This window comes from Pantherophis guttatus, chromosome 8 (genome assembly GCF_059756535.1).
Source record: "Pantherophis guttatus breed Tessera chromosome 8, ASM5975653v1, whole genome shotgun sequence".
Classification (NCBI taxonomy): Eukaryota; Metazoa; Chordata; class Lepidosauria; order Squamata; family Colubridae; genus Pantherophis; species Pantherophis guttatus.
The window spans coordinates 70,905,422-71,020,370 of record NC_142070.1 but is presented as its reverse complement, the minus strand read 5'-3'; the positions used below and the strand labels follow the sequence as shown (position 1 = coordinate 71,020,370).

Sequence of the window (114,949 nt, the reverse complement as noted above, 5' to 3'; positions counted from 1 at the left end):
GGAGAACCGGCAAGTACCACCTCTGGCTGGCCCCAGGAGCGGGGAGGGAATGGAGATTTTGCAATATCCTTCCCCCAAGAGTGGGGAGGGAATGGGGATTTTGCAGTATCCTTCCCCTGGAGTGGGGTGGGAATGGAGATTTTACAGTATCCTTCCCCTACTACACCCACCAAGCCACACCACGCCCACAAAATCAGTAGTAAAAAAAATTTGAATTCCACCACTGATTCAAGCCATAGTTCACCCTTCAAAAGATTCCCAAAACAGACTATTAGCTGCCCATGTACTGTATGTATATTTGGAGAAAGCAATTGCAATGTTAATGGAACAAGTCTGCTTTACCTTGAGAAATAGCAACAGGTAAGCTTTTATTATCCTAGAAGATGCCTCCGTGACACCATGTACAGGTAATCCTCAATTTACAACCACAATTGAGCCCCAGAGTTTTATTGCTAAGTCAGACAGTTGTTAAGTAAGCTTTACCCCATCTTACGACCTTTCTTGCCACTGTTGTTAACTGAATCACTGCAGTTCTTAAACAAGTAACACGATTGTTAGGTGAAACTGGCTTCCCCATTGACTTTGCCTGTTAGGGGTCACGAAAGGTGATCGCATAGCTCTGGGACGCTGCAACCGTCATAAATATGAGTCGGTTCCTAAGCATCTGAATTTTGATCACATGACCTTGGGGATGCCGCAATGAGAAATGGTCATAAGTTACTTTTTTTCAGTGCCGTTGTAACTTCAAACGGTACACTAAATGAACGGTTGTAAGTTGAGGACTACTAGTATGGCATTCTTCATTATTCTCTGGGTCATGGATTGCAACGCATGTGCCGCTGCAGTTTTTCGTACTACCTTTTCAAGTACTGCCACGTATTTGCACTATCTATTGGAGGTTTCGGTAGTCACAGATCAATGTACCTTATCAATATTATCGTCATTATTACGTTTAGCTGTTAAATGGCCTAAAGACTATTTGATCCAGCCATTCTGGTTACTCTCAATTAAACATCTGTATTTCTTATTTACACCGAGTCTTGTTTTTAAACGATATGTTTTATATTACGATGATAATATGCTTGTTCTGCACCGATTCTACAATGTGGGGAGGAAACTAAGAAAGAATGAGAAATAACTGATTTAAATAATACAGCTGAATCCGAACAGACGACTGAAACATCCCATTCTGTTCAATGGAGGGAACCCAGTGGGGTCCATCTTATAAAAATCAGATGGACTAGAGACTAGGGACCATGGTTTTTTTTAAAAAAAATGCTGTTTGGTTATTAGCAATGTTTTTCTTCTCTTTTCTTTTCTGTTTTAGAAAAAATAATACTTCTGCAGAAGGTTTATCACGAAACATTAGAAACTGGTTGATTCTTGTGAATGAGAAGTGGAAGAAGTTTAGCAGAACTGCTAAAGAAACCAGGCAAAAATAACTGCAAAATATTTGTTTGTAACTCAGAAGCCCCTTTGGTACCAAGTATTTACACATTCTTTGACCCTGCCCTATTGCTCATCGTCTGCAACCTGTAACATGGACAATTCATCAAATGCCTTCAGCTTCTTCAACCTTTTCATTGTTCCGTCGTCCTCAGTCAATTGCTTTTGGTCAGTCGGTGCAGCGCCGACGAATCAACGAATCAAAAATGTGTGCAGGTAGATTTCTCTTTCAATCCATTCGAGAAAGTGAGTCACGTTACTATAAACTCCAGGACCCAAAACTTTGGAAAAACAGACGGAGCCCCAAGAAGTCAAGCCAAATAGCGTCCAGCGTCCAGCCGATTTCTCGCACACAAGTGGACCTCCACTGTCACCCTGTAAGAAGATGGACAATATTAAGGGTTGAGAAAAAGGTGGAATGTGTGTTATGTTGACAAACACAAGCACAAAACTGTTCCAAAACAATTAGGTGCCTCTCTGGAATGACATTAAAAAAATGACATGTTTAAGATAGGATACATTGCAGCTCTCGCTATTGGGTAGAATCTCTGTAATTAAGATGAATGTCTTACCAAAGATGCTTTTTCTGTTTCAGACATTACCAATACTTGCAAGTATTGTTTAATACTTGCATTAAACAGTGGCAGAGGGACATTTCTAAGCTCATATTCCCTCCCGAGAATTTGATACAGACTACTACAAGATGCTAATGAAAAAGGTGGTTTGGGTCAGGGATGAAATCTAAAAAAATTCCCTACCAGTTCTGTGGGTGTGGCTTTGTGGGCGTGGCTTTGTAGTCATGTGACTGGGTGGGTGTGGCCAACTCAATGTCACTCAGATCAAGGGGGTATCTCGCCTGGCCCCTCCCCTCCCAGCCATTTCTTGTCACACCCAGCCTCAACGTATCTATAGTTCTGTAAAAAATGTTGTTCACCTTTTTTCAACTGTATTATCTACATACTATAGATCCATGATGGCGAACCTACGGCACCCGTACCACAGGTGGCACGTGGAGCCATATCTGTGGGCACGCGAGCGTTGTCCTAGCTCAGCTCCAGTGTGCATGTGCGCGCCGGCCAGCTGATTTTCGGGCCTTCTAGGCCCACCTGATGTCGGGAAACGGGTCGTTTCCAGCCTCCAGAGGGCCTCTGGGGAGGTAGGGAAGGCCGTTTTCGCCCTCCCCAGGCTCCAAGAAAGGCTCTGGAGCCTGGAAAGGATGAAAAACGCCCTCCCCAGGCTCCAAGAAAGGCTCTGGAGCCTGGAAAGGATGAAAAATGGGCCTACTGGGCCCACCGGTAGCTTTTTGCCTTCGCGTGCCAGAAGCATGAGGGGCGTGGGGGGCATTGAATTATAGGTATGGGAGGAAAAAAAGCCGCAGAAAGTTTCCCTTTATTATTCTAGCTGAGGGCAAATGAGACTAAGACTCATTTGCTGTTTCTTAGCTCAGCTGAGGCGGTAATTGCTCTGCCGCACGAATCAGCTGAGCTAAGAAAAAACAGAATATGAGAGGTGAGAGGAAGGGGAGGGCAGGTGGGCGGGACCAATCAAAATTTTCCTTACCGGTTCTCCAAACCAGTCAAAATTTTCACTACCCGGATGGCAGAACCGGTCCGAACCGGTAGCATTTCATCTCTGGTTTGGATTTACCAGATTTGAAATTGTATTTTGATGCTTGCTGTTTGGTTTGGCTAAAAGAATGGGTGAACCTTCAGAATAATTGACTTAATAATTTCAGAATAAATTGCTCTGAAGTTTGTGATACACTTTCTTCAAACACAATATCCTCAAGAAGGAAAGCAAAAACTACACGGGAAAATTTTCTTGCCGACATCCTAAAAATCCTAAAACATAAGCCAAAAAAATAAATAATTAATAATAATAATAAAAATAAACGGATGGAAAAAACTTTTGATTAGCAAAAAACCTGGAAACCTGACTTTTAAATGTTTGTCTACAAAAACTGTGGTCTTTGGGTTTCTCTTTCTGAACAGCCTTACCATGCAAGAATCCACGGTTCCAGACTCGTATCCTGCACATAACATCCTGACTGTGATGGTCTTCATGTCGAAGTAAGACTGACATTGGTCCAAGGAAATGATACGCACTTCTCCTTCTTGCAGTTTGAAGGGCACTAAGTGGAAGGGGGGAACAAAAACCACAACTGGGTGAGAATCTATAGGAGGAGGCTACCTGCCTGTTCAAACTTTCATCCTTTGTGCACTGACTGTTGTGGTCCTCCAGCAACCTGCGGAGCTGGCAGCAGAGTCGGACAGTGAGGAGGCTGGGGAGGACCATGGACCAGTCCTGGAGTCTGGGGAGGGCTCGGACAAGGGCTCTGCCTCGGAGGCAGAGAAAGGGCCATCTGGGAGGTACGTGCTGCCTCCGGAGCCTCCAGACTCGGACCTCAGCGAGGCAGAGGAACAGAGGGAGCCTATTCCCAGTGCGCGCATACTCAGAGCTGCCAAAAGGCAAGAACAGCTAAAACAAAAGTGATGACTCGGGAGTAGGGCTGGGAGATGATTGGCCCCTCCCATAAGGCTTAAAAGAGGAGCAAATGCATTTGGGCCTTTGCAGGAAGCAACGTTTGTTCATTCGGTTCAGTTTAAAGCCTGAAGCTCTGTTTGATTCTGGATTCTGTGTGGCTCTGCCAATTAGGTCTTTGGCAGCGTGTCAAGGGAGATAAAGGTGGGTGATTATCCCAAAGGACTTCTCCATGAAGGACTCTTCACAACTAATTGGGACTCATCTGTGAATGAACAGAATTCACAGCTGTTGCAATAAAAGAGGTTTTTGGGACTACTCGTGTGTCTTAATGACTCAGGAAGCCTAAGTCAGAACACTGACACCACACGTCTCAAGGGGTGTTGGGTCATCACAAGGCTGCACCCACAATCTCAGCCTCCTGATCCATCCTTCTCCCTGGTGGACATTCGCATGTATTAATAGTGGGTTTCTTTTTTAATGTCCTAGTTTTAAACAGCGAAAACTTGACGTACATTTCGATATCATGTTTAACACAACAGAAGATTTTTCATTGGTTGCTTCAAATGCAAGAGCGACCTAGATCCACTACTTTCTTATTGCTCGTTGGAAACGGGGAGGGGAGGGCTACCAATTATCTTGACTAAACCGATTGGATATATGGCAAAAGGAGAAACAGATTTATCCCATTTATCAATCTCCTTAATGTGGCAGTTTGAACTGCTTCTCATCCAAGCCTGTAGGCAAAGCATAATCTTCGAACTCTGCCCTGAATTCATTCCAATTGCTACCGCAGACTCCACTCACCCTCGTAGGCTCAGGCAGAGGTATACTGTTAGCAGTTGCCGTATTTCCACTGCTTAGCTTTCGGGAGTATGCTTCAAATATGTCCGGAAAACATGGATTCAAGCTTCTGACACCATATTTCACATCGATTTAATCGTCAGTAAAAGCCCCCTTTAACAAACCATCATTACAGGTATATATCTACATAAGACAGGAACTGGAACTACCTCGCAGACGCAGCTGAAGGCAGCTCCCTGAGTCGGGCAATACATCTCAAACTGATCCTGCCAAGACTGCAGACATAACCCCTGTAACAGCTACGCGATGCTTACTTTTGTTGCCCATGTGTCCCCAGCCGGTGATGTAGCAATAGGTATTTGGTTTAACCAGATGCTCCCTGGTGGGAAGGCAAACCGGTCTGACGTAGCTGGTCTCGTTGATGTCTTCATTGAGTTCCACAATGCTGATGTCGTAATCCACCACGGCGCGGCTGTAACGAGGGTGCAGGATAATTGTTTTCACCAGCCGGGATTGCGTGAAGGCCGACGGATGATCCAAATTGTTGATGCCAAAAACTACTTTCCATACCTTGGCATTTTCTCTCCTTGGGGGAAAGAAAGGGAAGACATCGGATACCAGTGAAGATTCTAAATCTGGCTGTCCTAAGAAGTCATTTATGTACTTCACTCTCCTGACAGATGTGCACCAACTACAGCAGTGATGGCTAACCTTTTTGCCATCGTGTGCCAAAAGCAGGGGGAGCACGGGGGGTCACGCGCACATGTGCCGACACTCATAATTCTATGCACCCCGGCCCCCCACACATGTGCGCGCGACCCCCCCATGCTCCCCCCACTTTTGGCATGTGAAGGCACAGTGGGCCCGGTAGACCTGTTTTTCACTCTCCCCAGGCTCCAGAGCATTTCTAGGAGCCTGGGGAGGGCGAAAATGGCCTTCCCCACCCCTCTGGAGGCTCTCCGGAGGCTGGAAATAGCCTGTTTGTTGACTGGTGGGCCCAGAAGGCCTGAAAATCAGCGTCCCAGAGCTGAGCTCACGTGCCCACCGATATGGCTCCATGTGCCACCTGTGGCACACGTGCCAGAGGTTCGCCATCATGGAACTATAGGCAGTCCTCAACTTACGACCATAATTTTCTGGTGTTAAGTGAGTTTTCCCCCATTTTATGACCTTTCTCGCCTCAACTGCAGTTGATAAGTGTCATGCCCCTGTCGGAGCCTGAATCCGTGGGGGAGGATGAGCCGGAGCTATGGCCGACAGAGACTAAGGGGGCGGCTTTGTTGGCTTCAGAGAAATGTGGGGAGGAGCAGGACAAGACAGCCTCGGGCCTCTTGGGCTTGGGACAGCTTGCCAGCAGGGAGGAACAGGGGCAGGATGACCGAAAGAGGGCAGGCAGTGGAGATGAAGAGCGACAGAGCTCAGGCAATGAGCAAGGACCGCTTCCTCCTGATCCCCGAGCATGGAGAGTGGAGAGGAAGCAGGAACAGCGCAAGCCAACCCAATGACTCTGGAGAAGAGTACTTTGCCCCTCTTCACAAGGCACACCTGGGGACTGAGACTTAAGGAGACACTGTGGGGAGGGGCGTTTGTCGGGAACAAATGCTGGATTTCTGAGTTTTGTGTACTGTTGCCGACGTCTGCCATTTGCAGGACTGCTTGCTTTTTCCTCGCTTCATGGACTCATTGCTTCTTCCTTGCTTCGTGGATTCACTTCCTTGTTCCTTTGCCTTGCTGGACTTCTCTGAAGCCATTGTACTAACTGTGTTCGCTGGACTGCTCACAGCCAGAAGTTGCTGTGTGTGTGTGAGCACTTTGCTCTGGGACTTGCATAATATGGGAGCGTTTGGGGGAAAAGTTGAAGCATTAAACGGATGTTTGAACTCTCAGCTGGCTGTATGGCCTCCGTGCCTTGCCCCAGGTCATCACAATAAGTTAGTAACTTGGTTGTTAAGTGAATTGACTTTGCTTGTCAGAAGGTCGCAAAAGGTGATCACATAACCCTGGAACACAGCAACGGTCATAAATATGAAACTTTTGCCAAGCACCTGAATTTTGATCACATAATCATGGAGGTGCTGTGAAAAATGGTCACGTCACTTCTTTCAACGTCGTAATTTTGAACGGTCACTAAGTGAACTGTTGTAAGGTAAGGACTACCTGGATATAAATAAGAAGATGAAAGTGTGGCTTTTTGCAAAAGAAAAAAAAAACCTACCGTATTTTTCAGAGTATAAGACGCACCGGAGTATAAGACGCACCTACCTTTTTTGGTGAGGAAAAGAAGAAAAAGAAATCTGCCTCTGAGCAATTTTGTCTGGTTGCAGCAAACAGCAAACAGCCTGCTTTAGTTTCATTTTCGTTTTAAGCATAGCTTGATTAGCACAAGGGAAAAAAAAATCTGCTCCAGCAATTTACCTCTTTGCAGCAAGCAAAGTCATCACGGACGCTCTGTGCATGCACAGAAGCTTCTGTGCACACGCGTTCCCGTTGCGAACCGGTAGCAAAGGTAAGTGGAACCCCCCCGCCCCCGCTCCTAATATATAATAAGCTGTGTCCAAGTGAACTTTTCATTTTTGTGTGCCTGTTTGTGTAAAAATAAAAAATCTTGTGCATTAGAAATCCGTCTCTGTTCTATGTGTGTTGCACAGGTGACCCCCTGCGCCGTTCATTGCTAAAGGAAGAAGGAGGCCAGAAGGAGCAGTCCCAAAGAAAGGGCATAATAGAGCAGTCTTTCTCAATAACAACAACTAAAATACATAAACTTTCAGTTGTGTGGACTTCCCAGAATTCCCCAGCCAATATGCTGTCTGGGGAATTCTGGGAATTGAAGTCCGCATATCTGACAGTCGCCAAGGTTGAGAAACAGAGTGATAGAAGGACATGACTTTTGTAACTCAGCTTGGTCACAGCTCCTGGATGTTTCCACGTACAAAGCTTTAATCATCTCACCAGCTTGGGATCCTCTCTCTAATTACAACGCCCATCCTATTTCTGAAGCTCAGCACTACTCACCCTTCAAAGCAGTGTGCCACTGTTAAGACCCATTTCTTTGCTATGAGAACACAGCCACAGATGTGCCCACTGGGCTCACTCTGGAGCGAGCACTGCCATGGCCAACGTCCTGAGCGACTGGTCCTGCCACCGAGAATCCTCTTGCTCATGCGAGCTGCAGGGCGACGGCCACAATCTTTTGGGAAAAAGATCAGCTGGTAAGTACCGGAAGAGTGACTTGCATTGTCTGGAAAGCTTTAGCATCTATACCACAACAATGTCTCATGGACTATGAATGCTAACATGCTTGTGAAGAAGGCACAGAAGAGGCTGTACTTCCTGAGAATGCTCAGGAAGATGAATCTATCTCAGCATCTACTTCTGTCCTACCATCGCAGCACCATTGAGAGTATCCTGACATACGGCATTCTTGCATGGTATGGGAGCAACTCTGTAGTGGACAAAAAAGCTCTACAGAGAATCATTAAAACTGCCCAGAATATCATCGGACTCCAGCTACCAGCCCTGGACAACATCTTCGAATCTCGCTGTTTGAGGAAGTTGCGTAACATTCTCAGAGACTCTTCCCATCCTGCTTACAATCTTTTTGGACTGTTGCCTTCTGGCAGAAGATACAGAACAATTAAAACTCGGACCACACATTTCCTGAATAGTTTTTATCCCAGAGCTATAATTGCACTCAACAATGAACTCAAGGGCCAGCATCGGTGAGCTGTTGGACAGTATTACTTGGTCTGTTGTGTGGATGTTTGGATGGTTTAGGGGTGGGGAATTGTGGTGGGTGGGAGTGTGTTGGGGATTATGTGTGTGGGACCTGGTCTTTGGGTGTCAAGTAAGTTTTGTTGTATGTGTATACTGTGTATACACATACAACGACAATAAAGTTTATTTATTTATTTATTATCTCAAAAGATTGTATAGCTGGAGGCAGAGTAGAGTTACAAAAGCTATGATATCATTAAGCTTCAATCAGGGGTGTCAAACTCAATTTCATTGAGGGTTGCATCAGGGTTCTGTTTGACCTTGGGGGGCCAGGGTGGGCGTGGCCAGCATGACGTCACTCGTATCGGGGTGCCTGTGGGGGGCCCGAGTGCTCTGCCAGCAAAAACGGGTTCCCGAGCTCTGTTTTTGTCTGAAACAGCTTCCTGCAACCCTCTGCCAGTGAAAACGGAGCTAAGGAGGTCCATGCGCGGCCTTTGCGAGGTCCATGCGCGCACCTCACAAGGTCCGTTTTCGGCTGCTATGGCTCCTGCAACCCTCCACCAGTGAAAATAGAACTCAGGAGGGCCGCGCGTGGCTCCGTTTTCACTGGCAGAGGCACCGCCGTGTGCCGGGTCTGGCCTGCAGGACTTGCGTTTGACACGCTGGCTTAAATCATACTAACAACGTCAGAAAAATTCCTGATTAAGTAAAAGGCCAAACGCAAATTATAAGTCAAATTGTGGGCAACTTTGCTGCCCTGAGCAGAAGGCTGGAGTAGAAGACTTCTAAAGTCCCTGCCAATTCTATGGCTCTGTTAGCCTAGGTAACCTTTCAGACAAGGTGTTTTAAAATCTCAATGAATATTAGAGCAAGAGGGAGTAACCCAGCCTCATTTATTTGCCTAAACTACAGGTTCTTTGCTTCCTTAACAGGAAGAACAAGGCCCACGCCAATAGAGTTTTGGGGTTTGAAAAACTACAAAGAGTGAGAAACTAAATTCTAAGCAAAGGAAAAAAAATCCAATCCAAAATATTTATCATCTCTCTCTGTGTCCGTCTGTCTATCTACCCTGTTTCCCCCAAAATAAGACATCCCCTGATAATAAGCCCAATCGGGCTTTTGAGCGCATAGCAAGAAGGCCAAGCGCTTATTTCAAGGGTTCAAAAAAATATAAGACAGGGTCTTATTTTCGGGGAAACACGGTCTGTCTGTCTATCTATCTATCTATTTATCTATCTATCTATCTATCTATCTATCTATCTATCTATCTATCTATCTATGTCTTTGGTTATTCGGGTTTTCTCCTGCGTTAAATTGGAAGTACTCCTAGAAGCATGAAGCTGAAGACACCAGCCTGAAGATGACGAATGGGACTTCGTCGAAACATCGCCAAGATACTTCCAATTTTACGCGAGAGAAAACCCGAATAACCAAAGACCTACATACAAACACCCGCAAAAACCTCAGAAAACAACTATCTATCTATCTATCTATCTATCTATCTATCTATCTATCTATCTATCATCTATCTATCTATCTATGAAAAATGATGGAAGAAGGTAAATGGAACAGAGAATGGCTATAAAAATCAAAATACACTCAATGTTTTACTAAGTTCAGTACAACAGAATTACACAGTTGGAAGGGATCTTGGAGATGTTCTAATCCAACCACCTGCACAAGGAGGAGACTTTACACCAGAGGTCTTCAAACTTGGCAGCTTTAAGACTTGTGGACTTCAACTCCCAGAATTCTCCAGCCAGCTATGCTGGGAGTTGAAGTCCACAAGTCTTAAAGCTGCCAAGTTTGAAGACCTCTTACACCAGGAAATGTAAAATTTGTTACTACCAATTCTGCGGGCGTGGCTTGGGGGGTGTAATGTGACTGGGTGGGCGTGGCCAACTTTTTTTAAAAAAAACTTTTAAAAGCATTTTTTCTACAATCTCTTGGGCTGAGGAGGTTGTTAAAAAATGCTTTTAAAAAGCTCTGACGATCCCAGCTGAGTTGCCTGATCATCAGAGCCTTTTAAAAGCATTATTTTACAACCTCTTCAGCCCAAGAGATTGTAGAAAAAAATGCTTTTAAAAGGCACTGACGATCCCAGCTGAGCTGCGCGATCATCAGAAGCTGTTTTTTTAACTTTTAAAAGCATTTTTTCAGCCGAAGAAAAAAGTGCTTTTAAAAGTTAAAAAAAAAAAAAGCCTCTGATGATTGCGCGGCTCAGCTGGGCATGGGGGGGGGCAGGGATTTTTGCTTACCGGTTCTCTGAACTACCTACCGCCATTGCTACCAGATTGGGCAATCTGGTCTGAACCGGGAGCATTTCACCCTTGCCTTACACCCTTCCAGTTCTTGCCTTAATATTTTGTTTCTGGGCTTCTGGAAGGCAAATGTTTTTCATCCAGAAAGCAAAATGCCACTCTAGATAAAGACGAGGTAAGATTCCACTTTTATTCTCCCCAAAGAACCTTTTTTAAATTCCCAATGGATAATTTGGAAGTATCTCATTTACTTTTTCATGCTTCTACGAATTACGATCTTACCTTCTTTGGCACAGAGAAGAGAAACCACATTCTTGCTTTTACAAGGTAACCTAAATGTAGAAACAACAGCTTAAAACAGGCTCAGTTTCATCAGCATAATATAGAAGTGCAGGAATCATGTATCTACTGAAAAACTTTTATTATCTTTTATCTGTATCGTCAAAAAAATGTGCTTGGAACCTGGAGGACACTTGATTTCTAAAGGCAGTATTTTGCTGCTTCATTTATTCCACTCAAAAAATTCTCAGGACTGGCAACTATGTAAAAATAATAAAAAAGATGTTGAGACTCTAGAAAGAATGCAGAGAAGAGCAACAAAGATGATTAGGGGACTGGAGGCTAAAACATATGAAGAACGGTTGCTGGAACTGGGTATGTCTAGTTTGATGAAAAGAAGGACTAGGGGAGACATGACAGCAGTCTTCCAATATCTCAGAGGTTGCCACAAAGAAGAGGGAGTCAAACTATTCTCCAAAACACCTGAGGACAGGACAAGAAGCAATGGATGGAAACTAATCAAGGAGAGAAGCAACACAGAACTAAGGAGAAATTTCCTGACAGTTAGAAGAATTAATCAGTGGAACGACTTGCCTCCAGAAGTTGTGAATGCCCCAACACTGGAAATTTTTAAGAAGATGTTGGATAACCATTTGTCTGAAGTGGTGTAGGGTTTCCTGCCTGAGCAAGGGGTTGGACTAGAAGACCTCCAAGGTCCCTTCCAACTCTGTTATTCTATTCTATTCTATTCTATTCTATTCTATTCTATTCTATTCTATTCTATTCTATTCTATTCTATTCTATTCTAACTAGATCAACTATCATCTGAAAACCAAAGCTGAAAAGTTTTTTTTAAAAATTGTAAATGGGACACAGTCCAAATACAAGTACTCCTGCGTTTACTGACCGTTCAAATGTCAACAGCATTGAAAAATGTGACCTATGACCGTTTTTCATATTTGCTTCCTTTGCAGCATCTCTTATGATCATGGGATTGAAATTCAGATGATTGGCAACCGGTTCATATTTATGACGGTTGCAGCGTCCCTGGCTCACGTGATCCCCTTTTGGCGATTTTTGTGTTCCCTTTAGTTGTGTATAAACTACTGTATGTAAAGAACAAAGTATTTAATAAGGCTATTTCATTCATTCAGATCTCGGATGTCTTCTGCTTGTGTTCCCTTTATTTTTTTTGAGCAGTATATATATTTAGCAATGTTAATTTTGGGCTCAATTGTGGTCATAAATCAAGGACTACCTGTATAAGTCTAAGTGCTATTATATGCAATATCCCAATTCTTGTTGTTAGGAGATCTGAGATCTATTGTATGTGCATAGGCTGAAGGAATCACTTTGAGGAACTGAAGGAAGAGCCACTATCAAGACAATGGTTAGATAAAAGAAATTTTAATCCAGAGGAGAAATATAATTTGAGAAAGTTTCAGATGTTGAACCTCCCTAGTTCTTATGAAGATAAAGAGAGGGAGTGGGAAAATGTATTCAGACTTGGAAGATTCTGTTACTTTAATCTTATAATAAAAGTAGCATTACCATTCATAATTTTTTTCCCTGGTCTAGTCTTGCATGAAGGGTTGACTCGGTGCTACATTTAGACTGCTGGATTCTCTCCAAATATTCTCTCCATCTATAGCGTATAACACTATGGTAGCTATTTCTTACCCCGTTACTAAAAGAGCATGCAATGTGGACCTATTTGTCTTCTCCCATTCAGGATGTAGATTCAACCATTTTTCCTGTTGTGGAAGCCGATACACTGGAACATGTTCTGTCACAACTGGCCCACTGGAAAACAAAAAAAAAACCTACATTCAAGATAGTTGAATGTTAAATTGGTAAAATGAGGACCTAGATCTGTGATGGCGAATCTATAGCACGTGTGCCAGATAGACCTCTCTGAGGGGGTACGCGTGCCGTCACCAGCTGCTATTTCAGGTTCTGGCACATACATACAACGGAACCCGGAAGAGCAGCTGGCCGCCGCATACATGCTCTCGTGGGTTCTGGCACTCTGGCGCGCGCACGCTCCAGTTTCGGCACTTGGTGCCGAAAAGGTTAGCCGTCACTGATCTAGATTGTTGGGGGCAATAAGTCTAAACGCTATCGCTACGTACTGGAACTACGAGAAAAAATATTTTATTTTATTTATTTATTTATTAGTTCAATTTATATGCCGCCCTTCTCCGGAGACTCAGGGCGGCTTACAATGAGTTAAGCAATAGCCTTCATACTTTTGTATATACCTGCTTAGTAGGGCTTTCGGCCTCCCCTAAGCGGTGTTCTTTTTTATACAAAGTCAGCTTATTGCCCCCACAATCCGGGTCCTCATTTTACCTACCTCGAAAGGATGGAAGGCTGAATCAACCTTGAGCCTGGTGAGATTTGAACTTGCAGTAATTGCAGGCAGCTGGCAACTAAGTGCTACTTTAACAGCACTTAGTCCACTGTGCCACCAGGCTCTTTTTATGATTTTTTTTCCACAGAAAATAAGCTACGGTATTGATTGACTAGGGCAGTGATGGCGAACCTTTTTGCCGTCGTATGCCCAAAGTGAGGGGAGCGGGGGGTGGAGTCGTGCGAGTGCATGCCCACACCCATAATTCAATGCGTCCCACCTCCTGCCCCCACCCGATTTTGGCACACAATGGCATGGTGAGCCCAGTAGGCCTGTTTTTCGCCCTCCCCAGTCTCCTAGAAAGCCTTTGGAGCCTGGGGAGGGTGAAAACGGCCTTCCCCACACCCTTGGAGGCCGGAAATGGTCCATTTGCCGGTGGAACCTAGAAAGGCTATGGAGCCTGGGGAGAGTGAAAAACAGGCCTTCCCCACCCCCTCCGGAGGCCGGAAACAGCCTGTTTCCTGACTTCCGGTGGGCTCGGAAGGCCCAAAAATTAGCTGGCCGGCACGCGCATGCGCGCCTGAGCTAAACTAAGGCAATGCTCGTGTGCCCACCAATATGGTTCCGCGTGCCACCTGTGGCATGCGTGCCATAGGTTCGCCATCACGGGACTAGGGTACTGATAATGTACCAAAGTTCATGTGCGGTAAAAAATATGAGAACATTCCAGTTGCATTACATTAACAAAAATGAGGAAAACTAAATGATCCCACGTCTTAAGAAAACATCACAGCTTCAAAGAATTGTCCCCAATTTATAGTCAAATCCAAGGCTATGATTTATCAATATTACAAACTACTGACCTTACCCAAAACCCATCTGTTTGCATGCCAAGCGGCTTAAATTTTCTTCCCAGTCATCAGCGCATACATAATAATTGGCAGCTGACCTATATACAGTCAGGAACATCAAGGAGCTGCTGTTTTTATATAGGGACACTGTGTAAAGAAAAACAAAGGGAAATGTAGCTTTAATACATCCAGGTAGAAGATAATTAATTGATTTCTCATGACATGGAAGACTTGCAAATTAATATGTGATCACTAGCAAATACTGTGAGTGAATATATATAATTTGATCACACAACAATGCTGCTTAATATGCCTATTGCAAACAGATAACCAAATTGCAAATAGTCAATTTACAACCATTCATTTGAATGTCTGAAGTTACAATGGCCCTAAAAAAAAAATGATTTCTGACTCGTACTCACACTGCACAGATCACTAAACTTCAACAACACCTTGAAAAACAACAGTAAACCGGTTCAGATTTCACTACTGGATTGATTGATCTAATTTTATTCCCAACTGTTCTGAAAGAACAAATAATATGACGCCAGTACATTTTTGAATTTTGGAGGTGAAATCCCAGGACACCAATGGACTGTGACGAGGCTACGCATCCTAGAGTTGTGTTTGGCAATTTTAGTTTTCTTTCATTAAAGCAGAAAGAAACAATGGCCAACCAACCAGAGTAGAATCTTGGATTATCAGAGCTAGTCATTTACTTTAAACGTGGTTGATCTGTTTCCCGTAGGTTTGTTTCTCCTCAGCAATCCTCACGCTAGCCTCTTAATTATGGTGCAAGTCTTAAAACTTACCACAGCTCCATTCATCTGATTTGTCCGCACAATCTGCTCGCCCATCACACCAGCACTCGCGGGGTACGCACTCGTGGTTTGCACATGGAATTTCATCCTTCTTGCAAAACGCTGCCATGAAAAATACACATTGGGAGAAAACCATCTTCCGAAGTGTAAAGCTTTAAATCCTCTAGAACTGTGATGGCGAACGTATGGCACGTGTGCCACAGGTGGCATGCTGAGCCATGTCACCTGGCACGCCAGCTCAGCTCTCAGCCTCTCTTGGAATCTCTGGAGGCTGGGAACAGCAAAAAATGTCACTTCCTGTCCAACTGAAAGTTGGAAAACAAGCCATTTTGGGCCTCCGAGGGAGTGGGGAAGGCTGTTTTCGCCCTCCCCAGATGCAAAGAGAGGATCTGGAGCCAGGTGAGAAAGAAAAACGGGCCTACTGGGCCATTGCATGCCAGGAACGGGGGGAAGGGGGGGGTCGCGTGTGCATGTGCGGGGTGGGGCGCATAGAATTATGGGTGTGGGCACGTGTGCACGCGAACCTCCCCCACCCACCCCTTCCTGGCACACGATGGCAAAAAGGTTAGCCATCGTTACTCTAGAACAAGGGTGTCAAACTCAAGGCCCGCAGGCCAGATCTGGTCCATGGGGGTGTTTAAATCTGGCCCGCAGGGCCGGCCTGGAAATATCAAAAGACTGACCCATGGTGCCTCTGCCAGCCAAATTGGGCTGCATGCAGCCCTCACGCAGCCCGTTTTCAGCCTCCCCAGCCTCCAGCAGCACTCTGCTGGCCAAAAACGGGCTGTGTGGAGGCCCTGGGAGGTCCACTTTTGGCAGGCAGAATGCTGCTGGAGGCCAGGGAGGGCAAAAAGAAGGCCCTCCCGCACCGTTTTGACTTGTAAAGTGCTGCAAGAGGCCATTCAGGCCGGCCCATGGAGGAGAACTACAACGCTGATCCAGCCCTTGAAGAACTTCAGTTTGACACCTCTGCTCTGGGACCGGTTCTGTGGAAGAAATTTTCTCTATGGACCAGGGGGTAAGGCAGGGGTGAAATCCAGCAGGTTTTGACAGGTTCTGGAGAACCGGTAGCGGAAATTTTGAGTAGTTCAGAGAACCGGCAAACACCACCTCTGGCTGGCCTCAGAGTGGCGTGGGAATGGAGATTTTGCAATATCCTTCCCCCAGGAGTGGGGAGGGAATGGAGATTTTACAGTATCCTTCCCCTGGAGTGGAGTGGGAATGGAGATTTTGCAGTATCCCTCCCCTGCCACGCCTACCAAGCCACACCATGCCCACCAAGCCACGCTCACAGAAATTGGTAATAAAAAAAATTGGATTTCACCACTGGGGTAGGGAATGATTTTGGTTTCGTTCACTCGCCCGTCGCTCGCCTCCAGTTTTGTGTCCCGGTTCCTAACAGGCTATGGACTGCTACCAGTCTGCAGCCCTTGGGGGTTGGAGACCCCTGCTTTAGAAAATGCTAAATCTTTACTGAATTGGGAATAGAGTTATGCCTGTGTACAATCATAACATATTAGGACTGCTGATACCTGAAAGCAAACTCTATAGTCGCTTTGCATAACCAGGAATAAAAATCTTTTGAGAGTCTGGAACTTCTTAATTCGGTAATATTTCTGTAAACTCAATCAAACTCATGGCTGGTAACTGTATTAAGAATACACTTTTGGCGCTGGAAAAACATCTTGATTTTTCATTTCCGGGAATTTGGAAAACAGCAGATTGCACACAAAACAGTTTTGAAAACAGTTCCGCTTTGGATCTCACGTGAACAGTGCAAACACTTGGAAAAAGGCATATGCGAGTGGTGCTATGCTCACACAAGGTCCATAGTTGTCCTTCCAAATTAGTTTGGAAGAATGCACTACTTTAACAGCCAGCTTCACGTGTCTGAAGAAATCAAATTAACTACTCTATTTTTCAGAATATATGATGTACCTTTTTCCCCCCTAAAAGGGGGTGAAAATTTGAGTGCATTTTATACACCGAATGTAGCCCCACCCAACCACTGGCCCCCACCCTTTGGCCTCTGCCTCCCAGCAATTTACCTCCTTGCAGCAAGCAACAAGAAGAAACAGCCCATTTCAGCTTCAGCACAGCCTGATTAACACAAGTTGATTGTTGGATTGGCCTCCCAACTCTCAGCTGTTTCAGGCTGCAGGGATTGCCATTGCCTATTGCTGCGTGGGACCCTGCTGCTTGCTGCTTGCTGCAAGGAGGTAAATTGCTGGGAGCAGATTTTTTTTTTTCTTGTGCTAATCAAGCTATGCTGAAAACGAAAATGAAAGCAAAGCAGGCTATTTGCTGTTTGCTGCAAGGAGGTAAAATTGCTGGGAGGCAGAGGCAGATTTCTTTTTCTTGTTTTCCTCACCAAAAAAGGTAGGTGCGTCTTAGAGTCCGGAGCGTCTTATACTCCGAAAAATACGGTACTTAATGCAATTTTATCATGAACCGTCAGGATTCAAGAGAATCAGAAAGGAAAAAGAACATTTCATTACTGCATAAACAAATGAAACATTTCAGGAAAAAAAGGCATGAAAAACCCTGAATATTCTGTATTGTGAAAATTTATCAACTCTCGAAGCCTCTGTCTAGTGTGAAACCTCTAGAGAGCCAAAATCTCTTAAGAGTTCTAATGAACAAAGGTTCTTTAATCACCATTTGTTATCAATATGCAAAGTGCTCCTAGGGCGTCAATGGAACAAAATCAGCACCCAACGGTGTGCTGATTGCCTTCTAGGCTTTGTCAAGGAATTAATTAAATAAAGCACAATAAAGGCAAACCTACGAACTATTACCGTATTTTCTGGCGTATAAGACGACTGGGCGTATAAGACGACCCCCCAATTTTCCTGTTAAAATATAGGGTTTGGGCTATACTCGCCGTATAAGACTACCCCTCTTCCAACGCACATCAAATAAAAATTAAAAAACATCAACTGGCTCACCCACAATGTAAAAGCAGCTGTGCTAGACCCAAAATGGCCCCTGCAACAAGCAGGAACCTCACACAGCCACAAAAAGCCCAAAAAACCAACTTTCACACTTTACACACACACAACACAACACAACACAACTGGCTCACCCACAATGCAAAAGCAGCTGTGCTAGACCCAAAATGGCCCCTGCAACAAGCAGGAACCTCACACAGCCACAAAAAGCCCAAAAAACCAACTTTCACACTTTACACACACACAACACAACACAACTGGCTCACCCACAATGCAAAAGCAGCTGTGCTAGACCCAAAATGGCCCCTGCAACAAGCAGGAACCTCACACAGCCACAAAAAGCCCAAAAAACCAACTTTCACACTTTACACACACACAACACAACACAACTGGCTCACCCACAATGCAAAAGCAGCTGTGCTAGACTCAAAATGGCCCCTGCAACAAGCAGGAACCTCACACAGCCACAAAAAGTCCAAAAACCTAACTTTCACACTTTACACACACAAAATTCCACATACAGCTTTGTGAGATTTTGTGTGTTTGTGTAGTTAGAGTGAAACACTACAAAAACACACTAAATCTCAGAAAGCTGCACAAATATTATTTTATCTTATTTTTATGAAAGCTAAATTTAAAACTTCCTAAATTTTAAATGGCTAAGTCTAAAAAAGAACAACTAAAAAAAACCCCAATTAACTTTTTTTTTTTTAAAGCTCCCAAAGGGGAAAAAAACTTACCCAATAGAACAGGGGTCTCCAACCTTGGCAACTTTAAGACTTGTAGACTTCAACTCCCAGAATTCCTCAGCCAACTTTGTTTTGCTGGCTGAGGAATTCTGGGAGTTGAAGTCCACAACTCCCTGCCTGCTTGATTGCAGGCAGGGAGTTGCTTGCTGATGGAATGGATTCAGGCAAGCGAAGCAAGGCAAGCAGCTAAGGTAAGCAAGCTGGAGGGGGAAAACTTTTTTCCTTCTCCATGGCTCTGGCGATCCCAGCTGAGTTGCCTGATTAGCAGATCGTCAGAGCTTGGATCGCCAGAGCCATTTAAGGCTCGTCAGAGCCTTTCGGGCTGGTCTGCCTGGTTACAGGAGAACGACATCCGGCGTATAAGATGACCCCCGACTTTTGAGAAGATTTTCATGTGTTAAAAAGTCGTCTTATACGCCTGAAAATACGGTAATACTTGACGTGAAATATAAAACTACAGGGAAGAAACAAAAATCAAACCCAAAATAAAACCAAAAAAATAGAAATTCAAACATTTTCTTCCCGAATAAACCACAATAAATCACAGCAGACAGGGACACGGTGGCTCAGTGGCTAAGACGCTGAGCTTGTCGATCGAAAAGTCGGCAGTTCAGCGGTTCAAATCCCTAGCGCCACCTAACGGGGAGAGCTCCCGGTACTTGTCCCAGCTTCTGCCAACTTAGCAGTTCGAAAGCACGTAAAAAATGTAAGTAGAAAAATAGGGACCACCTTTGGTGGGAAGGTAACAGCGTTCTGTGCCCCTTTGGTGTTTAGTCATGCCGGCCACATGACCACTGAGACGTCTTTGGACAGCGCTGGCTCTTCGGCTTTGAAACGGAGATGAGCACCGGTCCCTAGAGTCGGGAACGACTAGTACGTACGTGTGAGGGGAACCTTTACCTTACTAAATCTCAGCAGTGGAAGAAATGTTTGCATGTATCTCCATACTTTATCTACTTTTCATCCTTGCTCAGAAAGTTTGGCTGCAAAAATCTAAATAATGCATTTTAGCCGGTTATGAAATAGGTAAGGGCATAATTTATTCTGCTCTCTTCTTCCTGCGGCCGTTGAATAGACAAAGCACGCAAAGTTCATAAAGAACGACAAGAACAGAAAGCTTATCAAAAACAATTGGTATTCAGACAAAAGCACAAGACGGAAGGGGATCTCAGGACAGAAAAGGGAAGGAGGCAGATAGCAAGAAGCGAGAGAAAAAGTGGCAAAATAAAAGCACAGTTATAAAAAAAAAATAAGCTAGAAATTAATAAAGGCGAAGATGGAAGATTGCTCAGCATCAGAGGGGAAATGAAATGAGTAAAATTAAAATCATTTAAATAAGGAAGGACAGGCTGTGTCCTTGATTCTCTCTGAAGAATGCAACCCAATTTGAAATACTTACAGCAATTTTTTTCATCCGCACTGTCAAGACAATCTGGAAAACCATCACATATCATTGCATGGTGAATACACTGCTTGTTTGACGGGCATTCCCAAAGACCTCTTTCTTTGCAACCTGGACGTAAGAAACCAACATGACAAATCATTCATTCTTATGAACTGGCTATAGCAGGTAATCAGCTACTCAAATAGAAAGGCAGGAGTACACAACATTGTGGAATTTTGACTTTATTGACGTCAAACGTGTTTTTGACTTGATATCTAAAAATGGGATACAGAAGACATTGGAACAATCCTTCGCGGATATGCAAATGTTGTTGCCTGTTCTATAGCTATGTTAACTTCTGGCTGAAAGTTCTAGAACCCAGCGTATCAAGTAATTTCTTCACCAGAAACAAGACAGAGATGCATTCTAACTCCTCCTTATATTAGTCAAGTCTCTCTGATTCAACCTTTATCTTCCAACTTTGTCAGTAGACCACACCCATCGTGTTAGGTTGGTCAAATTTGTATGGATGTTTGGGTGAAAGGACATTATCACTTTTTAAGAAACAATCTTGAGGAACAATCTTGAGGAACAAACTACAAGATAGGGCTGAATTTAGACAAAACAACTTTGCTTAAATTTATTGAGGCAAATTTATTTATTTATAGTATTTATAATATTTTTTAAAAGAATCATTGGTTTGCTTCAGTTGAATGTTGGTATGGGATTAGATCTAGATTTAAATTATGTTTAGAACAAAACCCATGAAGTCAGTAAGATTGAAAATAAAAGGGAATAAATTCAGATCCAACCTATAACAGATGTTAAACTGCATCAATACATATTATATATTGACTGAAACTTTAAAATTAAGCCCGTATCTATAACATATAATCCATTCACATTTCAGGTTCTGACAACCAAAATATTTTTTGGGTTGTTCCCCATTTCCACCCCACCCCACCCCACCCAATAATTGCCACAGATTCTTTGGGGGACCTCTAGGTATAATCTGACAAACACTTTTCCATCATCAGCAAAAAAAGAATTAAGTAGGGATAGTTAAACCAACTATGATTATGCTGTGTTAAACAGCCAAAAAATAAAAATAGATATGCTGTGTAACAGCCAGAAAACAAAAATGACTATGCTGTGTTTAACAGCCAAACAAAATGGATATGCTATGTAACAGCCAGATATGCTGTGTAATGGCCAAAAAACAATATGAGCATGCTGTGTTTCAACAGCCAAACAAAAATGGTTATGCTGTGTAACAACCAAAATAAAAATGGATATGCTGTGTAACAGCCAAAAAATAAAAATGAGTATGCTGTATTTAACAGCCAAAAATAAAATGATTGGTTTAACAACAAAGATGAAGATAGAGATGTTGGGTTTTATAGCAAAATAAAATGAGGTGGGATAGCCAAATAAGGAGGAGTATGTTGAGATTAATAGTTAAAATGAAATGAATAAGATAGATTTAATAACAGAAATAAAGACTATAAATGTTGAGTTCATTAGTAAAAATAAAATGATTATGTTGGAATTAAGTACTTTATGAATGTTTATAATAATTGTGATGATTTATATTGTTAAAATATATCTAAGCAAATGAAAGAGAAAAATGGAATTATAATTGGTTAGGATTTAAGATTTAAGTAACGGGCTTTTGGGGATAATGGCATAGTTAAATAGATAAAATTGAGGGAAATAATTGAGTAAAATATTAAGTTGTGTTAATTGAAAATTAAGATTTGTATTAATTTGTGACCGGATCAAAAGCTTTGTTTTGAAAAAACGTGTTTTATGTTTATGTTTTAAAAAAATAATAAAAAACTTTTTAAAAAACAAAACACTTTTCCATCATGTTAATGGGAAAACTGTACCAAATTTTTCCGCTATAATGGGTAGGATCTGATTCTGTGCCAATAAACATTTTGAAATCAGAATGTTAAAAGAAAAAGGAAGTACAGATTTATTTAAAAACTTAGGCAATAGGTAAGATTATGACCAGGGGTGGGTTCTAAATTTTTTTTACTACCGGGTCTGTGGGTGTGGCTTATTTTGTGGGTGTGGCTTGGAGGTCATGTGACTAGGTGGGCATGGCTAGTTGGCCAGAGTCATTTCTGGAAGGTCCTCACACTTATGACCAGTCCTCGCACTTACGACCCAACTCATTTGTTTTCTTTTAACACTGATCAGCTGTAGGGCGGCCCTTTGAAGCCCCACAGCAAGAGTTTAAACAGTTTTTTTCCCTCTAGTCATCAGCTGGGACTCAGGAGGCAGCAATAGATTGGGGGTGGGACCAAATAAAAGGTAAGAATAACGTAGGTGGGTGGGTGGGGAGGGGAGAACCGGTTCGATGACGTCATATCGTCACCGCTACCGGCTCGGCCGAACCGGACCGAACCGGGAGGAACTCACCACTGATTATGACAAGGTATGCATTAAAGTGGAGAAATGTCCATTGACTTTGATATCCTGAGACAGAGCAGTGTTCTATAAAAATAACTTGTCTCCTCCAATTGTTTTTAATCAGTCAAACTGGTCTTTATAATAAATCCAATATGTACTTTTGCATAGCTATGTCAATCATTCAATATTAAATTCTTACATCATCTTGTGAAAGAAATTAAGGCACAGGGCAGATCTATGAAATATTTATATTTTACCAGATTGTATGGTTTTTTTTCTCCTTAAAGAAAGCTCGTTTCAGCATGAAAGAATGACCTGTGTTAAAGCAGGTCATTCGTAACTTTTTAAATAGGATTTTAATAATACCCTTTGATTTCCCTTTGCCGTAAACTTCTACGGGAGTTGAAACCTTAAAAACAGATTCATTCAAAAGTAGAGTTTCATTTTTATGGGATTTGTAGAGCATCAAATAGTCTGGATTTCACGAACATTTGGTCCCAGGTGGAATAAATGAAGGTAAATCAAACTAGATTGAAGAACATCATAATTTCTCCATGGAAAATAACAATATAACCATATTATCTGGAAATGGTGGGTTCCATTTACTTTTACTACCGGTTCGCAGCGGGAGTCCACGCTCGCGCTCGCTTCTGCGCATTCGCAGATCACCCATGGTGGACTCCGGTGGGCGGAGTCTTCCGCTGGTTTTACTACGGGTTCTATAGAACCAGACCAGTGGTGGGTTGGTTAGAAACCCCCCCCCACCATGCCCAGCTGAGCCGCACGATCATCAGAGGCTTTTTTCCCCCCTTTTGAAAGCATTTTTTCTACAACCTCTTCCAACGAAAAAATGCTTTTAAAAGTAAAAAAAAAAAAAAAGCCACTGATGATCGCGCGGCTCGGCTGGAATTGTCAGAGGCTTTTCAAAATATTTGTTTCTGCAACCTTTTGGCCGAAGAGGTGGTAAAAAAAATGCCTTGAAAAGTCTCTGACGATCCCAGCTGAGTTGCCTGATCGGCAGAGAGGCATTTTTTAAAACGCCTCTCTGATGATCCCAGCTGAGTTGCCTGATTGGCAGAGGCTTTTCAAAGCATTAGAAAAAATTCTTTAGAATTAGAAAAAAGCATTAGAAAAAATTCTTTGAAAAGTTTAAAAAAAAAAAAAAGTTGGCCACGCCCACCCAGTCACATTACACCCCCCCAAGCCACGCCCACAGAACCGGTACTAACAAATTTTATATTTCACCCCTGCTCAAGATCCAACAAAGATAGGATTAGCCCTCTACCCATCCAGCAACAGAACCCACCACATGGCACCTGGGGAGATTGCATCACCCAACAAGGCTCAACCAAACTTAGCACACAAACACAGCCTACAGAGTTGCCCCTGCATGGCCCCATGGGAGTCTGACAACCAATCAGAATACAAGCTCAAATTCAAAAGCCCAGAGAGGGTATAAAATTTAGGCACTCTCAGCATCTCTTCCCTTTTTTTTCTCTTCACCCAACATCATCAAGGCATGTGATCCTGTCCACCATTAACAAACCATCTTTCCAAGCAGTTTCCATTGCTTCCAGGGTCTTTTTCCCCACTTGCAACTGAACCCAGATGGACATTCCTTCCTAGAGTTCATTTACCACAGTTCTCTTCATCGCTATCGTCTTCGCAATCTGGTTGCCCGTCGCACCTTCTGGAAGCCAAGATGCACCTTCCCGAACGACATTCGAAGTGACTGGGCGAGCACTCTGCCAGGAAAATTACAAAAAGCAATCATTTCAAACTCCTGCTGTGCTAACGGGTATATACAAACTGAAGGAAATGAATAATAAGTGACTCTTTTATAAAAGTGTTTAGTGCATTAAAAAGCTATGATGTTCTTACTGTTGACCACAAATTGAGGAGCCTCACAGAAGCACCTCACCGAGGACTAGGAGCATAGGCTTTCCAAGCAGAGGGAAGACCTGCGGGAGTGCAAGGCCAGGTACAGATGCCTGGAGGCTCAGCGGGCCGAGATGGTCAGCCAGTTCCAAGTCATGTTGCAGTCCCAATGGAACAAGGCCCTCTTCTCTTTGCCACCAGCGGCGCTTCCCTCCAGCCTTTGCCAAAGCCCCACACCAGGAGGCTGAAGCAGACCACAAGTCAGAATTTCTCCCCCCCCCTCTGACCCTCAGAAAAAGATCCTGAAGGGGGAAACTTTCTGCAGCAACACAAACATTCATTGCACGTATCTGTCCCAGGAATCGTAGTTTGAGGACGCCTGATTTAGTGCAATATAAAAAATGCAAATAATTTTTCTGCGGACCACCAAAATTTTCTCGTGGACCACCAGTGGTCCACGGACCACCAGTTGGTGACCTCTGATTTAAAGTATCTGTAAAGCAGGACAGAGATGGTCTCAGGACAGCTAAACATTGGAACATATAATAACCCACAAAAATAAGAAAATCTCAGAAATAAGCTATATATAATGATGTTCAATATTAAACATGGAATCTTAAAGTTGAAAGCTACCTTACTGCAAGAATAAAATAATTATTTTGCACCTACCCAGGTATCTTCCTTAACTAAAGGGTTGCACTGTTTAATTTTAATACAGGAATAAGCTATACCAACAAACTTAGTAGAGTTAGAACTACAAAAAATTCTATAAGCAGAGAAATTCTTTTTTTTTTCTGATTCTAAAAAAACTTAGGGGTTGTGTTTCCTTAAAGGTTTTTATTGTATGTGAGACTGGGAGAAATTGGTAGACTGCATCCATTCAGGACAATGAATGAATGAATGAATGAACGAACAAACAAACGAACGAATGAAGACAGTCCCAGTTAGCTGTCCTAGTTCTACATATAATTATGTTCAACCATATACTTCTCGGCATTTCTGCCTTAAAGGTTAAATGACACAAATATGGGGCTTCAGTAAGAGATTAGGGCCACCATTTAGCTAAATAGAGTAAAAGATGACCCAACTCTCAGACCCAATTCTCAGACCCAACTCAACTCAACTTTAGAAGAACAAATAAAACATAACACTCTAGTATAACTTCATTTTATTGCACTGAGGCTTTCAGTGTGTGAAGACAGAAACTAACTCGCTCATAAATTATCATGGTAATCATTATGCTTAATGACATTAACACATTTCGCGTTATTTTTCTTCTTTAACAAATGGATAAGCATTATTTGAATGCACTAATCCTATCTCCACCAGTTACTTTCTCCTGTATTCTAATTACCACAATTACTGTATTTTTTGGAGTATAAGATGCCGAAGGGGAGGAAAATAAGAAAAAAGCTGATTGGTGGGTGGATTGGCCTCCCGGAATACCCCCAATCAGCTGTTCCCAGAGGTGAATTTTAGCAATAGGTTCGTTGGTTGTGAGCTCTGTGACTTGCTTTTTTTTCTGTCTCTGAAACTTCTGAAACTCTGTTTCAGAAAAAAAAAAAATTCTGCATCTGAAAGCTTCCGAAACAGAGCTTCAGAAAAAAAGCCTTTTTTTCTGAAGCTCTGTTTGGAGGCTTTTTTTCTAAAGCTCTGTTTGGAGGCTTTTTTTCTGAAGCTTCTTTCAGAGGCTTCTTTCAGACTCTGAAATCTCCATTTGCGAGGCTGGGTGAGGCTACATTCGGAGTATAAGACCCACCCAGTTTTTCACCCTCTTTTTTTGGGAAAAAAGGTGCGTCTTATACTTCAAAAAATACGGTACTTGCATTTTCTAATTAAGTAAACTTCATTTTATTCTCTTGTTTTATCTAGCATCTGACTGGAGAAAAAAAGTTTAAACACCAGGTAATCATTGCTCTCCTACAAGATTGACACATTCCTTAGTTTATTTAATTAATTTATTTATTTATTTTATCAGATTTCTATACCGCCCTTCTGCTTTTGGACTCAGGGCGGTGAACAGCCAAAGTAAAACATTTGTACACAAAAGTTAAAATAGATTTAAAATAATTAAATAAGTTTGGCCCATAATTTAAAACATTTCAATTTAAAACCAATTTCAAATTTTAAAAACCCACCATAAAATCAGGACAGCCTGGCTAACTGAAAGAAATAGGTTTTAAGGGCCCGACGAAAAGTCCAGAGGTCTGGGATCACTCGTATCTCTGGGGGTAGATTGTTCCAGAGGGTAGGTGCCACCACAGAGAAGGCTTTCCCCCTGGGGGTCGCCAGCCAACATTGTCTGGCCGACGGCACCCTGAAGAGGCCCTCTCTGTGGGAGCGAACTGGCCGGTGGGAGGCAATTGGTGGCAGAAGACGGTCCCGTAAGTACCCCGGCCCTAAGCCATGGAGCGCTTTAAAGGTGATCACCAACACCTTGAAGCGCACTCGGAAGTCCACCAGAGTTATTAAATTAATCAAGGAGAGGAGCAACCTAGAACTAAGGATGCCCTAATTAAACTATGAGCCATGGCGTTCAGTCTCTCTGCCCCTCCATTGGTGCTCGTATGGAAGGCTGAGCTAAGGTCCTGGGATGACCCAATGGACCGTAGGAACTTCCTCCAGCCCTCCAGGCTATCTGAAATGCTATGGGGACTCCTGCTTGAATAGGAGGTTGGATTAGAAGACCTCCAAGGTCCTTCCAACTTTGTTATTCTGTTAAAAGTTGAGAAATATAAATAACCTTCTACATTATCATCCGGCATGAGGCAAGTTCGATTGTCTGAATTTTCTTCTGGGAACTGAGCACAATCGGTATCCTCCGGCCACTGTAAACCCACAATTCCAAGGACAGATTCACAACGTTCTTTGGACTGCTCACAAAGAGTCCTGAGAAGATCAAGAAGAACGAAGGGAGAAGGAAGGAGGAGGAAAGAAAGTGGGAAATAGGTAAAAAACGAATATCCACAAATATTCATATACATATAGCAAGTCCCACTAAAACCAGATAACTTAAAAGTCGTATATTAGAAAAATATGTATTAACATACACAAACGCAAGTTTGTGTTAACAAACACCAACACAGTTCATTTAGTGACCATTCACAGTTACAACGGAACTGAAAAAAGCAGCTTATGATCGTTTTTCACACTTATATTACCATTACAGCGTCTCCATGGTTACATGATCAAAATTCAAACACTTGGCCACTGATTCATATTTATAACAGTTGCAGTGATCTCAGATCATGTGATCCCTCTTGCGACTTTCTGACTAATGGAAGTAAATTGGGAAACCGGATTTGTTTAACTATCATGTTCCTAACTTAACAACTCCAGTGATTCATTTAACAATTTTGGCAAGAAAGTTTGTAAAATGGGGCAAACCCCCTTAACAAATGTTTCTCTTAGCAACATAAATGTTGGACTCAATTGTGGTTGTAAGTCGAGGGAAATAGGGCCGAAAGCCCTACTAAGCAAGTATATACAAAAGTATGAAGGCTATTGCTTAATGCATTGTAAGCCGCCTTGAGTCTCCGGAGAAAGGGCGGCATATAAATCGAACTAATAAATAAATAAATAAATTGTTGTTGAAAACTATTCTATATTTTTCACAACCAAATTATTCCCTCTCATCTGAAGGGGTAAGAAGACCTCCAAACTCACAAGAGCTCTGAACTCTCGTAAACCTCCTTAATAGCTTGCTTAGGCATTGTCAGGTGCTGGCTCACAAATGATATTAAATCAGCACTTGCGTTTTTAGATGGAAACCAAAGAGGAAACTGCATTTCCTATTTCCATAAGCAGCATGCTAATTTTAAAACATGTTCCTTAGAGATGCTATCGATGAGAGTGGATTGTTCTTTACTCCGTGATCTGTTTTGAGTTCTTGTTCATCATTGGTTCTCCGAAACTGTGCTGACTTAATTTATGAGTGTTTATAAATATTCGTTGTTGCTGCTGCTGCTTCTATTGGCCCCTTTGGAGAGCCAAAATAGAGATTTCAAATAATTGCGTTCTGCCTTCCAAAAGAAAAAAGATGGGAGATTTGGTTGATTCCACTTGCACAGTCCCAATAATAACATTGGCAAATGTCTATGGAGATTCTCAGTCATCCAGGTCATGGTTATCCCAAAAATGCTTTTTCAAGAGGCGACTGGATTTTCTCGTTTTTTTTTTTGAAGACGTTTCGCTTCTCATCCAAGAAGCTTCTTCAGCTTCTTGGATGAGAAGCGAAACGTCTTCAAAGAAAAACCAGAAAGTCCAGTTGCCTCTTGAAAAAGCACCTTTGGGACAATAATATTGGCCATGAAGGAGAAAAAGTATGGAACAGACATTGTGATGGCATCACAATAATGGCACAAGTTGCCCCTGCTGAAAATGCTAAAAAAGATTGAAAATAAGGAACTTGTTATGGCCCGCCAGCGGCCTGTGCGGATCGTGGCTGATCCCGACGACGAGGAGGCTGGTGTGGTGTCGCACCAGCAGCCTGCACAGCCAGCACTCGAGTCGGACAGCGAGGAGGCTGTAGAGGATGTGGTGCCAGAGGCAGAGACTCAGCCAGGGCCTTCAGAACCTCCAGAGGCTCCTTCAAGTAGAGAGAGCGAAGTGGAGGAGCCTATTCTCAATGCTCGAGCACGCAGGGCTGCCAAAAGGCAGGAGTGGCTACTCAGGAGGAGGAGGTCTCCTCTAGAGTAAGGCTTGAGGATAATTGGCCACTCCCTTAGCCTATTTAAGTCACACGCCGTTAGTAAGTTTCTTGCTGGAAACAACTTGTAATTATCATCAGAGCATTTTTGGAAAAGTCTTATCGTATCTTGTTTTCTGGACTGGTTGCCAACCTTTGCCGGACTTTGGTTTATTCTTAATAAATTTGATAAGGACCATTGGTGTGTGTCAATATCCTCGGGAATCCAGAGCTGGGGCAGAACAGAACTATATACTGAAAGCCAAAGAAATTAATTAAAGTACAATAAAGGCAGAACCAGAAAGAATGCAAGAATCACCCTGCTGGATCAGCTAGCTATAATTTACATGTTATTGTGTTTTGTTTGTTGATTTATTTTAGAGCAAAAATAATATAGCACGTTACCTGCATGGTGGGATACGTTCATTTGTTTGAAAATCACATTTTGGCACTAAGATGGTACAGGCAAAAAACATCAGGTATTTATAACAGTTCGTTTGGACCAAGGCTGGGAAAAGAGAAGACTCCCAGCTAACAGAGGCTTCCTTCTGCGTCCGATGGCCTAAATAGTTGGGGTAATGCGTATAATTGTACGGCAGGTTCAGGCACAATTCCAGCGTGATGTGTTCACATTGACCTGGGCAGAATAAAACAGAAATGGATTTAACAATACACAAACAATTACTCTAGACTTATATGATAATTTCAAGAATCATAATCAGTGGTGGGTTGCCCGTGGTTTGGACCGGTTCGCAAGAACCGGTAATAAAACCGGCAGGAGGCTCCGCCCACTGACCCAGACTTCATTATAAGTGATCTGCACATGCACAGAAGAGTGTGCGCAGGCACGATGCGAACCGGTAGTAAAGGTAGGATAGGATAGGATAGGATAATTTTATTTCTATACCACCCCTCTCCCGAAGGACTCGGGGCGGTGTACAGCCAGGTAAAAACACAATACAATTATCACAATTTAAATTTAAAAATTATTAAAAGTATTACATTCAAGGCCAATTGGCTAAAAAACCCAAAAATTTAAGAATTCCGAATTTAAAACTCAATTATGAAGCTAGCCCTGCCTGTCGGAAGAGCAGGGTCTTAAGAGCACAGCGGAAAACTCGGAGGTCAGAGATCTTGCGTATGTCCGGGGGCAGTTCATTCCAAAGGGCAGGTGCCCCCACAGAGAAGGCTGTCCCCCTGGGTGTCGCCAACCGACATAATTTGGCTGACGGCACCCTGAGGAGTCCCTCTCTGTGGGAGCGAACTGGTTGGTGGGAGGCTATCGGTGGCAGAAGGCGGTCTCGTAGATAAGTAGAACCCACCCCTGATCATAATACATACAAGGAATCTTACAAAGGAGAGAAACCTGCCTAACAACTATTTTCTCTTTGATGCAATGAATTTTTCTACACCCCGCCCCATAAGGACCACCACCAGAAAACCTACTCTGTTTTCCCACAAATAAGACATCCCCTGATAATAAGCCCAATCGGGCTTTTGAGCGCATGGACTAAAATAAGCCTCCCCCCCTGAAAATAAGCCCTCCCCAAAAATATTTAAACGCAGAGCTGGAAATCAGGTAAGATAGCAAGAGGAGCCCCATCTTGCTCCACGCGCCCCAAAATAATAAGACATCCCCAAAAATAAGGCCAAGCGCTTATTTCGGGGTTCAAAAAAAATATAAGACAGGGTTTTATTTTCGGGAAAACACGGGTACAAAGTAAGAAAAATGGGAGACCTATCAAATTCTACTGTGTATTAACTTCAATTTCTTGCTTGAATCACATTAGGTTGAAATGAACAAGGGTGCAGATTCAGGGAGCAGCTTTCACAGCTGACTTGTTCATTCTTGTGTAATGTATTTTGAGAAACTGTGAAACAAGGAAAGCCCAGTTGGGAGAAAGGACATGAAGGAAGCATGTGAAGATAAAAATTTGGGAAAGATGCACACAAACAGTACATCTTTTTAGATGCAGTAAACATGTGACACTTGGCTTTTTTTGTCTGATCGAATCAAAACTATTTCATTTGTGTGATACATGACAACTAATCCTCACAAATAAACATATTTTCTGAAAGTGCGCCAGTGCCAGTAACAGAAACACAGAGGCTATTAGAAAGTGTACAGAAGAGGAAACAATTCAAAAAGCAATACTTTGTGATGGAACTCGCTCATATGTCTGAATCAATTCCTTTGATCGGAGAAAAGACAATATCTATGTTTATTGCTGGCTGAAAATCCTTTAGAGAGATTTTTTTTTTTACGTGAAACAGAAAACAAGGAATTTATGGTTTTATGATTTTGATAATTATAGAGGGAAGATTATAGGAGGAAGTGTTATAATGTAACCATGGATTAAGAGATAAATTTATATATAATTCTAAGCGCTGTAAAGCAGGGATCCCCAACCTTTCGGACCTCAGGGACCACTAAATTCATAATTTTAAATCCCACGGATCACTAATATGATCTGCCTCATGACCGGCTGGGTGGACATGGCTAGGTGGTCATGTGACTGGGTGGTCATGGCCAACTCGATGTCACTCACATCAAGGGGTGCCTCGCCAGCCTTTACTCGCCTCTCCCCTCCCACCCACTCCTCGCCTGCCTGCCTGGGCTCCTTAAGGCCCCAACGGGAAGCAGTTGTTGGAGCTAAGTAGCCACCGTGAGAAAGAGTTGGCAAAACAGCTGGCTCAGTTCAAATTGGATCTGGCCGAGAAGGAGGCTCAGCAGAAGCACCTCATTCAGGACTACGAGCATAGGCTTTCCAAGCAGAGGGAAGACCTGCGGGAGTGCAAGGCCAGGTACTGGCGCCTGGAGGCTCAGCGGGCTGAGATGGTCAGCCAGTTCCAAGCCATGATGCAGTCCCCCTGGAAGAAAGCCCTCCGGCTTTGCCACCAGTGACGCTTCCCTCCAGCCTTCGCCCAAAGCCCCACACCAGGAGACTGAAACAGACCCCAAGTTGGAATTTCTGCCCCCCTCCGAACCACACAAAAGGACCCCAAAGGGGGAGACACTCTGCAGCAACACAAACGTTCATTGCACGTATCTGTCCCAGGGGCCGTAGTTTGAGGACCCCTGATTTAGTGCAATATAAAAAATGCAAATAATTTTTCTGCGGACCACCAAAATTTTCTCGCGGACCACCGCTTGGTGACCACTGCTGTAAAGAACAGAAGCTACTTCTTTCTTTTTTATGTCTTTTCGGTTTGTTTCCTTCTTTTAGCTTTCATTATGATTTCTTTCTTTTTCGTATTTTACATCTCTTCCTTTTAAAAAACCTTTTATAAAATCACAAAGCGATAGTGCTACTCACTGCAGTTCCCTTGGCTGTTATTCACGTCACAGAGAGGGGAATGGCTACAAGGACCAGCACAGGAAGTTGAATTACACTTCTGATCTCTTTCATGGCATAATCTTTGGCCTAGGACGACAACAACAATAAAATCTTATCTCTATTGGTGAATTATATCATAGGAACACAATAGCCATGGTAAGTCCATCTTAATATGCTATCCCTGGTATGTGGTGTTTTGTATACATACAGAGAAAGAAGCACTCTTGTAATCTTTGACTTTTAGGCTTGCTGTTAGTTTAGTTTACTTTAGTTTATTTGATTCACCTCCCGGCTGGACTATTGTAATGCTCTCTACATGGGGCTCCCCTTGAAGAGCACTCGGAGGCTCCAGCTGGTCCAGAATGCGGCCGCGCGGGTGGTTATGGGCGCACCTCGTTGTGCCCGCGTGACACCCCTCCTGCGCGAGCTGCACTGGCTCCCAGTGGTCTTCCGGGTGCGATTCAAGGTGTTGGTTACCACCTTTAAAGCGCTCCATGGCACAGGACCCGGGTACCTTCGAGACCGTCTTCTGCCACCAATAGCCTCCCACCGACCAGTCCGTTCCCACAGAGAAGGTCTCCTCAGGGTGCCATCAGCCAAGTTATGTCGGCTGGCGACACCCAGGGGGAGGGCCTTCTCTGTGGGAGCCCCAACCCTGTGGAATGAACTGGCCCCAGAAATACGTAAGATCTCCGACCTCCGGGTGTTCCGCTGCGCACTGAAGACCCTGTTGTTCCGCCAGGCAGGGCTGTCAATATAATAATTTTAAATTGGGGTATTTTAATTTTGGGGGTTTTAAATCGGCCAAATCTATTTAATTATTTTAATTTTTAATTATTGTTGTGTCTTGTGTTTTTAAATTGGCTGTACACCGCCCTGAGTCCTTCGGGAGAAGGGCAGTATAGAAATAAAATTATTATTATTATTATTATACCACCCTACTCCCGAAGGACTCAGGGCGGTGAACAGCCACAAGATAAAAACACATAAATACAAAATTTAAAAACAGAACAAAACCGAATTAAACAATTTGGCCGAAGACAGATTTAAAACACCCCAATAAATTAAGAACGAATTAAAATTTGCGTTTTAAAAAGGGAAAAATTAGGCCAGGCCAGCCTGATGGAATAAAAAGGTCTTGACATCATCAGTCAAACATCAGCCATAATACTAATGATTGTTTTGAACAATATGCAGATTGTATTACACGAATGGCTATTTTATATGTGAAATTATGACTGAAATATTTCTGCACCTATATTGGTTCACACTGTCAGGAAATTTCTCCTTAGTTCTGAGTTGCTTCTCTCTTTATTCAGTTCCCATCCTTTGCTTCTCTTTTTGCCTTTTGGTGCTTTGGAAAATACATTGCCCCCCCCCTTCTTTCTGGCAGTCCCTTAAAAGCCTGTTGCCTATCACACTCTTGGGCAAAGCATGTGAGCCATTTCCTCCTTTCAGTGGTCCACGAAAGTCCATCTATAGTATGTAGATAATAAAGTGAAAACTGGTGAACAACATTTTTACAGAACTATAGATACGTTGAGGCTGGGTGTGACAAGGAATGGCTGGGAGGGGATGGGCCAGGCGAGGCATCCCTTGACGTGAGTGACATTGAGTTGGCCACGCCCACTGTCACATGACCATCAAGCCACACCCACTGTCACATGACCATCAAGCCACGCCCACAAAATAAGTCACTCCCACAGTACTGGTAGTAAAAAAATTTAGAACCCACCCCTGCATATATGGATGTGGGAATTGGTGCCTGTTGAGTTTTGCAAGTAATCTTTGCTTGTTTTAGCCCAGGGCCTTCATAAATGAGCCTCATCTGAGTGAAGAAGCATAGTGATCAAACCAATATTTGCTGTTTGTTTCTGATACGATACACTGCTAGAAATCATTTATTAGGAATTAAGCTTTATTATTGGCTTCTGCTTATATTATTGCATACTGTTAGAAATCAGTTGTTAGCAGGAGTGCTCTTCAGCAGGTTCTGACGCTTAAGACGCTTAAAATGGCGCCCTTAAGACGTTCCTATTTCATCAAGCTGGCCTGACCTAAATTTTCCTCTTTTTAAATGGGAATTTTAAATTTGGTTTTAAATTATTGGGGTTTTAAAATGGTTCAGCCAAATTTATTTAATTTGTTTTATCTCTATTTTAAATTTTGTATCTACATGTTTTATTTCTGGCTGTTCACCGCCCTGAGTCCTTTGGGAGTAGGGCGGTATACAAATTTAATAAAAACTAAAAACTAAAACTGACAGGTTCTGGAGAACCGGTAGCAGAAATTTTGAGCAGTTCGGAGAACCGGCAAATACCACCTCTGGCTGGCCCCAGAGTGGGGTGGGAAGGGAGATTTTGCAATGTCCTTCCCCCAGGAGTGGGGAGGGAATGGGGATTTTGCAGTATCCTTCCCCTGGAGTGGGGTGGGAATGGAGATTTTGCAGTATCCTTCCCCTGCCACGCCCACCAAGCCATACCTCGGTCTCGGCTTCAAAAGCTAGGCACATCCTTGAAAATATAGAAGAAACTGTTACCCAGGAATATCAGGCCCCATAGATAAAGGAACCAGAGTAGGGAGTTTTCCTGCCTCATAAATTCTGACTCCTGAACCATTCTGCTGGAATGTTCCATAGAGAAGGTGGACAGAGACAGGGGCCTGAACAAAGAACGCTTTAAATACCACATTGGTAACGAACCTTTGTCTCTGATTGGGTAAACTTTGTTTCTAATGGGGTAAAATGTATATAATATTCTGAGCCATTCTCGCAGAGGTGTGGCTATTCCTTCCATGCTTTTGCCTGTGTTTTGGAAATAGTATCACCGAGCTCTTTTGCTTTGGCCAAAGAATAAAAAGCGGTTATTTTTGCAAGCCTTGTCTCGAGTCTCATTCTCTTTGGCATCTCAGTGGCTCGGGGAAACTTCTGGGACCTCACATGAGCATGGAACAAAGGAGGTGGTACAGCAGGAACTTCTGCAGATCAGTGGTAGGATCCTCCCAGCTTAACAACCAGTTCGGTGATTGCGCGCTTTCCGTGCACTTGCGCAGTTTGAACAAATCTTCACTTCCGGGTTTCGTTGGAGTAGTAACACAGCTGATTTGCGCGGCAATCGGCTTTGCCACGCGAATCAGCTGAGGAGATAAAGAAAGGAAAACAGCGTGGGCAGGCGGGTGGAGCCATCTGATTTTTGGGGCAAACCGGTTCGCTCCCAGCTGATCGTTGGAGCTACCAGTTCGTCCGAACCCAGTCTGACCGGTTGAATCCCACCACTGCTGCAGATAGGACTACAAAACTGCTTACCAGTTCTGGCTGAACAGGTTTTTTTCCCCCCCGACACATGTTGATGCCCAAAAAGAGCATGAGCTACCAATCCTCCTGGGAAATTTACTAGGCAGATATCAAAACTCAACACAGCATTTCATGGGGGCCCGGGGGGTGGGGGGAGGTAAAACAGGGTTGAGGAGACATGAAAGAAAGTGCAAATGTGAAAAAAAGTGAAAATGGAATAAGTACATGTTAAGATGTACTTAAGAATGGCGATTCTCAGTCTTCCAGAACACGATTGTCCCAAAGGTGCTTTTTTAAAAAAGCATATTTGTTCATCAAGCTGAAGGTAAATAATGAAGCAGAGACTGATGAAGTGCCTGATTCTGGAAATTTCTATTTTAGTGGATATAATTAGGTCAGGTATGTTATATAGTATTGCTGTCATGGATTCTTTGGCTAGCTGTGGATCTACGGATTTAAAAAGTGCTGAGACATTGAATGAAATCATAATGTCTTCTTCTGCTTTTATGTCTGTGATTTTTCTGGAGGCATTTTAGGGGGGGTGTCATAGAATATTGTCCCCCTTCTATGAGATGTGAGTCACGGGTGTCAGCGTTTCAAGTAACACACCCACTGAAAGCAGAATTCTGAGGCACGTAGATTCCTCAAAGAACATGTTTATTGGATACATCATATCGGCACAGCCGGTGAAAACCAGTTTTCACCTAATTAAAAGAGTAAAACCCTCCCAGGTGTCACCAGTCACATTGTCCAATGAATATAGTTGGCAGGCTCCTCTCCTCCTTCACCAGCCACCTGTCACGATGACCTTGGTTCCCACAGGAAAACTTTTTGTTTTGACTGTTAGCTGGGCTATCCACTTTTCCCCCTCCCTTCCCTTTCTCAGGCTCTGTGGCAACTGTGAGGCAGCACAAAATGGCTTCAGCCAGGTTCGCTTCAGAATTGACAATGGGAGCAGTACTAAACAACATACACAATCTAGTCAAATACACTAAGACTGAGCAACCCTGAGCTACACATATTCTCTTCCATTGGAAATTTGTTCAAGCCTGGAAGAATAATATAATCCAGACAACATCTGACTTGGAACTTAAACTTGGAGGATACACAGCGATGGCAAAACTGTATATATAGTGTAGTGTAGTGCATTAAAAAAAGTGAGACAGAAATCAATAGGTTTTTTTTTTTCTTCTTTTCTTTCTTTTTGTTAAAATTGTTATTACCTTCTTTGGTATTTTAGGTATTTTGACTTTTAAGTATTTAACTTTGATTACACTGCTTTATCTATTTATTATTTCCTTTTATCAATATATATATACACAGAGAGAGACACAGTGAATGAAGAACTTAATTCAAGACTGAAACTATTCTCGTGTAACTAATACTTTGATGTGATAGCAGTCATTCTTTCTTTTTTTTATCTTATAGTCAACTGTGGATGGAAAGTTAAATATAGTCATATAATTGTAATGTGACACCCCAAATGGCAATTGATACTGATAAAATATTTACTATTCTCTTTTTTTATTTTTAATACTTTAAGCTTTTTAAATAACAGAAAGTTAATACTTTTAAACACATTATATAAACATCAATGCATTGAAATGTATTGAAATAATTATAGTGCTATCATGCAATAAAAGAAACAAAGTGGGCAGGGGAGAAAGGGCGAGACAGATTTTCCCTAAAATAAATAGAAACCCTGTATAGGCAAGAAGGAATAAATCATAACAACGGTACATAGAAAAACGGTGACTTTCTGCAGAAGTATTATTAGACTTCAAACCCATATGACGTTCTCACAATATCTTGTGTTCTCAGCACATGAACACTGGGGTACTTATCAAACGAACAATCTGCGCCACCACCCTCAAAAGAATCCATAGAACAAAATAAATCTTATTTGCCAAAAGAAGCTCTTAAATCCCAGCCTGTGGGCCGGATGCGTCACGCGCTGGCCACACCCATGCCCGGTTTAGCAAAGGGGGGGGGAAAAGTCCCAATACATCATGTGACACCACCATGATGATGTGAGTTTGACACCCCTGTCTTAGATCTTTTCTCCAGCAATCTGAGTAGGGAAAACGATATAAGTATTATGCCCTTACTTCCACCGCAATTCTCTTCATCACTTCCGTCCTTGCAATCATTGTCTCCATCACACTGGAAAGCACTAGGAACACACTGACCGTTTCTGCATTCCACCAGTCCTTGGCTATGGCATGCTGGAAACAAGAAGACGATCACTTTATAGACTTTTCATTTCTCATAAATTACAATGGCTTACTTCATTCATATGTGGATATGACAGAAAACCTACAAATACAAAATAGGATGCAAATAGGATATTTCTGTTACACTATTAAAATAATGAGGAAATAAGAAAAGCTGATTATAATGAGGAGGGGGTGTGTGGCTCGATGGCAGCGATTGGCCGCGTGCAGGGGTGGGTTCTAAATTTTTTTACTACCGGTTCTGTGGGCGTGGCCTGGGGGGTAATGTGACTGGGTGGGTGTGGCCAACTTTTTTTTTATTATTTACTTTTAAAAGCATTATTTCTACAACCTTAAGAGGTTGCAGAAAAAAATGCTTTTAGAAGCCTCTGACGATCTGGTAAGTCATCTGGGATTGCCAGAGGCTTTTAAAGGGATTTTTTTCTCCTACAACCTCTTCGACTGGAGAGGTTGCAGGAAAACATGCTTTTAGAAGCTTCTGATGATCAGGCAAATCTTCTGGGATCGCCAGAGGTTTTTAAAGGGATTTTTTTTCCTACAACCTCCTTGGCTGAAGAGGTTGCAGAAAAAATGTTTTCAGGAGCCTCTGAAGATCCCAGCTGAGCTGTGTGATCATCAGAGCCTTTTTTTTAACTTTTAAAAGCATTTTTTGCAGCCGAAGAGGTTGTAGAAAAAAATGCTTTTAAAAGTTTTTTAAAAAAGCCTCTGATGAGGCGGGCGGGGTAAGCAAGCGGCGACTGGGTTGGAGACCGGTTCGGGGGCATGGCCAGCCAATGTTATTACCGGTTCTCCGAACTACTAAAATTTTTTACTACCAGTTCTTGGGAACCGGGAGCAACCCACCACTGGCTGCGTGGCTCAAAGGTCCGGGCCGCTTGACAGCTGGCCTCGTGGAGCCGTAGAAAGGCGTCGGCGGCATTGTCAGCCAAGGCTGAATTGGCCAGCATGAATCGCAACAAGGTGACAGGCAACTCGAATGCAGAAAAAAAAACCTAGAGTCCAGAATAGTCCAGGAATGGTTTGAAATGCCGCAACTGCCAAATATGTCTCTTCTCAGGTAGACTGAGTTGAAAACCGAGCCTGAGAGAGAGACATGGAGCGTGGCCAAAAAGATTATGACTCAGTCTCTAGGCAGATCCGACTGTATCAACCCATTCCTGGACTATTTCACAGCCACACAGGAGAAAGGTTTGTGCTCCGAGGTTGTGGGCTGAAAACCAACCCAAAAACTCGGAGAACGAACCTTTATCCTCATCCTACACCTGAGCTACAGATATTCACCACTATTACAAATAAGCAAAGGGCCAGTTTGATGCAGTGGCTAAGCACCAGGCCATGACCCAGGTGACTGTGAATTCTAGACCCATCTTAAGCACAAAGTCAGGCAGGTGACTTTGGGTCAGCATTGGGAAAGAGGCAGTGGCAGGGCTGGGTTCTACTTAGCTTTACTATCGGTTCGCAGAATTGCTTCGCTCGCACATGCGCATCTGCACATGCACAGAAGCTTCTGCACAGATCATCCATGATGATGTCCGGGGAGGGTGGGCGGAGCCTTCCGCCACTTTTACTACCGGTTCGCAAGAACCATACAGAACAAGGAACAACCCACCACTGGGCAGTGGCCAACCACTTCCAAAAATCTTGCCACGAAAACTGCAGGGACTTGTCCAGGTAATTGCCAAGAGTCAACACTGACTCAAAGGCATACACACAAGCAAAGAATAATCATAGGATCATAGGTTTGGAAGAGGTCTACATAGTACATATTAACATTATACTACTAAGATAATTTAGCAAAGTAGCATTTTACATATAAACTTTGTATTGAAATGAATATTTTTCGATTATGCCGGATGAGATACTTCAAATAAGATTCCCAAGGAAATCTATATCAAGCACGAAGATACTACACTTAAACAGCCTGTTATCAAAACACAAACTATCAACTAACTTACAACAGTTGGTTTCATCTGATTTGTCTAGGCAGTCAGGATCACCATCACAGATCCAATCCATGGTTATGCATCTCCCATCTCCACACTGATGCTGAGTCACTGGATTACAATCTTTAATAGATAACATCGATAAACAGAGATGATATTTCTTCGTTACTTAGTATAAAAACTGGCTAGCAGGACACTGACTTAAGAAATTCTCTTCCTCTGTTGTCAACGCTGATGTACAGTAAGTGTCAGGGGTGGGTTCTAAATTTTTTTACTACCGGTTCTGTGGGTGTGGCTTATTTTGTGGGTGTGGCTTGGAGGTCATGTGACTAGGTGGGCATGGCTAGCTGGTCAGAGTCATTTCTGGAAGGTCCTCGCACTTACGACCAGTCCTCGCACTTACGACCCAACTCATTTGTTTGCTTTTAACACTGATCAGCTGTAGGGCGACCCTTTGAAGCCCCGTGGCAAGAGTTTAAACAGTTTTTTTCCCTCTAGTCATCAGCTGGATTCAGGAGGCAGCAATAGATTGGGGGTGGGACCAAATAAAAGGTAAGAATAACGTGGGTGGGTGGGAGGGCGGTGGGGGGGGAGAATGATGTCATATCGTCACCGCTACCAGCTCGGCCGAACCGGACCGAACCCACTACTGGTAAGTGTAATCATTAAGAACATGTTGCAGCAACATTGACCAGAATTCAATGGACCATTTTAGCTAAATCTAATTTTCAGTTTATATTCCAGATTCAACAGGAGTGGTGCAGTGGCCTAGAGGTGGAGCTCTTGCCTCACAATCAGGAGGCTGTGAGTTCGATCCTAGGTAGAGGCAGATATTTCTCTCTCTGGGCACAATTGAGAATATATCTGCTGAACAAAACTCCGTACTGGCAACAGGAAGGGCATCTGGCCAGTAAACACTCAGCACCATTCAGTTGCCCACGAGGGATTATGGGGTTGTTAAAAGATGATGATGATTCCAGATTCAACAGAATGTGAAAATAATTGTTTCAACCTCAATAATATCTCATTTTCAAAGTTGCGGATTTTTCTAAAATTATCATTTTTGAAAGTGGTTCTTATTATCTTTAAAAGTTTCATTCATGCTTGTACCCAAACCTACAACCCAAATGTTGGAGATGTGATTGTGTTGATGCTACTTATTTTCATGTTTGCTGGACTTGTAAAAAAGTTAAAGCATTTTGGATAAAAATATGGTGGATTATTCAAAATATTCTAAAAAAAAAGGATAAAGTTTACTCCACAGTTGTTTTTGTTAGGTATAATTACGGATTGTACGGCTATAGAGACTAATTTGATTTTGAACCCAATAACTGCAGCAAGACTCTTGGTGGCGCAGTACTGGAAGAAGGAAGATTTACCCACTATTCAAGAATGGACATTAAAAGTAGTAAATTTAGCAGAAATGGCAGAAATTTCAGCATATTTAAAGGACCATTCAAATGAGAAATATATGTTAGAATGGAGAAGATGGATTGATTATATTCAAGGCAAATATCGGACTAAAAAATTTCAAATAGCTTATGAATGATCAAAGAGAGTTTATAAAGTACTTAAATTTAGTTTAGTAAAAGGGGAGTTAAAAGTTCAAGAGGGGGATAGGAGGCTATAGATCCGTGATGGCGAACCTATGGCACGGGTGCCACAGGTGGCACACAGAGCCATATCTGTGGGCCCGCGAGTGCATGTGCGCGCCGGCCAGCTGATTTTCAGGCCTTCCAGGCCCACCGGAAGTCAGGAAACGGGCTGTTTCTGGGCCTCCGGAGGGCCTCCGGGGGGATGGGGAAGGCCATTTTCACCCTCTACAGGCTCCTAGAAAACCTCTGGAGCCTGGGGAGGGCAAAAAATGGGCCTACCGGGGGGAGAGTGGGGGGGGGTCATGCGTGCATGCATGGGGGGACGGGGCGCATTGAATTATGAGTGTGGGCACACACGTGTGCAATCCCCCCCACTCCGCCCAATTTTGGCACGTGACGGCAAAAAGGTTAGCTATCACTGCTATAAATAATTAGCTTATGTTAGTTTATGATTGTCAAATGTTATACCCTGTATTTTGCTCTGGGAAGTGGGGGGGGGAGAGTTGGAAGGGGAGGAGGGAGGGGGAAGGGGAAATGTTTGTAAAACTTTTAAAAACTTTTCAATAAAAAAAAAAGTTTCATTCATGCTTGAAGATCTGTTCCTTGAAAAACAAACTCTTTGAATTCCCTACAGTACAGTCTGAAATACAGTGGCACCTTTAAAAGCAAGCAATGCAGAGTCTGCATCATTCATCAAAAGTTAGTACTCATTGGAAATGGGGTGGGGTGGGGAATACAAGTACTCCTACTTGTTTTTTTCTCCTATACAATTAACAGCAGCTCAAAATTGCACCAGGAAACAGTACGTGGAATTGCAAACTTAACAGAAAGAAAAAGGGTTTGGGAGACCCAGTTGCAGAGGTGAAATCCATCCGGTTCTATCCGGCTCGCGGATGCTGGTAACACCGGTGATGTGAGGTTCAGAGAGCCGGCAGCATGTCCTGCTTTTAAACCCTCTGTGCATGTGCAAAGCCTTCTTCGTATGCGCAGAGGGTCAAAACCGCGATGTGAGGACGGCGCACCCGCTTCCGAGTCGGTAGAGAAGCTGGCTGCATTTTAACCCCTGCCCAGTTGTAAGCACTGAACTTTTTACTGCAGATTATTTTTAAGTGATCTAAGATATGAAGAATTAAAATCAATGTATTTTCCATGTTAGAAGAGGATATCCCTATCTTGCAAATGTTTATGCTACAAAGTCTAGCAGGACAAAAGAGTCTTTATTTCTTCAGGAAACAATATATATATTATTAAATAGTGGAAACAGGAAAAGCTCTTGATCCTCATGCACGTCTTACTCAACTGTGTAAGACATATATTGATTTTTACTTGTTTGTTCCTCCATGGTTGAACATGTAGATATTTTGAATAAAGCCTTTCCAATTTCCTTTAATGAGGCATATATACATGATTTTCAATGCTGGTAAATATTTTGATTATGCAAGCTATGCAGGGGTGGGTTCTAAATTTTTTTACTACCGGTTCTGTGGGCATGGCTTATTTTGTGGGCGTGGCTTGATGGTCATGTGACAGTTATTTAGGATTTAGCAGAGGTATTGGTCTACCAGACTTTTAACTGCTTGCAGAGCTGTACCAATCTACCCATTTATTTTTTGCAAGCACTGGTCTACTCATGTATTTTTGCAGGCACTGGTCTACCCATTTATTTTTGCAGGCACAGGTCTACTCATTTGTTTTCTTTTAACACTGATCAGCTGTAGGGCGACCCTTTGAAGCCCCGCGGCAAGAGTTTAAATAGTTTTTTTCCCCTCTAGCCATCAGCTGGGACTCAGGAGGCAGCAATAGATTGGGGGTGGGGCCAAATAAAAGGTAAGAATAATGAGGGGGTAGGGGGGGCGCAGGGTGGGGCAGAACCAGTTCGGTGACATCATATCGTCACCGCTACCAGTTTTTATTAATATAGTATATCACTTTGATAAACAATTATGTTAAATACATAACATAGCTACCATAAGTCTTATAAACTTCTTACAGGTTGTAGAGTATCTATATAAATGTATATAGGCTTCCCCATTCAGACCTGAATAGTACACAGAGAACATGAAAAACAAGCTTAAACCTTTTGATCTGTATGATCAAATAATGCTAATTATTGCTTCTGGGCTTCTGTCTGCTCCAGAATTGAATCTAGAAAGAGGGAGCTGTGATTTTAGAACAAACATAGCTGTCCGTGGTACTGCATATTATGTAACAATGCCTGTATCCGACTCTTTTGGGATTAAACCAGGGGTGAAATTCAGCAGATTCTGACAGGTTCTGGAGAACCGGTAGCGGAAATTTTGAGTATTTCGGAGAACTGGCAAATACCACCTCTGGCTGGCCCTAGAGTGGGGAAGGAATGGAGATTTTGCAGTATCCTTTCCCTGGAGTGGGGTGGGAATGGAGATTTTGCAATATCCTTCCCCTGCCACGCCCACCATGCCAAGCCCACAGAACCGGTAGAGAAAAATTTTGGATTTCACCCCTGGATTAAACCACTTCCTCCAAGTTTTTAAAATATATTTGTTCCTTTACCACAATTCTGTTCGTCACTAAGATCTCCACAATCATCGTAACCATCACAAACAAAGGTATAATTGAGGCATCTTCCAGTGTCGCAGCGGAAAAGCTCTTCACTGCAATCTGCAAAAAAATATATATATATATATAAATATTTTTTTTAAAAGCTTAGTTTGGTTGAACTAAGATAGTCTATTCCCCCAAGCAAAAGACGCATCAAAATTGATATCACCACTACGTCTTGTGGTAAATAATTCCACACATTAATGCATCGTGGGAAGATATGCTTTCTTTCGTCTCAAATCCCTTTCCAATCAGAACATAACTTCAGACTTTGAGAGGGTGGGGAAATGTCTCTGTGTGCATTTACTTCATACGTGCATATTCAGCTGAAACAGTCCCCTTCAGATGCCTTTCCTCCTAAATTAAAGAATATTTTTGTTTGATCCTACTCATGCCCTCTTCTGAGAAAAGATTCAGACTTACAACTGCATGTTTCACTTAGCAACCACATAACTCAGATTCATTTAATGACTGCTGTCGTAAGTCAAGGACTACCTCTTATACAGATACAGTGGATGAGTACAAGTTCACTCTAATAGCTGTAGTGTTGTTTTTCGCACTAATATATCGTCTAATGCGCTTAGGTAACTTACTGCAATGCATTTCATCGCTCCAATCATCACAATCATTAAAGCCATTGCACTGCAGAATCCTTGGGATACAAACCCCAGTTCTGCACAAGAAGCTTTCATCTTCTTCACAAAGTACTGAAAAACAAAAAATAAGGTACAGGATAATAGCTTTTCTTAGATTGAAAACCAAAAATACTTCCCAACATTCCTTTGAAAGGACATTAGATAACCTCAAGCTCCAATTGTTAGCAAGTCCAATTTAAAATTATATCCCATTTACCGTGATAAGGAAGATTATAGCATTAACAATAGCATTTAGACATATATACCGCTTCACATTGCTTTACATCCCTCTCTAAGAGGTTTAGAGTGCGCATATGGCCCCCAATAATCTGGCTCCTCATTTTTAGGAGGAGCCTAAAAATGAGGTTAAGCTTAACCTTAACCTCAAGGTTAAGCTAAGTTAAACTTGAGCCGCTCAGAATCGAACTCTTGGAGTGAGCAGTGAGTTAGCCTGCAGTACTGCATTCTAACCACTGTGGCACCATGGCTCTGTATAGAACATTGAATATTACCGTATTTTTCGGAGTATAAGACACTCCAGACTATAAGACGTGCCTACCTTTTTGGGGGAGGAAAACAAGAAAAAAAAATCTGCCTTTGCCTCCCAGCATCCATCCGGTATTCATCTGGCCGCCACCTGTTTACTGCCACCTGTTTACTGCCACTGCCACCTGTTTACTGCCGCTGCGGCCCATTCGGCGCAGCCTGTTTGGCACTGCCGCGGCCCGTTCAATAAGACCTGTTTGCCGCGACCCATTTGCTTCCGCCGTGGCCCGTTCGCCGCTGCCGCGGCCATTCAGCACAACCCATTCGCCGCCGCTGATCCCCACCGCCTGAAACCAGCTGAGAATGCGACATTCAGAGGCCAAAGATGAGGCATGCGGAGGCTGAAAATGCAATGTGCAGAGGCCAAAAACAGCTGAAGGGTGGAGGCCGGCAGGTGGGGGGGCTTCAGCAGCATTCGGTGTATATGACGCACCACAATTTTCACTCACTTTGTGGGGGGGAGGAGTGCATCTTATACTCCGAAAAGTACGGTTGCCATACATCCCAATAATACCCTACTCTGATTATGTCAATCTCTGGGGATATGTGATAGTGGAATAATAAATTGGATGAAGACCAATGGCATTTACACTGGGCCTTATCTAACAAAATGGAATTCAATGTAGAAAAAAGTAAAGTTTTACATTTACATGTTCAGGTACAGACTAGGTGAAACTTGGCTCAACGGCAGTGACTGTGAGAGGGGTCTTGGAGCCCTAGAGACAATTACTTAAATATGAGCTAGCAATGTGCTGCGGCAGGTGGTAAAAAATACAATCTTAGGCTGCATTAACAGAGGGATAAAATTATGATCACAAAAAGTGATACCACCGCTTTATAATGCCTTGGTAAGAGCACATTTGGAATGCTGCATCCAGTTTTGGCCACCATATTATAAAAAAAGAGGTTGAGACTCTGGAAAGAGTGCAGAGAAGAGCGACAAAAATGACTGGGAGCTGAAGGTTAAAACATATGAAGAACAGTTGCAGGAACTGGGTATGTCTAGTCTAGTGAAAAGAAGAACTAAATACCCCCAAATATCAAAATAGAAGTAGAAAAAATTGAGATAGGCACAAACCAATGGGCAGATCACAATCCACTATTCATAAATTGGAAAGGGGAAAGAAGACGTAAGAGATGGACAATGAACCAAAGATTATGTAAAGAAAAAGAATTTAATTTGATGTTAGAAAAGGAAGTAAAAATATTCTTCCAGATAAATAAAATAGAGGAAACCTCTTTACAAAACACATGGGATACTTTAAAAGCATATATAAGGGGCCTAGTAATAGCATATACGAGGAAAAAGAATAAAGAGAAGAAAAAACAATTAGATAATTTAGAGAAAGACCTAAAACAAATAGAACAAAAACTCCAGGAAAAGCCCCAGAACAAAACAATAAGAGAAGAATGGGAAATGATTAAACATAAATTGAATTTGATAAACCAAATAGAACTAGCCCAAAAAATAAAAATGGCGAAACAAAACTATTTCGAATACACAAATAAAACGGGCAGATGGCTAGCCTATAAACTGAAAAAAGAACAGAAAAAAAGAATGATATACCAATTGAAAGATGATAAAGGAGAAATTCAACATAGTAAAGAGGCCAAAAAACAAATTATTAAGAAATTTTATACGAACCTATATAATCAGGGGAAAATAGAGGAAGACAAAATAAAACAGTACATAGGGAAATCAGGAATGCCAAAAATCACAGAAGAACAAAGAATCACTCTCAATAGGCCAATAACCAAACTAGAACTAGATGAAGTACTGAAAAAGCAAAAAAACAATAAAACACCGGGACCCGACGGGCTACCGGTAGAAATATATAAAACAATGCAAGAAGTATTGGGAGAGAATATGTTGCGATTATATAATGAAGCTATGGAGAAAGCCAAAATACCAAATTCATGGACAGAAGCCATAATAACAATCATTCCAAAAGAAGACACAAATCTCCAGTTAATACAAAACTATAGACCTATTTCATTATTGAATGCCGACTACAAAATATTTGCAGCAATCTTGGCAGAAAGGATTAAATTAGTATTAAATACATATATACACCCAGACCAAAATGGATTTCTGCCGGGACGCCAAATAAAGAACAACATGAGAATAATACTTAATGCTTTAGAATATTATGAATCACACCCGGAGAAGCAGGCAGCGTTGGTTTTTCTTGACGCCCAAAAGGCCTTCGATAACCAAAATTGGAAAGTTATGATTGAACAACTACAAAATATGCAAATTGGGGAAAAATTTGGGAAAATTATAGCAGAAATCTATACCAAGCAATCAGCAAGGATAATTATGAATGATGACATAACAGACAAATTTAATATAACAAAAGGAGTCAGACAAGGCTGTCCACTTTCCCCCTTACTATATATTCTATCATTGGAAATCCTGTTGAAAAAAATTAGAGAAGACCAAGGAATTGAAGGTTTAAGGATCAATAGAGAAGAATACAAAGTTCAAGCCTTTGCTGATGACCTAGTGTTTTTGACAGAAAATCCTATGGAATCTATACCTAATTTATTCCAAAAAATAGAAGAATTTGGAGAAGTGGCTGGACTAAAAATCAATAAAAGTAAATCAAAGCTAATTGTTAAAAACCTTACGGAAATCCAAACAAAAGATTTGTCAGATAATATACAAATTCAAACAACAAAAAAAATAAAATATCTAGGAATTTGCTTATCTACAAGAACATCAGCAATTAAAGAAAACAATTATGATAAATTACTAGAACAAACAAAGAAAGACTTAGAAAAATGGGAAAATTTACACATTTCATTCCTAGGAAGAATTTCGGCCATCAAAATGACTATATTACCTAAATTTTTATATTTGTTTCAGGTCACCCCAATTAAAATAGATAAACCGTTTTTTGAAAAGCTGAATAAAATAACATCTAAATTTATATGGCAAGGGAAAAGGCCACGAATAAAATTTAAACTGCTTCAGGATACAAAAGATACAGGAGGAGCTGCACTCCCTGACTGGGAGATATACTACCAAGCAGCAGTACTATCGTGGGTCAAAGATTGGATAGAATTAAAGGACTCTAGAATTTTAACAATTGAGGGACACGAACTTCAAACTGACTGGCACTCCTTTATGTGGGATGAGAAATACAAAACACATTCATATTTTAAAACACATACAATAAGGAACTCACTATTACAAATTTGGCTTAAAATTAAAAAACAACATTATATGAAGATACCAAATTGGCTAGCACCGGCTGAATCAATTAGGCACCCAAACTTAACAGATAAGACAAAAATAATTAGATATAAAGATATAATTGACTATCAAGGCAAACTAAAGACAAAACAACAATTGGAGATAGATTTACACAGAGGAATAGACTGGTGGACTTACACTCAAATACAATCCAAATATAGAGAACACATAAAAACATATGAAATTTATAATCAAAAACAAGAAATAGATAAAATTATATTAGATTCAGAAAATAAATTAATTAGTAGAATTTATAAATTTCTCCTACGCTATAAATTGGAAGAAGAGACAGTCAAAGAAACGATGATCAAGTGGGCTCAAAATATCAAACACACAATACCTTTGGAAAAATGGGAAAAGTTCTGGCAGGTAAATCTAAAGTTAACGAAAGCAACGGCGTACAAGGAAAACCAACTGAAAATGTTTTATCGGTGGCATATGTCTCCAACCAGATTGGCAAAAATACAACCTAAAAATAGCCCAATTTGTTGGAAGTGCAAAAAGGCACAAGGGACTTTCTATCATTTATGGTGGACGTGCCCGGCAGCAAAGAAATTTTGGTCTAACATCAAAAAATGGTTGGAACAAATAACAAAAACACAGATTGAAAAAGAACCAGAAACATTTTTATTAGGAATATTTAACAAATCATACCCTAAGGATATCAAATATCTTACAATCCACATATTAACTGCTGCAAGAATAACCTACGCAAGAAATTGGAAACAAGAAAAAATACCAAGTGAAACAGAAGTAATAGGGAAAATTTTAGAATGCGCTGAAATGGATAGGTTAACCAAAGAATTACAAGAAAAAGAAGAATCAGACTATTATAAAATATGGAATAATTGGTATAATTGGTTAAAAATTAGAAATATACAAAAAATATAGGGGATATATTACCGATTGATACATATATATGTAATAAAAAATATTATTAGATTAAAGAGAGGTGAAGGAATATATTATAAGTAGAATTGTAGAACGTCACTCTGAAAAAATGCTTAAGAAGAAATTACACTCTTTTTGTGTATATGTTGTATAAATGTTTGTTGTGTATATGTTACGTATGTCTTTTTTAATATTTATATTCAATAAAAACTATTAAAAAAAGAAAAGAAGAAAAGAAGAACTAGAGGTGACATGACAGCAGTGTTCCAATATTTGAGGGGCTACCATAAAGAAGAGGTGGTCAACCTATTTTCCAAAACATCAGAAGGCAAGAAGCAATGGATGGAAACTGAACAAAGAAAGAAAGAAAGAAAGAAAGAAAGAAAGAAAGAGGCAACCTAGAACTGAGGAGAAATTTCCTGACAGTAAGAACAATCAACCAGTGGAACAACTTGCCTCAGAAGCTGTGGATGCTCCAATACTGGAGGCTTTTAAGAAGAGACCGGACAACCATTTGTCTAAAATTGTATAGGGGTTGGACTAGAAGACCTCCAAGGTCCCTTCCAACTCTATTATTTTGTAATAAATGTGTGTAGGTCATTGCTCAACTGGGCAATGTACAATCTATGCTAGAAGAAGTTTTGTACAAGCTCCCTCAGGTAGATCAGAGCAGGAGTCAACTCCACAGAAAGGCTAAATCTACCTTGCAGAGTGACTACAAAAACAGAATCTCGCAAACCTGACTGTGCTTTATTCTTATACTCATGTGAATTAGGGAGGTGCCTGACTGAGCTTCTTCCAAATATTTTCTCTTTTTTGTGGACTTGTATTTGTCAGTCTTCCAAGCAGACCGAACAGGAAACATGACAAGATAAGCTAAATCTATTTTATTTTAAGGCTATAACAACAGGTTCTTCTTCTAAGACTGAACGGACAAATCTCCCACCTTCTCTTTTTACCGCCTGATTAGTTGGGACAGTTGCAAGTCTGCAAGTCTTGCAAAGGATTAGTTGATCCTTTGCAAGTTCCTTTTTCTGCCAGCTACTCAATTTTGGGCTCCTCCCTCTTTTATATGACCTTCCCTGGGAAGCATCTCTCCCCCCCCCCTCATCTTTTCTCACATTTCTTTACAGCTTTTCTCCTCCTCACGTGCTAACAGAATTCATATATTTTCATCAAGATCATCTTCTTTACGCTTTCTTAAGAAAATTCAGACATGCGGTTTCAGAGAGCTTTTGGAGCTAACACTACTCCCCAAAAATAAAAACTAATACTGATGGTCAGGACTACTTTATATCAGTTTCAGCCAATATACTAATGCCACTTCATCCAGATAAGGATGATGGATAAATAATTGGCATTAGTTATGGTTATTTTTTCAGTTGGGTGTAGGAGATGACCAGGCTTAGCCTAAGGGAGGGGTAAAACATGTCGTAAGTCACGAGTCCCTGCATGCCTGCCAGAGATCTAAGTCCAGCCCACCTCGAATGCCTTTCTTATCTCCCACTCATTTCCCTTGACCGTTAGCTGGTCAGATTCTTGTAGAATTTAAGCTGGCAACAAATCTTTATACTCATTTGAATCTCCTGATTTCCCAACTTGACATTGGGATTACTCTAATATAATAGACAATGGACTAGTCCAGGGGTGTCCAATTGGCGGCCCGCTGGCTGGATATATCACACACAGGCCACGCCCACCCCAGCTCCACGAAAAACATCACAAAATGTCACGTGATGCCATGAGTTTGACACCCGTGGTCTAGTCCAAGCAATCGCCAGGAGGCAACACTGACTTGACACCACCCACAATAATCGCCTTTGAAAAGTGCTCAAAATCTTCGCTAACCTAAATGACAGCTACTAAACTAGATGGGGGCTTGAACTCACAACTTTTTAGCTTTCTAGCCCAGTGCCTTAACCACTACTAGACCAAACTGGATCTAACAGGATCACAACAACTTGGTCGGAGTCCCTTTGGTATGTGCAATGATGTCGCACATAAAAAGAAGCACAGCTTTAGTTATACTCCCACAACAGAGAACATTCTTTCTGCACCAACTCAGGAAGCTCAAATTGTCCAAGGAGCTGCTGATACAGTTCTACAGAGGAGCTACTGAGTTTGTCATCTGCACCTCTATAACTGTCTGGTTTGGCTTTGCAACCCAACAAGACAGACACGGACTTCAGAGGATAATTAGAAAGGCAGAAAAAACAATTGCTACCAACCTGCCTTCCATGGAGGACCTGTATACTGCACGAGTCAAAAAGAGGGCTGTGAAAATATCTACAGACCCCTCGCATCCTGGACATAAACTGTTTCAACTCCTACCCTCAAAACGACGCTATAGAGCACTGCACACCAGAACAACTAGACACAAGGACAGTTTTTTCCCGAACGCCATCACTCTGCTAAACAAATAGTTCCCTCAACACTGTCAAACTATTTACTAAGCCTGCACTACTATTAATCTTCTCATCGTTCCTATCACCCATCTCCTCCCATTTATGACTGTAACCTTGTTGCTTGTATCCTTATGATTTATATTGACTGTTTTCTAATATGATTTGATTGCTTATTTGTAACCTATGACTATCGTTAAGTGTTGTACCTTATGATTCTTGATGAACGTATCTTGTCTTTTTATGTACACTGAGAGCATATGCACCAAAGACAAATTCCTTGTGTGTCCAATCACACTTGGCCAATAAAGAATTCTATTCTATTCTATTCTATTCTATTCTATTCTATTCTATTCTATTCTATTCTATTCTATCCTATCCTATCCTATCCTATCCTATCCTATCCTATCCTATCCTATCCTATTCCTATTCCTATTCTATTGCTATCTTGCCTTTTTTTTTAATCTTACCCCTCTCCCACCCAATGCATGTCACACAGCTAGGATGGTAAGGAACATCTTAATCAATCCGATGAGATGGAAAAATACTGACTTTCCACAATCTTGTGGCCCATATTCCAGATCTTCTCTATAGATGTTGTGCTTTGGATTGTGGAAAATTTAGTGCAATATACTGTGAATGAGAAAAATAATTCATTTTACTGACATCATGTACACAGCAATGTCTGGCGATCACGCTTATTCCTGATGAGTCACAAGCAACATTAAAATGAAATCTCTCTGATTATGGGCCTGTCTGACTCAATTTGGAAGAGAGCTCGCTACGCTCTGACCTTGCAACTCCAGGGACGGCATGTTCTCCAGCATCTGCAGATGAGACGGGACCTATTGTCTTGCCACAAGTTTGCAAGACGGGCCCACCACATTTCAGCCGTCAGGGAATCAGCCCCCTGTTACAGAAGCAAATCTGCAGGTTGAGTCCCCTGATTTATTTATTTATTTATATTTATTTATTTATTAAATTTATATTGCCTATTCGCCCATGGAGACTCAAGGCGGCTTACAGAATATAAAACCACATTTAAAACAATAAAAACTACCCTGTTTCCCCAAAAATAAGACCCAACTGGAAAATAAGCCCTAGCATGATTTTTTTTTCAGGATTTATTTATTTATTTACAAAAATTTATATGCCGTCCTTCTCCCTAAGGACTCAGGGCAGCGAACACAGATTAAAAAACATACAGTAATAAAAGGAAGTGTAATTAAAACCACAACAATAAATAACAAAACCCAGGAATCAGAATCAACCCATTTGTTGAAACAACCAAGTCTTTAGGTCCCGACGGAAGGAGCGGAGATCAGGCGCCGTCCGAAGCTCGGTGGGTAACTCATTCCAGAGGGCAGGAGCGCCCACAGAGAATGCTCTACCCCTGGCCGTCGCCAGACGACATTGTTTGGTCGACGGTACCCTGAGGACAGCCCTGTGTGAGCGGACAGGACGGTGGGAGGCGGGTAGGATGCACATTATATAAGCCCTACCCCCACCCCAAATAAGCCCCAGTTAAGATTGTCAGCCATATGGATGCATTTAGTACTGTATTCCCCCAAAATAACCTAACCAGAAAATAAGCCCTAATGCGTCTTTTGGAGCAAAAATTTATATAAGACCTGGTCTTATTTTTGGGGAAACACGGTAACAAAAAGAATCAAATAAATTAATATAGTACAGTATAATAAAATCACCCCCACCCCCCACCCTGGCGACAGCAGATCACACAAACCATTTAATGGGCTCCATCCTGCTCTGAGTTCCCCAGGCCTGCTGGCAGAACCAGGCCTTCAGTGCCTTCCGGAAGAGTATTAGAGTGGGGGCCATTCTAATCTCTGGGGGAATGACGTTCCAGAGAGAGGGAGCCACCACGGAGAAGGCTCTTCTTCTGGGTCCCACCAGGTGTATCTCCCTTGGGGAATGGGACCCGCAACATTCCCTGCCTTCCCGCTCTGATGGGTCGGGTAGATGTGACCTGCAAGAGACGGTCCCTCAAATAACCTGGTCCCAAGCCACCTTTAAAGGTGACAACCAGCACCTTGAATTGCACCTGGAAGCAAATCAGCAACCAATGCAGCTCCCGCAGGAGGTGTGATACATGTGCATACCAAAGTCTGCACAAAACCACGTGGGCCTCTGCATTTTGCACCAATTGGAGCTTCCGGATGCTCTTCAAGGGCAGCCCCATGTAGAGCACATTGCAATAGTCAAGACGGGAAGTGACTAGGGCATGAGTGACTGTGAGGAGGGACTGTTGATCCAGGAAAGAATGAGAAAATTTAGAGAAAGAAAACATCCGCAACCTTCACACACTACACAAAGATCAAGAAAGTGGAACGAAGAGTTTTTTTTGTTTTTTTTTAAATTTGATTTATATGCCGCCCTTCTCCGGAGACTCAGGGCGGCTTACAGTGCGTTAAGCACTGTAAGCACAGTGCGTTAAGTTCAGTAAGGACCCTTGAAAAGAGAAAGGCACAACTTTGAGACAGAGAACTTCCATGGCAAACAACACTCCCGTCTTGAGCTTGATCTCCTGAATATGTGTCACTCCTAATTTCCTGACTGAACTTTGGACCAGGGAAAAGCTACATTCAGGTCCGATTCTTTGATTTACCTGTATGAAACTTTCGCGTCTAAAATTACGCGATCCGGTAGCGCGGGCGGTGGGTGGTTCGGAGAACTGGTAGCAAAAATCCCTGCTCCCCCCCATGCCCAGCTGAGCCGCGCGATCATCAGAGGCTTTTTTTTTAATTTTTAAAAGTATTTTTTCTACAACCTCTTCGGCTGACAAAATGCTTTTAAAAGTTAAAAGAAAGAGACTCTGATGATGGCGCGGCTCAGCTGGGATCATCAGAGGCTTTTAAAAGCATTTTTTCTACATCCTCTTAGGCCGAAGAGGTTGTAGAAAAAATGGTTTTAAAAGTAAAAAAAAAAAAATTGGCCACGCCCAGTCAAATTACCCACCACCACCACTAAGCCACGCCCACAGAACCGGTAGTAATGAATTTTACATTTCACCACTGGTTCATATGTATGATGGTTGCAGTTTTCCTGGGGTCATGTGATCAGCTTTTGCAAACTTCTGGCAAGCAAAGTCAATGGGGAAGCCATATTCACTTAACAACCATGTTACTAATGTAACAGCTGTAATGATTCACTTAACAACTGTTGCAAGAAAGGTCGTAAAAATGGGGGCAAAACTCACTTATCAAATATTTCACTTAGAAACATAAATGTTGGGCTCAATTGTGATTGTAACTCGAGGAATACCTGCATTTAATAATTTTTTTAAAAAGTTCTTATTTTAAGCTTAAAATAAAGATTAATAGCCTTTGATTCAATTATCAAATTGAATCAAAATAAATAAATAATGAAAATAAATAAATAAATAAAATTGAATTAAAATAAAGATTCAATTGCCTTTGCTGTGGCAACTGAAAAAACTACCTTTGTTTTCCAACTACGGTAGCTGGTGTTTCAAAGATAGGAATACAGAAACATTAATTTGGCCTAAATCCAGGGGTGAAATGCTCCTGGTTTGGACCGGATCGCCTGATCCGGTAGCGATGGAGGCAGGTGGTTGGGAGAACCGGTAGCAAAAATCCCTGCCCCCCCCCCAATATCCTAACAGCTGAGCCGCACTGTTAGGATATGATTTGAGCCTAACAGTTGTCCAGGTAATATAAGTGTACTGTAACTTTAATCTGTAAATGTATTATGTGACTTTAATGCTGAGTCATGCTGTAATTAGGTAATGACTGGTTGTAAGAGTATTTAAGCAAGGTATTGTAACGTGTTCAGTTGCTGCTATGATATGCTGCCATTGATGATGAAGCTGATGTGATATGCTACCAGAGTATGATATGCTGCCATTGAGAGGAGTTATCTGCTAATCATCGTTTGATGGATCTGCAACCATCGTGGTTTGTGAACCAGAGTGAGTTTGTTATTCTAACCAACTAATGTTTGTTTGGTAAGAAGATATCTGTAACTACTGTACTGATTTAACTGGCAAAGACTTGGAATTTGTTTAAAGACTATGAGACTGTTTTTCTACTATAAAGTAAACTTTTGATAAACCAGTTTGCATAACTCTTATTCATTACTCTCAGCAATGTTTCCTTGTGCATTTACTCTGCTGGTTGGTAACACAACAACAATATCCTTAACACGCACAAACATCAGAGGCTTTTTTTTTTACTTTTAAAAGCATTTTTTCTACAACCTCTTTGGCCAAAAAAATGCTTTTAAAAGTAAAAAATAAGAGTCTCTGATGACTGCGTGGCTCAGCTGGGATTGTCAAAGGCTTTTAAAAGCATTTTTTCTACAACCTCTTCAGAGGTTGTAGAAAAAATGCTTTCAAAAGGCTCTGACGATCCCAGCTGAGTTGCCTGAACTGCAGAGGCTTTTTTTCTTTTAAATGCCTCTGCCGATCAGGCAACTCAGCTGGGATCGTCAGAGCCTTTTAAAAGAAAAAATGCCTCTGCCAATCAGGCAACTCAGCTGAGATTGTAAGAGCTTTCTGAAAGCATTTTTTTACAACCTCTTTGCCGAAGAGGTTGTGGAAAAAATGGTTTTAAAAGTAAAAAAAAAAATGGCCATGCCCACCTAGTCACATTACCCCCCCCCCACACACACACACAAGCCATGCCCACAGAACCGGTAGTAACAAATTTTAGATTTCACTACCGCCTAAATCATATCCCGGGAGTGTGACACAATGATGGGGGCAAACTATAGTAATGAAAAAAATTCCACAGCTATTTTTTCTCCTCATTAATCATGTTTTAACGACCATGTCCAATTCCAATTGCTTAAAAGAACGTACAATATAAAGGATGGGAAGGGAGGATGTGAAGAAAAATATGTGGACTTTTTTTTTTTAATTTCTAGGGAGGTGACACAGGAATGTCATTTTGGTATTGTTCTTCTGGGTAAATAAGCAAGGTCAGAAAGAGCAAGAATGATGGATGAATCCTGATTTTCATGATTATGCCTGCTGATAACTCATTTGAAAAACTTGTAGAAATGTAATATTTCCACCAAACCATGCTGAATTTATTTTATTTTATCCATTCCTTACATTTATACAGCAAACAGAATGTGACCCTGGGCAGCGAACAATAAAAGAAAAACATAAAACAAATCTAAAAACATTCCATAATAATAATAAAAAAATCAAGTATTAAAGAAGACCAGAAGATTGCACCACGGTTAAAGACAATTCAGCCAAATCAACAAATTATTTCTGAGATTTCCAAGCTTCAGTGGCTCTGATGTGCAGTGCATAGGGCATCTACTCCCTTACTGTTGAAGTCTGATTCATTTATAGCTTGTTTTATTAATTAAATTCTCTGAGAGTTTATAACTAGTGGAATGGAATACAGGTAGTCCTCGACTTACGACCACAATTGAGGCCCACATTTCTGTAGCTAAGAGAGGCAGCGGTTAAGCGAGTTTTGCCCTATTTTTTTTTTATTTGATTTATATGCCGCCCTTCTCCGAAGACTCAGGGCGGCTTACAATGCGTTAAGCAATTTTACAACCTTTTTTTTGCCACAGTCGTTAAGTGTATCACTGCAGTTTTTATGTTACTAACACAGTTGTTACGTGCATCTGGCTTCCCCATTGACAGGCCAGAATATGGCAAACGGCGATCACACGACCTCGGGACGCTGCAACCGTCATAAATACGAGCAAATTGCCAAGCATCCCGATTCTGATCATATGATGGTGGGGATGTTGCGATAGTCATGGTGAAAAATAGTCGTAAGTCGTTTTTTTCCGTGCTGTTGCAACTTTGGCCACTAAACAAAAGGTTGTAAATCAAGGACTACCTGTCATAATGTATCTTTATGGTGGGAAGGGTATTTAGGATGGATTGAAAAGATGCTTGAATAAGTGGGAAGGGTATCCACAGCCAATAGGTCAAAATGGCAGGTGTGAAGCCCCAATCTGTTGACCTCCCATGGGTGCCCCCTTGAAGGGGAGTATACAATAGCAATAGCATTTAGACTTATATACCGCTTCACAGTGCTTTACAGCCCTCTCTAAGCGGTTTACAGAGTCAGCATCTTGCCCCCAACAATCTGGGTCCTCATTTTACCGACCTCGGAAGGATGGAAGCAAGGGTGAAATCTATTTACCTTCCTTACCAGTTCGGAAGCATGCACGCGTCAAAACCAGAAAGTAATGACACCAGGGTGGGTGGACGGAGCTTTGTTCCGCCATCGCTACCGGATCCTTGGTGGTGCAGCGGACTAAAGTGCTGTTAAGTAGCACTTAGCTGCCAGCTGCCTGCAATTACTGCGAGTTCAAATCTCACCAGGCTCAAGGTTGACTCAGCCTTCCATCCTTCCGAGGTAGGTAAAATGAGGACCCAGATTATGGGGGCAATAAGCTGACTTTGTATAAAAAAGAACACCGCTTAGGGGGGTCCGAAAGCCCTACTAAGCAGGTATACACAAATTTTTGAAGGCTATTGCTTAATGCATTGTAAGCTGCCCTGAGTCTCCGGAGAAGGGCGGCATATAAATCGAACCAATAAAGAAATAAATAAATCGTCGAACCACTGGCCAAGATTGCTACCGGATTGGGCGATCCGGGAGCATTTCACCCCTGGATGGAAGGCTGAGTCAACCTTGAGCCTGGTGAGATTCGATCTGCCAAACTGCTGGCAGCCGGTGATCAGCAGAAGTAGCCTGCAGTACTGCACTCTAACCACTGCGCCACAAAGATATTAACGTTTATAATATGTGGGTATGTGAGTATGACAGGAATGTGGCTCTACTCCTCACAACCTTGGATTCTGTCCACCAACTGCTGGTATTTCTATCTTGCAGTTACAAGAAAACAGAAGGGATCCACCGTTGAAGTAAACATACAAAAGTTTTCTAATTCAGCAAATGGCATTTTTTAAAATCAATTTTCATTCATTTATAGCACGCTTCTTTTAAGAGAGGAACAAGGACAGGGCCTATTGAATGCTTTCTCATCTCTTCTTTTAAAATATATGATGTTATACTCTAAGAGCATCATCTCTAAAAACAACACATCTGTGAAAAAGAGATTTTTATCATCTGAAGATACAGAACACAAGCTCTCAAATTTTTCAAACGCGGCTTTGGACTTTTAAAATAGCTTCAATGTCACGCAAGGACAGAGATATTAATACAACCTAATGTAGTTTCTCTTAGACATCAAAGATTTATCCTAGTGATTTTTTATCGTTCCATTTAACTGTGTTATTCTATTCTATTCTATTCTATTCTATTCTATTCTATTCTATTCTATTCTATTCTATTCTATTCTATTCTATTCTATTCTATTCTATTCTATCAGCTCCACCTTCAAATCAAACTTAATTCATGAAAACTTCCATGAGCTGTGTTTGGCATCATGTGGAAAAGGTTTGCCATTGTTTTTTTTCCCCTAAATGTCATTTAATTTCCTCCAGGCCAGGATTTTCCTCATCCAAGCACTACTTAATATTGATCTGTTTAGCTTCTGAAATGTCCCAGATCACAAGAGCTACCAGCCAACAGTGCTTTTGATGTCCCAGATTGAACCTCATGTGAATTTCAGTACTTGATTCAAACCTCGAGTACTGATACCGATATATGATATCTGACTGGCATTTAGCTTTGACTATGAATTAAGACGTGTTTCGGTTTGCATCTTTAACAAATTAAAAAGACCAGGTTTTGTCCATCTCTCGCTTCGCTTTTCATAACAGTAGTTTCTGTTCTTGTTTTAACAAATAACTGCTTGATGAACTATTGCATATTTCTTTCTATTAGCTTGCTAAACATTTCCCATTACTTTTCCTCCCTGAAAAAATACTTAATTTTCCATAAAAATATATCACATCGCAGTTTTACTCCGGCTAAAAGCACACTTTTTTTAAAAAAAAAAAAAAGAGAAAGACTTACGTCCTTTCCATTTTTCCCCTTGTGGGGAGAAGCAGAGCTTGGTGATATTGTTACTTCTAGTGTTGTTATGGAACTGGGAACAGGCAAGGAATGCTGGCCAAGAAGTATTGACCATTGCAAGAACTGGTTCACATCCTTTCTTTGCAGCTTCACAAAATGATCTACAAGGCAGAAGTCCGTGACTACAAAAGAAGAGGAAATGAAAGGTTACTGTTCTGTTTTGGTACCTTTTAACATTTAAAAATGGCAGAAGTGCCGGTATATCATTTTTTAGTTTGGTGTTTCTCAACTTTGGCAACCAAGCTTCTAGAAATCCTCAGCCACACCTCTTAAAAGTTGTCAAAGTTGAGATGACGTCATTTCATTCCTCCCTTATATGCCACTTATGTAAAAAGGTAAAGGTTCCCCTCGCACATATGTGTTAATCATTCCCGACTCAAGGGAGTAGTGCTCATCTCCGTTTCAAAGCTGAAGAGCCAGCGCTGTCCGAAGACGTCTCCGTGGTCATGTGGCCAGCATGACTCAATGCCGAAGTCGCACGGAGCGTTGTTACCTTCCCCTCAAAGGTGGTCCCTATTTTTCTACTTGCATTTTTTTACGTGCTTTCAAACTGCTAGATTGGCAGAAGCTGGGGCAAGTAACGGGAGCTCCCTCCGTTACGCAGCGCTAGGGATTCGAACTGCCGATCTTCTGATTGACAAGCTTAGCGTCTTAGCCAGTAGGATCTCCCTAAAGATACATATTGGCAAATATCAAGTAAGTCTAAGTTCCATTACCATCCAAAAATAAAGTTCACTCATAAACAGAAGTATTGTTTTCTGAATGATTGGCTGTGAAAGTGCTACTGGTTCAGATAACAAGGCTTGAATTGGCAAGCAAGCAACAATGTATGAATTAAAATAGTTTTTAACTCATGTGTGAGACAAGCAATAAATCCCTTTTTTCAGTCCAAACCTTTTAGACAATTTCAAAAAAAACAACAACAACCATTCATCACTTTATAAAATTATGTTGAAAGTTCCAATATTAAAATATTATATACTCTTTCTTTATAAATTACCAACTGCCATTAGCACACGAATACACAAAATATATTTTCATGCTAAGACACTTATCTATAGTGTTCTGCGCTAGATGATATGACAAACATGTCCAGTTAAGATTGTTGGACACTTAATATTTGGCAGTATCTCAGCCATATTTGCCATGGCTAACAGCCAGCGCTTCCTTCTTTATTACTGCTACGGTATTATTATGCTTTGATGCTTGAAAATAAAATTAAACATCTTGTTGTGGTCCGCCAGCAGCCTATGGAGCTGGCAGTGGAGTTGGACAGTGAGGAGGCTGGGGAGGAACATGGGTCAGTCCTGGAGTCTAGGGAAGGCCCGGACAAGGGCTCTGCGTCGGAGGCAGAGATGGGGCCAGGGCCATCTGGGAGTGATGTGCGGACTCCGGAGCCCCCAGAGTTGGACAGCAGAGAGGCAGAGGAACAGGAGGAGCCTGTTCCTAGTGCACGCATGCGCAGAGCTGCCAGAAGGCAAGAGCAGCTAAAGGGACGACTCGGGAGTAAGGCCAGGAGATGATTGGCCCGTCCCATAAGGCTTAAAAGAGAAACAAAGGCACTTGGGGCCTTTTGTGGGAAAGCAACGTTGCTAACTCTGTTTCCAGTCAGCATCTCTTGTTTGTTTGTGAACTCCGTGGGGCTTTGCCAAGTAAGGCCTTTGGCAGGGTGACAAAGAAGATAAAGATTGGTGATTCTTCTGAAGGACTTCTTCCGAAGGACTTGTTTTGCAACTAATTGGGACTCAGCTGAGAATGAACGTAATTCTCAGCTGTTACAATAAAATAGGTTTGTTTGGGACTAATTTGTGTCTTGTAATGCCTCAGTAAGCCTAGGTCACAATTCCTTGATCAGTTTCCATCCCTTGCTTCTTGTTCTGCCTACCAGTGCTCTGGAGAATAGGTTGACCCTTCCTGTTTCCTCAGATGATTCTCCATCTATTGCTAATTAAGAGTTAACCCAAAAGTTTGCTAGATCAACTAGGAATCAGATACTCAGTTGAGTAGGTACCAGGGATGAAATGCTCCTGGTTCGGACTGGCTCGGGCGAGTAGGTAGCGATGGCGGCGGGCAGTTCGGAGAACCGGTAGCAAAAATCCCTGCCCCCGCCCCCCATGCCCAGCTGAGCCGCGCGATCATCAGAGCCTTTTTTTTCTTTAAAATGGCTCTGAGGAACCAAGCTCTGACGATCCTAGCTGAGTTGCCTGCTAATCAGGCAACTCAGCTTGGATCGCCAGAGCCATGTAAAAGAAAAAAACTTTTTTCCTTTTAAATGGCTCTGACGATCTGCTAATTGCTAGCAAAAATCCCTCCCCCTCCTCCCCCTCAGCTTGCTTACCTTAGCTGCTGGTCGCAACACCTTACTGTAATCCCTGCAATCCATTGCATCAGCAAGCAACTGAATCTCCCTGCCTGCAATCAAGCAGGCAGGGAGTTTTGGACTTCAACTCCCAGAATTCCTCAGCCAGCAAAGCAAAGCTGGCTGAGGAATTCTGGGAGTTGAAGTCTACAAGTCTTAAAGTTGCCAAGGTTAGAGACCCCTATTCTATTGGGTAAGTTTTTTTCCCCTTTGGGAGCTTTAAAAAAAAATAGTCAATTGGGTTTTTTTTAGTTGTTCTTTTTTAGACCTAGCCATTTAAAGTTTAGGAAGTTTTAAATTTAGCTTTCATATAAAAATAAAAATAAAATAAAATAAAATAATATTTGTGCAGCTTTCTGAGATTTAGTGTGTTTCTGTAGTGTTTCACTCTAACTACACAAACACACAAAATCTCACAAAGCTGTATGTGGAATTTTGTGTGTGTAAAGTGTGAAAGTTGGGTTTTGGGGCTTTTTGTGGCTGTGTGAGGTTCCTGCTTGTTGCAGGGGCCATTTTGGGTCTAGCACAGCTGCTTTTATATTGTGGGTGAGCCAGTTGTGTTGTGTTTTGTAGGTTAAAAAAGGGCAAAGAAGTGACATTGACTTGGCCACGCCCACCTGATCAACAAGCTACGCCCTCCCAGTCACCTTACCACCAAGCCCCGCCCACTAATTAAGCCACACCCACAGAACCGGTAGCAAAAATTTTTAGATTTCACCCCTGGTAGGTACACAGGATAGAATAAGAAGTACAGTGCCCAATATGAAATCAACTAGATTAGTTGCACTGTCCAAGGAATAGTAGACCAGAACTCCTCATTTTCAAGGTATCTTTCAGGATATCCAACAGTAACACCTAGATTGGAAGTCTCAAGAGAGTATCAGGACTGTAGATTAGACCATGGCAATGGAAGATGGCAATGGAAAAAATCTCTTCCAACTGTTGCTTCATGTGTCCATAAACTCCATCAAGCTTGACAAAGGAAAAATTACCTGATTTCCAGGGGTGGGCTTCAAAAATTTTAGCAAGGGGTTCTCTGCCCGGTTGCTGGGTGGGCACCACCATGATGGGAGGGACCTAGTCGGCCTCCTGCACCACGGCACGGTGTGTGTGTGTCTTTTTGCCCTCCCCAGGCTCCGGAGGCTTTCCTCGAGCCTCCGGGAGAGCGAAAACAGCCTCCCCAGGATCCGTTTCCAGCCTTCCCGAACTTCCAATAGGCCCTTTTTTCATCCTCTCCAAGCCTCCACGTGCACCCTGCACTTACCTGAATCCAAAAAGGGGCCTCATGGGGACTCCTGGGAGGGGCGGGGCGGGGCGGGTGGGGCCAGCCAGGAGTGGGATTTGGGGGTTCTCCGAACTGCACAGAATCTTAGCTAGAGGTTCTTCCGAACCCCTGCGAATCGCCAGCAGCCCAGCCCTGCTTATTTTCCCAAAAACACATCAGTAATAACATAATAAATCTTTAATTAAATTACTCATACTAATGTATGTTTTGATTTGTGTCAATATGTGTATGTTAATTAATTCTTGACAATTATAGTTAGAAGCCATATTTTTTCCGCAGACTTCTGTATCTCTAAACTAGTTCTCCATTTCACATATAATGCTGCTTTGACAGCAGCCCTTATCACTCAACTTCTACTCGTTATCTGACACATAGCCTAATTCCCAGGCACTTTAAGAAGCTTTTAATAACTTTATTCTTGATGTGGTCCTCACTTGTTACTTCAACACCATTTCTTGATGACTTTAAAATCATGCTTCTGATATTTCACAGGAACATGTGGTGTGGAGTCTCCTTGATTTTAAAACATTGCGTTTTTATTATTTTATATTTCATTACTGAAATAAAAGAGTAATCCTTTGATTAATTCTGAGCATGTACAGACATGTTACATGCTGGTAGTTATTAAGATGGTGGTTAAGCATAATTCTTTGGAGGATGGTCAATATATCGTTTAAGAAAAATCTGATTTTTTAAAATCAGTTTAGCAGTTGTCCTTACGATTTTTCATATGCTACCTATCAATCTTTCCCAGTATAATATGCTCCATATGTATGATAAATATGATTATAATTCCTAGAATTCTAGCCTCCTTTGACGGTTGTTAGGAATTTTGGAAGTTGGCCCCAAAACATCTGTAGAACATTGTGCAAAGGAAACTTCCTACTGTCAATGCTGATCATAGTTCTGCTTCATTGCTTGATCTCCATTTGAAATGCTTCTAATCTAATTTTGTAAATGATAAAACAGGGGTGTCAAAATCCAGGCCTGCGCACCGGATGCAGCCCGCGGGGCTACCCTAGAAACAGTGAAGGGTCGGCCCGCGGTGCCTCTGCCAGCAAAAATGGAGCTCAGGTGGGCCACATGTGCCCCCCACCGAACTCTGTTTTTGCTGGCAGACGGCTGCAGGAGGATCCCCCAACCTTACCCGGAGCCACCACACGTGCCCCGAAACAACTGACGTCGAGCTAACCACGTCCCTCTGGCCACACATCCAGCCCCCCAGAGATCAAACCCAACCCTGATGCTGCCCTCAATGAAATCGAGTTTGACCAATTTATTTTTATTTTATATCAAATTTATATACCGTCCTTCTCCCTGAGGACTCAGGGCGGTGTACAGCCAAATAAAAACATAGACTACAAACATTAAAATACTATTAAAAAGATATATATAAATTTGGCCCCGTAATTAAAAAACAATGACAAACCAATTAAAAACATTTAAAAAATATGTTAAGCCAGCCCGGCTTGCTGAAAAAAGAAAGTTTTAAGGGCACGGCAGAAGGCACCGAGGTCTTGGATTCTCCTTATCTCTGGGGGCAGTTGGTTCCAGAGGGTAGGTGCCCCCACAGAGAAGGCCCTCCCCCTGGGGGTCACCAGCCTACATTGTTTGGCTGATGGCACCCCGAGGAGGCCCTCTCTGTGGGAGCGCACAGGTCAATGGGAGGCCGTCGGTAGCAGCAGGCGGTCTCGAAGATATCTAGGACCTATGCCATGGAGCGCTTTAAAGGTTATTAAAGGTTATTAAAAACAATAATAAATGTAAGTCTTAATACATGGAAGACTTAGTAAAATCCTTGTTCATTTGTGCTGAAAAGCATAAACGCAAAATATCAAAGTTATGAGATGGAAGAATGGGTGTAAGTTGTCTGTGATATACTTTCTCTAACATTCGATTCTATCCGTCATTGTTAACTATTCTCATTCTGAATATTGTAGCCAATTAGCAGGTAACCAATAATATCAAAACAGGCATAAAGTATTTATCAACTAGGTTTTTTTTAAAAGTTATAAAATACCTCAACTTTTGCACAAGAGATTTAGAAGAAATTGCCTCTCAATTCTATGTGGGCTTGTATTTATTTATTTTTTACTCTGAATTCTTTTGCTTGGCAGGCTAAGAAATCCTGTGATTAGCACTAATGTAAGAATGTGAACCCTCTGAAGATTAGCTATTAATGGTGCAATAATTCCATCCAACTATAAAACAGCTAATTCAGATAGGATATAATTCACTTAAACCGAAGGCAACGATTGGTTTCAATGGCCTTTTTCAAAATGCCACGTTATTCTTTCTGCCTTTAAATTAAACGGGGATTAGAAACATCTGTGCCAAAATCGTAACCCATAACCCCTAATAAGATTAGTCAATAAACTTGCTTTATTCAGGGTAGTACAGTACTACAAATAGGGTTTTTTTCTATACAAACATATTATATATATTCCAGGGATGGGTTCTACTTACCTTTACTACCGGTTCGCACTGTGCCCGCTCGCTTGTGTTTTAATTATATCCGCGCATGCGCAGAACACTTATGATGGCATCCAGGTCAGTGGGCGGAGCCTCCTGCTGGTTTTACTACCAGTTCTTGCGAACTGGTCTGAACCGGGGGCAACGCACCACTGATATAAATCGAACCAATAAATAAATATACTCCTTGCAGCTATTTTTTTCTGATAATCTTCTGGTATAAACAGTCTTAGCTGTGACTTTCCTCCCAGAGGTTGTAAAACCTAACACTTACTCCACTGCCATAATCTTTAATTGCTAAATAGTTTTGCTTCGCAAATACCTGTTGACACCATCACTGATGCACTGAGGAAGAGCAAGGCTACATCCAAACAGCATAATGTGTTGATAACAGCCGAGGCGGTTGAGATAACCAAAGAACTTGAGAAATTTTTCCATTTCAATGCTTCTCACAATGGAAAGAACTGATCTTAGAGTGGTCTGGTTATATGGCAGCATTTCACATTGGCTGTAGTTGATGTTTATGCACAAACCTGCAAAATAAGGACATATTTGTGATAGATTCTAAGAGCAAGGGTCTACTAAAAGCGAAAAGTCACTAGCTAGTTCAAAATACATGAAACAGCCATCTTAACTACGATACTATTCTTTCCCCCCCAGAAAGGGGAATACTCCCCTTTCCCCTTGTACTGGGAAATCTAATTCAAATCTCAACAAAAAAAACAATAATTTCTTGTACAGGTCTATCAATTTCCACTCAGAAAATAAAGCTCTGTTAAATTTAATTGTCCCAAGTAAGCTATAAAAGATTGTGATTTTAGTTTAACTAGAAACATTTGTAAGGTGACCAACTTTTTTACAATGAGAAGGAGGACACAAATAAATTGAAGAAAAAAAATATCGTAAATAAAAGAAACATTTTATTCATTGCAACAATGAATCTAATGCGTGCGTGTGTTCCGTGTTGTGTTTCGGTAAGAAGTAAACAAAGCCACTTGCGCGCGGCGCACTCTCTCAAAACAATTCTCCTGTGCGGAGCGCATGCGTCTCATAATCGCGTCTCGCCGCATTGTACCGAGCCTTAACGACTCGTCATGTCAAATACAAATACGTCACATCCCCCGCAACAGATCGGATCAGCATTGATCGAATATGGAGATTTACAGATTAGTCTTCAAATATCAAAAAGGAGGACATGGAGGAGGACACTTTTCGAGAGAGGACAGAACTTACAAAAGAAGCACTGTCCTCCCTAAAGGAGGATGATTGGTCCCCTTAACATTTGATACTTGCAAGAGTTCTTTTTATACCTTATTTAGAGTGAGGTGTTTTAAAGAAACTACTAATGTTTATATCTATTCCTCTTCCTCATATCTCTCCATTTATTCACAAGTTTTCTGCTTTATGAGTGTTTTGCATTAACAAATGGATAACATTTATTTCAACCATGTTGTCTACTGAGGTATTTAGATGCCTAAGTTAATATTTTATGTGTAACATGCTTCAGAATTTCAATTCAGAGACTGCACCTTGTTCTATAAACCTTCCTTCACTCATTGCTTAATAATATATTTCTAGTAAATTTACTCAGAATCCTTCATCCAGAAAGCGTTTGCATTATGGAACTTGAGAGTCTAAATTCGGGAGATTTTTTCTTGTACAGCTTTTGGAAAACTGTAAACCCATCTTGTGGACCCAGGACATATACAGACAGCTACTAGATGAGGGGACAAAATCAAATTTGGAAATGACACCAAGCTGGGGGGAATAGGCAACACTTTAAAAGATAGGCTCAAGTTCCAGAAGGATGTTGACAGATTTGAATACTAGGTCCTTGTCCAACAAAATGCAATTCTATGGTGAGAAAATAAGGAAAAACCAAGTGCCAAGAAATATAACATAAACTGTTTCAACTTCTTCCCTCAACACGACGCATTGCACACCAAAACAATGCATAGGGAATTGCACACCAAAACAACTAGACACAAGGACAGTTTTCTCCGCATTCTGTCACTCTGCTAAACAACTAATTCCCACAACACTGTTAAACTACCTAGTAAGGCTGTATTACTATTATCCTTCTCATCTTTTCTGTTACCTATTCATTATCTTCTTATGACTATAACTTTGTTGCTTGTATCTTACGATTTATATTGTTTTAGTTAGTATCTTAGTATGATTTATGTTGATCATGCTTATTTAGTACCGTGTTTCCCCGAAAATAAGACTCTGTCTTATATTTTTTTTGAACCCTGAAATAAGCACTTGCCCTTATTGCCATGCGCTCAAAAGCCCGATTGGGCTTATTATCAGGGGATGTCTTATTTTGGGGGAAACAGGGTATCCTATGACTATCACTGAATGTTATATCTTATGATGAATGTATTTTATAATTATAATCATGATTTATCACTTGTTGCTTGTATGTACACTGAGAGCTTATGCACTGGAGGCAAATTCCTTGTCTGTCCAATCACACATGGCCAATAAAGAATTCAATTCTATTCTATTCTATTCTATTCTATTCTATTCTATTCTATTCTATTCTATTCTATTCTATTCTATTCTATTCTGTTGTTCTGTTCTGTTGATACTCTACTCTACTCTACTCTACATAGGAGGTAATACCTGGTTCAACAGCAGTAACTGTGAGTGGGATCTAGTTGTCCTAGTAGACAATCACTAAGTATGCGCTAGCAGTGTGCTGCAGCTGTCAAAAAGGCCAACACAGTCCTACGATGCAATAACAGAAGGGATTGTATAACAATTACGTGAAATGTTAGTATCGTTTTATATAGTACTATACACACTTGGAATACTGTGTCGAGTTTGATCCATGATATAAAAAAGATGCCGAGACTCTAAAAAGAATGCAGAGGAGAGCAACTAAGGAAATTAGGCAACTGGAGGTTAAAGCATATGATAAACAGTTGCGGAAACTGAGTATGTCTAGTCTAACAAAGAGAAGGACCAGGGGTGACATGATAGTAATCTTCCAATATTTGAGGGGTTTCCACAAAGAAGACAGGGACAACCTATTCTTCAAAGCATTTGAAGGCAGGACAAGTTCTGATGGATGGAAAAGAGAGATCCAACCTAAAATTAAGGAGAAATTTCCTGTCAGTGAGAACAATTAATCAGTGGAGCAGCTTGCCTCTAGAAGCTGTAGATGCTTCATCACTGGAGGTTTTTAAGAATGGACAGGACAGCCACTTGTCTGCAACAACAGATACCTTACAGATCAGGGGTGGGTTCTAAATTTTTTTACTACCGGTTCTGTGGGTGTGGCTTATTTTGTGGGTGTGGTTTGATGGTCATGTGACAATTCTTTAGGATTTAGCAGAGGTACTGGTCTACCAGGCTTTTAACTGCTTGCAGAGCTGTACCGGTCTACCCATTTGTTCTTGGATTGTTCTGGTCTACCCATTTGTTTTTGGAGGCACCGGTCTACCCCAGTGGTGGGTTTCAAATTTTTTTACTACCAGTTCTGTGGGTATGGCTTGGTGGGAGTGGCATGGCTAGGTGGGCATGGCAGGGGAAGGATATTGTAAAATCACCATTCCCTCCCCAATCCAGGGGAAGGTTACTGCAAAATCCCCATTTCCTCCCAATCAGCTGGGACTTGGGAAGGAGAGAATAGATGGGGGCGGGGCAAGTCAGAATTTTTACTACCGGTTCTCTGAACTACTCAAAATTTCCGCTACCGGTTCTCCCGAACTGGCCAGAACCTGCTGAAACCCACCTCTGCACCTGTTGTAGAAATATAATGAATGATGGGGTCATATTCAATGTATGCTATCACATCTGTTTATGAATTGTTTTAATGTGATAATGTTACTTAAGGAATATATTTTGCAGTGTACTTTATATTTTGATTGCCCAGAATATAATTTCAGACCTGGAGATTGTAATTATCAAGTGAGAATTTTAGTTTTATCTTTTTCCTGTCAGTAAACTACTTAGGCAAATGTGTCTCTTCATATTTGAATCACTGCAGTGAATACATTGCCACCAGATGTCTGTCTCGTTGGAAGAAAGAAAAATTTAAAAAACAAAATACATGGGTATAATACTTTTCGTCCACGAAAAATAAAGTCTGCAGAAGGAAACTGTTTGAGTTCATAACTCAGTTTAATCAAACCAATATCCACTAAAGAAGTTCAAGAGTAAACTTTCTCCTACGACTTCTTTGATCCCAGTTGAAGCAAAAGAAAATAGAAATGTTTTCAATGGAAAAAAAAAATATTGCCATGAGGTCTATTATTTTGTTTAATTTTGTGCCAAAAGAAGATAACTATTCTCAAAGTAGCTATGCCTTTCAACCAAGAACAAAATTAATCATTTACTATAAATGCATTATTTATGGACCATCCTGAATATCTATAGTAGTCTTAGTAGCTACTCCTGCAAAAGCTTTCTCATTTGTAAGCGATTTCTAGTTCTGCAACCTCCCAGTTGCCACAAATAACTTCAATGTGTTCCAAGATTTCTAGCCAAGTGATCAGTAAGTATTTGTTGATCTTAATTTTTGGCATATTACTGAATAAATCAGCGGTCACCAACCGGTGGTCCGTGGAGCACTGGTGGTCCACAAGAAAATTTTGGTGGTCTGCAGAAAAATTATTTGCATTTTTTATATTGCACTAAATCAGGGGTCCTCAAACTACGGCCCCTGGGCCGGATACGTGCAATGAACAGTTGTGTTGCTGCAGAGAGTCTCCCCCTTCAGGGTCTTTTTGTGTGGGTTGGAGGGGGACAGAAATTCTGACTTGGGGTCTGCTTCAGCCTCCTGGTGAGGGGCTTTGGGCGAAGGCTGGAGAGAAGTGCTGCTGGTGGCAAGGAGCCGGAGGGCCTTGTTCCAGTGGGACTGCATCATGGCCTGAAACTGGCTGACCATCTCAGCCCGCTGAGCCTCCAGGCGCCAGTACCTGGCCTTGCACTCCCGCAGGTCTTCCCTCTGCTTGGAAAGCCTATGCTCCTAGTCCTCAGTGAGGTGCTTCTACTGAGCCTCCTTCTTGGTCAGATCCAATTTGAACTGAGCTGCTTTGCCAACTCTTTCTTGTGGCGGCTGCTTAGCTCCAACAACTGCTTCCTGTTGGGGCCCTAAGGAGCCCGGACGGAGAAGCGAAGAGTGGCTGGGAGGGAAGAGTTGAGTATAAACTGGCGAGGTGCCCCTCAATGTGAGTGACATCGAGTTGGCCATGTCCATCCAGTCACATGACCACCTACCTATGCCCACCCAGCCGGTCATTAGGCAGATCATATTAGTGGTCCGTGGGATTTAAAATTTTAAATTTAGTGGTCCCTGAGGTCCGAAAGGTTGGTGACCCCGGAATAAATTATTAAGCAACATAACACATCTTTTGTATGCTTAGAGACTCTGCTAAGCACTATTTCCTTATTCCAGGATTAGAATAGTCAATATAGCTAATTATTATAAGTGCACATTAGCAGGAATAACGACCTTCAGAATTATTAGATTGACTTAAAATGAAGTTTATATGTACTTTTACTTACCCCTGTGGCCATTATCTGCACAATTCAGTGCAAACTCAGTTACAAACTGAGTGTCCCATTGTATTCAGTGAGGTTTACCTCACCTCAAGACTGTGGGTTCTGATAAAGATCTGGTGGGTGATGCAGAATATTCTTAAAAAGAGACTGAAATTTACTCCACAGTTGTTCTTACTGGGTATAACTACGGACTGTACAGTTGCAGAGACTAAATTGATTTTGAACCTGATAACAGCAGCAAGATTGTTGGTAGCACAACACTGGAAGAAGGACTTTTTGCCTACTATTGATGATTGGATATTGAAAGTAACTAACTTAGCTGAAATGGCTAAAATTTCAGCATATCTGAAGGATCACACACAAGAAAGGTATATACAGGACTGGAGAAGATGGATTGATTATATACAAAATAAGTATCAGACCAAAAAATATCAAATAGCTTATGAATGATCTCTTTTATTTGTATAAGCGCTATATAAGTGATATTAGAAGTATTATGTTTAAGAAATAGGATTTTATATATGGGGGGTTAAGAATTTTTTTTTAGGGGGTGTTAGTTTAATGATTGGTTATGCAATTTAGTTTATTGTTAAAGGTCAATAGAAATACCTTGTGTTCTGCTCTGGGAAGTCGGGGAGGGGGAGGGGGGGTTGGGAGGGGGGTTTGTGGGGAAATTGTTTTAAAACTTTTTCAATAAAAAAAAAAAAGACTGTGGGTTCCACCAGCGCTAAAAGGGCCACTGGTGTGCCGACTCCACAAGAATCTATGGTTGCTATTGAAGACTTTTGGGAAGGAGGCCTTCCCAAGGTCCTCGAGGGTGGGGGAAATGAAGGACCAGATGATGAAATGAATGTACAGATGAGGCCCTGGGGATCAGAGGAAGGTTTACCTGTGGAGATAGAACCCAGGTGTGGATGGAATGGACATGAGAGTGAGGAATATGAATTCTGATAAAGCATTTTCACATGAAAGAATTATTTGTCATAATGAGTTTCCAGTCGGATGCAAACTTATTAAATTAATTTTGGGGTGTGTGTGAGGTCATCAAACGGAAAATACGTTTTATGCCATGACCTGCTGAATATGCCAGAAGATGCTGGAGTCATATACTGTGGTAAGTGACAAACTGTGGCACACAAACCACAATAGTTGTTTTTTTTTTTGCGTAACACATTAAGTCCAAAACAAACATACCGCCTTATGCTTTAAATTAGAACCATGCGTGAACTCAATCTACATTTTAAAAATGAAAATAGCGTTAGATAAAATAAAGTCCTTATGGATTGTTTCTGGTCAACCAACCTAATTTCATGGTAAATGCAAATCCATCAACACTAACTAGCCAGCAGAAGACATGATGAAAACTACCGTATTTTTCAGAGTATAAGATGCACCTGAGTATAATACGCACCTTAGTTTTTGGGGAGGCAAATAAGAAAAAAGCTGATTGGTCGGGCCTTCCGGAATACCCCCAATCAGCTGTTCCTAGAGGTGAATTTTAGCAACAGATTCATTGGTTGTGAGCTCTGCACCTTGCTTTTTTTTCTGCCTCTGAAACAGAGCTTCAGAAAAAAAGGCTTTTTTTCTGAAGCTCTGTTTGGAGGCTTTTTTTCTAAAGCTTCTTTCTGAGGCTTCTTTCAGCCTCTGAAATGTTTGCGAGGCTGGGCGGGGCTACATTTTGAGTATAAGACGCACCCAGATTGTCACCCTCTTTATTGGGGGGAAAAGGTGCGTCTTATACTCCGAAAAACATGGTACTTATTTGCACAGCACATGGACAAATTGAACCATTGTTTCAACGGTGAACCTCCTAGGCCAAGCTAACTGCAAAAAGGTTAGAGAATACCTGAAAACTTGGCACTCAGACATATCAGCCATAAACAGGCACACAGAAATAAATGACATCTACATACCATTCAGAAATGACCATCAAAACACCACAACACCTCCCAACCAATAACACTCAGATAAGCGAGATTAACACCAAGCAGTAAATGATACCCCAATTAAGGAAGTACCAACTCAATAAACACCAACTTAATCAAGGAATCACTCCCACCAACACTGACAGGACAAGCCATGTAAACAAGGAGCAAACTTCTTCTAGCGTGGATATTACCTAATAGTTGGATATGAAAAGTGTGCAAGAGAACTTTTCTCTTGAAGAGAGCCCCAAGGACCTCACCGTTCAATCCCTGAGCTATAAATATTCTTCTGGGACTACTATATTTTTTGGAGTATAAGACGCATCTTTTTCCCCACTAAAAGGGGGTGAAAATTTAGGTGCGTTTTATACATCGAATAAAAGTGAGGCCACTCACCCACTGGCCCTTAGCCTTTGGCCTCTGCCTCGCAGCAGTTGCCTCCTTGCAAGCAAACAACAAGAAAAAACAGCTCCTTTCAGCTTCAGCACAGTCTGATCAGCACAAGTTGATTGGATCGGCTTCCCGACTCTCAGCTGATTTGCTCTCAGCTGTTTTGCACAGAGCAACCCCTCCCCACCAAGCAACGCCCACAGAACCAGTAGTAACAAATTTTACATTTCACCACTGCTTGCAACCATAATTAAAGTTGATCCAATTAAAGTTGTAAAGTTGTAAATCGAGGATTATCTGTTCAAGGTTTCTAGTGGGTTAGCAGAGCTCAGTTTTTACATCCTGCCTGCTTTTGATCAGTTATTTGCAACACTATAAATATTTGGTACATCAATTTCCGGGTTCCTTCTTTTTTCTGTGTTGCCTTTCAGGAAGTCTGGATGTCTGTAACTGTTGTTGAACAGTACAAAGAAATGCTATACAAAGAAATCAAAATAACAATTTCTTGAATGGTATTTTCCAAAATAAAGTACTATGTTTTATTCAGTTTTTTATTCTTTTTGACATTTTTCAGAGCAGTTCCCAAAACCCATGAATGAATGTAAACACAAGTATGAAAACATGCCTTAGTCTTAGGCCAAAATGAAGGAAATAGAATGCTAGAATTGCTATTTCAAATTGCTATTTCAAACATACTTATTTATGCTAAAGTTCAGTTTAAAAACAACATAGGTAGCTTGTTTCAATTAGAGTTAGATGCTATGAATAAATGCTAGAGTTAAATGCTATAGGACATTGCATGCCAAAACAACTAGACACAATTTTTTCTCCTCATGCCATCACTCTGTTAAACAACTAATTCCCACAACATTCTCAAACTACTTACTAGGGCTAGATATTACTATTATCTTTCTCATCTTTCCTATTATCTTTTTCCTTATCTTCTTATGACTATAACTTTGCTGCTTGTATCTTACAATTTCTATTGTTTTATTTAGTATCCTAGTATGATTTATGTTGTTTGCGTATTTAGTATCCTATGCATATCACTTGAGTTTGGTTATCTTACGATTTATGACGAAATGTATTTTATGATTATAATAATGATTTATCACTTGTTGTATGTACACTGAGAGCTTATGCACCAGAGACAAATTCCTTATGTGTCCAATCACACTTGGCCAATAAAGAATTCTAATTCTAATTAAGAGTTAAATGAGTGTCAGGTTTCGATGTCATCTCAAATAATATAAATTGCATTTCCAAACAGATAGTCTTTGAAGAAATCTTTCATTTTATTAAGCATGACAACCTGTACCCGATCATGATGTAGCCAACTCTGACTTCCTGACCCCAAACCTTCCCTTTCCGTTCCCCAATTCTCTGCGTCTCGTTGGCCTTCTTCCAAATCACTCTCCCCATATCTACTACTTAAACTCCCAGGAATGTCCCCCCTCCCATCTCATCTCCCAGGGGATATTATCTTCAGGGAAAATAAGTAGATGAGAAGTCAAGCGTCCTCTTGCCAGCTGCCCCCTCTTCTCCTTCTTATGTCAGCACTAGAGTAAATGCAGTTGAAGTGCTGACAATGAGACTAATTATTTTGGAACTCCGGCCAATGAAGCCAGTCCCTTGAATAAACAGACAGCTTTAAGAAGTGAAGCAGCTGCTCTTTTCAAACGCAAGTGGGTTAATGTACTTTAATAAGCTTAGAGGTATTTCCTAAGCGACAGCATACTTCTGCTGTTGATTTTTCCAAAAATAAACAGCTTAAGTCTACTGTTGCCCTGGTTGGGATCCGCAATAGCTCACCTTTGCTTGTATTAACATGTTCCCAATAACCACTAAGGCATCTGGCTGTGAGGGACTCAACATCACTAAGTACCTTTTATCTAATTCAAATGAGGAAAGGGATGCTATGGAAGCCAACTTTGCTAAGTACAGGTATGGTAGTCCTCGACTTACAATCACAATCGAGCCCAGAATTTATGTTGACAAGCGAGAAATTTGTTAATTAAGTGTGTTTTGCCCCATTTTACAACTTTTCTTGCTACGTTTGTTAAGTGAATCACTGCAGTTGTTCAATTAGCAGCACAATTGTTAAGTGAACCTGGCTTCCCCGTTGATTTTTGCTTGCCAGAAGGTCGCAAAAGATAATCACGCGACCCCTGGGACATTGCAACGGTCATAAATACGGACCCGTTTTCAAGTATCCAAATGTAAACCACACGACCACGGGAACGCTGTCACAGTCCTAAGCGTGAAAAATGGTCCTGTCCCTTTTTTCAGTGCTGTTGTTAACTTTGAATGGTCACTAAATGAAATGTTGTAAGTCGAGGATTACCTCTAACACTGTGGTGAAATGTAAAATTTGTTACTACCGGTTCTGTGGGCGTGGTTTGGGGGGGGGGTAATGTGGCTGGGTGGGCATGGCCAACTTTTTTTTTTTACTTTTAAAAGCATTTTTTCTACAACCTCTTCGGCTGAAGAGGTCGTAAAAAAATGCTTTTAAAAGCCTCTGACAATTCCAGCTGAGTTGCACGATCATCAGAGGCTTTTTTTTTTACTTTTAAAAGCATTTTTTCGGCCAGAGGTTGTAGAAAAAATGCTTTTAAAAGTAAAAAAAAAAAGCCTCTGATGATCATGTGGCTCAGCTCGGCATGGCGGGGTGGGGAGGCACAGGGATTTTTGCTACCGGTTCTCCGAACCACCAGCCACCATCGCTACCGGATCGGGCAATCCGGTCTGAACCGGGACCATTTCACCCCTGCTCTAACAGTACCTGCAAGTGTAAGAATGTTTCACACCACTTTCTTGTGCCCTAATTAAGAATCCACATTAATATAAACCTACCTTTTTTAAAACCCACATCTTGCACAGCGGGCAGTATTGTAGGTTTAACAGTAGGGTCAGAAAATATCTTGATCGCGACTTTGATGGATGGGTGAGTGGACCCCAGCTCCTCTTCTACCGCCTCCTCTGCCGTTGACCAGTTTTTATTTATCGAAATCCTTTCATCTGTAATATTAGTTTTCCCTGCTGGAGTTTCAGAGACAACCTGAGAGGTTTCTCTAAATATAGTAATATTGGGGTGCATCTGGTTGACTTGAAAGGACTGGCTTGTTGTCCAAGAGGTGAGCTCTATTTTATTGTCCATTGTTGGAGCCACAACCGAGTCACTCTTATTCATGTTAGGAAAATGGATGTCACTTCCATTTGAATGAAGGGACTTTTTACCCAACACACCTGCATTGAGAAAAAAATAATAAAGCACATTCAGCGTATCTAAAACGTATATTAACTTCCATACACAAACTGTTCTATGAAAAGACAGTTGAAAACTGCAATATTGGGACAATAAGATACATGTTTTATTTTCTTTTGTTTTTAATTTTAGCCATCATGGCAACTGCCAATAATTTCCCATGTATTATTTACTTGCCTAGTCTTCATCTAGCCAGTTGCACCTTTAAAAATGTACTTTATAACACCATAATTTAAGAATACAGTACTCACAACATACTTTACAATCCTTTGTACGATGTATAGTGTGTTCAAAGAATTCCACAAGAATTTAGTAACATGTTATGATTTGTCCCCCATCATCTTTTCTGATCCGTCGGGACCTGAAGACTCGGCTGTTCAAACAAATAGGCTGACTCTGATTCCGGGTTTTATTATTTACTATTAATTAGTTATTTGGTTTAAAATGGGATTTTATTGTACTTGTTTCTTAACTTGTGTTCGCCGCCCTGAGTCCTTCGGGAGAATGGCGGCATATAAATACATGTAATAAATAAATAAATCTTTTCACTTGAAGAAAGAATTTTATGGACATATTGTGTGTATACTTATGCAGCCACATTATTGTAGTTTTTTATTGTTATTTTCCCCTAGACCCATGATGGTGAACCTGTGGCATGCGTGCCGCAGCCATATCTGTGGGCAGGCGAGCATTGCCCTAGGTCAGCTTCAGCATGCATGCGCGCGCCAGCCAACTGATTTTTGGGCCTTCTGGGCCCACCGGAACTTGGGAACCGGGCTGTTTCCGGCCTCCAGAGGGCCTCCGGGGGGGGGAGACCGTTTTCACCCTCCCCAGGTTCCTAGAAAGCCTCTAGAGTCTGGGGAGGGCGAGAAATGGGCCTACCAGGCCCACTGTGCCATCGTGTGCCAAAAGCGGGGGAAAGTGCGGAAGGTCACGCATGCATGTGTATGTGTGGGGCGCATTATGGATGTGGGCACGCGCACACACAACTCCCCCCACTTTTGGCACGCGATGGCGAAAAGATTAGCCATCACTGCCCTAGATTATATCAGTTTGATTTTCTTTTTTAAAAATATAATATTTATTGAGTTTCCAAAAGTTAAAATACACAATACAAAAAAAAAAAAAAGATACAACACACACACAAAAAACAAACAAACAAACAAAAAACTATAAAACACACAAAGACAAACACATCAAAATTACATTACTCATAACAGCTTTTCCTACATCGGTATCTCTTATCCCAGTGATGGCTAACCTTTTTGCCATCGCATGCCAAAAGCATGGGGAGCAGGGGGGGTTGTGCGCATGTGTGCCCACACCCATAATTCAATGCCACCCCGCACCCCCGCACATGTGCATGCGACATCCCGCCGCGCTACCCCCGCTTTTGGCACATGACGGCAAAAAGGTTAATGGTGGGCCCAGTAGGCCCGTTTTTTGGCCTCCCCAGACTCCAGAGGCTTCCTTGGAGCCTGGGGAGGGTGAAAACAGCCTTCCCCAACCCTCCAGAGGCCCTCTGGAGGCCAGAAATGGCCCATTTCCCGACTTCCAGTGGGCCCGGAAGGCCCAAAAATCAGCTGGCCGGTGCGCACATGCACGCTGGAGCTGAGCTAGGGCAATACTCACGTGCCCACAGATATGGCTCCGCGTGCCACCTGTGGCACCCGTGCCATAGGTTCACCATCACGGTCTTATCCTATTTAACCTCTATATACAGATTCTATTTCTAAGTATCTCTATAAAACAACATTCTTATTTAAATTGATTGATTTTCAATTGAATTGTATAGCTTATATGTTATATTAAAGGTGGAAAAAATTCTGAAATGATTTCCCTTGATCTATTTTTTTTTTACATCTCAAAAACCTGAGAATTTAACAGGCATGTATATTTTTATATCTACAATAACAACCATGGTGCATTGGATGATCTGCAAGAAATATCATTTGCCTGCAAGCAAGAACTGGTGGGACCATAAAATAGAGAAAGTAATCGCTGATGAAGAAATTAAAGTGCTCTGGGACTGTAGATTTCAAATAGGCTGGCACCTGCCATGTAACACCCCACACTCAACAACTGTCAATAAGAAAGACACAGAAGTCTGGAGAGTGGACGTGGCAGTTCTTGGAGACAGAAAAATATAAGAGAAGGCAATAATGTACGAAGACTTCCAAATAGAAATAGAAGTATGGCTGTTGTGGCCCATCAGCGGCATGTGCAGCTAGTAGCTGATTCAGACAGCAAGGAGGCTGGTGTCGTGATGTGCCAGCGGCCTGTGCAGCTGGCACTCGAGTCGGACAATGAGGAGGCTGGAGAAGATGTGGTGCCAGAGGTGGGGATTCAGCCAGGGCATTCAGAACCTCCAGAAGCTTCCATGGGTGAAGAAGAAGAAGAGGAGGAGCCTCTTCTCAATGCACGGGTGTGCAGAGCTGCCAAAAGGCAGGAGTGGCACCTCAGGAGGAGGTCTCCTCGAGAGTAAGGCTTGGGGCTAATTGGCCACTCCCCTAGCCTATTTAAGGAAGGACGACGACTGAAGCAATTTGTAGGAAACAACTTTGTTCATATTCCTTCGCGTCTTGATTCCAGAAATGTTTGATTCAGCTCGTTTCTCTCATCAGTTTTTCTGCAAATTGCTTCTGGGCATTCTGCCAACCACAGTAAGATTACAGTTATCTGAAATACTGTGCCTCAGAACTGAGTTATTATTCTTTGGATTCTTGTCGGCTGTTAATGAAGTTAAATTAACAGCCCTTTTTTTAGAAAAGACTGATTTAAACTGTACTTGTGTTCGAACAACTACTAAGAAAGCTCATTAGTAGTCCTTAATTAGTAAACTAAGGTTTGTACGGACTTTGTGTGTGCTGCGTTCTTTGGGGTCCGTAGCTGGGGCAGAACAATGGCAAAAAAATAATCAAATGTACTACCAACAATAATAGGCATATTGGATGCAATTCTAAAAGAACTGGAGCACTATTTAAACACCATAGGCATTGATAAAAATCACTATCAGTCAATTGCAAAAGGCAGCTTTACTTGGAAAAGCTTACATCCTGCAACCTTTAACATCATCGAACAGGTCCATAGGAAGGACTTGATGGGTCGATAAAAATGCCAAATCCAATCTAAATATCTAGCTGAATGTGCAATTAGCCATAATAATAATAATAATCCAATTTTCTGGATTTGTACAAATCTCCTGTCTGTCTTCCACAGGGGTTTCTGCAAGATATGGGTAAAAAATCCAGCCAAGATGACAACTACAATTGTGCAACTAAAGCTCTGCCCATTTTCAATGAACCTGGGGCGTTCGTGAACCTGGAACCTGAGTGGCGCAGCAGACTAATGGTACTGTTAAAGGTAGTATTTAGCTTCCAGCTGCCTGCAATTACTGCGAGTTCAATTCTCACCAGGCTCAAGGTTGACTCAGCCTTCCATCCTTTCTAAGGTAGGTAAAATGAGGACCCGGTTTGTGGGGGCAATAAGCTGACTTTGTATAAAATATACAAAAGTATGAAGGCTATTGCTTAACGCATTGTAAGCCGCCCTGAGTCTCCGGAGAAGGGCGGCATCTAAATAAAAAAAACAAAAAAAAAACAAAAAAACCTTTTATGTGAATTAGTAGGAAGTTTCTTCCGTGACTCTGAACTTCATTACAAGATCCTTTCTTCATGAACGCCTCCAATCTCCTGTCTCATTCACCAAGAAAATATTTTTTAAAAATAGCCATCGGAGAATTGAATGGCCGATGTAAGTAAAATATTATATATACTTCATAACTCTTCAAGAAGTGAAAAAGACGACAAAACAAATTATCTCAGGAAGAACACTCAGTCCAGTTGTGCTACTATCTCCATATTACAAAGAATTTGAGGATCTGGTAGAGTCATTTACAAACTTAATGAATGCAATTGAAAAAGCAAAGGCTTCATCAAGTTGATTTATAAAGATGGAAGTGATCCAATTTTCGGGGTTTATACAACACACTTGGCCAACATTTGCAAAATCTTTCAGACCACAAAGCAGCGATACGAACCACTGTCCCTACTGAATGTAGATTATAATCTTTTTACAACAATATTAGCTGATTAAGAGCTGTGGTGGTGGTTAGAATGAAGTATTGCAGGCTAATTCTGACGACTGCCAGCAGTTCGAGTCTCACCGGCTCAAGGTTGACTCAGCCTTCCATCCTTCTGAGATCGGTAAAACAAGGAACCAGATTGTTGGAGGAATATTCTGACTCTGTAAAGCACTATGAAGTGATATATAAGTCTAAGTGCTATTGCTATTCACCGAAGGAATATATCCCGGATATAATACATATCAATGATAATATGTATCAACCATGCTCTCTTTCTTTTATCACATTTCCTTGCCGTTTTGCTAATTTAAATAATAAATATTATTTATTATATATATTATATAATATATAATATATATTATATTATAAATAATAAACTCCCAGAATACAGCAACCATCATATTTTAAAGTAGCCAAGGTTGAGAGACACTAAGCTAAAGAGTGATTTTACACAAGGTAAATGAATATTTCAACTTCATGTAATTACAGTGGTACTTTGGTACTCAACTGTTTGAAATTCGTCGAACATGGTATTCAATGCATGTTGAGGCAAACATTTTGTCCAGGTACTCATCGTTCGTTTGGTACTCGACGCACAATCTAGAACTTGACGGTGTCCGCTGCCTTGTGACTCACTACGTTATTCATTATGGGAAAAATGTGTTTGGTACTCATCATTTTTGATACTCATTGCGCCTCCCGGAATCAAAGAACAATAAGCACTGAGAGGTACCACTCAATAGTAATTTAAAATTTCCTCCCCCGTTTCTCAAGAACCTGGAGGAGGTTGACTTAATAATGGAAACACAATTTTCAACAACAGCTACCCAGTGGATGAAAAGAAGTGCCTCCAAATAATTTCCTTATTGGCCTTTAAAATATTCCTGGGAGCCTTGGGCATTACTCAGTCTACAGCAAATATACAGAAACAGAATTTGATTTATTTTTGCATTCTTCCCAAGAGCATTGCAACTGGAAGTAAAACAAACTAGAGCTGTTAGCTACAGAGTAATACCTGATTATTTTTTTAATTCTTTCACTGTCCTTATACTGTGGATTTAGGAAAAAAATACTGTATATCACATTTTTCAGATACAGTTGAGTGAATACATCACACTAAGCCACAAATCATAGTTTATAAATGTATATTTAGCCTAGGCTTTCAAAATTTATCCAAAATGTATCATTGAGATATATCAGTTGGGTAGAATTCTCCTCCTCGATGTGCTAGAATTTCAGAAGCTGTTAAAAAGAAACGATTCCAGCAAAGTTTTAATTGACACAGATTGAAATTCAGCGCAATTGCCTCTTAATGCAATTTCTTCAAGACAATGTAGCTCCACAAAGAGTTTGTTTTGCTTGCCTTTCAAGACAGAAATTAGTATCTCAAGGATGGCTTTTTTAACACTGCAGAAAAACAAGTATTTTGTGCGAACAAATTATTGATGAAGTTCAACATCCTTTACTTATAATTGTCTGGTTTGGCTCTGCAACCCAACAAGACAGACACAGACTTCAGAGGATAATTAGAACTGCAGAAAAAACAATGGCTACCAACCTGCCTTCCATGGAGGACCTGTATACTGCACGAGTCAAAAAGAGGGCTGTGAAAATATCTACAGACCCCTCACATCCTGGACATAAACTGTTTCAACTCCTACCCTCAAAATGACGCTGTAGAGTACTGCACACCAGAACAACTAGACACAAGGACAGTTTTTTCCCGAATGCCATCACTCTGCTAAACAACTAATTCCCACAACACTGTCAAACTATTTACTAAGTCTGCACTACTATTAATCTTCTCATCGTTCCCACCACCCATCTCCTCCCACTTATGACTGTATGACTGTAATTTTGTTGCTTGTATCCTTACGATTTATATTGATATTGTTTCCTGATTGTTATTTGTACCCTATGACTACCATTAAGTGTTGTACCTTATGATTCTTGACGAATGTATCTTTTTATGTACACTGAGAGCATATGCACCAAGACAAATTCCTTGTGTGTCCAATCACACTTGGCCAATAAAAAATTCTGTTCTGTTCTGTTCTGTTCTATTCTATATCTTCACTCATCTTTTCCGATACTCACCTACAAATGAAAGGAGAATCACGAACGAAAGTATAAGGGTGCAGACGCAAGGAATTAGTATTAGCAATAAGAGCCGGAAGTATTTTGCGGAGGCCAGTTTCTGAGAACAGTCATCCTCCATTTTATCTTCATCTGTTCCTGGAACCTGAAACACAGAGAGATCGAGACTTATAATTCTATATGTACTCTGTAATAGAAAACTGCCACCGAATCAAAGTATTTTTTTTTCTAGCAGAAATGGCTGAGCTTGTAGGGTGAAAAGCTGGAGCTCTCAAACTCTCTTGGCCAGAAGCCACTGAATACAGGTAGTTCTCGACTTGTAAACAGTTCATTTAATGACCATTCCAAGTTACAACAACACTGAAAAAAGTGACTTATGATCATTTTTCACACTTTACGAACCCCGCGGCATCCCCATGGTCATGTGATCAAAATTCAGATGCTGGGCAACTTTATTTATTATTATTTTATTATTGCGATTTATATGCCGCCATTCTCCCGAGAGACTCAGGGCGGCTTATAAAAACAATATCCAGTACAAATCACAATAAAATTAAAATCAACAACCCAATTAAAACAATTTAAAATTATAACAATGTACACCCATAGCGGATCAGCTATGACAAAAGAGCCATGTCTTCAACTCACGACGGAAGGAAAGGTCGGAGGCTGTCCTGAGCTCAGCGGGCAAATCATTCCAGAGGGTCGGGGCTCCCACAGAGAATGCTTTCCTCCTGAGGGCCATCAGCTGACATTGTTTGGCTGAAGGCACTCTGAGGAGGCCCACTCTGTGAGAGTGCACGGGACGGTGGGAGAGCGGCTGGAGGTGGTCCTGCAAGTACCCCGGGCCCAAGACATGAAGGGCTTTATAGGTAAGCACCAGCACCTTGAAACGAATCCGGAACGCCACCGGCAGCCAGTGCAGGTCGCGCAGGAGAGGTGTTACACGGGAGTATCGAGAGGCCCCTGTAATTACCTGCGCGGCTGCATTCTGGACTAGCTGGAGCCTCCGAATGCATCCCAAGGGCAGCCCCATGTAGAGGGTGTTACAGTAGTCCAACCTAGAGGTAACGAGGGCATGAGTGACTGTGGCGAGGGCATCCCGGTCTAGAAAAGGGCGCAACTGGTGCACAAGATGCACCTGCGCAAAGGCCCCCCTGGTTACGGCCATCAGATGGTCATCCAAGGACAGCTGAGAATCCAGGAGGACGCCCAGATTGCGAACCCTATCGGAGGGAGTAAGAGCCTCCCCCCCAATCATTAAAGTTGGAACCTCCAGATCCGAGATGCCGGCATCCACAGCCACTCAGTCTTGGAAGGGTTGAGTCTGAGTCTGTTTCTCCCCATCCAAACCCGCACCGCTTCCAGGCAATGGGACATCACAGAAAGGGCATCACTAGGGTGGTCAGGGGTGGAGATGTAAAGCTGGGTATCATCAGCATATTGATGATACCTCACCCCAAAACCACGAATGATCTCACCCAGCTGTTTCATATAGATGTTAAAGAGCAGGGGGGAGAGAACCGATCCTTGACTCATATTTATTTATTTTTATTTATTTATTTTATTTATTTATTTTGTCAAGCATATATAAGATTACAGATATAAGTATAAACATGATTATGAATACATTGGGAAAGGAATTATAAATTAACAATGTCCACTGCATATAAGGAAAATTAATATAAAATGTTTTATAGATGGCATATGTCCCCTGAGAAACTGACAAAAATGTTTAAAGATAAATAAGCTAAAAGTTGGAAATGTCACCAGTTACCAAGTTCTTATTATCATATGTGGGGGACATATCCAGAAGCAAAAAATTATTGAAATACGATTAAGATATGGCTGGAAGAAATGATACAACAATGTATTGATTTAAAACCAGAACTGCTCCTATTGGGTATCCTGCCAGAAAAAATTAGCAAAGAAAATATTTATCTGATTATACATGTAATAACGGCGGCAAGGATTGTGTATGCACAACACAGAAAAGCAGAGAAAGTATCTTTGAAAGAAGAAGTAATTAAAAAAAATTTAGATTGTGCAGAAATAAATAGATTGACTTTGATGATTAAAGAAAGAGAGGATTCAGAATATTTTAAGGTATGGAATCAATTCTACTATTGGTTAGAAAAGAGATACAAATAAGTAAATTAATAGTTATGCATAAAAATGCTATAGTCAGAATATTTTGTTAGTGATGAATTGTTGTAATTGATTCGATGAGAACAAAGACAGAAGAAATAACAAAAGATTGGAGATAACACCGAGATGTCACACGGAAGGAATGATTGATGTATTAAATGTTTGTTTGTTTAAAAAAATAAAAAATTAAAAAAAAAAAGATTATGAATACCTGAAATGGATACAAATAAATAGGGACAATAAGACAGGGACGGTAGGCAGGTTGGTGAGCTTATGCATGGCCCTTAAAGACCTCTTAGGAATGGGGTGAGGTCAACAGTAGACAGTCTAAGGTTAAAGTTGTGGGGGTTTGGGGAAGAGACCACAGAGTCAGGTAGTGCATTCCAGGCATTGACCACTCTGTTGCTGAAGTCGTATTTTCTGCAATCGAGTTTGGAGCGGTTTACCTTAAGTTTGTATCTATTGTGTGCTCATGTATTGTTGTGGTTGAAGCTGAAGTAGTCATTGACAGGTAGGATGTTGTAGCAGATAATTTTATGTGCTAGCTTAGGTCAGACCAAAGGCGGCAAAGTTCTAAGTAGTTGTTCTGTCCCCGTCTCACACACGCACCCCCACAGACAGACAACAGTTAAAGAACTCAGCCGACAACAGTTTTATCTGGTATCAGAATTGGCAGCAACCCAGTGTCTGGCTGCCAGGTATTCTTTACTCATGAGGGGGGAGTTTCTCCCTTCGTCCGGGAACAAAGCCAATACACAATAATCAACAAAGTCCAGTAAATACAAAGAAGGTCATCCGATATCTGTTTTTTGCTTGTCACAGAGCTGAACCGGCCACCACACCCTCTTTTATACCCTGTGGGGTGTGGTCCAATGACTCAGCCTAATCCCTGGCACGCCTCTTCTTCTGTTGCGCACACTTATCTCTGCGACACTGCCAAGGATCCAGCCAAGACTCATCTCCCTCATTACTGTCCACCTGTGGCTGCGTGGACGTGATTGGCCCCGGGCCTATCTCTTGACCTTCGGCAGACACCGAAGGTATTGCCAGAGAGGAGGGTCCTGGAGAGGGAGGCCTTGCCAACTCCTCTCCTTCACTCTCGGAGTCCTCTCCTGCCGATAACACAGGCTCAGGTAACGGAGCCACAACAGTAGCCCAAAATTTCAAGGCCTGGTGGCATAAGGTATTCTGTTGTGAGCAAGAGGAGTGGAAGACTCTTCTCGTGAAATAACTCTGGACTCGCTCAATTGTATTAATGTCCGATATGCAGTGTGGGTTCCAGACAGATGAGCTGTATTCGAGAATTGGTCTGGCAAAGGTTTTGTATGCCCTAGCCAGCAGTACAATATTCCCAGAGAAGATATTTATGACGGTTGCAAGGTCATGTGATCCCCTTTTGCAACCTTCATACAAGCAAAGGCAACGGGAAAGCCAGATTCGCTTAACAACCATGTTATTAACTAATTTAAGAACTGCAGGGATTCACTCAACAGCTGTGGCAAGAAAGGTCATAAAACGGGGCAAAACTCGCTTAACCAATGTCTCGCTTAGCCACAGAAATTTTGGGCTCAATTGTAGTCGTAAATCGAGGACTATCTGTACTCTTGATTCTGTCATGGCATAGCAGCTTGGTAGTTCCCACTGCCACTACCAATCTTTCAGGAGGCGCCTCACAACATCCATCTTCTATCTTCAGTTGATGACTTAACCAGGAAATCAAGACCATATCAATCAGGAATACTTGTATTGTAACTGTTATATGAACTAGCCCAGAGGTGAAATGCTCCCAGTTTGGACCGGATCGACCGATCTGTAGCGATGGAGGCGGGTGGTTCGGAGAACCGATAGCAAAAATCCCTGCCCCGCCCCATGCCCAGCTGAGCCGCGCGATCAAGCTGAGTTTGAGGATTCAAGCTGACGATCCAAGCTGACGATCCAAGACGATGCCTGATGATCCAAGCTGAGTTGCCTGATCGGCAGAGGCTTTTTTTTCTTTTAAAAGCCTCTGACAATCCAAGCTGAGTTGCCTGATCAGCAGAGGCATTTAAAAGAAAAAAAGTCTCTGATGATCAGGCAAACTCAGCTGGGATCGTCAGAGCCTTTTGAAAGCATTTTTTTACAACCTCTTCGCCGAAGAGGTTGTAGAAAAAATGGTTTTAAAAGTTTTTTTAAAAATTGGCCACGCCCACCCAGTCACATTACACCCCCCACCAAGCCACGCCCACAGAACCGGTAGTAACAAATTGTAGATTTCACCACTGAACTAGCCTGAATGTTCTTCCCCCTCTTCAAGTATCTCCTTGTAAATTAGGGAAGAGTTTATCTGATACTAAAATTGGTGTCAGTAATTATAAATGTCAGAACTAGTTTTATATATATATATATATATATACACACACACACACACACGGAAAAATGTTCTAAGCAGGCCACTAGATGGCTCTAGTATGCTTCAACTGCCTTATTTCCACCCAAACGACCAAAGGCATCTGAAATTAAAATTAATACGGTATTACAAGAAGGATCTACGGAAACATGCAAACTTTAAACATTTTAAATCAGATACAAATAGTCCTCGATTTACAACAGCTCCTTTAGTGACCATTCAACGTTGCAACAGCACTGAAAAAAATGAATTAATGGCCATTTTTCATGATTATGACCGTTATCCCAATGGACACATGCTCCAAATTCAGATGCTTGGCAACTGATTCAAATTTATGATGGTTGAATTTTTCAGTGGTGTTGTAACTTTGAACCGTCAGTAAATGAGCTGTTGTAAGTCAAGAACTACTTGTATTCGGAGCACCTCTGAAAACAAATCCCTTTACTGTTTGAACAACTAGGGGCATCCTTGGCTGATTTGAGATTCAAGTGAGCCAATGGTCCACCACAATACAAATATCCAGAATTTGGGAAGCAAGATCAAGTGTAAACTGTTGAGTGACTCACAATTTTGATTGACAAGTCCCCTGACCCTATCTCTTTATCTGGCATCTCTGGAACTTTAGATATGTCCTAGACCTGTGATGGCGAACCTATGGCACGCATGCCACAGGTGGCACTCGGAGCCATATTGGTGGGCACGCGAGTGTTGCCCTAGCTCAGCTCCAGCACGCATGTGCATGCTGGCCAGCTGATTTTCGGGCCTTCTGGGCCCACCGGAAGTCAGCAAATGGGCTGTTTCCGGCCTCTGGAGGGCCTCCAGGGGGATGGGGAAGGCTGTTTTTGCCCTCCCCAGGCTCCTAGAAAGCCTCTGGAGCCTGGGAAGGGTGAAAAACAGGCCTACCGGGCCATCGTGCCATCACATGCCAAAAGTGGGGGGACCATGGGGGGATCACATGTGCTTGCACGGGGGGGGGCAGGATGCATCGAATTATGGGTGTGGGCACGCACATGCGCGACCACCCCACCTCCCCCTGCTTTTGGCACACGATGGCAAAAAGGTTAGCCATCACTGTCCTAGACTGAAATTAAAGTTATATGAGGAGTACCCAAATTGTGCCTTCTTAAAACGGATGATTAGGGATGGGTTGGCTCAGTGGCTAAGATGCTGAGCTTGTCGATCGAAAGGTCGGCAGTTCAGCAGTTCGAATCCCTAGTGCCGCGTAACGGGGGTGAGCTCCCGTTATTTGTCCCAGCTTCTGCCAACCTAGCAGTTCGAAAGCATGTAAAAAAAAAAATGCAAGTAGAAAAACAGGGACCACCTTTGGTGGGAAGGTAACAGCGTTCCGTGCGCCTTTGGCGTTGAGTCATGCCGGCCACATGACCACGGAGACGTCTTCGGACAGCGCTGGCTCTTTGGCTTTGAAACAGAGATGAGCACCGCTCCCTAGAGTCGGGAACGACTAGCACATATGTGCGAGGGGAACCTTTACCTTTTTTTAAAAAGGATGATTGGCAATCTTGGATGATATGTTTCCTAATTGGTGCAAGAAATCTTGGAAGAGGATGCCAAATGGCAAAACCAAGTGAAATGCATCCGTGTTAATTTTATCTTGTTGGCAGATATGGAAAAAGATCTGGTCAAAACCCATGTTCCAAGGAAATTTGAAATATTTTGCCGGCACTGTCTTCCCTTGGCTTCTATCAGCATCCTGTGTCAGCAAAGGCTTCAAAATTTAAGTTATTTATCCTTTGTTTCTTTTTGGAATTGTCTTCTCCAATCAGCCACAAGACAATTTTCCATTCTTTCCACTCAGTATCCCCAACATATACCAAGAGCCGAAAACATGTTCTGAACTTAGAATTGAGAAGTAGGAATTTAAATCATAATAAAACTGTGTGCAGCAGTCAAAACACTATTTCTAAACTTTTGTGAGCTGTTGCAGGTCTGTCTCGATTTGTGTGTGTGTGTGTGTGAGAGAGAGAGAGAGAGAGAGAGGAGGAGGAGGAGGAGGAAGAGGAAGACTACGAAAAGGCCTAAATTTGAAATTCAGAAGTGCTGTGCTCCCTGTGCCCAATATAGTATTTCAGCTTTAGCAAAATAATGAAAAGCCTGGCGATCTGATGAGTTAAAACTTAAAAAAATATTTATTAAATCTCTCACAGAACTTCTGCAAGCTGGCTGCGACTCTATCGCTGTTTCTCCAAGCCCAAGTCAGCAACAGAGAAGCTCTGAAGGTTTGGATCCTAAGAGCACAAACCTTTACAATGTCAAATATTGCTAATGCTAACAGAAGCAGTACATGAAACCGTTAAAATAACTCTGAAAATTAAATCCTCAGCAGGACATGAAAATTGAATGAGCATTGATTTTTGGAAAGAAAAAAGAGGAAAATTGTTTTCAAGGCATTTATGCATAAAGAGAAAAAAAATATTTAAAAGCAAACTCTTTGGATTTTCTGAAGGGCAATTACAAAACAGAATTCTTGAATAATTATAGAGTGATATAACTTCCTTACAAAATATTCCTAACAGAACATTATTCACTTTTTCCAACCTAACCTGTCTTGTTATTTTTCTGGTGTCTATTTTCAGATTCTAAGGAATCTCAGTTTCCTTATTATTTTCTCAAGTGCCATATAAGTGCATGGTTTGTGGAGAGAAAAAAAATGTAAGAATATATGCAGTATTTTAGGTCGCTTGAATGATTTCAGGCCAGTTGACAGAACTGTATTTTAAGGGCCTTCTAGAAGACCAACAGAATTTGAGCCAACCTTACCTTGAGGAGAAAGACGTCCCACATGGGCAGGGACCTTGGCAAAAAACCCCGCTTCCTCCAGTGGTGAAATCCAAATTTTTTTACTACCGGTTCTGTGGGCATGGCTTGGTGGGCATGGCAGGGGAAGGATACTGCAAAATCTCCATTCCTTCCCCACTCTGGGACCAGCTAGAGGTGGTATTTGCCAGTTCTCCGAACTACTCAAAATTTCTGCTATTGGTTCTCCAGAACCCGTCAGAACCTGCTGAATTTCACCCCTGTCTTCCTCCTGTATGACTCCCTGACAAACATAATTTGCAACATGCCCCTTTTGCCAGACCTGAAGAGGTGGATACGTCGTAGGGTTGCCAGGTCTGCCTCCAAAAAATAGTGGACAAGCGGGGGGGGGGGGGGGTTAAGTAGTAAAAAAAAAATTTACAATTAAATTATATATTTTCTTACAAACATTTTAACACTTATTAAAATAATCACTTCAAAACTTTTCTTAAAATTCAAAACATCAAATATATTATAATAATATGTAAAATATTAAATTACATTTTACTTTGCTGTCGTGTGTATTTTTTATTTGACTGCGCAGCTTTGATCAATTCTTTGTGTTTAAGGAATAATTCTTTAATTTCAGTACAACGTTGAGAAATATTAAAAAATATACAAAGTTCACTTCGAACTGATGGTACAAGCAGTCGGTTACGTTCATCAGTCCACAAATTTCCCATGACGCTGAAAATTCGTTCAACGTTTGCATTTGATACCGGAATTGATGCACAATACTGGAACAGTTTCAGGAAACTCGGAGCTGGCTCTTTCTTGAAAAAGTACATCCACTTATCAAGGGATGAATCGCCCTGCAGATGAACATAAACTTCTTCTAAGGCAGAAATTTCATCGAAGAGAGTGTTGGGTGGAAGTTCTTCTCGCCATGGTGATAATAACCAGATGTTCGTCATTTCTTCTAAAGTTGGAGGATTATTGCGATCAATTAGCTTGAAACAACTTAGCGTCTCATATACTGAATCGGTGAAATTATACCACTTTTCTAGGTATGCAATGGCTCTTTGATACACGTTGATAGCTTCTTTCTTGAACTTTTGCACGGCATTCTCAGGCAAATGTTTTTTACGTAAGGCAAATAAAACTTTCATTCCAAAAAACTGTTCATTGTATTTTTTTTGCAAAGAATCACGCAGCTTACACATGATAATGTGAAGATGACATGCAAGAATTTTCTTGCTTTCCAGCTTCAGTAGGATGTCTTGCATTATTGACATGAAGAAGTGCGTGAAATATAAATACAATTCTGAAATTGTTGGTTCATCGTCCTTTGCGAGTTCATTTTCCTGATCCGAAATAAGGTTCCAGATAACCTTATGGCACTCATCAGATCCAAGAGAAATAAAATACGATTTTAGAGGTATCCAGTTTAAAAGAAGTCTTTCGACCGCTTTAAACAAAGTTAACCAACGTGTTGGAACATGGCGCAAAACTTCATGGAATTCTGACTCGCAAAACTTACGTACCATTTCATCATAAAGCTTTTGAATAAAAAAAATGTCCACTATTTTGTGAAAAAAAAATAGTGAACATAATGTGAAAAAAGCGGACTCTCCTCTCAAATAGTGGACACCTGGTAACCCTACATGTCATCGTTGAGAGGCAGACCTCTGAATATCCCAGTCTTATGAGTAGGGCCTTAAAGCTTATATCCAGAACTTTGAATTATTCATTTTTTATTCATTCATTCATTCATTCGGTTAGTTAGTTAGTTAGTTCTCCAAACTGCTCAAAATTTCTACTACCGGTTCTCCAGAACCTATCAGAACCTGCTGGATTTCACCCTTGCACTCATGTCAGAAGAGCATTGATAGAGAAAAATCTTTATTTTACTAGTGCAGCTCTTCTTCTACCGGCTGGTTTTCAGTGGGTGCTTTAGTCCAAATACTGTAGGTGCCAAAATTAGAATCCATTCACATCTGCTATTTCATGCCTGGTGGAAATATGTTGCTGGACTCATGCCAACAAGGGAACTACATATCAAGCCTCCTGTGAGCAGAAAATGTCTTTGGTATGTGGTTTCCGTTTGGTTCCAGTCCAACAAAACATTTGAAGGGAATTCCCACTGCACGGTACTTTCGAGGTGGAGGGGGGAGTAACCTTGAGTTACTTATAAAGTAATAAAAGCAGGATAAAAGCTAATACATAAATGCCGCACAATACTTCAGAATCTAAAGTGAGTTTTTGTTCCCTATAAGAATAATAGCAATCCAATGTTTTTGAGAATTCTTCAATGCTTCGGTTGGAATTCCTAGATTCTTAGTGAAATTTGTAGAATAGGAACTAATAGAAGCGGAAACCTTCATAGTTGTGATACCTAACCCGATTAAAAGCATGCCGCGATAAAAGCCCATGTTTTACCGAAATGGATCTTTTTATTTCAAACGGCTCCTGCAAGATTGGATAAAAATTTTTTTTAGGAAATTAGACCAAATTCTAAGTAAATTTATTTGGCAGAGTAAAAAACCCCGTATAAAAAGAAAAATGCTGCAAGAGCACAAAACAAGGGGCGGCTTGGGGCTCCCTATGTGGGAGCTTTACTACCAAGTTTCATCCCTGGTTTGGATAAAAGATTGGGTGATCCTCTCAAGGAAGCGCATTTTAGCAATTGAAGGATATGATTTGCAGCAGGGATGGCATTCCTTTTTGTGGTCTCAGAAAGACAAACAATCCAAATATTTTACAAATCATTATATTAGAGGGATTTTATTAAGGGTTTGGGAAATGGCGAAAAAGCAAGTTTACACACAGATTCCTAAATGGGTGTCTCCGTTAGAGGCAGTAACCCTTCCGACTGTGCACAACACAAAGAGGAACTGGGTTTATGGTGACTTGTTGGATGAAGTCGGGAGACTTAGACCTAGAGCCGATCTCCAAACTAGAGGATTAGATATAGATTGGTGGTCCTATGCGAAAATTCAAACTAGATTAGCTAGGGATAGACAGGAACATGGTATTTCCCTTCATTTACAAACTTTTGACAAGTTTCTCCTAAGTGGCCAAAGGAAATTTATTTCCAACGTTTACAATTTTCTTCTATCCAATTTTATGGCGGAGGAGATTGTAAAGGACACGATGATTGTCTGGGGGAGAAATATTGGAACAACAATTCAGCTTGATGCATGGCAAAATGTATGGAACAAAACTATGAAATTGACCCTTTCTTCCCCATTCAAAGAAAACTTTTATAAGATGATCTACCGTTGGTATCTCCCCCCCGCCAGAATCGCTAAGATGTTCCCAGGATCCTCTGATAGATGTTGGAAATGTGGGTCGGCCAAGGGTACTTTCTTCCATCAGTGGTGGATTTGTCCGTCGACTAGACGTTATTGGGGGGAAATACAGCAGTGGCTGCTGGAAATAACAGGTGTGAGCTTTCCCCTTCACCCAGACCTCTACTTACTAGGAATAAGACCGGACCACATTGACAACAAGGATTGGTACATATTTGTCCATGTCACAACAGCGGCAAGAATGGCATTTGCCCAACTGTGGAAAATTGCAGATACGCCCCCCGACCATCTGATAATAAATAAGATTCTTCGATGTGCTGAGATGGACAGGTTAACATATATATTAAAAGATAAGAAAGACTCAATATATAATAAAAGTTGGGACAGATGCTTTGTCGGGCTTAAAAAAAGGTTAAACCTAGGGTGATAAGATCGTTTTATTAGATTAAATAGATACTTAATAGGCTATATAATTCTTTATAATCTTGAAAAAAACAGGCCAATTGTTTTGTAGATAATTAAAAGAACTTGATTGTATTGAAATGTTTGGTTAGGATGATATTAGTTAATATTAATTGGAGAGTGAGTTTAACTCTCAGTTAGTCATGTTTGTTGTTTCGTTTTAGTCTTGTGTTTATGTGTCCTTACATTTCATTTCTTATATTGTTTTCCAATCATTATTATGTGTCAATTTTACTGTAAATATTTAATAAAGATATTTTAAAAAAAAACATGCATAATCAAACTAGGTAAGTCATCTTCAAGGATTGTGCTACGAAGTTCAATAAACAATCAACAGTATTTTCAATAATAATGTAGTATTACTTTAATTGTATTTATATTTTTCTCAAAACTTTAAAGGCTTAATGAGTGGTAAAACCTATATGTCACTTGATAATTTCAAAGCCATAGCTATTGTTAAGACTGGGGAATTTATTTAGGCAGGGAATAAGTGCAGCTAACTTGGGTAACCCCATCTTATTTTTAGGAACAAGGAAGGGAACAGTTCAGGAGTTCAAAAACCACCATGTAGACATGGGAGATGGCTAAGCGTCTTGTGGTGACAGATTTCAACCTGGCCTTTTCAGGGTAGTTTTAAATTAATCCCCTTCTCATATAAAGCCCCCCCCCCTGCACCCCACCCGATTCCTGCTGTGCCCTGAAACAGCAACGCAAAAGGGGAGGGGGACGCCGGACGCTGGAATTTGGATCCTCTTCCAATTGTGTGCATGGGCTCAGTCCTCCCAATGGAAAGTTGGGAGAATCAGAGAAGCTTCATCCAAAGGCGTGTCCTGCCCTAGACCAGTGGTCACCAACTGGTGGACCATGGACCACTGGTAGCCCGCGAGAAAATTTTGGTGGTCCGCAGAAAAATTATTTGATTTTTTTTATATTGCACTAAATATTATTTATCTTTTTTTTTTAAAAAAATCATATTAGTGGTCCGTGGGATTTAAAATTATGAATTTAGTGGTCCCTGAGGTCCGAAAGTTGGTGACCCCATCCATGAGTGGCATGGATATTTCTGGTATGATAAAGCTAAGTTATATATACTACTAGATGAATACCCGTGCTCCGCTACGAAACTATGTGATCCAGCTTGATAAATTGACACTTACAGCTTGAAAATTAATGAGTAGTTACAATCGGCCTCTCCTCTCCCCTTCTCTCCCTTAGTCTTGCCCCACAGAAACATCCCCTATCCTATCCCCTTCTCTTCCTCAGGCTTGCCACACAGAAGCCTCCCCTTTCCTATCGCCTTCTCTCCCTCAGCTTTGCCCCATGGAAGCTTCCCCTATCCCAGTGATGGCTAACCTTTTTGCCGTCACGTGCCAAAAGTGGGGGGAGTGAGGGAGGGTTCCGCGTGCACATGCCCACACCCATAATTCAATGGCCCCAACCCCCATGCATGCGCGCGTGCCCCCCGCACTCCCCCCACTTTTGGCACACGATGGCACGGTGGGCCATGTAGGCCCATTTTTCACCCTCCCCAGGCTCCAGAGGCTTTCTTGGAGCCTGGGAAGGGCAAAAGTGGCCTTCCCTAGCCCCCCAGAGGCCCTCCAGAGGCCAGAACCGGCCCATTTCCTGACTTTTGGTGGACCTGGAAGGCCCAAAAATCACTTGGCCGGCACGCGCATGCGCACTGGAGCTGAACTAGGGCAATGCTTGCGTGCCCACAGATATGGCTCCGCATGCCACCTGTGGCACATGTGCTATAGGTTCACCATCACGGCCCTATCCTATCCCCTTCTCTCCCTCAGGATTGCCCCACAGAATCCTCCCCTATCCTCTCCTCTCCCTCAGGCTTGCCCCACAGAAGCCTCTCCTCTCCTTTCCCATTCTCTCCAGTTATTTTCAGGTTGGGAGGCGGAGTAGAACATCTAACTACTTAGCATCAGAGCATGTTAATAATAATATAAGAAATACTAATGATCTGATGGTCATTTCAAAAAATCCTTTCTTAGCGAGCACCTAGAAGCCAAGAGGAACATACGTGCCAAATTTCAAGTTTGTCGGCTTTACGGTTCTGGAGATTTCGTGATTATGGCGTGAGTGGTTTTCATTTTTATATATATAGATAGATTGTAAAAATACTATGTTAGAGGTACCATTTTGAGAATATGGAGTAAATACAAATCTAAGCTGTGTCTGAAAAATATCTTTGTGTCTCTTAACACAATAACTTTTTATTGTTAAAATGTACTTCTGTTGAAATTTGAGGCAGAAGAACAAGTGAAGGAATGCATGATAAAATGTAAAAAAAAGGCTAAGAATTTTGGTTTAATATACAAAGGGAACAAAGGGAAAATATGTGGTTGAAAGGCTTAAATTTACATTATGTTCTTGTCTTAAAGAATTTGTTTATATAATGATGTACTGTTGGTGTGCGGGACCAGAGAAATTAATTCTCTGGAATGTATAAAGGTGCTTTGAATTCATGCTGGAAATAGAACATGAAGGAACATTATATTTGGTAGATCTGTACCAAAGCCAGAAATTTTTGAATTAAAACACATGTATTAATTCATATGCTTTTAAAGGCTAATATACAATTGAAACCAGAGTCTTATGGGACTAATGGATGAACAGCTGGGGGAAAAGTCATGGAACTTTGTTTTTGAATTATTGTAGCCAGATTATTTATATGCTCAAAACTAAAAATGTTCAGCACTCCTCCCACAATGGATGATGGTTGGTAAAGAGGATGGAGATGTCTAAAAGACTTCCTTATTAATGAAAGGACAACATCTATATTTATTTCTAACTGGAAACCCCTTATAGATTTTTTGATGAAACAGAATAAACTTATGATTTGCGGTTTTAATGCTTAGAAAATATTACATAACAGAAAAGAGCGAGCTTTTTGTAATTACAAAATATAACCACACATTTGCTGCAAAGAAATCCGAAGTTTTCATTTCTTTTTAACCTTTTATTTTTGCACCTTTGTGATTTCCTTTCTTTTCCCCGCCCTTCCTTTCTTTACTTTGTATTAGTTTTCGTTAGTTTTTAGCCTTCCTTTTAAAACGTTTAATAAAATGTATGCAAAAATATCACTCATGAAAGTGATTCCATGTCATTGCGTTTTGTTTTTTTTTCCTGGAAGGATCAAGCCCCATTTGGACCTAAAAAGCTATCTCTACTGCAATAAGATGTAAAAAGTGAGCTATATTTTTTGGGGGACTTAAAATGCAGTTGCTTTTTTAAATGTATTTATTTACTACAGTTACTACATGAGAATAGACTTTCATTTCATTTCCAATCCACATTTCAAACTTTTTCAGATGCGGAGTAGCGGAAACTTTAGCTACTTGTTGTATTTTACTTTACTTTACTTTAATTAGACTTCTATACCGCCCTTCTCCTGAAGGACTCAGGGCGGTGTACAGCCATATTAAAACACATAAAATTTACAAAATTTAAAAACCTTTAAAATCAAATATACCAAAATTTGGCCCACAAATTAAAAACTAACATACACCCATTAAAATTCATATTCATGTTAGGCTAGCCTGGCTTGTTGAAACAAGAGGGTCTTCAGGGCGCGGCGAAAGGTGCCCAGGTCGGGGATCATACGCACATCTAGGGGCAGCTCATTCCAGAGGGCAGGTGCCCCCCCACAGAGAAGGCTCTCCCCCTGGGCGTCGCCAGTCGACATTGTTTGGCCAACGGCACCCTGAGGAGCCCCTCTTTGTGGGAGATACTGGCCGGTGGGAGGCTGTCGATGGCAGAAGGCGGTCTCGTATATATCCCGGTCCTAAGCCATGGAGCGCTTTAAAGGTGGTAACCAACACCTTGAATCGCACCCAGAAGACCACTGGGAGCCAGTGCAGCTCGCGCAGGAGAGGTGTCACGTGGGTGCGATGAGTCGCACCCATATTCACCTGCGCGGCTGCATTTTGGACCAGTTGGAGCCTCCGAGTGCTCTTCAAGGGGAGCCCCATGTAGAGAGCTGTAGAGTTGTTATGGCGCATATATTTTTTTAGAGAAGTGCGGGTCTGTAATTGTTCTTGTTGAAATCTGCCCTGAAGACAGCCCTTTGCTTACAGCTGGTCCTTGATATTTCCTTCAAGAGAAACCAAAGTCGGCGATAACTCTCCCAGTTCCTTTTTCAGATGTTAAACAGAAGCAGGAAAACCATCCATTCCCCTTCTGGAATTAGACACGCAACCCTGCAGCTGTACGGCTTTGCTTCATGCCAAAATTGACTTGGCGCTTCGAACGGCCTGAGGGAGACCTTTACAGTGATATTTTTTCCCTCAGACTTTCCATTGCTCAGGGAAGCACTGAGTCCCGGGAATCTAATATAGCTGAGACATAGCTAATTATAACTTCAGGATTGGAGGGGTGGGGGGATCGCCTTTCCGGCTGCTTTAGGCTTCCCTTGGCTTTCAATGGGAGAGGAAAAAGGATACCATCCACAACACGAGGCTGGTAGCTCCCAAGATATTTTAACGTCAGCTGACATCTGTGAGGAAATCTCCAAGTTTGTCATTCGCAAAATCCCCAAAATGGCAGTCTTCCTCACCCACTAAGGTTCAGTGGCTTTTTCTGCTCCTGCCAAATTATATCTACTTGAGAAGCTGATATATATAACACTGATGGCTAACCATTTTTCCCTCAGGTGCCAAAAGTGTGTGCGACCGCGTGCCTACATCCATAATGCAATCCCCCCGCGCAGCCCTGCGCATGTGCGTGCGACCCCTCCCACCCCATTTTGGGCCTAGCAGGCCTCCCTGAAGCCTCCTAGAACCAAAAACGGGGCGCGAGTGGGCGTGCCAGATGCACGCGTGACTCCCCCCCATACGTGTCTCCCGCCTGCACGGCAGAGACCCAATAATCAGCTGACCTAGGGCGACGGCTCGCGTGCCCACAGAAATGGCTCCGTGTGCCACCTGTGGCACGCGTGTCATATGTTCGCCATCAGCGATATATAATATCGGTGCAGGGTGTACCTCCCATTTATAAAGATTCACACCTAAATATAAGCAAGGGGAGGCAGAATTTCATTTCTCAAAGGAACCAATTCCAAACACATATTTGAAGCCAGGGTGTTTTTGCAGAACACAATAAGGAATAACAGCATCTACCCTTTTTCACAAGATAATGAATTCTAGAATTACAAAGACACAATTCCTAATTCGCACTATTTCAAACTGATTAACCGTATCTTATTTACAAGTCAGGGAGAGCAAATTATTTTCATTTCCCCTTCTTTAAAAGGGCGTGCTTAATTAAATCACATCATTGTGGAGAATTTTATGCTGAACAGATTTCACAAGCTGCCAGATACAAATCAATGTTCACATTAGTAATGACTCCTATTTGCAATTCTGTTATCTATTTCAGGGAAATATTATTCACATTCTCTCTGTGAGGTGACTGTCTACAGAAGGCATCAATCATAATTTTGTTTTTGTATCTTTTCTATTTATTTTGACCTAGATGTTTTTCACTGGACTGCTACATTTACTCTATTGCTATGCTTGGAGAAGCATACTGTGTTTGGGAAATCATTCATCTTCTATTTTTCCATAGACAATAAGTATTCCTAGTTTATTTGAAATAGCAAAGGCATGTGGAAAAACTGTCAAACACATTTCTAATATTTCAATTTCCCTACACATCAGAAAAACACGGATTAAACGAATAAAGACACCTACTGTCTCTTCAGAGCTGCACTAATATGCCACTATACAGGCAAGTCCTCAACTCGCGACTGCAACTGAGCTCAACATTTCTGTTGCTAAGTGAGACATTTGTTAAGTGAGTTTTTCCCCATTTTATGACCTTTCTTGCCACTGTTGTTAACTGAATCCCTGCAGTTGTTAAGTTAGTAACACGGCTGTTAAAATGAATCTGACTTTGCTCGTCAGAAGATTGCAAAAGGTGGATCATATGATAAATACGAGTCAATTGCCAAGAGTCTGAATTTGGATCCTGTGGCCATGGAGATGCTGCAATGGTCTTAATAAGGGTGAAAATGATCATGTTGTGGCCCGCCAGCGGCCTGCGCAGATTGTTGCTGATCCCGACGATGAGGAGGCTGGTGTGGTGTCGCGCCAGCAGCCTGTGCAGCCGGCGCTCGAGTCGGACAGCGAGGAGGCTGAAGAAGATGTGGTGCCAGAGGCAGGGATTCAGCCAGGGCCTTCAGAACCTCCAGAGGCTCCTTCAAGTGAAGAGAGTGAAGTGGAGGAGCCTCTTTTCAATGCTCGAACATGCAGGGCTGCCAAAAGGCATGAGTGGCTACTCAGGAGGAGGTCTCCTCGAGAGTAACGCTTGGGGCTAATTGGCCACTCCCTTAGCCTATTTAAGTTCGCACACAGCTTGTAAAAAGCTGCAGGAAACAATGTGTGTTTGTCCATTCGTTCGCTGATCATTGAGTTTGAATTTTCTCTGCAAACCTGGCTTCTGGTCTTTCTGCCAACTCTAGTAAGACTCTATCTTATCTGTGGAATTTCTGGCAGGTTGTTAAGAACGTTTTATTAACAGCCTGCATTTGCAAAAAGACTGTGTTTTGAAGTAAACTGAGTTTTGTTCGGAGTCTGTATGTGATACATTCTTTGGGATCCGTAGCTGGGGCAGAACAGATCACAAGTCATTTTTTGCAGTGCTATTATACCTTTGAATGGCCACTAAATGAACTGTTGTAAAATGAGGATTATCTGTACTAGAAGAAAAGTTCGGTCAGTACAACAAAGCATTTATGCTTTTACGTAAAGGTTGCTAGGATTATACAGCCCACCTGAGCCTCAGTAGGTGGCAGCATGGAGCCAATCTTGAAAAAATAAGACCAATCAAACCTGGTTAGGTTTCTTGGATGAAAGATTACCTGGGAATGTCAGGGCTGTAAAACAAAATGGCTAGTTGAAAAATACCTGTCATAAAAGCAGCAAGCTATTTGTGTATTGTTTTGAGAAAATGACCTGACATCTTCTGGAAAGTCTTCATAACTTCTTGGGTTCACATAATGGAAAAACACAGAAGTAGAAGCGGAATGAACACATCCAGACTAGAAATTATGAATGTTTTCAAATCAGACCCATGGCTAAAGCCCTCCCAGGGGCTTCGCACATCAGCACATGAATTCTGGGATGATGTTGTGCCAGTAATGATAGGTTTTTTTTATCACAACAGGTACACAAAATGCCAATGAAACATTAGTGATTGAGGAAATGGCTTAAGATTCCAAACTCTGTACTCCTTTAGAAGAGAAGAGAAAAGAGAAGAGAAGAGAAGAGAAGAGAAGAGAAGAGAAGAGAAGAGAAGAGAAGAAAAGAAAAGAAAAGAGAAGAGAAGAGAGAAGAATGGACTGGACTGGACTGGACTGGACTGGACTGGACTGGACTGGACTGGACTAGACTAGACTAGAATTCTTTATTGGCCAAGTGTGATTGGACACACAAGGAATTTGTCTTTGGTGCATACGCTCTCAGTGTACATAAAAAGCAAGATATGTTCGTCAAGAATCATAAGGTACAACACTTAATGATAGTCATAGGGTACAAATAAGCAATCAAATCATATTAGGAAACAGTCAATATAAATCGTAACGATACCAGCAACAAGGTTACAGTCATACAGTTGTAAGTGGGAGGAGATGGGTGACAGGAACGATGAGAAGATTAATAGTAGTGCAGACTTAGTGAATAATTTGAGAGTGTTAAGGGAATTATTTGTTTAGCAGAGTGATGGCGTTCCGGGGGGGGGGGGGGACTGTTCTTGTGTCTAGTTGTTCTGGTGTGCAGTGCTTCAGAACTCCAGGCAGAAGTTTATGGCTTCTTTCTCTGGTATTTTTAGCAAATATTTGGATGCTTTTTTAAATTGAACAGAAGTTGTATGAGCAATTGGGTGGAAATGATCATGCAAGAATCCTGCCACCCTATCCTGTCCTCTCCAGCATTTTCTGCCAGAGTCTGCTTTTTTTTTTGCCATCCTATTCATTTTTTGCAGATATTTTTTAAAAACACTAACTTGTGTTTTCAGGTGTAGAGCACAGCAGCAAAAGCAGACTGTGCCAAATTGTGGGGATTATTAAGTACTCCATATTATATCAGCAGTTTCGTGGTTGCTTTTGCTCTCCCTTGAGACATCCAAAAATAAAAGTTCTACAGATGCCCAAAATACACATACCTCTTTGTCCAACTGTATTATTATTATTATTAGGATCTCCCACACACAACGCCACCAAAGAATGCACAAAATAGCTTGGATAACTATCTCCCCAAAGGGAGTGAATAGTCCATCAACTCCCCGCTACAATGCCTCCCCCCCCCCAAAATAATCAAAAACTTAAAACTAGAAGATGAAATTACGGTTGCATTCAATGTCACAGCACTCTTATACCTCCATAGTCCCAGAACTAGCAAAAAGAATCCACCGCGGCATTTACTACACAACATATTGTACCAGACCTAGCCGAATACATTAAGATGGAAATAACCCGAATCATGAATCTTATCAACTCTTCCTTCACTACCCACGTTGAGTTTGATGGACAAATATACCAGAAAAATCAGAAACTCCAAGAAGGACCAGCACTCTCAGGATTCATAGCAGAGGCTGTAATGCCACTTCTAGAAATTCTAGCACTCCCACCCGTATCTTTGTTGTTATAAAGAAGGAACAACTAAGGACTCATGAAACAATAGTTTTCTAAAGAAATAAAATTCACAAGGGGAGAAGAAAATACACCTATCCTCCCTAGATCTTCTCAACAGCCGATCTGTTGAAAAAGACACCACTCTTTTGTGGTGTCTTGCAATTAAGAGGTATATTGCAATTAAAATCTTTAGAGGTATTAAAGGAAGAAAGGAAAATTCAAACCTGGTTTCAGTATGGGCAGTTGTGTACTAGGTGGAAAGAAGATCAGAAAATTGGCATTTTGCAAAATGAAGAAAACTTAATAAAACAAATCAGAGATCAAAAGTCCAATGCATATTAAAAGGTTGTATAATGCACTGATAGAAATAGATTCAGAAACTGAGTTAGTGAAGGATTGTATGATAAATGGGCACAAAACTTTGGGGAATCAATATCTATGGATGTATGGGAGAAAATATGGGTTAGAAATGTGAAGTTTACTCAAGCCCAAAATTTAAGAGAAAATTTTTATAAAATGTTTTATAGATGGCATTTAGATCCCCAAAAGTTAGCCTGTATGTATCCGAGTTTACAACCTACATGTTGGAGATGTAAATGTGATGATGCAACGTATTTTCATGTATGGTGGACATGTAAGAAAATTAAGGCATTTTGGATTAAGATATGGTGGATTATACAAAATATTCTTAAAAGGAAGATAAAATTTACTCCACGGTTGTTTTTATTGGGTATAATTGAAGGATGTACAGTTATAGAGACTAATTTGATTTTGAATTTAATAACGGTAGCCAGACTTTTGGTGGCGCAATATTGGAAGAAGGAAGAAATACCTACTACTGAAGAATGGACATTAAAAGTAGCCAATTTGGCGGAGATGGCAAAAAATTTCTGCATATTTGAAGGACCGTTTGAATGAAAGATATGTACTGGAATGGAGAAGATGGATTGACTATATACAAAACAAATATGGGACTAAAAAGTTGCAAATAGCTTATGAATGAAATATCTAGATGATTTTTCTTTTTACTTTGATATTTTAGTACCTATGGCGGAGTTAAAGAGTAAGGGGAAGTTAAGAGTTTATAGTTAGTTTGCTTATGTTAGATTATGTTTGTTAAATGCAATACCCTGTATTTTGCTCTGGGATGTGGGGGGGGGAGGGAGAGGGGAAGGGGTGGGGAATTTGTTTGTAAAATATTTTAAAACTTTTCAATAAAAAAGAAAAAAGAAAAAGACACCACTCTCATCAACTGCTCCAATACTGAACTAACAACCCAACCTCCCACAAGAGTTGTGTGTAAGGACATCATTCAGAGGAGTAGAACCACACTGGAGCAACCCAGAAAGCCACAATAAGGGAACAGCCCCACCTATAAGCACCTTCCAACAAAATGGATTACCCACCCAACCTTGTCAAAAGTTGCCTTACCACTGAATCCATCACAGCAAGCCAAGCCAAACTGTGAAAGGAAAAAACAAACCACAGTAGCAGATTAAGTACTGTGTATAAACAGGGCGCAAACCTCACCCTCATTAGCACTGATGATGCAACCTAGTCGGGTAACGAAACGCCTGCAAACAGGAGTTGATTTAAATCATGATTTAAATCACGATTTAAATCACTAGTAAAAAGGCTTGATTTAAATCAACTCGATTTAAATCGTAATTTTTAAAGAGCAACTGTCATCTCTGCTACTCCTTTGACCCGCTGTTGACTCACCGATAGTCCCAGTGTTGCAGAATATGCAGCCTCGTGCTACGTAACTAAGCTCCATTTCATGCTGAATAAACTAAATTATTTACGTATCTTAAATAGAAAACTATCTCACGATAGATTTTTTCCCCAAAGGTTTTTTATTAAAATAAATTCGATAAAAATCAAAAACATCCGATTTAAATCAAAAAAATCTGATTTTTTTTTATTTTTTTAAAAAAATCATTGATTTTTATCCACCCTGCCTGCAAACAACCAACCTCAGAGAGCACCAACGATTCCCTATTATTTTTCTCTCTTTTTTTTCCCACTCCTCCTTCGCGAGAGGCATATTCTTTCTTCTTCCCCGGGAAAACCCTGAGAGGAAGGCTGGGCTCTCAGGTTCCCAAATCACGCGGGGGACGGGGGGAGGGGAGTTTGAATCGGTACCGTGTCTCCCCGTCCTAATCCAAACTCTTTGCAGCCAGCTCGCATCTCCCGCCCGATTTGCAAATCTCTGGTCGCAAGCCACCTCCTCGGCCCCGGATCTCAAAGGCGGGAATTCACCGTCCGGGGCCACGCAGGTTTGCTGGCTTTACGCGTTTGCTTCCAACAATCTGATTTGCAAAGAAAGAAAGAAAGAAAGAAAGAAAGAAAGAAGGAAGGAAGGAAGGAAGGAAGGAAGGAAGGAAGGAAGGAAGGAAGGAAGAAGGAAGGAAGGAAGGAAGGAAGGAAGGAAGGAAGGAAGGAAGGAAGGAAGGAAAGAAAGAAAGAAAGAAAGAAAGAAAGAAAGAAAGAAAGAAAGAAAGAAAGAAAGAAAGAAAGAAACCCTGGCCAGGATCAGTCCACATCTCAGAAATGAACAAAGCTGCGAACTCAAGTTTGCCCAGGTTCAGCTTGATGGAAGTGGCCGGTTCAACCTCAAACCGACGCTACAGAGCACTGCACACCAGAACAATTAGGCATAAGGACAGTTTTTTTCCCCAAACGCCCTCACTCTGCTAAATAAATAATTCCCTCAACACTGTCAAACTATTTACTAAGTCTGCATTACTATTAATCTTCTCATCGTTCCTATCACTCATCTCCTTCCACTTATGACTGTATGATTGTAATTTTGTTGCTGGTATCCTTAAGATTTATATTTATATTTATTGTTTCCTGGTATGATTTGATTGCTTATTTGTACCCTGTGACTATCATTAAGTGTTGTACCTTATGATTCTTGATGGATTTTATGTACACTGAGAGCATATGCACCAAAGACAAATTCCTTGTGTGTCCAATCACTCTTGGCCAATAAAAAATCCTATCCTATCCTATCCTATCCTATCCCTATCATTAAGTGTTGTACCTTATGATTCTTGATGGATTTTATGTACACTGAGAGCATATGCACCAAAGACAAATTCCTTGTGTGTCCAATCATACTTTGCCAATAAAAAATTCTATTCTATTCTATTCTATTCTATTCTATTCTATTATTCTATTCTATTCTATTCTATTCTATTCTATGACTATCATTAAGTGTTGTAGCTTATGATTCTTGACGAATGTATCTCTTCTTTTTATGTACACTGAGAGCCTATGCACCAAAGACAAATTCCTTGTGTGTCCAATCACACTTGCCCAATAAAGAATTCTATTCTATTCTATTAACACAGTCGTGTGAATCACCAAAAAAAGAATCACCAAAGAAAGAAAGAAAGAAAGAAAGAAAGAAAGAAAGAAAGAAAGAAAGAAAGAAAGAAAGAAAGAAAGAAAACCCAAAATCCAACGGGTTTGATTAGCCCAGTCTACAGGAACCAAAGTTAAAAAGAGGCAAGGCGCCACTCCCGCTAACTATAGTTAAGCCTGAATCATGATTCGGGTCAAACAGGTTGGAGTCCCAATGGAACAGGGTACCCGATCCCGAAGCGATCCAGCAGGCCGGACCCGTTAACCAAGAAATTCGAGCAAGTTTCCCCCCCCTCCCCCGCGCAACTTTTTGCAGCTCGCCTTTCCAAAGCTCCGCCGTTTTCCCTTTATGGAGCAGGCAGAAAAAGCGCAGCCCGATTCCGCTTCCAAGTTCCCCAAGGCAGGAAAAAAAAAAAAGAGGAAGGACTCGAAGTAAACAGCGGAGCTGGGAAGGGACCTTGGAGGTCATCTAGTCCGACCCCCACTCTGCTCACGCAGGAGACCTGTAGGACTCGAACCTGGCTTTGTAAACCCCCCCACACACTCCCAAATAGACCTGCCAGGTGGTACACCCCGCCCCCCCTCCAAAGATCATCAGTCCGGCTTTAGATCCCCCCACCTCCCAGAAGAATAGATCCTCTCGGAGCCGAGCTGTCTGTTGCCAACGATCCGTTTTCCCGGCCACCCCCAGCTGCTCCATCGGGGGAGTCTGGTGAGGATCGGGGTCTGGGAAGGAGAGGGTGAGCCCCCCTAGCCCTTACCTGCTCGGTGTTGGGGGAGCCCTCGGCCTCCTCAGGGAGCCGATCGGGAGGAGACATGCTCTGCCCTTCCCGCCTTCGCCGTCCGCTTGGCAGGACTGTGGCTTTCGGGCTCCCGACGGCGGTGGCGGACGCAAAAGACAACCCCCCCGCTCCCCCCCCCGCGTCTCGCTCCCGAGTGGGGGTTGGCTCCCGTTCCGCGATCCCCACCCAGACTTCCCGCCCTCGGCTTGCCAGGCGAGAGGGCGGACGCAGCGCGATGATAAGGGGTCGAGGCTACCTTCCTCCCAGTAGAGACGCCCCCCCCCAAATCAAGGCAGCCCCCACACCCTGGAAAGCTGTCATCGAGTCGGTTTGAAGGGGACGCTCTCCGGGTTCAGAGCGGAGGTGGAATAGAATTGGATTTTTGATTGGCCAAGTGGGATTGGACACACAAGGAATTTGTCTTTGGTGCGTAGGCTCTCAGTGTACATAGCAGAAAAGATACGTTCATCAAGAATCATAAGGTACAACACTTAATGATAGTCATGGAATGGAATGGAATGGAATAGAGAAGCGAAGAGAAGAGAATTCTTTATTGGCCAAGTGTGATTGGACACACAAGGAATTCGTCTTGGTGCGTAGGCTCTCAGTGTACATAGCAGAAAAGATATGTTCATCAAGAATCATAAGGTACAACACTTAATGATAGTCATAGAATGGAAGGGGAGGGGAGGGGAGGGGAGAGGAGATAATTCTTTATTGGCTAAGTGTGATTGGACACACAAGGAATTTGTATTGGTGCATACGATCTCAGTGTACATAAAAGAAAAGATACGGTTCATCAAGAATCATAAGGTACAACACTTAATGTTAGTCATGGAATGGAATGGAATAGAATAGAATAGAATAGAATTTTTTATTGGCCAAGTGTGATTGGACACACAAGGAATTTGGCTTTGGTGCATATGCTCTTAGTGTACATAAATCCAGCAGGTTCTGCAGAACCGGTAGTGGAAATTTTGAATAGTTCAGAGAACCAGCAAATGCCACCTCTTGCTGGCCCCAGAGTAGGGTGGGAATGGAGATTTTGCAATATCCTCCCCCCAGGAGTGGCGTGGGAATGGAGATTTTGCAATATCTTTCCCCAGGAGTGGAGTGGGAATGGAGATTTTGCAATATCCTTCCCCCAAGAGTGGGGAGGGAATGGAGATTTTGTAGTATTCTTCCCCTGGAGTGGGGAGGGAATGGGGATTTTGCAGATTCCTTTCCCTGCAGTGGGGTGGGAATAGAGATTTTGTAGTATCCTTCCCCTGGAGTGGGGTAGGAATGGGGATTTTGTAGTATCCTTCCCCTGGAGCGGGGTGGGAATGGAGATTTTGCAGATTCTTTCCCCCAGGAGTGGGGTGGGACTGGTGATTTTGCAGTATCCTTCCCCTGGAGTGGGGAGGGAATGGTGATTTTCCAGTATCCTTACCCTGGGGCGGGGTGGGAATGGAGATTTTGCAGTATGCTTCTCCCATGAGTGAGGTGGGAATGGGGATTTTGCAGTATCCTTCCCCCAGGAGTGGGGTGGGAATGGGGATTTTGCAGTATCTTTCTGCCAGGAGTGGGGTGGGAATGGAGATTTTGCAGTATCCTTCCCCTGGAGTGGGAAGGGAATGGGGATTTTGCAGTATCCTTCCCCTGGAGTGGGGTGGGAATGGACATTTTGTAGTATCCTTCCCCTGGAGTGGGGTGGGAATGGAGATTTTGTAGTATCCTTCAGCTGGAGTGGAGTGGGAATGGAGATTTTGCAGTATCCTTCCCCTGGAGTGAGGTGGGAATGGAGATTTTGCAGTATCCTTCCCCTGGAGTGAGGTGGGAACGGAGATTTTGCAGTATCCTTCCCTGCCATGCCCACCACACCACGCCCACCAAGCCATGCCCACAGAACCGTTAGTAAAAAAATTCGGATTTCATCACTGGTGCAGAGCTTGTCTCTCCCCTTGTTTTCCGTTAATGAAGTCCACACAAGCCATGGGTGATAGAAGGATGACCTTGTTAATTGCGAAGTCGTGTCCGACCCATCGCGACCCCAAGGACAACGTTCCTCCAGGCCTTCCTGTCCTCTACCATCCCCCGGAGACCATTTAAACTCACGTGGACTGCTTCAGTGACTCCATCCAGCCACTTCATTCTCTGCCATCCCCTTCTTCTTTTGCCCTCAATCTTTCCCAGCATTAGGCTCTTCTCCAGGGAGTCCTTCCTTCTCATTAGGTGGCCAAAGTATTTGAGTTTCATCTTCAGGATCTGGCCTTCTAAAGAGCAGTCAGGGTTGATCTCCTCTAGGACTGACTGGTTTGATGGCCTTGCAGTCCAAGGGACTCGCAGGAATCTTCTCCAGCACCAGAGTTCAAAGGCCTCAATTCTTTGGTGCTCAGCCTTTCATATGGTCCAACTTTCACAGCCGTACATTGCAACTGGGAAAACCATAGTCTTGACTATATGGACTTTTGTTGGCAGAGTGATGTCTCTGCTGTTTAGTAAGCTATCTAGATTTGCCATAGCTTTCCTCCCCAGGAGCAAGCATCTTTTAATTTCTTATATAAAAGGACTTCAACAAAGTTCCCTTTCTTTTATCAATCAGCCCCCCCCGCTTGCCCCCCCCCAACACGGCGTGTCCTTCTTTACTTTGCATCGATAAAACTTACGGTAGGTGGGGGGGGAAAGTCTAGCAAAGAGACTGAGGGAACTGAAGAGAATATCCGACCAGGTAACTCCTTGACTTCCAACAGTCTATTGATTGATTCATTTTACAAGTTTATTTATTTATTTATTCAATTTATATGCCTCCCCACTCCGAAGACCCAGGGCGGCTCACAATACACTCAAAAAATCACTATAAAAACACTTACAAATTAAAAACATTAAAGACATTAAAACCCATTCACACCATTCATGGCCGGATCTCATCAGATCGCAAAGCGAGATCAACGGCTCCAGGCCTGCCGGAAAAGCCAGGTCTTCACCGCTTTTCGGAAGGCCAATAGGGTGGGGATGGTCCAGACCTCAGGAGGTAACTGGTTCCAGAGAGCTGGGACAGCCACAGAGAAGGCCCTCCCCCGCGGGCCCGCCAGCTGGCATTGTTTAGCTGATGGGACCCGGAGGAAACCAACTCTGTGGGATCTTACCGGTCGCTGGGAGCTATGCGGTAGAAGGCGGTCTCGAAGTTTTATTTGTTTTATTTATATCACATTCAATTTTTATCAAACCATGTGCAGTCTGGGTACAATTATATTTAAGTAGACATAATAGAACACTTGGTTGTGGTATTTATCACCATAATAATAATAATATACTGACATCATAATATAACAATAATACTTAGCATCATCTTCTTTAACAACTCTTCTCCTTAACATTTCCTCTTTTTATATCTCCTCCTTTCTAACTTCTCTTTCTACTGCTTAGCCATTAATAAAATACAGTACGTCCCACATCAAATAGTATTCAGTTTCTTCTTTGTCTTTAATAATAAGCATTAGTCTATCCATTTCTGCACATTCTAATATTTTCTTAATATTACATTCCCCTCAGACTCGGGATCTCATCATTTTTCCATTGTTGCGCAAATACAATCCTTGATTTACAACTGTTTATTTAGTTCAAATAAACAGTTCAAAGTTACAAGGGCACTAGAGGGAAAAAGGGGGAGGGGATTTATGACCGTTTTTCTACATTTAACGACCCATGGTGACATGATCAAAATTCAGACTTACATTTATGATGTCCCGGGATCACTTAATCCCGGATTCACTTAACAACCATGTTGCTAACGTAACAACTGAAGTGATTCACTTAACAGCAGTGACAAGAAAGGTCGCAAAATGAGGTAGAAGTCACTTAACACATGTTTCACTTCAGCAACAGAAATGTTGGGCTCACTTGTGGTCGTAAGTCAAGGACTACCTGTATAAAAGGACTTCAACAAAGTTCCCTTTCTTTTATCAAACACAACCACACATACCTGCAACACGGCATCTTTCTCCTTACTTTGCATCCATAAAACTAGGTGGAGGAAAGTCTAGCTCAGGAGTCCTCAAATTTGGCAGCTTTAAGACTTGTGGACTTCAACTCCCAGAATTCTCCAGCCAGCATAGCTGACATCATAATAGCTGACATCATAACAGCAGAGCTGACATAGCTGGCTGGAGAATTCTGGGAGTTGAAGTCCACAAGTCTTAAAGCTGCCAAGTTTGAAGACCTCTGTTAGTTAGACAGAGGGAACTATTTATTTATTTATTTATTTATTTATTTATTTATTTATTTATTTATTTATTTATTTATTTATGTAATTTATATGCCGCCCTTCTCCCGAAGGACTCAGGGCGGCTTACAAAAGAACGGAACAAAAATTACATAAGCATTAAAAATCCAATTAAAATTGATTAAAATTATTTAAAAATCACCCCTGCGGATCAGCCCATTTGATGAAAGAGCCACGTCTTCAATCCGCGGCGAAAGGAGAGGAGGTCAGGGGCTGTCCTAAGGCCGGTGGGCAGCCCATTCCAGAGGGTCGGCGCTCCCACAGAGAACGCTTTCCCCCTAGGGTTCGCCAGCCGACATTGTCAGGCTGATGGCACCCTGAGGAGGCCTGCTCTATGAAGGGAACTGAAGGGAATATCTGTAGTGCAAGGTTGAATTATGGAGTCCTCAATGCTCCCTGAGATTGATTGTTTTCTTGCAGAGGTTTCGTTAACTTGACTAGGCCCGAAGAAAGCACACAGGGTTACATAAATTTCCGATTTATATTGTTCAGGATACATCACACTTCAGAATCTTTCAAAGCACAATCCTTTGGACTAAGAACTGTACAAGTAGAATGTCCTCCGGATGGCAAAACACTCACTTATTCCTCCTCCTGCTAATAAAATTAAAGCCATGATACTTAATTCATCCCCCCCTTAATCCCCACCACCTTCATCAAAGGTTGCATCGCTCCAAAGTGTGGGTTTCTACCAATTGTGACCAGTGGTGGGTTGCGCCCAGTTCAGACCGGTTCTATACAACCGGTAAAACCAGCGGGAGGCTCCGCCCACTGACCCGGACATCATCAGAAGCGATCTTTGCATGCACAGAAGGGCACGATGCGAACCGGTAATAAAGGTAAGTAGAACCCATCCCTGATTCAGGGTTGTAGAACCTGTTGTGACCCAGGCCCAAGTAGGTATTATCGAACGCAAACAGTTCGAAACAAGCAGACTTTATTAGAACAGCTGAGAATTAACTCATTCTCAGCGTAGTCGAAACTAATTCAAAACAAATCCTGTTTGAATTATTTCCCCGGTTCAGCTCCGCTGCGCAATCCGCGTGTGCCTCCTGTTGGCCAGCTTGTCTTCGGATTTGTGCCACGCATGCGGGGGGGGGCATGCACACATACACGGGGGGATGGGGCATGTGTGTGGGGGGGGGTGTCGGTGCACCAGTGGTGGGTTGCTCCCGGTTCTGTCCGGTTCTTGCGAATCGGTAGTAAAAGCGGTGGGAGGCTCCACCCACCCGCCCGGACGTCATAATGGAGGATCTGCGCATGTGCATAAGCGCACACGCTCTCATTGCAAACCGGTAGTAAAGGTAAGTAGAACTCCCCCTTGCAGTGTATGCATGCAGGGGGGCCATGCGCACATTGCATTTTGGGAGTTCGGGCTCACACTTTGGGCGCTCGGTCTGGAAAAGGTTAGCCATCATTGCTATATTATATTCAGTACAATTACAATGTATTTTCTGCAATCACAGTAGATTTTAATTCCACATTTGCACTCACTTTCTGGAAATATGAGAATCAAAGGCTTGAGATTTAAAATCTCAGGTCTGCTGAGCCACCCACCAGTTCGAATCTCACCAGGCTCAAGGTTGACTCAGCCTTCCATCCTTTCTAAGGTAGGTAAATTGAGGACCCAGATTGTGGGGGCAATAAGATGACTTTGTATAAAATATACAAAAGTATGAAGGCTATTGCTTAACGCATTGTAAGCTGCCCTGAGTCTCCGGAGAAGGGCGGCATATAAATCAAATTAAACAAAACAAAACAAAACCAGACCTTTAACAAATAGTAAGCAACCTTAAAAACTTTTTTTTTTAATTTTGAAAGGATGGAAAGGGTTCACACTGAACGTGTAATTCTGTTTTTAAATTCTTCAGCCCGTTCTAGAAATTAAAACCCTGCCACAGTGAACTCTTATTTAACACCAGGATTATTGGATAAATAGCTTTGCTCAGATTTGGAGAGCTTTCTTTTCTGGTACGTAGTTTCTTAGTTACACGTATTTTTGCAAAATCCTTTGGTGGCCCAGCTTTCATTCCTTTGTTAACGCTTTACTCTTCAACTGCTACAGTATCAGACAGTGCAGGCAGTCCGGTATAGGCAGCACAACCATTCATTTACTGACTTCCAAAGTTACAAAGCTGCTTATGACCATTTTTCAAACTTACAACCATTGCAGCATCGTCACGTGATCAAAATTCGGAGGCTTGGCAACTGACTCATATTTATGACGGTTACAGTGTCCTGGGGACTACTGGAGTCCCTTTTGCGGCCTTCTCACGAGCAAATTCACTTAACAACCGTGTTCCTACCTTAACAGCTGCGGTGATTCACTTTAACAACTGGGGCAAGCAAGGTCGCACAATGGAGCAAAACTTGTTTAGCAACACAAATTTTGGGCTCCATTGCGGTCATAAGTCAAGGACTATTTGTGCAAATTGTTTTTCCAGTGTTCACGAGGTGCAGCTGGGTTTCTCCTGCAGTTTTCATACTGCACAAATGTTTTTCCCAAGGGCACAGAAATATAAATGAAGTAGGATTTGCCCCCTCCAAGTAACTTTATATTCTCCTAAGAGAGTACCGTATTTTTCTGAGTATAAGACGCTCCGGACTATAAGACGCACCTACCTTTTTTGGTGAGGAAAACAAAAAAAAAGAAATCTGCCTCTGCCTCCCAGCAATTTTGCCTCGGTGCAGCAAACAGCCTGCTTTACTTTCATTTTCGTTTTTAGCATAGCTTGATTAGCACAAGAAAAAAGAAAATCTGCTCCCAGCAATTTACCTCCTTGCAGCAAGCAGCAGAGGCCCACACAAAACATCTGAGAGCAAAACACCTGAGAGTCGGGATCCAATCAACCTTGTGCTAATCAGGCTGTGCTGAAGCTGAAATGGGCTGTTTCTTCTTCCTGCTTGCTGCAAGGAGGTAAATTGCTGGGAGGCAGAGGCCAAAGGGTGGGGGCCAGTGGGTGGGTGGGGCTACATTGTGTATAAGACACACCTAAATTTTCACCCCCTTTTAGGGTGGGGGAAAGGTGTCTCTTATACTGCGAAAAATATGGTATATGCTGATAAGTCTGTTGCAAAAAAAGCATGACCTTGCTCTCTAGAGTGTGAGCTATAGTCAGTTTAGAAAAATAAATATCATTAAGATACTTTTTTTCTTATTAGGCATTGTTTTTGTTTTTACAGAAAGGTGGCTGTGGTGCTTAAAGCTGATTAAAGAGAAAATGAGATTCATAAAAACTTCTACAGTAGTACAAAATTATGGTTGCACCCTTCCCTGTTGTTTTCATCTGAAATGAAACTTTCTCTGATTTTGCAATATTCTTCCCCTAGAGTGGGGTGGGAATGGGGATTTTGCAGTATCCTTCCCCTGGAGTGGAGTGGGATTTTGCAGTGTCCTTCCCCTGCCACGCCCACCAAACCACGCCCACAGAACCGGTAGTAAAAAAATTTGGATTTCACCACTGCCTCCACGTGTATAAAAACTATATATATATATTTTGCTTTAATTTATATGCCGCCCTTCTCTGGAGACTCAGGGCGGCTTACAATGCGTTAAGCAATAGCCTTCATACTTTTGTATATTTATACAAAGTCAGCTTATTGCCCCCACAAACTGGGTCCTCATTTCACCTACCTTTGAAAG

The 114,949-nt window shown here is 41.8% G+C and overlaps 1 protein-coding gene across 2 annotated transcripts; it reads right to left on the bottom strand.

Moving 5' to 3' along the window:
• Window positions 1-1,335: 1,335 nt before the first annotated feature.
• Window positions 1,336-107,401, bottom strand: CORIN (corin, serine peptidase). Of its 2 annotated transcripts, XM_034411355.3 has the most exons (22): window positions 107,022-107,401; window positions 83,187-83,331; window positions 76,594-76,986; window positions 66,234-66,444; window positions 59,736-59,917; window positions 44,653-44,766; window positions 44,012-44,119; window positions 39,897-40,007; window positions 37,816-37,932; window positions 32,395-32,502; window positions 29,483-29,714; window positions 27,134-27,279; window positions 24,150-24,257; window positions 20,110-20,223; window positions 15,002-15,112; window positions 14,207-14,336; window positions 12,666-12,788; window positions 10,989-11,038; window positions 7,744-7,918; window positions 5,046-5,317; window positions 3,444-3,577; window positions 1,336-1,821 (listed from the first exon to the last, which is right to left on the bottom strand). In XM_034411355.3, the coding sequence occupies exons 1-22, from the start codon at window positions 107,076-107,078 to the stop codon at window positions 1,639-1,641; spliced, it is 3,324 nt and encodes a 1,107-aa protein (XP_034267246.2). In that variant the 5' UTR covers window positions 107,079-107,401; the 3' UTR covers window positions 1,336-1,638. The 2 variants fall into 2 exon arrangements, with proteins under 2 accessions (XP_034267246.2, XP_087731425.1); XM_087875299.1 differs by lacking the exon at window positions 32,395-32,502.
• Between the last annotated feature and the right edge of the window lie 7,548 nt (window positions 107,402-114,949).

Coding starts and splice junctions, on each gene's coding strand:
- CORIN (XM_034411355.3), bottom strand. CDS start 107,078: ATGTCTCCTCCCGATCGGCTCCCTGAGGAGGCCGAGGGCTCCCCCAAC. Junction 24,258..27,133: donor GCCGGATGATAATGTAGAAG/GTTATTTATATT, acceptor TTTTCCTGGCAG/AGTGCTCGCCCAGTCACTTC. Junction 5,318..7,743: donor GTGGCACACTGCTTTGAAGG/GTGAGTAGTGCT, acceptor CTTTCCCCCAAG/GAGAGAAAATGCCAAGGTAT.